The following is a 142,830-nucleotide window of genomic DNA, read 5'->3' on the forward strand; positions in this document are numbered from 1 at the left end:
CAAAGAAAATGATGAATGCAGAAAGCAGACAGCCTGAGCTAGAGCATTTCCCCAAAATTTGAGGTTGTAGAGATAGAAGGCAGACATTAGGTACATATCTGTATGATATCTCATGCAGATCAACTTCTTCTCATGTACATTGTTCTTGCTGAAACTAACACTATTTAAATCCTTTTAACAAAGAAACCTCACTTGTTGATCAAGAGTAGCATGAGTTGATGTTGGTTGCACAATTCATTATAAGCAAAATTTTAGTTTCATTCATGCTCACACAACAATCAATTCAAATGTTGCATGCATGGATATATGATGCCATATACCATACGTACACATGCATGCAACGTTATGATTCACGTGAGTCGCATGCGATGGCACTTGTGTGGGGTATGAATCTAAATAAGCTGAGAGGATCAATAAGAGCACGTGTTTCATCCGAATGGACATGAGGAGGTGGCGAGTGATGTGGCAAAGGAGGCGTGGGACGCATGAGGGGAGCAAAGTATAAAAGGGGACCACACCACCTTCATTTCATGTGTGTTGTGTGATTGTTCATGTGTTTAGATCGCGGATCTGAAGCATTGTATCGCTTTATTGCTTTCCTATTGTTTACTTCCATCATCGTTCCTATTTCGTAATATAATTCCTATTTGATTGCGTCATTTCATTGAATTCGTTGCGTAATCCGAGTAATTGTAGTTGTGTGTTGGGAGCTCGGTTCATAATTGGGAAGCCACGAGCTAAGTTGGTATCAAGTGGTATTCAGAGCATTCGATCTCCGATGTTGGCTCGGTGACGCGAAGCATGGAGATGGAGAGGAAGGTGATGGATCTGGTGGAGAAACGGATGAATGGGCTGTTTGAGCAGGTGGCGCAAACTCAGAGTGAGAGAGTTAACGCAGGCGATCGCTGCGATTAATCTGCAGAATCAAAAATATAAATCGGCGTTGGAGAATGGGGAAAGAAGTGGTGGAACTAATGGCCGATGGAGAGAGGGGAATGATTGGGGTAGATCTATACGTTACGAGCTCCCTAAATTTGATGGAGATGGATTTGAAGGATGGGTAATGCGAGCGGAATACTTTTTTCAGGTTGCGAAGGTGCCGAAGGAGGAAAGAGTAAGAGTGGCGGCGATTCACCTTGAGGGGAATGCCTTGCAATGGCACAAAGGCTTTGAGAGTCTACACGGCGATATGGCCTATGCAAATTGGGCATGCTACATCTCTGGGTTGGCTGCTCGCTTCGGGGAAAATGCATTCGAAGATCCACTGTCAGATCTTCGAAATCTAAAACATGGGGGAATGTTGCAAGCCTATATGGATGTATTTGATGAGCTATACCCGAGGGCTGGTATTAGAGAGGATCAGGCATTGAGTTTTTTTCTATCGAGCTTAGTGGATGAGTTGCAGATGCCTGTGCGAATGTTCAAACCAAAAGGGCTAGCTGAAGCTTTTTCGTTGGCTAAGTTGCAGGAACTCACAGTGAGGGCATTAGGAGGAGGGAAGTCTAATGGAAATCAAAATGGAACACAATCTGGGAATAGCTATTACTCGAGTAGCAAGTCTTTAGTCGTGACAGCCACCAATAAGCCGGTGGGAAATGTTACTAACTGGAGTGGAAATAATAGAGACAATACTCGCTTTGGGGGAGTCAGAGCTAGTGCAAACTTAACACCTAAGGAGATGGATGAGAAGAGGGCAAGGAAGTAGTGTTTCTGGTGTCCTGAGAAGTTTACACCCAATCACAAATGCGCTTTGAGGAAATCTTTTGTGATATAGCTAATATAGAGAGGAGCCTATTGAACCAGATGACCAGAAGAAGAGGTTGAGAATTTAGAAGAAGAAAAGTTGGATTTACAATTATCCTTACATGCAGTTTGGGAAAAAAATGGCCCTCAAGTGATGAGGATCAAATGATTATGTCAAAAGAAGGCTCTGAAAATCTTAGTGGACACATGTAGCACACACAATTTCTTGAGTTCCAAGATGGCTAGAAGAATCAGCTGTGAGTTGATCGAAGTGGATTCAAAGGCAGTGGAGGTAGCTAATGGCCAGATACTACAATGTAAGCAGAAGTGTAGCAACTTAGAGTGGGAAATGTAGGGATCTACCTTTCAAACTGAGGTTTATATCATCAATTAAGAAACCTATGATCTCATCTTGGGAGGAGAATGACTATCTACATTGGGAGAGATAAGGTGGAATTTCAATAAACTAGGTATGGAATTTGAGTTGGAAGGAAGTGAAATTAAGTTGCAAGGGGGATTGTGGTCACCAAAGAATGAACAGCTTCATTGCTTACATGTTCTAAATCGACAAGAAGCTGATGAGGATGAAAGGAAGTTCAGTCAACTGATTCCTGCAGTGGAGACATCAATGAGCTTCTATTGTGAGATCAGTGTAGAAGAAATATGCACAGCTCTTAATGGAATTTTAGAACAACATGCTGAATTGTTTAAGGAGCCAAAGACACTTCCACCTCAGAGGGAACAAGATCACAAGATCATCTTAAAAGAGGGTGCTAAGGCAGTTAACATCAGGCCTTACAAGTATACTGCTCAACAGAAGGATGTTATTGAATCCATGATAGTTAATATGTTGGAAGCTGGGGTAATCAGACATAGTGAGAGCCCTTTTGCTAGCCCCATTGTGTTAGTAAAAAAGAAGGATGCTTCTTGGAGACTCTATGTGGATTATAGAGCATTGAATGCTATTACTGTGAAGGATAAATATCCAATTCCTGTAATAGAAGAACTTCTTGATGAATTGGAGTCAGCTTATTGGTTTTCAAAGGTGGATCTGAGGTTAGGATATTGGTAGGTGAGAATGAGGCCTGAAGATGTGTACAAAACATCTTTTAAAACTCATTCTGGCCATTATGAGTTTCTAGTTATGCCATTCGGGTTAACAAATGCCCATGCTACCTTTCAAAATCTTATGAATACTGTCTTTTGGGAGTAGCTAAGGAAGTTTGTACTGGTTTTCTTCGATGACATATTGATTTATAGCTGCACTAAGGAAGAACATGAGCTTCATTTGTCTGTGGTGATGGAGTTGATGAAGGAGCACTGCTTGTTGGCTAAGAGGTCCAAATGCACCTTTGGCTGTAGGAGAGTAGAATATTTGGGTCATGTAATTTCAAAGGAAGGGGTGGCTACTGATGAGGGAAAGATAGAAGCAGTCAAGAATTGGCCCTAGCCTAGAACTATCAAACATATTAGAAGTTTCTTGGGCTTAACTGGTTACTACAAAAGGTTTGTCTCCAACTATGGGATCATAGTTAGACCTTTGGTGGACGTAATCAAAGGATCAGTGTTTAAATGGACCAGAGAAGCACAAGTTGCATTTGAGAAGCTGAAATCTGCTATGATCTCTACTCCTGTGTTGGCCTTGCCTGATTTTTCTAAGGACTTCGTTGTGGAGACTGACAGGGGTGGGAATAAGAGCTGTATTGATGCAAGAAAAACATCCAATTACTTATATCAGTAAATCATTATCTCCAAGATATCAATCTCTGTCAGTATATGAAAAGGAATTGTTAGCTATTCTTATGGCAGTGAAGAAATGGTATCACTACGTTCAAAGTAGGAAGTTCATTATCTTGGCTGATCATCAAAACTTGAAGTACCTACTTGAGCAGAAGCTGACTACCCCCACATAGGTGTGCACAAACCGAACCGGACCGACGGTTAACCGCCGGTTCGTGAACCGAACCCAGAACCGGAACCGGCGGTTCGGCGGTTAACACGGGCCGGTTCAGGTTCGGCAAAATCATGAACCGTGAACCGGCGGTTCCGGGAGCTTTTCAGGCGTAGGGGCTAGGGTGCAGAGCTTTGGCATGCGTGTCGGTCAGAAACTGGCGGTTTTCTGTCGGAAAACCATAGAAAAACTGCCGGTTTTGTGGAAAAACCGCTGGTTTCGAGGTGAACCGCCGGTTTGGGCGGTAAACCGGCGGTTTGTCCGAAAATTTGAAATTTGAAATTTGAAATTTTTTATTTATTTCTTCCAATTTTACTCCTATACTGCAAATGATTCCCTACTGCAAATGAGCATTGGGGATACGTAGGCATCTCGACTTAAATTTTAAATTTAAGTTGAGTTCAAGTCCTTTTTCCTTTTTTTCTTTTTTTCCCATTTGTTCCTATTTTAAAAATATGCAAATACAATTACATAATTGTATTTGTATATACTCTAGTCGATGAAGTAGATTTCTCTATACGGCTAAATCCGAGAAACTTTTGACAATTCAACTATAATTGTTGATTGTTAGACTAAACTCAACATTTAAAGTTGAATTGCTAAAGGTGTCCTTAATTTAGTTATATAGAAAGATCTCCTTCGTCAATTAAGAGTATATATACTTATAATTTTTTTAATAAGAACTTCTAAGTCTTTTTTGTCAACACTTGTAAATTGTAATTGTTGTAGCTTGTATATAAATTTTTCGATTTGTAATTGTTGTAACTTGTATTTAAATTTTTTGATTTGTAATTGTTGTAACTTGTATTTAAATTTTTCGATTTGTAATTGTTGTAACTTGTAAACGTGTAATTTCAGTAAAATTGCAACTTTCATCGTACATTTTTGAATAAATATTACACGTTGGAGTCGTAATTTAATTGAAAAATGCAAAAAAGGGCCGAACCGCCGAACCGGCCCGGAACTACCGAACCGGCCCGAAAACCGGCGGTTTTGAACCGCCGCTTTAACCGCCGGTTTTTTGAATCGGAACCGGAACCGCCGGGACCCTAGGCGGGCGGGTTCTGGTTCATACATTTTGTGAACCGTGAACCGGCGGTTCATGAACCGGAACTGGCGGTTCATGAACCATGTGCACACCTACCCCCACACAACAAACATGGATGGCTAAACTAATTTATTTTGATTATGAGATCAGGTATACGAAAGGGATTGAAAACTCTGCCGCTGATGCTTTATCCAGAGTCCCTGAGGTTATGACTCTAGCTCTAACATCTTTTATTATTCCCTTGGAGTTGATTGCTCAGATAAAGGCTTCATGGAAGGCTGATTTACAGATACAACAACTGGTTTCTGGTAAACAGCAAGATGCTGCTACACGCTCTTCATTTAATTGGAGTAATGGAGAACTGTTTGCTGCTACACACTCTTCATTTAGTTGGAGTAATGGAGAACTGATGAGGTATGGCAAATTAGTGTTGGGAAATGATATTCCATTGAAGGCTAAATTTTATCAATCTTTCCTGAATCTGCATCATTGGCTACTTATAAAAGGATTTCTGCTCTTCTCTACTGGCCAAAGATGGTGAAGGATGTGAGGGAGTTTGTGAGGGTTTGTGTTACTTGTCAGAGGTACAAACCAGGAAACTCTTCCCCTGCAGAATTGCTACAACCTCTTCCTACACCTACAACCATATTCACTGATCTAACTATGGATTTCATTGAAGCACTTCCAAGTTCGCAAGGGAAGGACACTATATTGGTTGTGGTGGATCGGCTAAGTAAAGATGCCCATTTCAGTGGTTAATAGATGCCTCCAATGTTACCTTAGATGTTTGGTGGGAGAGAAGCCTCACTCCTGGGTCCATTGGTTGGGGCTGACAAAATATTGGTACAACACAACCTTCCATTCGAGCATTACAATGATTAGAGGCATTGTATGGGTTTGCTCCTCCATTACATGTTCCTTATCTACCAGATGACTCTAGTGTGGAAGCTGTAGATGTGGCCCTGCGTGATAGAGAAGACATGATTGATGTGCTCAAACGAAATGTACAAAAGGCTGCTGCCAGAATGAAGAAGCAAGCCGACCACACAAGAATGACAGAGAGTACATTATTGGAGATTGGGTTTGGCTGAAATTGCAGGCGTATAGACAAAAGTCCATCAGAGGGCATTATCATAAATTTGAACCCAAGTACTTCGGGTCTTATCAGATTGTGGACAAGATCGGGAAGGTGGCATATAAGCTCAATCTCCCTGCTTCAGTCGTTATACACGATGTGTTCCATGTATCCCTATTGAAGCCAGCGACACCTCCGACTGCGCCAATATCAGACATTCCTTCACCCTCCCACATCAAAGATGCAATTCCGCAGGCTATACTTGAGAGGAAGATGGTAAAGAGGCACAACCAAGCAGCTACCAAGTGGTTGATTCACTGGGCGGGAAGGTTGTCGGTTAATGCATCTTGGGAGTTTGTCGACGTATTAAGGAGAGGTTTCCGTGGTTCCTTGAGGACAAGGAACCTTAAGGGGAGGGTATTGTTGCATGCATGGATATATGATGCCATATACCATACTACACATGCATACAACGTTATGATTCACATGAGTCGCATGCGATGGCACTTGTGATCAACGCGTGGGGTTCTTATTTGAATAACATGGAAGAATACAAGGCTATATCTTCATCAAGGCGCTTCTTTATCACAACATACCCATCCGTAAGAATAGTATAAATTTTGAAAAATGAACTGCATGGTATATGTTCATTATAAAGCATGTTTACTTCACTATTAATCGTATTCATTTCACTATATGATATTTAAACTTCACCATAAATATATGTTCACTATAAAGTGAACTAGACACAGGTCATTAGTGCTATAAACATGCCACAAAATGAACTATTTCTATCCAGATTTGACTTGTCTCATCTTTCAGCTGTATGCAGTTGTTCACCGGCCTGATGGGGTCGACATCAACACCATAATTGATAGATTCTGTAACAATTTAGAAAATGAGGTTAAAGAAATTTCGTATTTCAAGTGGGCCGACGTAGATTTGGTAAATACTGAACACAATAGATTCTTTGTTATATTCACTAATTGTTTTTATTCTGAAATTATTATTATTATCTTTGTAGGTGTTCTTTCCAATTTGTGTTGAGGAACATTACTACACCATATGCTTCAGATTTAGCACTAAAAGTATAGTGGTGATTGACAATGCAAAGAACGGTGACGATGAGGACATCACAGTCAATTATGATAGCACACCTGAAACTATGATAAGTATACATGATATATAGTGAAGTATTTTTGTGATTACAGTGAAGGAGAATACTCTTTACAGTGAACTACATCTGATATTCATGATGATATATTGCAGAGATGAAATGCAAATCAATAAAGGATGTGAACATAAAAAGGCTCAAAATGCCTTGGAGAACAAAATCAAATGAAGAAGATTGTGGAGTTTTTTTTATGAGACATATGGAATGTTATCATGGTGAGTGGGAACAAGATTGGAAATGTGGATTATCTACAAGAAGCAAGGGAAAACTCCAAAGACTAAGAGCAAAGTATTGCAGCGCATTAATGTTGCCGGAAATAAACCATGAGTCATTGAAGAACTTGGCGATAACATCAAAGCATTATGAAGAATGTGGGAAAAACATGGACATAGATGTGGAAAAAATGATTGTAAACTTCAAGCGTTCATGAACTATTGTAGAAAACTTCATTTAAATTTAATAGCCAGTTCTTATTTTACATTAATATCTTGTTCACTATTTACTTCACTGTTGTACCTATTTACTTCACTATATGCACAATATACTTCATTATATGCACAATATACATCATTGTAGGCTCAATATACTTTACTGATAAGGAAACCAGTGTGATCCATGCTTATAGTGATCTATTTTTTTTCATCACATTGAAGTAAAAACATGCTTAGAGTGATGTATTCCATTGTTAGAGTGAAGTGTCTATGATCCTTGCTTATAGTGATCTGTTTTTTCATCACAATGAAGTAAAAACATGCTTAGAGTGATGTATTCCATGGTTAGAGTGAAGTGTATGTGATCCTTGCTTATAGTGATTTTTTTTTCATCACAGTGAAGTAAAAACATGCTTATCCTTGCCCGTAAAAGGAGCAAATATCATACAGTACCTACATATTAAAATCACTATAAGGCATGCAGAATATACTTCACTATATGAACAATATACGTCACTGAAATGAAAAGCAGTACACTATAATGCATGCTCAATATACATCACTGTAAGCATATACTAAGTTCAGTAAATGTTCAATATACTTTACTAAATGAATAAAAATAGTACACTGTAAGGCATGCTCAGTATACTTCATTGAATGTTCAATAAAAAGGAAAAAACAATACACTATAAGCATGCAGAAATATAAATCACTATATGCTCAATATACTTCACTGAAATGAAGAAAAAATAGTACATAAGGCATGCTCAATACACTTCACTATAAGCATAATTTAGTCCACTAATTGCTCAATATACTTAACTGAAATGAAAAACAATTCACTATAAGCATGCAGAAATATACATCACTGTAATCATATACTAGTTCACTATATGAACAATATACATCATTATATGCACAATATACTTCACTGAAGTGAAAAATAGTAATTAGTGCGCACATACCTGTTTGTTGAGTATGTCGTATCAAAAGAAACAATATCACCATACAAATGATAGTTTCTCTTTGCAGTTGGATCACACCAAAACAAACGTGTCAGTCTATCTTTTGAGTTGACCTCAAATTCTTATGTAAATGCACCACAAAGTTCCTTCTTCCTGCGCATCTCAGTTAATAGCATTTGCGCATCAGCTCCTTCCATGTATCCTCTAAGGTCACGTATGTAGTTGCGCACTTCTAAAACAGTACACCCTACATAATCTAATCCACCAAACACTTCCTTAAGTAAGCTAAAACTTAAAGTTGGACCAATGTTTGCATTAGCGCAATCAAGGATGAATTTCTGATGGACTAAATCTAAATTGTGGTTCAACTTCATAAAAAGCTTATGGCGTTCCTCAACCATCTCGTGATTATGTTCTTCAACGAAACTTTGTATAACATAACCAACACCCATAAAAAAATTCCAAGACACTTTAGCATTACAAAAGCACTTGATAGAAGAACGCTTGCGTTTCACCTCAGATTGTTCACTCCTTCTTTGATTTGTACCTTCTGGCTACACACCATGTAAATCCAAGTAATGACATCATTTTCCTTTTTCGATCCCTTTTTACGGGTGTCAAACCCAACATATCGAGCTTAATTGTTGTAGAAGTCCAATGCACGATCAAGGGTCATGAAACTTTGTCCAATTTTTGGTTTCAAATCATTGGGGCATTTTGGTACGTAAACCACTGTAAGAATAATATACTTCACTGTGAGCATATAATAGTTCACTAAATGCATAATATACTTCACTGATATGAAAAAATAGATCACTATATGCAAGGATCACAAACATTTCACTCTAACCATGGAATATATCACTCTAAGCATGTTTTTACTTCACTGTGATGAAAAAAACAGATCACTATAAGCAAGGATCACAGACACTTCACTCTAACCATGGAATACATCACTGTAAGCATGTTTTTACTTCACTGTGATAAAAAAAACCGTGCAATATAAGAAGAATATACTTCACTGTAAGCATATAATAGTTCACTAAATGCATAATATACTTCACTATAAGCATATATAGTTCACTATATGCTCAATATACTTCACTACAAACAATATTCACTTCACAATAAAGTATATTTAATACACGATAGTACATATTTACTACACTACAACGCATATTGAGCATTTTTACTTCACTGTTCGTCACATATACTTCACTCTAACGTCTTTTCACATCATGCACAATCTAATAATGCTGAGCAACAACACTTAATTGATAATAATTGATAATTACCTTTAGATTCAGTCCCTTCTTCCTCTCCCGATGAAGAGGAATCGGAATCGAAATAATCTTCCGATGAATGTATCGGAATTGAATCCATGTGATAAGGAATTGAATCCAGACGTCGCGATTTGACCGGGAAGCTGAATCCAAAGTCGCGATCAAACGTGAACGAATTCGGAAGAAATCACCGCTTGAATTCGGAAGAAATCGACGCTTGAATTTGGAAGAAATCTCGCTTTGAATTTGGGAGAGATCAGCTTTGAATTCACGTTGATATATTGCGCTGAATTCACGTTGATATATTGAATTCCGAAAATGCCCTTGGGCTATTATTTTTAACAAAAATCTGAAAATTTGTTTAACCTATAAGATTAAATTGGAGTAACAAGATGTGTGGCTGTGATTTATTCTCTAGTTATACACCTAAAACTAGTTAGAACTTGATCACTCCTATATATATATATGGACGTGATCAGATTAATAAGTGAAATTCTGTCAAAAATCAAAGCTAATCTTAGTCATTATATATATATATATATATATATATATATATATATATATATATATATATATATATATATATATATATATACCGTTAATCATATGTACCGTTAATCTCAGTACTAAAAAAATGCTCCAACACTTATTGAACCGAGGGAATAACATATTTCCTAAAATAAAAAGAACATCATATCTATCTTTTCCCGTCTTAGTTTATTTATTTTCCCTTTAATTTACAATCATATCTATCTTTTCTCGTCTTAGTTTATTTATTTTCCCTTTAATTTACAAATAACACCATATAAAATGTTGTCCCAAAAATACTATTTCATCGTTAGATAGAGTATTTGCTTACTGGTGCACGATATATATGGTAATTAGTTTGAGGCCTTTAGGCATATAATTGACTAATGTAACAAATACACTTTCTAAAATAAAAAATAAAGATGAGTTGAAATAGATTAAAAATAGGATATGGTTATGCATCTGTATGGGAAACCGCCACATACCTAATTACAAAATTAGCATGTTGCCCAACAATTTTTATTTATTTGTTAATTTAATTTATTTTAAGCTGCCCAATAAATCGATCACCGTACTTATCAGTTGACACTGGGAAATTAATGGACAAGTTATTACATGTGCGCACCATTGGTCTTATCTCAAATCATCAATACACCAATTTTTTAAAATATAAATTCATCTCATTATATAGTGCAAAATTTATAGAATATATGGGTAATATTATTAGCGAAATTTTTATATCGCTCCTGGATCATAAGATATCGACACCACTCACGCACTACACAGAAGGCATGCACCATGCACCATGCACCGTAGGCCACAAAATGTCATGTATTCAATCAAACATACGTGACATTTTCAGATGATGTATGCCACGTGCGTGTGCAATACACTAGGCAACCTTAGCCAATCGTCCGCTATGACATATATTTGGCTATTTGTAATTATTTTTATTTTTATTTAAAAATTAATTTCATTTTCATTTATAATTTTTTTCTTTATACTTTATTGTTAAATCAGCGACATTTTTTTATTCGGCCCTTTATTGTTAATTTATTAAGAAAATTAAATTAAAATATTAAATAGTGTAAATACGTATAAAATTTAGTAATTACTTTAAAATAAATCCAAGTTTAGTAGTACTCCAGGTAATTTAAAACAGATATCACACTTTAATAACAATTTATAAAATTATCTCAAATATATTAATAACTAACAAAACATCTACACCGGTATTCATAATGCAGATTATATAGTCTACAATGAACAAATATAAATTCGATCAATTAAACCACATATTCTTCTTATTGAACCTAAAAAATGATTTTTCAGTAAAGATAGCAGACTCGGCAAAAGCTAAAATAACTTCTTTATATGTATAAATTTTGAAATCTTAATTCAAATAGTGAAAATCAATATCCAAGTAGTGATATTAGAAAATATTACTATATACAATGAAATTTTTTGTTGAAAAGTGGAGATAAAAATCATAATTGAGAGAACAAAATAAATAAACAGTTGAATATTAAAATTCAAAGTCGTTGTAATTAATTATTTGCTACATTCCAAATAAAAAAGTCATAGATACGCAAACGATTCAAATTTATGGTGAAAATACATTTGGTAAAATGCATTTAAAATACAGCTATGAAAGGCGTGAAAATATAATATCATCCTCAAATAGAGTCAACTTTATAAAACTGCATTTCATTAATTTTTACGTTTATATCTTGTGATAGTTAGAGATTTCGGTTATTTCAGATTAAATTAGATAATTGTTTCTCTACTTTACAAGCTATCTGAGTGAAAGATACTCATATTAAAAGGTAATTAGTTTGAGATTAAGGAAGTAATAAAATATTAACTGTTTAAACTGCAAATAGACCGTTATTTCAATAAGCACGCAAAAGCAAGAAAAAAATGTAAAAGTAACATGCCCAAAAAAGGCTAACAACATTGCAACAATTAATGATTGCAAATCAAGAAAGCACAATAAACACGGCGCCGTTTGTGGATCGATATTTCATGGACTTTATTTCTGCATATGATTTTTTCCTAAATCTACGCCTTAAACATTGCTTTATTTCAATCTTGGCCTATAAATATCTACAATTAATCACACATTTCTCACTCTCACTCTCACTACTTCATTTGATAGTACAAAATTTGCTTCTTGAGTTTATTAATTTTTAGAGCAAGATGGGAGCACGCCCCTACAACACTTTGTTGCTGGTTTTGTCAATTCTTTTCTTGATTACCCTCTCCAATGTTGTTGAGGTTAGTAATTATTCAGACATCTACTACTCTTTTCTAAATTTTGTTCATTCTATTAATTTGTCACATTTTGGTTACATGTGATAGAATTGGGAATATTTGATTTTGTATACTCCTACTAAAATGAGTATCTTTTTTAACAGGGCAGGTACACTAATCTCCCTCTCAATGGTAAGAAGTAATGCAATTTTGACTTAATTTGTACTATTTGGATTTGATTTTGAACCATATATTTTGGATTTTGTTCTGTGCAATAGCCTGCAAACCACGATGCACGTACCGGTGCTCAGCGACGTCGCACAAGAAACCATGTATGCTCTACTGCCAGAAGTGCTGCGCCACGTGTCGTTGCGTGCCGCCCGGAGTGTATGGCCACAAGGAAATATGCCCTTGCTACAACAACTGGAAGACCAAAGAGGGGCGCCCAAAATGCCCTTAATTTCAAAATCACTAATTAGAAATGCCATTTGCCTTTTCTATTCAATAATTCAACTCCCTTAATTATATATTGGGTTGCTTAGAATGTAACTCTGAGGGATTTACTATTTATGAGCGTAGATTAGTATATCCCCGATTTGTGTTCTACTTTAATTAGTACTAATTGTGTTGCACCCAGTATTTTCGGTCCTGGGATTGCCTACTCCACCAAATTGTACTTGTTTTTCAATTATATTTAAATGTTTTTTGGCACCTCTTTTTGTTATAGTTGACTTACCACATTAGTAAATATTTATCATTAAATTTATTGGATTGATGTTTATAATATTAAATTGACACAAGGTAAAAATGTTGAATTACTTAAAAGTTGAATTGCCAATTAAGTAGCATTGTAATTGAGATCTATGTAGGACAAATGGCAGAAAATTGCATTATTTATTAATAAGACATGGTTTGGGCCTGTGAGAAGTTTTTCTGGAGCAAAAGGCCTTTTTGAGTACTAATTGATAAGCCCAAATATTATTTATGGATTCAATTATTGTGAAATTTAAATTATTGGTTAGAGATTCCGTTATTAACAATCATGATCTCCTAACTGACCCAACTCACATGGAAACATATTAAGTTTGCATAAATCAAATATAAATTTCGTTAATTTATTAAGTTAATGCATAAATGGCCTAAGTGAGAACCAAGAAAAAATTGAGATAGAGTATTAACTTCGAGTGCTTTCGAAGACCGTTATTGAGAGGCAAAGGGAAAGAGAAGGCCTTGAACGGCGATTTCGATATAGGTGAGAATGTGAGATGAAAGATTAGACGAGAGAGTTTCGATAAATCTTATTGCTTACTTCTGTAAGAAAGATACTACTTCATTCGTCCCATTCAAGATGCCCACATTTCTTTTTTAGTCTGTCCACTAAAGATGTCCATTTTCAATATTTAGAAATAATTCTCTCTCCATCTCTTATTAAAATATTCAACTACTTTTTTCTTTCTACTTACACCATCTAACAATTCCTCCTAAAATTCTGTGTCACTCAAGAATATGGACATCTTAAGTGGGACTGGGGGAGTACACATATATTTATAATATTCAAATAAATCCTGACTAATTTAGAATAAGATTCATATTAGATAGTTTATGTCATTCTCATGTAACTAAAATAAATAAAGATACCTAACTAAAATAATAAAGACGCTGGACCTAATTAACTAGGAGTGTGCCATATCTTCTGAGTTTAAACAGTTGGCATAGATGTTACTATCCAATCGAAATCAGCTGCATTCAGTGGTCACTATCCGACATGGTGGCATTGTGTTGTGAGAGAGTCACATATAAGGTATGGTTTTGAGCAAGCAAGATAATGTCATAAATTAGTGAGCACTATGTATTTCCCATTATGTATATTACTAGTTGGGAGGAGTGGGGGTTTCCTTGCCTGCATAGCAGTAAACACACTCCATTTTAGGTGGGGTCTCCAACTTGTTGAACCAAGAAATGGGAACAATCTCTATTTTCAGGTTCAAATTTGATGTTTTCACTAATTATTGCATATAGTTTTAGGACATGCACATGGGTTGAGGCATGGCTTCATTGTCCTACATGGCCCTATCTCTCTACATATAAAGTGTCATATTCCTTTTTTACTCCGTATTTTCTTCTCTTTCTTATTTGCTTGCTTTTACTCATGGTTAAGATTACACATACTCGCAAAAATTTACTACTCTGGCGATTTTGGGTACCCAAATAAATCCTACCTAATTTCATATTGTAATAAATTGTTGATTTTTCTACTAGTTTTAACGATTCCGGGCCGATTCGGTTGTTTTCTTTAAGTTTTAACTTATAATTAGTTGTATTGATTTAATTTAATAAAGAGTGTATTTCTAATTTACAAAGTACAAAATTTAAATAAAAGATAAACAAACACCATTTTGAATTAAGTAATTCGACAATATTGCAAAAGTTAATAACTCGTTATAACAATAACTCATATAGAAATTTAAAAATTAATTCCAGCATTGTTGTTAATATATTATACTCTAAAATGACAACTCAAACAGTAAAATTGGTCGATAATATATAGTACGGAGTACTATGTTTATTTTTCTATAAAAAAATTATATTGTGTAATAGTAGTATAATATATTTGCTGCGAATTCATAAGTCACACATCATTAAATCAATCCCACCAAGGACATCCATCGACCAATAACGAGGGGAATGACAAAGAAGATGCAAGACAACTTAAGCATATTCATCCGTGGAATAAGCTCCTCCGAAGAGAGTGCTCGAGTGGGTGACGACCGGAAGCTAATAATGGTGCTCAAGGCCTCGTGGGAGGAGGGAACGGAAGCGACGCCCGACCCGAGTGAAGCAACGCCGATCCAGGCGTTTCATTCGAAGTCCGATTGGGGCGTTCGAAGACAATGTTTTTGGAGGATTCCAGAAAGAACGCCCGACCGAGAGTTTTGACTATTTTTGGTCGCGAATTCAAGTGGGTTCGCCGACCCAACGTTTTGTACGACTTGCGTTTTTTAACTCTTTTTTTGCTCTTTTATTTAGCACTTTTAAACCTCTAGTGTAAATACTTTTGCTAGGGTTTTGTTGAGGCAACTTTTGAATGATATTGTAGAACAAAGTCTCAAATTTGAGCACCCCTTCATCTTTGAAGGTTTATCCAAAATCCCTTGTGGTTGCATTCCAATCTATTGTCGGACTTAGGTTGAATGTTAAGGTATGCTTTACTAGTTCTTGTGCTGCTAGTTTTGTGGAGCCATTAGATATTTGATTTGGTGAAAGTTTCATTGGGCTGTCTTCATTGTTTTGTAGAAGGTCCATAGGATCCAAGCATTCATCTAAATCATAACACCTTCATCTTCTTCCTTTTCCGCCATTTTTATTGTTTCATTTGTTATTGGGTTTGTTTGGGTTGTTGAAATATTTACGAGAGCAAGTCCAGAGCAAACATATTATTCTTGAATCCTTAAGATTCACATTAATATTTCTTGATAGTGCAATATATATATATATATATATATATATCATAATAATATGCATTTAAATAGTAGTCCATCTGTCACATGCTATTCGCATTTTTCATTTTAAGCGTAAATTAAGATGTGAGTAATTAGTATAATTAAATTAGTATTTTAAGTGTAATAGGGGAACACTTAATTGATTCTAATATCTTAATGAAATACTCTTAAGTTTTTTTTTTAAATAAAAATAATGCAAGTAGTTCGGAGCGGACTGAAACAGAAAAGTGTGAGTAGCATGTAGGACAGAGGGAGTACTATATTGCATCCTCCGTTAGCTTCGATACTTGTATTCTTGTTCATATATTATAAACATTTACTTTGAGTTACTATGTTACGGACTCAATTCCCACATCGGTTGTGAGAACAACTGATGTGGGGTATATAGACTAAATGGGCTCTCTCTCCTAACAGGCTAGTCTTTTGGGATGAGTTCTCATGTTTGGTCTGTATCAATTGGTGCTTTCATTGAGAGCCCAAACGGCTCAGAGTGGTGGCCGGGCAACGAACTCGCCGTGACCAACGAGTGCGTTTGGGACCGCTCGGAGTGGTGGCTGGGCAAAGAATCCGCCGTGACCAACGTGGCAATGACCAATGAGAACTCGGAGTGGTGGCCCACGGAGTGGTGGCCTGGCAAAGAACCAGTCGTGACCAACGAGAACGTTGGCCCTTAAAGGAGGGTCGAATGTTACGGACTCAATTCCCACATCGGTTGTGAGAACAACTGATGTGGGGGTATATAGACTAAATGGGCTCTCTCTCCTAACAGGCTAGTCTTTTGGGATGAGTTCTCCTGTTTGGTCTGTATCATACTACAAATTGTCAAATGTAATGATAGTAAGATAGTAAGAGTATTCACAACACAATACTCAGAATTCACCATTTCTTCATTTACACTATTCACGAGTCTCATTCTTTAAAAAAAAATTATTTATTCCTCTTAAGTTTAACAATAATTTTCAGAAAAGCAAACGAAGATTGAGAAAATGCAAAAACAGCGAATGAAAACAAAAATAAACGAAATCGTTATGAAGTAAACATAAATATGTAATATTGAAAGCCCTTAGCATTTCGCTTAGCAAAGTTGTATAAAGGTGAAAAAATGTTTCAAACGTACTGACTGATCAAACATAGAGTAAAAATACAACTTTGTTATTTTATCGTGATAATTGAGAGGTAGAGTTGACATAAATAACATTCCATAAATTATAGTGTAAATGGCAACAACGCTTATCTAAATTCCTCTAAAAGGGTTAAAATTCTGAAAAGCGTTTTGATGATCACTAACCTAATTTTATATGCAAAGAAGAAAATCAGTGAATAAAATCAATTATCCTGTCTTAATCATCTGGAATGGACCGCCACGTCTCTTAATCACCTCTTAATCATCCGCTAATACGGCTTTATTTTCACTCTTAAGGATAATGTTTGGTGAAAAATGTGACAACTTACCAAACGGTAATCAAAACCTTTGTGTTTTCTTTATTTATGATATAGACGAAAAATTGATGTTAAACTTATCGTTAGAGCATCCCCAACGGTGGTGGAATGCTGCTCGTCCGTCCTTGCCAGCGGCAAGGACGCGCCCCGCCCCCGCTGCGCTCTTGCCGCTGGCACGGGCGTGCTCTTAGCTAAGAGCACGGCCGTGCCAGCGGCAAGAGCACAAGGCGTCGACGTGGCATGCTCTGATTGGCCCGTTGATTTATCATTTTTTATTATTTTTTTTTTAAAAAATCGAAAAAAACTGAAAATTTCAAAATTAATTTAAAAAATATTGTCTCACTTCCTAATAAAATATATCCATTTTTTTCACACTTTTAATTTTTATTCCATCATTTTTACCCCAAAATTCATACTTTCATCTATAAATACTCTCATTTCAAAAACAAAAAATGACACTATACTAAACAACTCTCTCAATCTCAATTTTTAGGATTTTAATTATGTAATTTTTAATTTTTAGGAGTTTAATTATATAATTTTTAGTATTTTAATTATGTAATTTTTAATTTTTAGGATTTTAATTATGTCTTTTTTATTTTATTTGTAATTTGTATTATTTATTGTGGTTTTTAATGAATTTTAATATTATGGAAATGTTTTTGTTTAATTGAATTTTAAATTGAATTGTGCTCGTCCTTGCGGAAGAGCACAGCTGTGGGTGTTGTGCTCTTGCCAGAGAGCAGGCAGAAAAAGTGGGGCTGGGCCCACAACCGTGCCGCTGGCAAGAGCACGGTTGTGGATGCTCTTAGAGCTACATGATCTAGATTTAATATCATCAACACGAATATAATTAATAAATGCTGGCCAATCATTGACAAATACTACTCCATAATAAATTGTGAGTACCAAGGTCAATGGGATTTTGCCAAACATAATTAATCATTTTTTATAATGTGATGGATATATACATTTTTATTAAAGATTGCTCCCCATACATATCTCTATATTTTATTGGCAGAATTTGTTTTTATTAAGAATTATGAAATGTAATTACACCTGACATCGTCCACACAAATAATACATGGGAAAATTATATCATACACACAAAATATTTAAAATGTTTCATTGGTGTTTCAAATTTATACAAAAAATTTTAGGATTACACAATTCATACAAAATCTTTAAATTAGTGTTTTAAATTAATATATTCTGTTAAATTTCTTTTAACACCGTTTATTGTTTTAACCTTTTTCATCTAATATTAGGAGTATAATAGAAAGAAGATATGTCACTTTGCAATAATTCCAACAATTAATCCCCCAAAATATCTGGAGAACTTCTCTCTCTCAATAATAGGTAAACTTTGAATTTTTTTCTTAAAAAATTTTATAGACTTTGAAAAAAGGGTCGAGAACCTCCCTATTGAAACTTAGTATTTTTTTGTCTAAAATTCCCATCTTTTACACTTTTGCTAAAAGTCTTACATTTTTGCATGTATATCAATCAAATTATTTTAGTTCTTGAATGGAAATTTAGGAAGATGAACTGTCACTTGGGTGTTTTATAGTTCTTGGATGGAAATTTAGGAAGATGAACTTGCTGTTAGTGTTTAAAGAAAGGGCCTCAACTTCAAAGTATTAATTTTTAAATGGTGTTTTTAAACTGTATTTTGCTACAGTGTTTAATCTTTGTGTCATTTGGGAAATTTTTAGCAAAGAATATTCATTAATACTATGCAATGGAAAATTTTTAAACAGTCCGTGCTATAGCAAAACTAATAGAACTAAACTGTTTGTTTTTAAAGAAAGGGCATCAAACTTAGTTTTTAAATAAAAAAACTAACCTAATAGCAATGTTTTTAACTGTGTTAAAAGAAATTTAACGGAATATATTAAGTTAAAACACAAATGAAACTTTTTGGATTAATCATTTAAACTTAAAATTTTTGTATTAATTTGAAACGAAACATTTTTTGTATATGTGGTTTAATTTCCCCAAATTGTAAACATATCTCAATTAAGTTAAAAGGAGTATTTATGTTAGGAGCATATAATAGTCTGAGGACATTAGAGCATCCTTAACGCCACGGGCCGGGCCGGACCGGGGTCCCGGCCCGCGGCCCCGCGCGATGGAGGTGACGAATTTGCGGCCCAGGCTGGTCCCGGGGACTCAGTCGCGGCCCAGGGATGCGCCTAGGGTCCGGCCTAGCGGGCGATGGAGCTTCCGGTTGGAGGGGGTTCGGGCCGCTCCTGCGCCCCCAAGTTCTGAATTTTTATGCATTTGGAAGAGGAAGAAGAGGGAGGGGGAGAGGAAGAAGGAGGAGGAGGAGGAAGAAGATGGAGAGGGGCGAGATTGTTTTGCACTTTTTTTCAATTTAAAAAAAAAATTTTTTTGCACTTTTTTTTAATATTCTATTTTTTATATTTTTTAGTTTATAATTTATTATTTTTGTATTAAAAATAAATTTCTCATGTTATAATTGCTCAACGTTTTCAATTTTTACAAGTAATATAGGCTGGAGTTGTGAATAGTGCAATTTAATAGTTGTGGCTCGGAATGGGGTCAGCATGGTTAGGGCAGTTGTGGCCTGGGACTCAAATTTAGGGGAATGATGACGTGGAGGGGACTTGGGGCCTGAATCCGAGCCGGGGTTAAGGATGCTTAGAGCATCCACAACTCCGATCCGGATTCAGGCCCCAAGTCTCCTCCATGTCATCATTCCCCTAAATTTGAGTCCCCGGCCGCAACTCCTCTAACCCCGCAGGCCCCATCCCAGACTACAACTATTAAATTGCAATATTCACAATTTACAACCTATTTTACGCGTGAAATAAAAAATGCCGAACATATTCAAACATGAAAAAGTTGTTCTTCATTCGGAAATTGAAAATTACAACAATGAAATTTAAAAATACAAAAAAAAACCATTAAAACATAACGTCAATGCTGGTGTGTGTCCAAATTTCTTCAATTAGATTCGCTTGGAGGCGAGAGTGTGTAGTTCTTCTTGGCGCATAACAGCTGAACGGGCCATGACATTGCGCATGTCTAGAGGAACACCTTACACGGTCTGGCCCACAGCGTTAGTGATGCTCTTAATTAAAAAAGATATTAGCATGTGGTACCTAAATAGGCCCCCGCAAAGTACAAAAAGGCTTACAAAAGAAAAAAAAAAGGAAAGAGCACTGTTATCAACCCTAGTATTCTTTATCTAAATAATTAGAATGTGCAGAAAATTATAAGTACATAACTTGACCTAAGGGCATTAGCAATATTGGCCTATCTCGGAGCCTATTTCAAAGCACATCTCAGAGCCTATCTCCATTTTCTTCTGCCACATCAGCAGGCCCATCTGTTAAGAGGGTAACTCTCTTAACGAAGAATTTCGGTCACGTAACGAATCAACACACGAATCCGGCGTCCCGGAGCTTGGGATCGGCGGCTGAAAACTGATGGCTGGCGCGGAAAACGTCTTCCGTCGGCAGCGGCTAGGTTTGTTTGCGTATTGCACAAGTTATGTGGGCAAAATAATTCTTCATTAATTGAATACGGAATTAATGAGAAGCCCTATTTATATTATCTAGGACCCTAGGGTTGGTTCGACCTAAACCTATTCATCGGGAAAGAACCAACAAAGAAAACCCGACGGAGCTTATAAAACGCTCGACCCAATAACCGTTCATAATAGTAAAATAAACAAAGGAAATAAACTAAAGAAAACTATAGTCATTTAGACAATCCATCGAGCAGTTGGCGTCGGCTATTTGGTGACGTAGTCTTGGTAACGATTCGGCGGTTTGAGTTGCGCCCTCGGCCGCAGCTTTCTCGCCCTGGTCGCCTCTCCATCCTCATGTGACCGTTCCACCTGCTCATCATCGCCCGGCGCCGCTTCTTCCTCTGCTCCAGTCGGCGTCGGTGTGGGGGTTGATGTTGTCGTCTCTCCACTTGCTGATTCTGCCAACAAAGAGTTTGTTGGATTCGTAACAACTCCCCCTCTCTTAAGTGCCTCCTTGTCCTCAAGGGGGAGAGTAGGAAAACGCTTCCGTATTTCAACCAACGGCTCCCACGACGGAGAATCAGTACCGTCTGACCATCTTACCAAAACGTGTTCAGTTGCTGCTCCGTTATGCCACATCGTCTGAGAATCCAAAATGGCCACGGGATGAACTATAGGCCGGTCCCCTTTAAATCTAATCGGAAGCGGAACCACCTCATCGCCACTCACAAACGCTCGCAACAGGCTGACATGAAAAACATCGTGGATGCGGCTCCCTTCCGGCAACCTCAGCTTGTACGCGACCGGTCCAATTCGCTGCAAGATTTCAAAAGGACCATAAAATCGCTTGGCCAACTTAGCCGAAAGCAGTTTTGCCACAGAGTGTTGCCGATACGGCTGCAACTTCAGCCAGACAAAATCCCCAACCTCGAACTCGATATGCCTCCTGTGTCTATTCGCCGTCGCGCACATGCGCTGCTGTGCCTTAGTCAAATTCCTCCGTAATTCCACCAGTAACTCCCCACGCTGCCTGATCAGTTCAGCGACGTTGGGTGGGGTCTTTTCTGAAGGAACAGCCGCCACCAACAGGGGTGGATCGCGGCCGTACAAAGCCCGAAAAGGGGAAGTTCCTAACCCCGCGTGATGAAAACAATTCAGGGACAATTCAGTCCAAGGTAGGAAGTTCGACCAAGTGGATGGTCGATCAGCAGTAAAAGCTCTCAAATATTGCTCCAAGCCTTTGTTGCGAATCTCCGTTTGGCCATTCGACTGTGGATGGTAGACAGTAGTAAAATTTAACTTGGTCCCACTAAGACGCAGTAACTCCTCCCACACGGCGTTTAGAAAGACCGAGTCGCGATCGGACAGCAAGGTCTGTGGGAACCCGTGGTGACGAATAACTGTGTTGACGAAGAGATGAGCGACGCGGAGCGCGTCAAAGCAGGTGGGCAATGCAGCAAAATGAGCATATTTTGAAAGTCTATCGACCACTACCATGATGGTTGTATAACCTCTAGATTGTGGTAACCCTGTGATAAAGTCCATCGATACATCTTCCCAAACCTGCGACGGCACAGGAAGCGGTTGAAGTAACCCGGCTGGTATTTGAGTTGAATATTTCGTCGATTGGCAAACGACACACGCGTCGACGAAATCCTTGACATCGCGTCTCATATTTGGCCAATAAAATCCTGCAGCTAACAGGCGAAATGTTCGCTCGTGTCCAGGATGTCCTGCTATCGGCGAGTTGTGATGTTCTTGATGTAGCAACTTCTTCATAGTGGAGTAGGGACTGACGAGAATCCGACGATTAAAATAAATCAGTCCGTCGACAAAAGAGAAATGGCTGGGAGCCTCGCCTGATTTGATTTTGGTCGCCAGCTCATTCAAATCCGGTCGCGTCTCGGTCTCGCTACGCAGAAACTCCAGCAGCTTAGGTATCGGGTGTGCTACAGCAGTTAGCAGCTCTCCATCCGTCTCCGGCTCACTCCATTCTGCAGTCTCCAGAGCTCGCGCTGGACCCTCCGGCACAGCCTCAGGCGGCTGTTCAGTCCCATCACGCCGGGAAAGCGCATCAGCTGCTTTGTTTGCACTGCCCCGTTTGTATTCTATGCGGAATTTATATCCCATTAACTTCCGCACGTAGAGCTGTTGATCAGGTGTCTGCACCACCTGTTGTAGGAGTGGCCATGCTGTCATTGCCTCAATCTTAGTCGGGTCTGCCATTAAATTACCATCTGCAATCAAATGCCCCAAGTACTCAACAGTGGTGCTACCAAAAGAGCATTTCGATAACTTAACAAAGAACTTGTGAGTGAGTAGGAGCGATAGTACCTCGGACAAGTGCTGACAGTGTGATTCCAAAGTGGGGCTGTATACCAAGATGTCGTCAAAAAAGACTATGACGCATTTCCGGAGTAGGGGCTGGAAAATACTATTCATCGCAGCCTGAAAGGTGGACGGAGCATTGGTCAACCCAAACGGCATTACCAAAAATTCGAAATGCCCGTCATGAGTGCAGAAGGCTGTCTTGAAAATGTCCCCTTCGTGCATCCAAATCTGATGATATCCGGAGCGTAAATCCAACTTGGTGAAGTATTTCGCCTGGCCAAGTTCATCAAATAACTCATCTGCTGTTGGGATCGGAAAATGGTCTGCCACCGTCGCCAAGTTCAAGGCCCGATAATCGATACAAAATCAGAATGTGCCGTCCTTCTTTCTGATCAACAATACCGGTGAAGAAAATGGACTCTGGCTGCGCTGAATGATTCCCTGATCCAACATTTCTTTCACCTGCCGTTCGATCTCATTCTTTTGAAAATATGGATATCGATTATGGGCGAACATTTACGGGTTTGGTGTGGGGGAGCAGATGAATTTTATGGTCGAAAGGTCGGGCAGGTGGCATCCCCTGCGGAAGGTCAAATACTTGCCTAAACTCCTCCAAAACCTGTCGGATCTCATCCGAAATATTCACTGGAAATTCGAGCTCAAGGGACAGCAATGTACCAGCCTGGTCGTCGGGATCAGTGGGCACCAATTCGTAGAATTCAAAGGTCGGTTCATGAGACGCCATTAATGACAAAGAGTGCAGCGAAATCTGCCGCGGATTGGGAAGTGTTCCCTGCAAGAAGAACTGCTCATTATCCTTCTAAAACTCAAGCGTCTTACCCACGAAATCAGCAGACACTTTTCCCAACGATTCCAACCACGCCATGCCAAGAATAACGTCAGGTCCATGAATATCCAAAATATGTAGGTCGATCAGAAATTGGGCACCCTGCATTGTGATCTTCGTCCGTCGGGACACGTGGGAACAAACCAAGGATCCACCGTTTCCCACATAGACCCGAAATGGCCGAATTGGCGTCAAAGACAACTGAAGACGTTCCGCTATACGCGGGTGGAGGAAGTCGTGTGTGCTTCCAGTGTCGATTAAAATTATGACCTTCGTCGACCCGATATTCCCCATTACTTGGAACGGTTTAGAACGGCTAATTCCACTCAAGGCATGTAGATGTGATATATCTGCAGTAATCACCTCATCAACTTGCTGATGTAAGTCGAGGTGACCGTCCTCGTCGTCCTCTTCGTCCCCCACATAACAGAGGAGCTTCACTGCGCAAACGTGGCCCGGTGCGTATTTTTCCGGACAGTGCCAGCACAACCCTTTACGTGAGCGCTCTGATTTTTCCGCATTAGAGACCCGAATCGGTGTAGCTTTAGGGCGCTCCAGATCACGACCTTGTTGTCCGCCCATCGGTGGCTGTGTAACGCCCGTAATTGGGCTAGGAGCTGTCAGCGGCGGAGGTCAATACTCACGGGCTGACCATTGCTTCTTTGAACCTGATGAGGTTTGCTGATACCTGTACTCCTGATTAGCCCCCAATCGTAGTGCCAGAGCCATTGCCTCAGCTAGCGATCGAGGCTGTTGCAATTCCACCTTCTCCTAAAGTGGCTGCTTCAGACCTTCAATAAATATTGGGATAAGAGCATAATCCGAAAGGCCTTCCACCCTATTCAAGTATTTCTCGAAAGTATCATGATAATCTGCCACGGACCCCGTCTGGACTAGCTTCGCAAGAGGTCCAATGTAGTTTCGAAAGCTATGCGGGTCGAAACGGTGGCGAACATCCTCCAAAAACTCTGGCCACGTAACAAACCTGTTAGTATTCCGATAATTAAAAATCCACTCCGCAGCCGGCGGTTCGAACAACATTACCACATAATGTAGACGGTCTTCTTCTAGAATCATGACATGGTCAAAGTAATAATCCACACGGGAGATCCAGTTAGTAGCGTCCGACCCGTCAAAGTGAGGGGCACGCATCTTCACTCCATGACGTCTATCGTCATCCTGTTGATATGAGAAACGGTCACGAGACGGTTGGAGCTCCCAACAGGACACTCGACGGCGGTCGCGTCCTCCGCGTTGGCGAGCCGCTGGTGGGTCCTAACTAGAAACCCTGCGTGATTGACGAAGCGCCAATCTATGATCGGGGGTATCGTCCTGCTGCCATTCTCCATCCCGACGATAATCTCCGCGGGCAGTATATGCCGCACCACGTCGGCCTCGTCTTGGTGGCCGGCTATCTCGAAACCCTAATTGGCGTTGTCGAGGGATCGAAGCACCTCGGAGGGGAGCAGAATCACGGTACTCCTCATACGCCACGTCATCTGAATCATAATCATCGTCCGGAGGATCCGTATCCGGGTTTTCTAACGCCTCCATCCTCCGATCAGAATTATCCATCCGAAACTCCAACTGATCAAATCGAGACATGATTCGATCAAAACCCCGTGTCAAGGGATCAGTAGCTGTACCTTCTGACGTCTGTGGGTCACTCCTCGGCGGTGGTCCGCTAGGGTCTCGACGATTTCCACCCTGATTGTGACGCCCAGACCCCAACACCAATTCTTGCGTATTACCTCCAGTCAACACCACTGGATGGCTATTCGATTCAGGTTGAGTATCCATGAATTCAATGATGAAAGCACCAGTTGTTAAGAGGGTAACTCTCTTAACGAAGAATTTCGGTCACGTAACGAATCAACACACGAATCCGGTGTCCCAGAGCTTGGGATCGGCGGCTGAAAACTGATGGCTGGCGCGGAAAACGTCTTCCGTCGGCAGTGGCTAGGTTTGTTTGCGTATTGCACAAGTTATGTGGGCAAAATAATTCTTCATTAATTGAATACGGAATTAATGAGAAGCCCTATTTATATTATCTAGGACCCTAGGGTTGGTTCGACCTAAACCTATTCATCGGGAAAGAACCAACAAAGAAAACCCGACGGAGCTTATAAAACGCTCGACCCAATAACCGTTCATAATAGTAAAATAAACAAAGAAAATAAACTAAAGAAAACTATAGTCATTTAGACAATCCATCGAGCAGTTGGCGTCGGCTATTTGGCGACGTAGTCTTGGTAACGATTCGGCGGTTTGAGTTGCGCCCTCGGCCGCAGCTTTCTCGCCCTGGTCGCCTCTCCATCCTCATGTGACCGTTCCACCTGCTCATCATCGCCCGGCGCCGCTTCTTCCTCTGCTCCAGTCGGCGTCGGTGTGGGGGTTGATGTTGTCGTCTCTCCACTTGCTGATTCTGCCAACAAAGAGTTTGTTGGATTCGTAACACCATCTCAAAACCTATTTCCCTGCAATGAAAGCTCATCCCAAAGCCTATTTCAGAACTCATCTCATTTCCACATCAGCATTGTTTTATAATTTTCACTTTTAATTGTTAGTGTGAAATAAAATGATAAATAACAAGAAATAAAGACAACTCAATAAAAAAATAAACTAAAACATTGACAAAAATATTGAAAACATTGTGACTAAAGAGAAGTAAAATGTAGACTGAGATAAAATGAAGTTAAATGGAAGTAAATAATTGGTGGGGAATAGGGTATATATAGGGGATAAAAAATGAATAAAAAAATTAAATAAAGGAAATCACCGATACATCGGCCTTAGAGAGGAGTCCTTGGCGAGTGTTGAGTGGAGAGAGACCCTTGCTCCACAATGGAAACCTTAGAGCATCCCCATCGCTACTCTCCGGGGAGGACGGCGTCCGTGCCAGCGGCACGACACAGCCCCGTCCACCGCTATGCTCGCACCAACGGCACGGCCATGCTCGATAATAAGAGCACGTTCGTGCCGCTGAGCATGACGACGTGGCAGCGTGCGATTGGTCAACGACCATGTTGTTGTAATTTTTTTTAAATCGAAAATAATACAAAAAAATTTTGGATTCTCAAAAAATATAGCCGTTTATTAACATTTTTTTGAATTTTTTTTGAATTTGTTTTAAATTTTTTTAATCCCAAAATCATCTATAAATACACACATCCATTATCCATTTTCTCATACAACACATTCATCATCCATCTTCCTCTCTTACTCAAACCCTCTCTAAAAATTCAAAATTGGATTTCACCAATATCATGGCTAAAGCGGAGCGCGAAGAACAAGAATACTATGCACAATATCGTGCTGCCTATGAAGCCTATGTCGCCGCCGCCACCCCCGCCCCTCCTCCTCAACCAACTAGATCAAAGCGCCACTACATTCCTCGTGACCGGGAGGGAGCCCATGAAAGGCTCGTTGCCGACTATTTTTCCGACATGCCGCGGTTTTCGGAAGATTACTTCCGGCGCCGTTTTCGCATGTCAAAACGGTTGTTTATGCGTATTGTCAACACATTGTCCGCCCGTGTTGAATACTTTCAATCACGTAGAGACGCAAGCGGTCGGCAAAGTCTCTCGGCGTTGCAGAAGTGTACTTGTGCCCTCCGACAACTTGCTACTGGGCAAACGGCTAATCTCTTCGACGAGTATTTGCATGTGAGTGAGTCAACTGGAATCCTATGCCTCAAAAATTTTTGTGAAGGCATTCGTTCTGCTTCCGGTGAGGAATTCCTTTGGGCACCCACCACCGAAGATTGTCAACGGTCGCTTCATCTTCACGAAACAGTCCACGATTTTCCCGGTAAGCTTGACAGCATTGACTGCATGCATTGGAAGTGAAAGAATTGTCTGAATGCTTGGAGGGGGCAACACTTAAGCGGCCACAAAGGCGGCGGCCTAACGCTTATCCTTGAAGCGGTCGCCGACTACCGCCTATGGATTTGACATGCATATTTTGGTGTTGCCGGATCCAACAACGACTTGAACGTGCTCTATTCTTCACCACTCTTCAATGATGTTTTGAATGGTGTGGCACCGGTGGTCGATTTCACCGTCAACGGAAATCCATACCACATGGGTTACTATCTCGCCGATGGTATCTACCCAAGGTGGTCGACTTTCGTGAAGACGCTCAGCAATCCGCAAGATCCGAGACGGGTTCTTTTTGCGAAGCATCAAGAGTCTGCTCGGAAAGACGTCGAAAGAGCTTTTGGGGTCCTTCAAGGCCGATTCAACATTGTGAAGGCCGTGTCTCGGCTGTGGTACTCTAAGAATATTGTCGACATCATGTACACGTGTATTATCTTGCACAACATGATTATAGCTGACGAAGGACCGAGGGCAGCTAACTTTTACGACGAGGATGAAGCTGGAAGTTCAACCCCAAGGTCTCCCCCACGCCGAGGTGTGCATACGACGGTGCGAGAGAGGATCGAAACAAGACACACAATGCGCGATACCAAAGCCCAAATTGAGCTATAAGAAGACCTAATCAAACACATTTGGGCGAAATTTGGCGACAAGTAGTGGGTTTTTTAAATTTGATGAATTTGATTATGTAAATTTTAATTTTTAGGATTTGAATTATGTAATTTTTAATTTTTAGGATTTGAAATTTTTTATTTTTTAGTAATTTGTAATAGTATTCCGGGTATTTTTAATGCATTCTAATATTGTGGAAATGTTTTTATTTAAATTGAATAATAGAATGGTGGGATCCTTGAGCATGTCCTTACGGAAGAACATGGATGTGGGTTTTGTGCTCCTGGGGAAGAGCACGAAGTAAAAAATGAATAAAAGTGAGTACGGGCCCACTTCCATGCTCTTGCCTGCCGATAGGGGGGCGATCGCTTGGTCTTTGCGATCGGGCCATTGCTAATGCTCTAATATACACAAAGTCAAATTTATCATTTTATTTATTATAGTAGTATCACTTTTGTACACAAAAATGTTCAAGGTACATGCAAATGAATGCCCTTTATAATTCAACGACGTCGCTTACTTAATGCAGGGTTTGTTACTCCTCGTACATTAATTAACAGTACTATACTCCCATGCAAAATAACACTACTACTCCTAAACAAAAATAAATTTAAAATTTGTGTAACCTTTGAAATAAATGTTTAGCGATAACAGGTAAGGAGAGGAGTGCTTCCACGCTTAATGTTATATATTCAAGTCAAAATAAATAAATGACATTACACATAAGGTCACTAAAGTTATTGCCACTCTTTTACACATACATTAAAAAAGAGCAAAGAAACAGTACAAAATAAAATAAAAAGAGTATCATAACCTTAAATAATGTACCAAACCAAATAAAAAAAATGGGGAAAAAGGTTTAGGAGAAAAGAGGTTGACTTGGTAGTGAAAAAGTAAAAAGACAGGATTTGGGTAGGATTCCAGATCAGTCTCTCTCAGTCACTCACTCACTCACTCACTCACTTGTACAACTCGTGGTGGCCTTCCCTGCCCCACTCACTGAGTCGACTCAGCCTTCCGCAGCCGCGATCCGCCACGCCGAGGTGGCGATGAGAGGGCGAGTGTGCCACCCGAGCATCAGACACCCGTCCCTCTCCTCCACCATGTAGCCCTCCCCACTGGAGAAGAGGGCGAGCAGCATGCTCGCCTGCTTGAACGCGTTGGATCCGAGTTGGACCGGGTCGAACCCGGCCGAGCCCATCCTCGCCCGCCACTGCTCCAGCGTCTCGTGCCGCTCCACCCGCTCCGCCCCGTCGCAGGCCACCACGTTGCATATCTGCCGCCCCAGGTACACCTCCGTCATCATCAGATCCTGACCCCCGCCGCCATCTGACTCGAGCGAATCGAACATGGTCGAGTAGTAGTGCAGCGACTCGTTGAACCGGTCCAGAAACGCGCCGCCGTTGTGGTTCGCCTCCTGCTCCACCACCGTCACGATCTTCGGCCGCATCGCCTTGATCGAATCCAAAACCTTCTCAACCGCCCCGGGCCGGGCCAGCAGCTGGTGCAGCTCGAAAACGGAATTCACCGCCACCGTCTCCTCCTCATCACCCGCCCTAATTTCCAGCATCTCCGCATCAAGATCGGCCAGAGAATTCGTCACGAATCCACGGAATTCAAACTCCACGCCAATTGTTTCAGCTAGCTGCGCCAATTTCCACCCTACCTGCTGCAAGGCATCGCTGTTATCGGGCTGCGGCGGCCCGATCCCGGTCAGCCTGAACGCCGGCGGACCCCCGGGCCGCAGAGCGAGCGCCTGCATCAGCGCCGGCCACTGCATCCCCTGCCTCAAGCTGAAATCGATCACATGAACTCGATTCGCGCCGGCGAAAGCCTCCAGAATGGCCTGATTCGCCGTGAAATGCGCGAATTTGAGATATGGCCCGGTTTCGTAGAAATGCATCTGCAAAATATCGGATAAGGAGGAATCGAGCGGCTCCTCCGGGTAGATCTTGTAGATCCTCCTGGCCAGAGCCTCGGCGAAGTAAGTGGCGACTTTCCGCATAGCGCCGATCTGCGACACCGCGAGTAGCCCCACGTGCTTCACCAGCGCGTCGGCCAGCTTCATGTTCTCCTGCTGCACCGCCTCCGCGCACGCCATGAGCGTGTGCACGAGCCGCACACCCGTCTCCTGCGAGTCCACCACCACCGCCCGCGGCTGCTGCACCGCTGATGAATTCTCGCCGAATTCAGATCTGACGTCAGCCTCCGCCGCCTTCATCCTCTTGCAGCCGTTATCGGACTCGGTGGTGTCGAAAATGGCGCCGCCGGCAATCGCGCGCAAATCGTCTTCGCCGGCGAAATTGGGTGTGGAAGATTCACCGGTGAGCTCGGTGAGCATGTTGTCGACCCAGCCGGAGAGGTCGGAGGGGTTGTAATGGACGGTGTCGTCGGCGAGGACGGAAACGCCGTCGTCGGCGGTGGTGCCCATGGCCATCTCCAGCTGCTCGAGCTTCTCGGCGACGTCAGCCATGTCGGAGGACTTGACTTTGTATCCGAGCACGGCGAAGAGCTCGTCCATGCCGGCGTCGGGCTGCGGCTCCGGCCACATGTTGGGTTTGCCGGAGGCGGCGGCGGCGGCGGCCTTGCCGCGATCACGATCTCGCTTCATATTTGGAGGGATATTTTGGGGGGGGGAGGGAAATTAGTCGTGGGCAATTGGTTGAAGAAACATGGAAGAGTGCAAGTGGGTGAGTTAAAACTCGAAAGTCATGAAATTTTGAAGCCGGTTTCAGGAATAATTTAATTGGGGGAAAATAGGAGAGACGAAGAGGAGTGATGGAAAAAGGATGGCTCGTGAAGGGTGGCTCGAGCTTCAAGAAGGGAACATGGAAAGGGAACTATTTGAGGACCTCTATTCGGTATTTCGGATTCTCGAATTGTAGTCCTACCTCTTCGCATTATAAATTAAGCATTGTTTATCGACATAAGATTTTATATAATACAGTATATTGATTTGTGACTTGAACTAAAAATATGTATTGTAAAGACAAGGAGATGTTATTTTGTATTTAGGCAATATTATATAGTATCACTTTTAATGATATTTAGGAAATATTATACAGTATCACTTTTAATGATATTTAGTTTTAATCTATAATTTATAAAGTATAATATTGAAAGAAAATATGATTAATGTCAAATTATTGTGATACAAGACTTATAGTACTGGAATAAGTAATAATGAAAATATCGAATTTTTGATATTGCATGCTTTTTGGTCCGATATTGGGATAATATTTCATATGATGCGTCACACTAAAATTTTGATATATGGAGTACTAAATCTTACAGTATATACCGTAATTTATGATATACTTTGCATATACCGACACCAATATATACCCTAGAAAGAGTATATATCGTGCACAATACTCCATACAATAGTACTCCTTATGTCTCATTATAAGCGAGTCAAGTTCTTTTTTGAAATGTCCCACCATAAATTAGTCATTTCCCTTTTAAGCAAAAAAAAATACTCTTTTTACTTTATTTGTCCACTACTCCACTTACTTTAGTCTTTTTACTCCTCTACTTTGTACCCTCTCAGACTTTACCCTCTTCAGTTTACCATGTATATAACTCTTAAATAATTTGAAAATTATGAATTTCATTCAAATTTAAAAATTTATATAATTAAAATAAATAAATTACAACTACATTAAAATATCACAAGTTCTACTCAAAGACCTTATAGGAATAAGAGGTGCTTTGCATTTTCTTCTCGGTCACATGATACGTGTGTTTATTGAAGGATTTTTAATACAAACTCTACAAAGGTTGGCTCTTTCGTGTTTTCGAGGGTCGTCTAAATATCCTTGGGATCGTTCATTGTCGCACTGCTTTTGTGATACCATTACCACCTACCCCACTCGGTTTGAGCTTAGTTCCATAAGGTCAGATCTGATATCTCTTGCTTGGCTCCGCTCCTTCATGCATGTTGTCACTCGAAATAAGGTGGGCCTCAATTTAACTAGGGAATTGGGTGTTTAAGATGTGTCTTGTTCTGGTTACTTCTTGTTAGAGATGCCCACCGGTTCCGGTTCCGAACCGGAACCGTGTCAATTTTTTCGAACCGGTTCGCATTTGGAACCGCGGTCCGGTTCCGGTTCAAGATTTAAAAAACCGGAACCGTCACCGAACCGCCGGTTTCGGACGGTTCGGAACCGCTGGTTAACCGGCGGTTTCACGGTTCCGGTGAGAAAACCGAGGCGGCAGCGGGGGCAGCTTTTTCAGCCGGTTTTGTCGGCCAAAACCGGCGGTTTTTGGACCGGACACCGGTGGTTTTCGGTTCCGGTGCAGAACACGAGGCAGGCGGTTTGTTGACCGAACCGGCGGTTTTGGCGGTGAAACCGGCAGTTCCTACGGTTTTCCGCCAAAACCGCCGGTTTTCCGAAATTGAAATTTTTTAAAATTTTGATTTTGAATTCAAATTCATCCATTATTCCTCATTTCATGTTTTTTTTTATTTACGTTCCGACGACACTTGTAAATTATATTACATTGTTGTATGTTGTATATTTGTATATGTATTGTAAATTGTAATGTATCGTTGTCCGTTACAACTCAACGTCAATAAAATTGATATCATTTTCACCTTATTCGTCTTACTTCAATTTAAATTATCCGTTGTCTTGTTCCAATTTATTGTATAAGTGCAAATTTCAAATTACATAGCAAAAAAAAATCGAACCGTGAAACCGCCGGTTTTTTAACAGGAACCGTATAAACCGTCCGAAAACCGGCTGTTCCGGTTCCGAACCTGAACCGCCGGTTTTGGAACCGTGGGTAACACTACTTGTTGTCTACCTACTTTTCAAAATGACAACTCATCTCTAAAGTCCTTCATGTACTGGAAAAGCCTCTGGAAAGGATAATTGTCATTTAAATCATAACTTTTGGTTGAATTGTTGTCAATTTCATAATTTTTGAAATCAAATATAAAATTACAAATTTTCAAATTTTTCTCAATTATCCCATGGTTGGTCAATATTGAAATTAATATAGCAAGATCAAATGTGATATTGCAACAATATTACATTGTTTTAGATATATCGGCGTCTTTTAACATATTCAGGATGTAATAACATATAGGAGTATATTCCAATGTCAAAAGTTATGGATTGATGAAAATAATGATTTAAGTAACAATTACCAAGCTTGAATTGAGAAATGCTAGTAAAAACTTTATTCACTTTCAGTTTCCCTTTATTAATTAAAATAGGAATGGTTGATGCATGTATAGCAGCAAATAACTGAAAAGTGGGAACAATGAAAGCGAACAGTAGAGTCTGCTGAAGGAGAGGCAGAATAGAGAAAGAAGAAGATATAAATCTTGAAGAAGAAAGTAGAAAATATTTTTATTTGTGAAAGTAAATTAAATACCACAATTTACGATTGCCCAAAGACACGTTTTAATTGTTTCCAATAGAGCATATTCCACACTCCACCACTACCAAGCCAACCTAAATATGATCATTTATTGATATCTTACTTTACGTGTGTGTATCTCTTTTTTAGAAATCTATACTTTAATTTATGCAGTATTAAATTAAACTACTCCATTATTTTAGTTTAGGATTTTAATGCTTATATTTGAATATTTTTAGTTCATTTTTACTTATTTGTGTTCAATTGTATTTTTTTACTATTTTAATTTTGACATATTTTTATAAATCTTGTACTCCCCATCACTTGTATGGAGTAGTGTTAAATTTCCCAATTATCTGATAATATATACTCTATCATGGGATTCTTGTCTTTGAAGCAGTCGTGTACACCCCTTTCCAGGCGGCGGGGCAGTTCTTCCACTACAAATGCATACAATCTATGTTGTCTAACATTCCCGGAACCCCGTGTTGATTCCCGTGCATATTCATCAGAGCCTGGCAATATTCTGGGGTAGGCTTCCGAAGATACATTCCCCCGTATATCTCAATAACGCCTTGACAAAAGTACTTCAGACACTCGCGGGCAGTTGACTCGCCGATGTGGAGGTACTCGTCGAACATTTCAGTCGCGCCTCCGTATGCCAGCTGCCTGATTGTGGCAGTGCACTTCTGTATAGGCATGTGACAGGGTCTACCACTCGCATCCTCCCTGGGATTGAAATACATGTACCGACACTCTAAAGGGTTCACGATACTCATAAATAGGGGCCGATGCATCCTAAAACGTCGCCGGAAAAAGTTCTTCCCAATCCACGAAGTAGTCCTCAAACAACCGGCGATGTGCAGCGATGTGGTCACGGGGTACTACGGCTCGACGATGGATGGGGCGAGGAACCACCGGCTGCAGCTGCCGCTACATGTGCTCTTGTACCCAACGATTTATCTCTGCGGACGTATAAGCCCGCAACCGTTCATTAATCTGCTGCCTTGTGTCAGCAGCATCCCCACCACTACCACCCGCACTACTACCACTGCCACCCGCACCAGTACCATTACCACCACCACTAGCCATTTTGGATCTAACGATAGAAACGTAGAGAGAAAGAAGAGAAACTCGTTAATACAAGTGGTGCGAATGAAATAAAATTCAAAGAGCCGTATATATAGAGTTTTTAAAAAAATCAAAAATTTGGGACGTCCGTCGTGTCACCACAATAGCAGACATCCGTGCATACCCACTGACAACCTCTCGTCCGTAAGGGACGGCCGCCTCCGACGACGCAAGAGCGAACGTCCGCTATTGCTGATGCTCTTTACTTTGAATGTATCGGTGAGTCTGCACGCGCCGAAGGTGCACCTCCGAATCGCAGCTTCAACTGGGCACATGAGGCGGGGACCACATCGTGTTTCAGACGTCAACATCGTATAGAGAGCTTTCAAGTAGGGGCCCACTCCACGTGAATAGAATTACGGATATGACATATAGACCCCGTTCTGTTATTTTAGTTTTTAAAATGATTATTTACTCTATTTAAATTATTTTCGTTAAAGAAAAATAAAATATTGAATACAAACACGTGGTGGGAGACTGGATTCTATGGAGTTGAGTTTGATGACTAGGATGAAATGAGTGGTATTATCTCTCTATTTTCAATTTAATTTTAAGAGATAAATTTCGCTTTTAAATTCTAGGCATGAATGTTTTACTTTTCACAGTGATTAGTGTGTCTAGATTTTGCTTTTAAGCGATTAGTCAATAGTTACCACAAATATACATTTTTTCAAGTCATGTTTATTTAATGTGACTAAATACAATTTGATTAATAGAATGTACCTTCGCCTTCGCACTTCTTCACATAGAGTAGTACTGTAACATTTACTATAACTTATATTATCCGTCGTTATCCAACTAATTATAAAAGCACTCAGTCTTAAAAGTATGACAGTTATTTATTCGTTGAATGTTGAATTATCGAAACTAATTGTCTACCGTATATTGATGTCAAAGTAGATATATTTATAGGATAGTGAATAATAAGAGGAGATAGTGAATAATAAGGGGGAGATTTATATCACTATATTTTTAATTTTTTTGTAGATGAGAAGTATGCCACTAGTGAATAATAAGAAGGAGATTTATGTCAATAAATTTTTAAATTTTTTGAAGTATGTCACTAAACTATAGCATTTGCGTTTTATTTTATTGAATCTTGTTAGAATCTATTGGATTTTTGTGACTTATTCGGGCATTGGGGTTTGGGACTTTACTATACCCTATTATTATTATATACTATTAATAAAAACAAACTCTATAGGTCTATTTTTTTATTAGAATTCCAAGTAAAAATGTATGTCTAAATGAAGGTGAACTTTGGCCGAAATGTATCATTTTCAAAATCCTTGAACATTAATGGTTCTTACTGATCAGTAGTACTAGTATGTATATTAGAATAAAAAATAATTAAATAGGATAAAAAAAAAGTGTAGAATAGGATGGCTCAGTAAAAAAAAAAGGAATGGGGAGTTCAACTAGTAGTGGATAAAAAAGGTGTAGATGAATTGGAATTTGGGAGTGACATTGCAAATTTTATTATGAGACATGGACCCCGTCCACCCACATTTCACGTGATAGTGCTATATTTAGTGGGATACCATTGTCCCCATTAATGTTGTTTCATTTATTTGAGTCCTAAATTTTACAAATTCGATTCAAATTTGGGTCAACAGAAAAGACTACTATATGTTTAATTATGTGAAAGAATAATCGCGTCATACAACATCAAATGAATAAAAATAATGTTTAATGTTTATATGAAATTTTGAATTGATCAAATCTATTTAACATTTTAATACTCCTTCCCTCCCCTAATAGAAATCTTATTTGGTTATGACATGAGTTTTAAAAAATGCAAATAAAATATGGATTTAATAAGTTAGTGAAATACGGATCTCACTTGTATGTACGGAGTATTAGTTTTATAATATAATGTGAGAAAAAAAGTTGTGGAATGTGAGCCTATTTAACATTTATGGTAAAATTGAATAAGACTTTTATCGTGGGCCGAACTGAAATAACAAAATATGTCTCTTATGGTTGGACAAAGAGAGTAATATATCGACTCAGATTGAAGCTGCTATTTATAAACTCCTTTTGTCTCAAGGTAGTTGAGTTAAATTTGTTTCGTATTTTAGGAAAATAATACTCCTCCATTAAAGATAATTTATTTTCCTTTTTGATTTGTCTCAATTAAAATGATCTATTATTAAAATTAGAAATATTTTTATTGTTACTTTATTACAAGTTGCTCACTTTATTTTTTTTATTTAATATATAAATTAATTTGAATAAAATCTTCTGCTATTCAATAAAAGGGTTATTTTTCTTAGGACACATGTAATATAATATTAAATAATTAAAATGTAAAAATAATAAAATAAAAGATAAAATAAAATATAGAAAAGAGTGGACGGAGGGGAGGGACTATGAGGTTGTGAAATTAGAGACCTATCGACTATTTAAAACTTCTACCAACTATTTTAATAACTCATTACAGTAGTATAGAAATACTCATTTAATGCAGATTTTATCCGGCCGTTATTTTTCAATTAATTAAGATGTCACTTTTCGTAACGAGGATAAGAATGAAATTACCGAATTTTGTCATGTAATGAAAATGCTCTTCGAAATAGTATCATTTTAAGTGCAGTTGACTAGTTGGTATTTTATGTACCGTTCCATTCGTCCTAAAAGAATATACAATTTATATTGACATGAGTTTTAATATAAAATTGATAAGAAAGATATAAAAAAAATAAATAAAGTATTATTAGTAGAAAAAGAGTCCCACCTCATTAAAAAAATATTTTTAAAATCAGAAAAAATATATTTTTATGCGATGGACTGAAAAGGAAATAGCGCATATTCTTATGAGACATATGGAATATAAAATATTAGATACTCATAAGTAATTTTCACTTTCTAACAATCTTCTTTTTTGGAAGAGCTTAACACAATAAAAATTTAATACGCCCACGGATGAGAGTATGAAATCCCAATTTATTCCAAGTGAGAAACTTGTCACACTCAACAAAAATATTTGGAAATTAAGAATTAAATATAAAAGTAAATGGGAAAAGTGCTAATAAATGTTGGTATTTTGCAGATGTGTATGAAAGTTCGGTGTTGAGATATGAGTGGTGGAGGAATAGTAGTATGCTTATATAGGAGTAGCCTTATCTTCCTCTCAGCTGTGACTTGTCATTTTATCACTACCTAAATTAACCAATTGCTTTTATCTTATTGTACTACTTCATCTTTTCTACGCTATTCGTATTTTTTTTTTATTTCGATAAGTGTAAATTTTAACATGAATACTCTAAATAATTAAATTAGTATTTAATGAAAGAACACTTAATTAATTCTAATATTTTAATTGAATGCCCTAATTTTTATATAAAATAGAAATAGAATAAATATATGGAGACAGTTCGAAAATGAAAAGTGTGGATAACATAGAATAGAATGAGTACTTTATTCGCGTAAATAACATAATTTTGAACAAATAGGCATAAGTGCATCCACAAGATCATAACGAATGTCCTCATCTACGTCACAATCCCCGGCCACGTCTTCATTCTTTTCTTTTTTTAATGTCGAATCACAATTTCTACAATGGACGTCATCTCTCAAAGCCTCTCATATTAATTTGCATTATCTATTCAAATAAATACATATTATATTCAGAATTTTATTAAATTATATTCTCCGATTATCACTATAATACTAACAAATTAACAATAGTACAACATATTCAGTTATAATAAACAATAATACTAATAGTAGTAGTATATTTATTATTTATTGCTAAATATAAAATATTAAAAAGTAAATGCATAATTAATTTTGAATGCACCACATTAAATGTACAATTTTCGCAAATACTAAATATAGACATCTTGAGTGCGACCACTAAAAAAATGATATGATAATCTTTAGTATATCAGAAAAAATATTAATTAGATATTGAAAACTAAATAGCAAAAATTACATAGTGTAAATTTTAATAGTGAAAAAATTACCATAAATTAGGTATGTACTCTATTTTATTTATAATTTTAACTTTTTAAAAATAACTAGTACTATTAATTATGAATTAATACATATAAAAGACATTGGGAAATGCTACGTGACCACATTATGACTGGCCATAAAATGGCATTTCAGTAAAATTTAGATGTTATAGCTCAAATATGTCATTTAATGCTCCAATACCTTTACACTATTACCCTTTCTATTTAATTGTAATTGTTTTCCAATTTCATTTCCTTAATCCGATATTTACATTTCTTTTTTTAATTTATTTATTTTTTAATTTTCTATTTTCAGTAATTTATTTTTAAACAATTTTTTAGTCTAAGATTAAGTTTTTATCTTTCCTTAAATGTTTTCTATTAATCATATTAAATTGAAATCAATAATAACTAAGTTGTATGGTGCATTATAATATAATTTTAAAAATAAATATACGAATTATTTTTTATATACTAGGAGTATAATATAGTTGTGTTTACATAATTATCTTTTTCTCTTTATTTTGAATGTTAGGTTCTAACATAAATGTTATTTTATAAATAATAAAATCTTAAAATAGAAAAAAAAAATTAAAACATGAAAATTCCCATCCCCAGTAGGTTTCTGCCATGTCCCACTATCTTAAAAAAAATAAAAATAATTCCCCCGATGCATTATTTATTTTTTAGTCCGTCCCATAAAAAATATGCATTTTTTTATTTTGAAAACTCTTTTATCTTTATTGAGATGTGACTCATTCTCGACTAACAAGTAACAATACTTTAATTATTTTTTCTGTCTTCCTCTCTCTCTTTTTTCTTTCTTCCTCTCTCTTACTTTACCAACTGCGCATTAAAACGCGTGCCCAACCAAAAGTACATATTTTCATCGGACGAAGGGAGTACTAAAATACTTTAAAAATAATTAATAATATCAAAATGTAACCTTATCTTAGTACATAATAGTTTATGTATTTATATACTTTCCAATTATAAGTTGTGATATAATATAATAATAGCAATAAATATTATTACTGTTAATATAGAATATAATACTATGTGCTACTCCATTAACTTAATATAACTACTATTAGTCCATTTACTTTGTAGACGTTAGCAATAATGATGATGATAGTATAAATCAATCGGTCAATCACCTACATTCAAAATGAGCTAGCCAATGATCGATGATGGAATTACTTCTGAATTATGATTATTAAGATTAAGTTTATAAATGTTACTACTGCCTCCATCCCAAAAAAAATACGTGAGTTATACTTATATTTGCATAAAAGATATTAAGTTAATGAATAATAAAAAAATAATATTTTTATATGGAATCAAACTATAATATGGTTAATAATTAAAATTTAACAAAAAAAGAAAATGAAACTGATGCATTTACGAACTACGGAGTATAATAAATTAAAAATATAAAAAAAATATTCAACTACATGGGTTATACTTATATTTGTATAAGAGATATTAGGAGTTGTATATTTCAAGTAAATGGCACAATAGTCTCAACATGTTTACTCTTTTTGAGGTGTATCGATTTTGTTTAGCATTAATCACACAAATATTTAATAATATTTTAAGTTTATGGCTGGCCAAATTATGGCCATTTAGCATCACCCAAAGACATTATAGAAAAGAGAGAACCGTAGGGAAGAAACGGAAGAGAGTTTGCGAGTATTGTTGAGGTGTGAGAGAATGTCACTTTCTCCAAGATGAAGAAACCATAAAAAAAGAATAATAATGATTTTATTTATTCATTGTTAATTATAATCAAAGACCTTTTCAATACTTCTGAAAAGAAATCAAATTCAAATAAACTAAAACAATAATTTATACATTAAATATATTCTAAATTCAAGAAAAATATGTGAAACAAATATTGTATCAATGTCTTACCCCACACAGACTATACGCCTCATTTCTAGGTGTAGCATATTTAACTTACAACGCGAAATAAAATTCCCATCGCAATCGTAGCTCAAACTTTTGATTATATCAACATCATGGCTTCTGAATTGTGAACCAATGAATTGTAAAAATCAATAAAATAATAAACGATCGCATCAAGAGACGATAATTTACTGGTCGTGCACAGTTATTAAAATGCATCTTCAATTTAATAATGAATAAACAATTGCGTCGGTTCATAAATCACATCGAAAGTAAGGTGATTATTAGGCCTAATGAGAATAGCAAAAGTGCAATAATCGGAATGTCAATATTAAAGTATTAATATTATAAATTTATTTTTTATAATTGAACGGATGTAGTGCACTAATTAATCACTCGTCATTAACAATGATCGCTTTTAAAATTGTGATTTGGTGTTTTGTTTTAATACGACCAACGCTACTATAGAAGAATCTATACATTGAAGAATCCCTTTCCATCACCCTAAAATATTTCAACTTCCATTAAAAAATAGATATATTTAATATCACGAGCTTTTCAGAACTCAAAAGTGCAAAATGAAACCTCTTTAATTTTGTACTCCATTCTAATTGAAAATAATCTTCTATATTCGATAAAGTATTTGTGGTTTTTATTAAAACAAAATACTATAATATTGTGTAGGTTTTTTTTTTGTCGAAAAGTAATGTGTATTGTAAGCTGTTTCACTAAAGTGGTACTAATATTATTTTTGAAACATATTTCTACTCTTCCTTTCACCAATCTATATTCAATTATAGAGTAATTCTTTTTCTTTCTAATAAAGTGAATCCTATTTTATACTAATAATAACTATGTTTTTCTCTGTATATCTTTGTTGTATTATTTTTTGTATTTTTTTTAACTGAGGTAATAATCCAGAAATACGAGTTTATTATACACGTGTGGATTTTAATGGAAAATGGGCCTAATACTGTATATTTTCTAGACTTTAGTCCATTGGGCCAATCTCGTTAAAAAAATGAATTCGTGATATTTTAGTTCAATTGAAGCCTATTCTGAAAATTGATTTATTTAAGTCACAAAACAAAAATTTGCGTTCCCCCAATGTTTCATACTATGTATTTAAGAAAAATAGTTGGATCACCAAATTTTACTATCTAATTTATATCTCAAACATTTAAAAGCTATGAAGAAATGGAAGTATAGAAACAAATTTTATGACAGAGACTCACACGTGATAATTCAATGAGAAAATACTATAAAGTTGTTGTTATGATGCTACTCTCAAAAAAAACAAAGATTTAAATTTTTAATGATGGTTGCTAGTACTTGGATCCGATCTTTATCGATATAATCGCTTTTTAATTACTATTACTTCCTGTCTATATATCTATAATCATATTTCTAATTTTCCATTTATATCCAAACAGTAGACTTTAGATAAACGGGCCGAATTTAGTCGAATAGGCCCGTTAAGTGAGCAGCGTCCAAGACAAGTTCCATTTAATATTGAAAAGCCCAACACAATAAAGCCCAAAAGCGTGGTATATTTTGTAAGGAATTCTGTATGCAGCTTCTATTTTTTTAAATTTCATAATATTGATTATTAGAATAAATTGAGAATGCTTTTAAGACCATCAAAAGCAAATTTCTTCATTAAATATTTCTGCTCTAAAAAGTTCCCTAAAAATTTTAATAGACAACTTTTGTGTGTGAAATAAACAACTTTATACACATCTGCATTTCCACTACTTTTTATTGTAATTTAATATGCCACATCCTCTAATTATGAATATAAAACTCAGCACCATTGCTGGCTGAGTCAAAAAGGATTAATGTGATTTTATTTAATGTTCTCTTTTTGGGAAATATGAAAAAGATGTTCAATGATTAACACTTTACTCTTAAAGTTTAAACATGTTAAAGGAGTTTATTTAAAATTAATTATGTTGTGCTAAGACGTGATTTGACTTGATTTCTAACCGACATAGAGATTAGAGCACATAACGATTTCACATTATATAGGGATCGATGTACATATTTTGAATCTAAATAAAATAACTCTCTCCGTCTGTTTTTAAACGTTCCATTTTTTGGCAGTACAAGTTTTTAAAAAAGTGGATATAGAAAAGTTGATGGAATATAAGTCTCACATATATATATTAATTTTAAATAAAATGTGAGTGAGATAAATTAGTAGAATCTAGGATTCTATTACCATTTATAATGAAAATGAATCATAACTTTTATTTATAGATCGACTAAAATTGAAAAATGAGATTCCTATTCATAGACTGTTAGCCAATTAGTAGTATAATAATTTAGAAGATAAAAACAATGTGGAGAGTTAGAGTATTGTGGAAAATACATATCTGCATTTCCACTAATTAGTTGTGACAGCCAACTATTTCAACAATCATTAAAGTTGAATTATTAAATTAAAAACTGCGTGGTGTCATTGACTTTGTTATTTTCAACTAAATGAAATTTCGCAATTGGAGAAAGTCTCACCATTGAAATTTAAGAAACGATTGATGTGGCATCATATGCCCCAATGATGCAAGGTAAAATTTATGATACATTTTTATTATTACACGAATAATAATTTTAGTTCAGTTTTTATGTATAGGGACGCAAATAATGATAATTTAAGGAGTTCTTACATATGCAAAATCCTATCTTATTTTTTCTATTTGTCCTCATATTAGTAGTAGAAATTTTAGGACTTTCTTAGCTCACAAAAATGGATGACCAAATCATTTTTCTTAACGAATTATTTGTCAGCATTATTAATCTATTACTAATTTTATTAACTCAAATTATTAATACTACCATAATATACTGCTACCACAAAAAAAATATAGGAGTTGAAAAATAGCTAGAGAGATGATCAATCGATTATTTTTAGTAAAATCAAATCAAGTTAACCGTTTCCTTTAGTTTGAAATAATCTAAATGTTTTATTTCGATTGCCATTTACTGATTTTTGTCATTAATTGGCTAAGGACTTTCGCAATCATGTTTAGTTAGTAAAAAATAATGGGGTCAAGTTAGGTGACTGAAGCTTACAATTTCCTGAATTTCGGTCTTCATTTTTCATTATATTATTATTTCTAACATCTAAAAAGTTCCTTTACAGTTCACACCAATGTTTTAAAAACCGGACCGGACCGGTCGGTTCGACCGGTTCAACCACGAACCGGTAGGTGGTCCGGTCCGGTTAGCACTATAAAACCAGTGACATGTTCAACTGCCATGAACCGCCGAAACCGGCCGGTCGGACCGGTCTGGCCGGGAACCGGAAACCGGTTCAAATGCTTTTCAAAATTTTATTCTAAAATTTTGGCCTTGATAGAGGTCGAACTCAAGACCTCCCGGTGAACTTACCAACAATTCTACCACTACACCACAAGGACTTCTTTGTAGTAATATGAACATAATTTATTTTCATATGTTAAACACAAAATATTTATCTATATAAACTAATAATTCGTGTTTAATACGTATATATGTATATTAAGAATATGTGATTAATTATATTAAAAGTTTACTACTATTTGATTATATACTAGGAGTATTTACTAAATATATGTTTTTAATTTATGTTTATTCATATATCTTCGTGTATAATATTATTTTGCCGCATTACTTTTTAAAAATAATACTATGAACTTATTTATTTTTATACATAAATATTAAAATTTTTATTTACAATAACTTACTACTAGTATAATTTACATATTTAATTATATTTGTTGATAAAAAAATAATAAAATTCTATCATTCACTAAAAATATATTCTTTTTAATTTTATATTCTTTTAAGATAATTCATTTTAATTTTATATATTCTTTTAAGAAATTGTTAATTTTAATATATTTCTTATATTTTAATTATACTTTTACAATCACTAATGTTTTATAATATAGGAGTTTATAATTATACATAGAGTTTAATACTAGTTTTTAATATTGTGTATTATAATTTATTATTGTATTTAAACTTAACGTCATTAAATATTCTAATATACTAGTACAAGAATTGTTTTCTATAATAATACTATTAAATGTATAATACTATAATATTTATTGATAAAACATTTGATTAAATTTTATTATTTACTACTAAATAAATAAATATATATATAAACAGTATTCCGGTTCAACCAATGGTTCGACCAGTGAACCGGTTGAACCAGTGAACCAGTAATGACGCCGGTTCGCTTGCCGGTCCGGTTTTTAAAACATTGGTTCACACCTATACTCAACTTCAGAATTTCTGCGATATTACAACCACTCCCACATCCAATATTCAAAATCTAAAATATTTATTGAAATTGCGCATTTGAATATTATTCAAGAAATTAACAACTCCGTGATACACTTGTTTTTCATGGTCTAGATTCTAGAGTTGTTATTCATTTTTATTAAATTAGAAATAGAAAGTTATAAATTACAATGAAACTTAAGATTCCCAATATTTTTTTAATAGATATAAATTGGCGTGCATGATTGCAAATCTCCTCAAAATCAAATGCAATAAAGTCCAATTAAGTATTGACAAATAAGTATAAACTCAACTTCATTGCATCAATCTTGACCAATATCAGATTGCACCGCATACCATTTGATGATTTGATCCTACTTTTCATCAGTAAAATTTTACAAATATTGCAATGCGTACATAAAGCAACAATTTAAATATGATTTACTATAATATAAAAATAGCAAACCCATCACAATCTGAAATTAACGGTGTGTAAAAAATTGAAATTTCAATCGTCGGAAACATTTGAAAAACTAGAGCATATGATATCTCTAATTCTAATTAATCCTAATTAAGCATACACTCTTTCTCATCATCATTGGAGACAGAATTCCTCTTGATGAATTCCAAACAATCTGCAATCGCCTCAGAGCAAAATGAACTGGAGTGGTTCGTCGTTCTCACCGTCGAATACGAGCACCGGGCCGGAGGAGCGTTGCCGGCCTTTCGGGCCAGATTCCGACCCAGCAGTCTGAGACACTTGTTGTAAGAACTCTTCCACTTGTTGAAAACTCGCAAAATAGAAAAGAAATTGGTGCGAAGGCGCTGCACCGAGAATCTTCTTGAGTTGAGACGAACACCCTTTATTCCGAACCATCTCTTGCTCGTGATTCTGTCGTAGTTAGCCGTACGGTTATGATGATGATCGCTCATGCTTGTTTTAGGACAGCAAATGGAAATTACTATCTATCTATAAATAGAGAGAGAGAGAGAGGCAATGTTTTAAATACAATAAAATATAATAATAAGTTGAGCTTTAAAAAACGTGGAATTTTGGGTGGATATATTGTACTACTAGTAATTTATTTGATGATATTTAGCAAGTAATTAGAAAATGAGTAGGAAGTCGTGGATGTTAAAAAATAATTAAAGGGTGCTTTGCCAATCAAGGTTAGTAGTGGAGATGTTGCTGTAAGTCTACAATATGAAGCATGTGTTTGACACCATGTTTTAAAATTAGACCAAACTGATAAAGCTACATGACTGTGGTTCCACCTATTGGATTAATTGGACTATTGATCGAACTGTAATATAATTATATGTATAATATATATGAAATTTAGTGAAGGATAAAATATAGTAATTAATATATTAAATCATATAGCACTATAATTAGTTATTTATAGATATAAAAAATATTATTAGTAAAATTTATTTAGTGAATGATCAATTTTAATTAATTTTTGGACATTAAAAACAATTAAAGGACTGTAATTGGTTAGTGTAGATTAAAGACTTAATAATTTATGTATGAAGTGTATGTAGCAAAGTAATATAATTATTACTTAGTTTAGATTAAAGTATACTGTGATAATATTATTAGTTTGAACATGTACATTTAATATATAATACAAAATGTTAATTAATAATTAGTATATTATAAACTATAATTAAAAATATATTAACAAAACATTAAATCTTATGTATCATTAATTAGGGATGTGATCAAATGCAAAATATTGTACAAACTCCAAACTATGATCTGGACCGTTAGAAAATGTCAGCAGATGACAAAATACCAGCAATAGAAAATGTCAACACAATGTCAACGGTTAATGATGTGTTGAAAATGTGTTGACATTTTTTGTTGATGTAATTTTGTCATCTGTTGACATTTTCTAACGGTCCAGATCACAGTTTAGAGTTTGTATATTATATAGAGTTTGTTCATCACAATTTATAGTGAAGTATTTACTCCCGTAAAATATTTAATTCACTATAACGACATTGTGGTTCACTCCATGTTTTAAAATTTGTGTTGGGAACTAATAATTCAATAATCTAAATGTCTTTATATTTAGTAATCATGTCGGCTGTTTGGAAGGGCTGGAGAAATATAAGTTGAAGTGGTTAAAATTCCAGTATCTGCAAAAATCATAAAGGCCGAGGAGAACATGTCAATATTTGTCAATTTTTATTTATCCACATATTTTTAAATCTCATATTCTTATCTTATTAAAACCTCACCATAATATTATCATCAATTGGAGTGCCAAATAGCAGCCCAAATTTTTCATGTCATGACCGAGGAGAACATGGCCAAAGTTTGGAATGGATGAAAATATTTTAACCGTTCTCCATAAAAAAGAACGCAGCCTTAACTTATTACTGATTTTACACTATTTCAACACGAGTTGATTTCTTACTGCAATATGATATACCCTCAAACGATGTCCCAAATTCAAAAATATACAAAATGTTCACATATTGACTCACTGAACTAAATGGGAAAAAGCTTGAGTTCTATACCCAATATGAAGATATATCAGCAAATATCAAGCCTAGTCCCCACTTCCGAAGCTATCTCGCCTCTCAGTTGGCCAGCTGAAGCCTGGACGCCCGTCATGATTCCCGTCACCAGAGTGCGATCTGCCCCATTGCAGGTGGGGATGAGGCACCGAAGGTGGTGGAGGAAGATGGGGTGGTTGGGGCGCCAATATTCCTTTACCGTTCCTTGGGTCCACAAAGTTCCCACCCTGCCTCTGTTGCTCCATACTGTTATTCCCAGCATTCTGAAAGAATCCTCTTCCTTGAGAGTTGACATTCATAAAGCCATCCGTAGACCTGTGAGATACCATAGGAGGTTCCAGAGGCACAGACCCGGGCACTGCATTCCACTGTGGATAATTTTGAGGAAAATTCATGGGTCCGGCAGGACCAGGTGGGAAACCTAGCAACGTGCCCTGTCCTGGTCCACCTTCTGGTGTAGAACCTGGTCTTGGCATTCCATATGGTGCGCCAAAGTACTGTTGTGTTCCATCAGCTGCATAAGGAGGATAATCGTATTGAGGTGGAGTTGGACCTGAATTCGGGTTAACTGGTACAGCAGAATTAGAAGGTTGTGAGTTGCGGGTACTAGGAGAATGAAATTCGGATATAGTTTTTAGGAACTGACCTGAATCTTGCCGGCCACTACCCTGCACATGAGCTTCAAAAGTATGCTGAGGAAAGTGGTTCTGGGAAGTACCTCTATCAGGGTGCTCTGATGGATGATCGGGAGTTTGTCTTGGAAAAGGTGGCGCCGGTCTTTGCTGTACAGCAGGTCTCGCAGGTGGTTGTTCCCTGGATTGAGGCAGCTGGGCTTTGTCTTCACTGTCATGAAGTTGAGAACTTGAATGGGGAGAAAACACTGGCCTTGGGGGTGCCTGAACTGAGGAATCGGAGGCTGAAGGTTTCCTAGCACTCATTGCTTCCGATTCATTCCCTTCTTTTTCCTTATTGGGGTGAATAAGATCAGAATGGGCCTCATTTATATGCAACTCAAAGTCACTCTTCTTTAAGAAGGACTTCAGACAATGAGGGGCTGCACATATGAAGATTCCTTCCATCATTTTAATTGTCTGAATCTTCTGAATGCGTTCATCACAACTGTAGAAGATGATTGGCAAAGTATAGTTGAAGTCATGCATTGCCAAAGATGATTAACAAGGTTAAAGAACTATCAAAGCAAACAACCAAATGAAAAAGGTATGCATATCGAATTCTTGACACCATCAGCATCCTCCCTAGTACTCAGATAGAGTTTGTAAACCATTCCCTTCATTACACAAAAATTACTGGCAAATAACCAGCAAATGAAACTCCAATTTATTAGCATAAAGTTAATCACTATTCAGTTAAACTGGATAGCAAGTCATAGTCCATTGAAACATTTTTACTTGTATATCACCCCACTGAGTCTGATGCAGAAATGTCACATTCAATTAAAACCAAGATCCTAAATAAAATGCAACAATATTATAGAGAGGAACTAGATGCATAAAAAAGTAGTATGCCTTACAGATAACAAAGAGAATGACTCCTGGAACAGTCCAAACAGAAGGCATGCTCACATGGGCTCTGCAATAAAATAAGTTTGTCGGCATATTAGCTAATCATACGTGCTGAGAAAATAGCTTCATGTAGGAAATGGCATTGACACTCCTGGTAGAACTCTTCTTCATAGCCTCAAATAGATTCAACACAAATATCAAGACATGCCACACATAGAAGTCTTGTTAGAGTTTGTATACTAGAAATCAAACTTCGAGTGATTGAATATTGTAAAACTCCTTATTTATTTTCCAATGGATGAAACAGATTATTTTTGTCATAATGTTGTTATGTTTTACATTTGATGGATGTTTATTGCATGTTTAAATGTATAAGTAACTTAACAAAGTCTAAGTCTTTGTTTTAGTAGACCGGTTGTGGGCGTCGTACACTTTAAGGTAACACGATTAATTCTGAACAAAGAAAAATAAGAATTTCACAACCCAGATAGGCCTAGACTACCTATCGTGAAAGGTTGCAATGTCAGTCCGCATGTTTCTAAGCCTTACTGAAATAAGATGACATTGGTGTGGTCAATGTTTTAAAAACCAGACCGGCAAGTGAACCGACGTCGTTACTGGTTCAACCGGTTCACTGGGCGAACCATTGGTTGAACCGGAGTACTGTTTATACATATATATTTATTTATTTAGTAGTAGTAAAAAATAAAATTTAATTATATGTTTTATCAATAAATATTATAGTATTATACATTTAATAGTATTATTACAGAAAACAAGTCTTGTACTAGTATATTAGAATATTTAATGACATTAAGTTTGAATACAATAATAAATTATAATACACAATATTAAAAACTAATATTAAACTCTATGTATAATTATAAACTCCTATATTGTAAAATGAATTATCTTAAAAGAATACAAAATTAAAATGAATTATTAGTTTCGGTGGAAAAAGAATTTCAGATTTAATGTATAAGGATAATTAATGTTCATAATATTTCAAAATGACCATGTGGTGGAGTGGTAAAGAAGTTGGTATTTAGAGATGAGGTCATGTGTTCAAGTTATAGTAACAACAAATTTTAAAAAGATATTTTGAAAAAGTGAAAACCGGTTTCCGGTTCACGGTCGGATCGGTCTGACCGGCCGGTTCCACCGGTTCGCGGCGATTCAATGTGCTAGTGGTTTTTAGGGGTGAAAGATGAGGTCTTGATAAATTATTTATTTCTTAATCAATGTAAGTTAGCATTTAGCATACGGTATTGATTATGCATTACTTTGACTTACCAAATGGTGCAGGTTTTTCGCAACCCAATAATCCTGGTATATTGGGTAGTGGTGATTAATAACTAGCGGTGCTAGAATTGCTATTATAGTGAATCGTGCGCGAGGTGAGTCTCGTTTGATAACGTCCTCAAGAGGAGCTCGAAATAAGACTTTATTATTCGGAACCTAGCTAGTTGGAGTTTGATTACTCTATCAATAATAAATAAGCATTTCTTGCTAAGTCCACTCTTGGAATTAATAAGATGTTAATTAATTAAATTTATAGCAGACACTAATTAATTAATGGACGTTTCTATCTTAAACGCGGGAAATAAATGACAAACAAAGGAAACCCGGATTACTTATAATTTCGGATTTGGATGGACAGTGCAATATTACTTCTGTAGTGGCTGCTCATAATATTCCAATATAAGCTTGTATTAAATTGTGGGTTCAATTTAATTAGTGAAAAGCTAATTGTGGGAGGCCATATCCAAAACCTTTCATAGATCCCTTACTGGGCCCAATATATGTGACTTAATATAAATAGGAGAATAAAAGAGACAAAAAATACAATTATTTTTCATTGATAATTTTCGTCCCCCTCTCCTTTATTAAGAGGGGCGAAATTTTTCCTTAAGATAGAATTTATGTCTTGTTTATTTAAGTCCTAGTATTTTGGTGAGATCAGCCCACACTGATATCAGCATACAGTCCGGGAACCAGTTAGAAGATCCGTGGTTCCGTGGTTTAGTACTCAAGATCTACGTGGAGAAGGCGCTAGCTATCTTCGATTCTTTGGAGAATCACGTAAAATGGCTAATCCATAGAAAGCATGTTTTAGGTTTCAATTACGCTAAAACATGATTTAATTCAAGTTATGAGCATGATACATGTGATAATTGCGCGAATAGATTTTATCTAAATAATCTACTAAATAGATCAGAATTATTATGTAATTGATTTATGTATGCTTCCGCTGCCAACCCCTTCAAGTCTAGGGTTAGGTAAACCATGATCACATGCTCCTTGTAACACAAAATGAAGTAAGGTTCATAACAAAGAAAACAAATATACATAAACTAACATTTCAAACAAAAGATCAGAAGTAGCTAATGGTATCCCAATAAAAGTAACAATCATTTTTTTAAAGCAGGACATTAATCGGGCATTTACTTTTCATGGCTGATAAGATACACAATTGAGTATTTTTATCCTCATTATTAGGAATTCACTCATCCTACCCTTTCAATGGGATATGAATCAACAAAAAAAAGCTCTATATAGGCTAAACATAGTAACTAAATGCCTTCTCAAAAAAAAAACTGAGCATAAACACAACTCAGTGTTATCAAAAGTTCGTCAGCGCCAGGGTGCGAAGCGCACTGGTATCGCCCTGAGGCGGCTGGGGCGAGTGATATGCTCGGGCTGCTTGGGCAATATAACTTATCAAATACCTAATGCCTAAAAGTCTACAAAACTTATCAAGTCTTTTTTCCTAAAACAAATCAAATACTATAATTAATGTTCAAACTATAGAAGGAGACAGATGTATCACAAACACATTGTTGCAAAGAGTTATGGTGAGACTACATATAATATACAATTGTCTGCTACACGGCAAAAGGTGTCTCAATGAATTGAAGCATTCTGAAAGACAGATATAGTAATATGATTTTCTTTACTCACCAATCAACTCATTAGCCTTAATTTATTTAAACCTCAAATGCCATTAAAAGACTGTAAATGTTACTCACCAGACGCCCATAAATAGCCACGGGAAAGTCGCATCGAACGCAGAAATGGACACGCTCACCGAGCTGGCGACGGGAGCGGCGTCCAACAGACTTGATAACCGCAGTTGCAGATGCTGCGCCCATACCCTTGGCCACAGTAAGATCAGCTAACACAAGATGATCGGGGCAAGCCACTGTGACAGTGTCCACAGGCGCAGGATTTGCAGCTGCACCAGCTTCACTAGCTGGCTTGCTAAGCCGAATCTGCAGCATCTTACTAGTGTTGCGTAAACAATTTCGTCTTCAAACTCGGAAAACAAATACTGCTTGATTTCTATTGCTGCAACGATCCAGCAGTATACCTAGGTCACAATTGAGAAACTGACATATCAATTGAAACAGTTCAAATTTAAAGAACGATAACAATAGGCTGGTTAGGTTAGGTTTGTTTTGTGAAAATTCATGAAGAGATGAGCATTTACCTTTTTTATTTTTGAATCGGTGAATATACGGCATTGCAGCTGAGCTATCCGGAAACAGAAGCTCTTAACGGAATCAGAAATGTAGAAAATTGAATGACGAAGCTCACAGTAAAATCTAATAGTAGTAGTAATTGAGTAAAATTTATGAACTGATCGAAGTTTGTGTGATTGAATTCTAGAAAGAGGAGGGATATGATTGTAGCCCTAAAAGGATATTACGCTTGAATGGGCTTCGGTATACAACTATTTGGGCCAGAGTTAATTAGGGCACCCGCAACGCGTGCCGCCGGCGTTCCGCGTGCTGTTCCGCCGGAACGGTTTCGCCGCGGAACGCGTTGCGGCGCACCATTCCGCTCCCATTCCGTTCTCATTCCGTTCCGGGTGCCGACGGCACGGAACGCGGCACGGCTTGTGCCGCCACGCGCTGGGGCGACGTGGCGCTCCCCGCTTCGTGCGTGCATCCCACTCGCCGGCCCGCGAGTGGGACACGTCAGCGATGACGCAATAATTATTTTTTTTTTAAAAAATTGATTTTTTTTAAAAAAAATTTAACGGTAATATTACAGTTTTTTTTAACTTTTTTTAATTTTTTTTATTTTTATTTTTATTTTCTTATTCTATAAATACACCTAATTTATTACATTTCACACACAACTACACATCTACTCTTCCTAACCAGCATCAATTCCTCTCCAATTTTCTATTTCAATCTCCTTCACAAAATGTCCGGCGACGGGAATTACGGCGGTGGCGGCTCCGGTGGGTGGGATCTCAACGCGTTCGGCGATTGGGAGACCATGTACAACACACTTGGTGGTTCCGGGTCGGCGACGCCGATGTGGATGCCTACGCTCGACCACCCGGCTCGCGGCTTTCTCAGGGTTTGTCCCAGATTCGGGAGGATATCCCCGTTGAACCCACCCAGGGAGGAAGCAGAGGCGGTGGAAGCTCTAGGGCTGCGTCTGAGGCACCCGAGGAGGAGGAGGAGGAGGAACTGGAGGATCTGGGCCGGCATCCGTACAACAACGAAGAAACTAAGGCGGTGTACACCGCCTGGCTCACCGTCTCGTACGATTCCATCGTCCGGAACCAACAAGCCGCCAAGTGCTTCTGGGAAAAGGTCCGTGATGTCTACCACCAGACTAAGCCGAAAGGGGCCCGGAAGCGCAAATATACAATGCTCCGTGCTCACTTTGGCCGAGTCGACGCACAGGTCAAAAAATTTTGCGGCATCTACTCGGCCGAAGCGGCGAACTACCAAAGCGGAGCTTCGGGCGCCGACATTCTGAGGGCGGCTTTGCGCATCTTCTACCAGGACACCGGTCTACAGTTCAAATATGTTGATATTTGGCAGCTCGTCAAGGACGAGGAAAGGTGGGCCGGCGGTGTCCGCTCGAGCTCGGGCTCAACCTCAAAGCGCACGAAGTACACGGCGAGCGGCAACTACTCGTCTGGTGACACCGGTGAGGCCAGCGAGGGTGAACCGCAGGTGTTTGGGGGTACGGGGGATCCAACGCCCGACGAATACGGGGGATCCAGCCGTGGGCGCCGTCGGCCGCAAGGGACGAAGGCGGCGAAGGCGGCTAGAGCGAGGAGGGGCCGAGGCGAATCAAGCCAGTCGGCCTCGGGATCGGGCTCGCGGGGAGGCTCGGACACACTTATGGTGGCGTACATAACAGCCACAATGGAGGACACTTCCCGCTTCTCGTACGCCCAATTCACGGCCTGGTGGAACGGAATTGTGCATATGGCAGGAATTCTTGGTCTTCCTCCTCCCCCTAAACCTCGACCGCCTCCGGAGGATGATTCGCCGGCGGAGTAGTTTTTTTATTTTCCCACGTTTAATTGTGTGTTTTTTATTTTGTGTTTTTATTTTTTTAGGATTTTAGTTGTGTGCTTTTTTTATTTTTTTTAAGTTTAAGTTGAATTTTTTTTTAATATTGTGTGTTTTTTAATAAAGTGTGTTTGTTTTTTTTATTAAAGTGTGTTTATTTAAATTGAATTGGGTTGGAAATAAAAAAAAATGAAATTGAATGAATAGTAATTTAAGGAACGGAGGGTTGCAGGTTCCGTTCCTTAGTTAAGGAATAGAGTAAAAAAGTACAGTGGGGCCCTCAAATAGTGGTTTAAGGAACGGTATAGGAACAGCGTTGTGGATGGTCTTATACTCCTAAAATTTGAGAATTTCGTAGTACAAATTATTGTTAGGGAGATTTTTCGGTTTCTATAATTTTTTTTATTTTTATTTTTATTTTTATTTTTATTTTTATTAATATTGTAACTATATCTTATTTATTGTTGGTTTACCGATAGGTCTATTTTGTAATCAAATTTAATCATTGTAAAATCTATAAAAATCTTTGAGAGCTATTTACTTATTTGTGAGACACTATCAATTTCACTTTTAATTTTGATTGCTTTTAGATCCGTGAAGCTCATTTAGGCTGCCTTCAAATTCATTGAAGAAAGGTTCAAGGTCCCTATAGGGATCCTAACTCTCAATGCCTTCATTTATTTCTTTGCTATTCATATTTTTGTAGTATTTCTATTTTATTTTGTTGGTGCTTCAAGGCAAGCCTTGGGAAATTCAATTTCATGAGAATAAGGTTCACACTATGGCTAGCAATTTTAACACAATAAGATAATTCGATACAGATTTACATTAAATTAATGGGGTTTGATCAAGCTTTATTAGGTTCATGTGATTATTGATTGACCTGTTAAGAACCTAACAATTTCGGGTTGGGTTTGGATTAAATGCGAGATGAATACAAATAACACATTAAGAAATAATATTACTATTATTTTATCTATTTTATTACTCCCTGTGTTCCCAAAGAATATGCACTTTAGGGTCGGCATAAGTTTTAATGTAAAATTGGTAAAGTAAGAGAGAGGTAACGAGAAAAAGTAAATAAATTATTGTTAGTGAAGAATGAGTTTCACCTCATTAGAGATAAAAGGCTTTCCAAAATTAGAAAGTGCATATTCTTGTGGGACGGACTAAAAAGAAAAGACTGCATATTCTTGAGGGACGGAGGGGGTATTTTTTAAAAATTTTATGCCCTGCTTCAATTCTTTAATTTCTTGTAAACAAATTGCGTAAACTAATTTTTTTAATGTAAAATCCGGTTTAATCTAGTAATATTAGGTTTAAATCATGTAATATCAGGTTCAGATTGTTATCACATCGTGTCAACCCATATTATATCGTGTTGTTAATGGGTTCGTCTCGAGTGCAGATCGTGTTTAAGTTTGAAGGTAGCAGGTCGGGTTCGAACAAAAAAAGAATGAGTTTTTATTCTTATGGGACAGAGGGTTAGTATTAGTTTTATAATAAAATGTGACTTGAATAAGTTAGTGAAATGTGCGGTCTACCTACCATTTATAATAAAAATAAACCGGGACTTCTAATTGCGGACAGACTAAATGGTAAACTGAGACTTCTAATGACGGACGGATGGAATATGATATGCTACATACTTTATGTGAGTTCCTTATGTGAGTATCATTCTCGTTCGACGTACGTTTAGCTTTGTTTGTTTTGTTTCTAAAACACTAAAAAAATTATTAAAAATTTTAATTTCACAAAATTCATAAAATTCAATTTTTATTTATTTATTTGAAGTTATAGAGAAAACGAGTAAATCGAACTTTGACTTTTATGAATTTTATGAAATTAAATTTTTCAATAATATTTTGTTTATATATTAAAATTAAACAAATTATATAAAATTAAAAAAACAACCTTGCATGTACGTCGAACGAGGATTGTATTCAAATAAGAAACTCGCGTTATATAACATATCATTTCTCCATATTTCAATATCAAATAATTTTTGAAAAAGCAAACAAAGTTTTTGTTACTACTTCTATTCTTTTACCTTTATTGGGAGTCAAAATTGATCTGTACTCGACTCATTTATTTTTTTCCTTATTTAAAACTGAATAAGTGGAATTGTGGAAAAGCTAACCCATCTCTTTTTACATTTCTGAACAGATGTCAACAACCTTTCAACTTCAACATAATTTGACTTTATATTTTGGGCATAAGGCCATCCACGATAGGAATAGCCCAGTAATAGTTTAGTCATAACCTAGCCACAAATTCCTCATGCCACATTATCAATACTAAAAATCCTCCTGGCACATCATCAAAACAAGCAAATAGCCCAGACATAGCCTAGTCACATCACTAGCCACATCGCTAATAACAATTATATAAAAATTAAATAATTAACAATCACACAATATACTTAATTTAATTTACGAGACATATACGGGAAATATTAATAATACTATTAAAATTTTAAAAAAAGTACAATAATTTAAAAAAAGTACAATGATTTAAAAAAATTACAATAATTTTAAAAAAGTACAATAATTCACTCCTCGTCTCTGTCGTCGTCTCCTCCGTCGCTGTCGCCACCATCGCCTCTGCCTCTGTCGCCACCATCGCCTCCGCCTCCGTCGCCACCTTCGCCCCCGCCTCTACTCACGCCGGTCTCCCTCCGTGCCGCCTCCAAATCCTCCTGCATGCTCAGGAGCAATGTTTGAAGCAAACTCTTCTCCACGGGGTCCACCGTCGCCTGCCATTCGGCCATCGTCTTGACCATCTGATTGCGCGTTTGTTGACGCGCGAAGAATTTGAGATCCGCTGTGGATTGGCCAAGGGAGGATGCCGACTGGACCTCCTGTGAACCCCCGGCTGCCCCCCTCGCCTCCCGTTGAGCCCGCTTGTGCCCAACCGGGCGAGTTCGGCGAGCGAACGAACGAGGGGTCGGGACCTCCTGGGCCATCTCGGGGAGGTCGTGGGAACCACCGCTGCTGCCACTGAAATCACCGGTATAGTTCAGTCGTTGCTTCTTCGGCCAGCCAGCATCGACACCTACTCGGAACTTCTCGGAGTCGTTCAGCACAAGATAGCAGTTCCAGTAGGTGAAGTCCTTATACAACCCGGGCTGGGGGAAGGCTTTCCCCGCTATCCTCCTGCAGTCTTCCTCCGTTTGGCCATTGCTCTGCATGCGGAGAATGTTGGCGTACAAACCAGAAAATTGTGAGATGGCAACCCATTCGGTCCCACCCCTTCCGGAAATCCTCCCCGTTGCGTCGCCTCCCCTCCGGGCAAAATCTCTGGTAGGCTGCTGCTATCTTGCCCCACAAGTTGACGATCCTCTGGTTGTTAGAAACGAGAGGATCGTCGCAAACACTCACCCACGCCTTGGACAGCGCGACGTTCTCCGCATCCGTCCACCTTCTCCGTACCGAGTTGTCGTCCTCACCCGGCTGCGACGACTCCCCGACCTTCTTCCCCTTGCCCTTCTTCTTTGGGGCGCCACGACCCTGCACTGCTCCCCTCGTTTGAATGGGAGTATCCGGAACTCCGAGAATATCAAACCCCAACTCCTCTAAGGAAAAAACATCAAATTGCGTGAACTGCGCATCCGTTGGGGTCGATGTGTGCGAAGAAGCAATCGAAAAATCAAAACTGGGGCGATAGACGTCCCCCTCCCCCGGCGTCCCCTGCGTCGCCGGTACCCCTCCTGTCGGGGGCTGCATCGTCGTTCCCCCCCCGGCGGCATCATCTGCATCCCGGGCACCCCCCGGCATCATCTGCATCCCTGGCGCCCACCCCAGCATCATCTGCATACCGGGTTGCATCCCCGGTACCCCCTGCCACGCTGGCATACTCTCCCCAGCTGCCATCCCGGGCATCATCCCCTGCCACGGGTACATGTTGTAGTACCCTGGCATCGGACCCCATCCACCTCCCACGGGTACCGGGGAAGTTTGAGACCCCCTCGTCACTGGAGTACCTTCGTTGGTGTTCTCCATTTCTCGGTGTTGATCTTGTACATAAATTAAGATAGAGAGAGTACTCGTTAAAACAAGTGGTGCGAATGAAAATGACGTGCAAACCGCGTATATATAGTGTTTCGAAAAAAAAAATTCCGCTCGGCGGTGCGCTAGGCGATCCTGGAGCTGCAATAGCGCTGAGCGGATCGCCCAGCGCCCCGCCTAGCGCCGCAAAACCGCTGAGCGCTCGGCGGTTTTTAATTCCGAAATCCGCTGGGCGGTTGCAATGGACCGCCTAGCACCGGCGCTCGGCTAGGCGGTGCGCTAGGCGCCATTACGGATGGCCTAAGTAAGTAAACATTGAATTTAAAATCAAAATAGAATCCAGTTATATTACATTGCAGAAAAAAAAAGAAAAAGGCGATTTTCCGTTGCCTTGGCGGCTCCCACATTCCAGCCCGATATTATGTGAGAGGGTTTAATCAGGATACGCAATAGTCCGTTAAGGGGAAGGCCTTAACCCACTGACTGTCAGAAGCCCATCTCCCAAGGCCTTACATTTATGCCTAAGAGATGGAAGCAACTACACGACAACAGTGGGATTCGAACTCAAGCTCATTGCAGCAAGATCTGCCCCTCCGTTGCCAATTGCACTGCCCTGCAGGCATTATAGAGTAATATGACTTCAGATTTTGAACATAAGTAGGTAAACATTTCAAAGCAGAAATTTAAATATACATGAGCATATTGCTAATGGCGGTGGCATAGATTATTAAAATATTGAGGGAAAAAAAGGGAAAGGAAGAAGATAAACCGCCCTTTGAGTATAAGCAAAGCAATACCTACTTTTATACCATGGTCTTATTGTATAATAATATAAACAGACAAATTTGTTAAATTCTTGCAATTTAAGTGCCTAAGTTGCCACACCCCTTTTTAGTCAATCTAATGCTAATGGGTGCGCATCGTCACATTTTATTATTTAGCTACCTTTGCTTGTATATATATTTATTTTTATTTTTGTATTAACATATTTTCATATTCTATTAAAACTTCAACGTTGCCAATTTCGTGTTAAAGAATAACTTGCACAATTTAAAGATTTTACCATATTTCTAATCTAAACACAGTTGTTGTTAATTAGCTGTTGCTCCAAAGTTGGAAAATTTTGAATAACTGACACCTAACATAAATACGTTTATTATGCTATTGAACGATATGATACCAAATTTAGTCGTACAGTTTTTTTTATTATGTACCATATTTAGGAAGATTGTAATTAATTTGTATATATGCATTCTCTCTCTACTTGCAACCAATTATATTATCCATCTTTTCATAAATTCTGCCAGTTATTAGAATTAAAGAATATTTCTAAAAGAAATATAAATAATAAAATCAAATGGGGTATATTATAAAATAATTAAAAGAATTTAAAGACTGAAACCGTACTACTTTATTATAACTTCCAATTAATGTATTACTCCATACTAATATGAACTGTATTTTTGTTCTGTAAATAATTAGGAGTACCAGTGATTACAGTCCACCATTCCTCTTTCGAAAGAAGCTATTTTTTCTGTAGTTTTTTATGCTATTTATATAAAGATGACAGAATAATGATAATAACTTTTACCGAAAGTCTTATATAGCTATATATGCCATATTTTTGGACTTCTTTTTTCATTCCATTTAATACAATGCTCACCCAATTTTTGAGAGCATTAACAAGAAAAATATTTAATAATTTTCGTGCTGTTGATAAGATATTAAATACAAATTGATTCTCCACTTGAATAGCTTAAGGTTTAAATTGAAGACCATTACCCTAATTCCCTAAAGAAATATATGTATGGAATGGTGAGTAAATTCGGATTATGTCAAATGCTAGTAATTCAGTAGTCTTGAATAAATATTGATTCGTTGTTTTATATCATGCTTAACTAAATCTTTAAAATACTTTATGGTACAAAAGTTTTAATTGCTACTTTACTTATATTATGGCTATACTTTATTTCTTAGTTAAATCATTTTTTTATATTCATTTATTCTAAAATACTTAGTTTAGTTGGGCGCTAAATATACATTGTCTCCAAATTCTTTAATTTGCATTATTTCATGTACTTACTACTGAAAACAAATCACTTCATCCATGCTTTTACATAACTTTTTGGCATGGAATGGATGTAAATATGCTTAATAATAGTCAAAATTTGGACAACCAACTCAACTAACCTTTAGAAATAATTAATTGATCATGCTAGTTGCTACAATCAACGCATTAAGTGGTGAATAGTGATGCAACGGTTTACAAAGTGATGTTTGATCATTCTATAAATAATTTAAAGTCAAGTTCATCAAGAATACAAAAGAACAAATCTGTTAATTGTTTTTGAAATCAAACTCATCAAGAATGAAAAAGGACAAATTTGTTAATGTATAGATAAAAAATAAAAACATGTCATCCATGCATATCCCATATTTATATATTTTTACATTGAGTCTTTTTATTTTTAGTTATAATATATGAATGACTTTTTCTCTCTATCTCTAGTACTAAATTAATATTATATTAAAATTGGTATCATCTACAACTAAAACTATTTTTATGAACCGAAGTAGTTATTTTACAGAAAATACAAGTATAACCATAATACTATTTACCAGAATAAGTGATATATAATTGGAAATAATAAATGATACTACCATAATATAAGTGTGAAGGAAACAAACTAGGTGGTTAGCTCGATTTCACTGTCTCTGGATTATTCAACTAATTTTGCCACCCATCATTTCGGTCCAAATATAGCTTCTATCTCTGCACACAAACTTAATGAAAATTATCCGTATTTAGTAACTTGTTACTCTATATACTGACCATCACAATAACATTTCTCGAAATAAAATAATTGTTGCTAATTCCAGTAATAAGGCTATTTTTGAATTCATATACAAACTTCACTCATTTTGTAATAAATTTTTTTACGAGGTGAGAATACATTCAAACTTAATACTTGTCAACTTGGATGTTAATTTCAGATGCAATTAATTAAAAAAAGTGATGACATTCTTGAATAGTTCAAATTTAAGAGGAACAAAATTAAAGGGAAAAAAGACCACGGCTCTACCGTATTTAATTGGAAAAAAGTAAAGATGTAAGTAGACTAAAAAGATGATTGTGGAACATTTGTAAAAAGAAAAATCCAAGAAAAGAAAAGAAATGGGTAAAAAGAAACGCCAAAAGTCATTATCAAATGTTTGTTTTGCGAATTGTCCTTCAATAATAAGCCTCTGTGGTAGGCCGCACTATATATGTTGCAGTAACTGTTGCCTCACACATTCTCATATTCCCACACACTTCTCTCCACACCACAAAACACCAGAAATTTATTTTATCTCTTCCACACTAGAGAGAGAGAGAGAGAAGAAAATGGGGAGGAAGATACAATGTAGTTGGAATTTGAGTTGCTTGGCTCTTCTTCTTCAAATATTCTTGCTTACACAATGTTCTGCATCAAGATGGCAGTTAAGTCTCCAATTAATCATCTTTTATTTTTTTTCCCTTCAAATTAATTGTTATGATATGTGCATGGTGATTAAATACATGCATGTATGAGGTCAAGATAGTCTGTTTATGTTCAATTTTACTTTTCTCTAATGTTCACTTTCTCTTCTCTGTTCTTCACTTCTCTGGATGCTTTTGTCAATTCCCTTTTTTTATTGAATTTTTTCACATATTTTGGATGCATGCCTCGAAAAGTTAATTTGTAAACTTATTAATATATCTAGTGGGCATATATTAGTAGTAAAATATAAATAGTACATGGCTCAAGAAGTAGCATTATATATTACTATAAATACAAACAAAAGATAAAACCAATCTATATGCATAGTTTTGAAGGAATTCCTCTGTTTTGCCTTGAAAAGCTATATGTATGTACTCCCATTCTCTCTCTCTCTATTATATGTATGTACTCCCATTCTCTCTCTAGATGTGATATGTATTGTATATATATACATTACATGCATAGTAGCATGATTATGTGGCAGGGAAAGTTAGTTTGGTGCACTCCCGTGATCACCTCCCATTCCCAACAAAAAAGTTGATTCCATCACACACATCATTCACTTTCTTTGCATCCCTCCTATCTAGATACTACTATTATGATTTATTTAATTAAATAGTACTGTATTAGTATTGCTCATCTTTAAAACTAGGAATGTTTCTTTTCTTCATTCCTACGCACTTTGTGATAATTTATAAGAAATTTTCTCTACACCTTATATTATATGCAAATAAATCTTCTTAATTGGAGTACTACATTTTTTTACAAATTTTAAATTTTTATTTAAGTGCAGAAAGGTTCACAAAAATGAGACCGATGGGGAAACATATTACCCTCCAGTAAAGTTGCATGATTTCGACGACCACGTAAGCACTATGTTTCTTGAATTCTTTACAAAATAAAAATGTTCTACATTATCATAAAAAATAAATTAAAATTATTATATGCAGGTAGTCTTGGACAATGGCATCCTCAATGTGACTCTATCAACTCCAGAGGGCATGATCACTAGAATAACATACAATGGAATTGAAAATCTACTCAAACAAGAGTACAATGAAAACAACAGAGGGTACACACACACCATTTTCTTCTTTGTGCAATGTTAAGGTTTGATGCCTGTAGAAAATTATTTCTAGTTTAATGATCATGCAATGAATATTCAAATTCCATGCCTTGTGAAAACATGAAATTAAATTTATAGGTATTGGGATCTTGTTTGGAGCTCACCTGACCACCCTAAAGAAATTTTTGACAAGTTAGTAATGCCTCATCCTTTTCTCATTCCAATTGTTAAAGCAAATGAAATTAATTTGTTATAGTTGAAATGATGCAGGCTTGATGGAACTAATCTTTTTGTTGTACACGAAGACGAAGAACAAGTGGAGCTCTCGTTCGTTCGGACTTGGGATTCTTCGCAGACGGGGCTTCTTCCCCTCAACATTGACAAAAGGTATATTCGACTCGTCTAACATGATCTTGACTTGTCAGACAGTCTAACACGAGTTTTATGTCTTAACGGGAAGGTTCATAATGCTGCGCGGGTGCCCTGGATTCTACTCGTATGCAATATTCGAGCGCCTCCAAGGCTGGCCGGATCTTCACTTGTCTCAGGGAAGGATAGTGTTTAAGCTACAAGAAAATATGTAAAGCTTTGTCATCTCTCTATGTACTAATTTTAGCTAAGGTTGGGTGATTTAAGGATTGTGTTTTGTTCTTTAGCTTTCAATACATGGCAATATCGGACGACAGGCAGAGGATTATGCCAACAAGCGAAGACCGGAACAGAAGCCAGGTTCTAGACTACCCGGAAGCAGTTCTGTTAACGAATCCAAGCAACGCTTTCCTCACAGGAGAGGTAATTTTTGTTGAGTGACTCGAACTCCCAACCTACTTTTTGAAAATAATGTGTGAGGTTACTAGCTTGAAGTTGTAAAATTTTATACACGTGGCATGTACAGGTGGACGACAAGTACCAATACTCGAGCGACAACAAGGACAGTCTGGTCCACGGCTGGATAGCCCCAGATCTTCCAACAGGGTTCTGGATCATCACCCCGAGCAACGAGTTCAAGACGGCCGGGCCCATGAAGCAGGACCTCACCTCGCACGCCGGCCCAATCGCCCTGTCCGTAAGTGGGCCCGTTAAAAACAAAACTTAATATACTATTTTGCAAACAATGATTGAAAAAATGCATGATGTATACAGATGTTCTTCAGCGCTCACTATGCCGGCCTGCCGCTGGAGCTGGAGTTCCGGGGTGGCGAGCCGTGGAAGAAGGTGTTCGGACCCGTGTTCGTCTACTTGAACTCGGTTCAACCTGGCCAAGATCCACTCTCATTGTGGCCTGATGCCAAGCAACAGGTAACTGCAAACCTTTTCCTTTTTCAAGACTTTAAACAGCTTTAGCATGTAATTTCTTACATAGATACTCTGTTAGATGCTCGTAGAAACGCAACATTGGCCGTATGATTTCCTGGCGTCGGACGACTTCCCTCGTGCCAAGCAGAGAGGCAGAGTAAGCGGCCGGTTACTTGTCCGTGACAGGTAGTAAATAAAAAAATATTTCTTGAATCACAAACTTAAATTTGGAAAGTTTTGTTCATTTTTTTCTGGGTCCCTCTCTGATTATGCCTTGTTTGGTTCAGTTTTATCTACAAACGCCTTATGACCCCTAGCAATGCATACATTGGACTTGCTTCCCCCGGGGATCCAGGATCATGGCAGAGAGAAAACAAGGTTAATATCTTCAAATCTTCCACAATCCAACTTGTTAACAATATTTCATTTAAGCCTAACATGGTTTATTTTTGTTGGATGTATACAGGGCTATCAGTTTTGGAGCCAATGTGATGCTTTAGGATACTTCAAAATCAATAACATCAGAGCTGGAAACTATAGCCTCTATGCTTGGGTGCCCGGGATCATCGGAGACTACAAGTACAACGTTCCGATCAACATCGAACCAGGTTAGGACAGTCTCTTCACTACATAAAAAACTCTGTGTTTTTTCCTTAACAAACAAACATGATGTTTTTCTTCATTGAAGGAAGTAAGATTAGGCTGAAGAATCTTGTGTATGATCCTCCGAGGGACGGGCCTACAGTGTGGGAAATCGGGGTCCCAGACCGTTCTGCTGCTGAGTTCTACGTGCCTGATCCAAACCCGGCTCTCATGAACCAGCTCTACAATGTCCACCCCGACAGGTTAGCAAACACTGCTTTTTTTTCCACAATATTCACATGATCACGAGCAATGCAGCGATAAACTTTGCTTAAAATTCCACAGATTCCGGCAGTATGGCTTGTGGGATCGTTACACAGATCTGTACCCGGATGAGGATTTGGTGTATTCGGTCGAAACAAGCGTCTATCAGACAGATTGGTACTTTGCTCATGTGAATAGGTAGGTATTTTTTACATAAACCTAATTAGTAGTACATTTGCTACAAGTGAAAACTTTTCTTGCAGAAACATAGGAAACAAAACCTATGTCCCAACAACATGGAGGGTTCTATTCAACCTCACAGACGTCGACGCTTCAGCAAACTACACCCTGCGGATCGCACTGGCCTCGGCCAACGATGCTGAGCTGCAGGTGATCATTCTTGGACTTGGGATGAGGTTTAGCTAGTGTTTGTGTTTTGATGTTATGAGATTGGTGTTTGTAGGTGAGGATCAACGGGGAGGTGGGAGAGGCTCCATGTTTTACGACGGGGCTAATTGGGAAGGACAATTCGATTGCTAGACATGGAATCCATGGACTGTATTGGCTTTATAGTGTGAGTGTAAGAGGTTCTGTTCTTGTTTGTGGGCAAAATGCAATGTTGTTGACTCAACTAAGAGGATCTAGCCCTTGGAGAGGGATCATGTATGATTATATTCGTTTAGAGGGTCCATCTTCGAATATTCAGACATGAAAAATATACTAGTATACATTAACTGAGGTAGAATGAAAGAGAAAAGGAGTTTATCGTTTGTAAAATTGTGTACTTGTCTCATCTATAGTTAACCTAAAATCGTTGAATGTTAATGCAGTTAATTCTATGACTAAAAATCAGCTAATTAAGCTCATTTAAATTTTTGAACGAAGACTTCATAAGAAAATTTGAAGTCTTAGTACTATCCCTAGTGATAGAAATCCATGGGTTCCATCCTAAAACCAATTGGTGATAGGAGGAGGGGCCCATGAGACTTATATACTAGTTTACCGATGTGAGACAGTTATATGTTATATTTTTAGTTTCAATTGCCAACACCCTCCCTCAAACCCTTCAAGGTGAAAGTTATATGTTATATTTTTAGTTTCAATTGTCACCCTTCAAGGTGAACCTTGGAGGTGTTGGAATTTTTTCTAATCGATTGGACAATCGGTCCAATTTTATATGTTATATTTTTAGTTTCAATTGCCAACACCCTCCCTCAAACCCTTCAAGGTGAACCTTGGAGGGGTTGGAATTTTTTCTAATCGATTGGACAATCGGTCCAATTTTTTTCGGTCGGTTGGGACCACTTGGCCCAAATTTTCAGCCCAGTTATACTGCTGGGTCAGTCATTTTTTTCGGTTTCAGCCCAAATATACTGCTGGGTCAGTTAAATATGACCCACAGTCGGCGACCCGCTCTGATACTATGATAGAAATCTATGGGTTCCATCCTAAAACCAATTGGTGATAGGAGGAGGGGCCCATGAGACTTATATACTAGTTTCAGTTTTCTCTTGACACCAATGTGGGACAGTTATATGTTATATTTTTAGTTTCAATTGCCAACACCTATGAGCCTAATATTTTACTCCATATTGTTACCGTTTCCCCGGTAATAAGGAAATTTGAATTCTTTAGTACTTGGCATAGTCCAAACTTTCATAGGCCACACCTTATTTTTATTACCACGAGATAAATTTGTAAATTTCAAATATAGCTCATTCAATAATAGTCTTTCTATTTTTATAAAAGATGTTTTAATTTTCTTTTTAGTTTGTTCCAGTTAAGATGTTACATTAAAAAAAAATTCTCTCTCACGTCATTATATAAAAATATATTTTCTCTCTTCGCTTAATATACAAAACAAAATCTCCTAAAATCTCGTGTCATGCCAGAAATGTGACATCTTTTGTGGGACGGAGTACTTAATAATATACCAACGAATTATAATACAGTTAGTAGCGCGGAGCTGTGGTAACCTTGAGGTCACAGATTCAAACCATGCCATTCGTTGGAACTTGAGAAACTATCCACCTTAATCCGCAATCCGATCAAACAGGATTAATCGAATTCTGTCAAAGACAACTTCGATACACCCGTGGTCAAAATATGTATACCCTGTAATAAAATGAGAATCTGGAGTGTAAAACATTATAATTGAGAATTCTATTTAATATGAGAACTAAGGCCATGTTTGGTTGCCGAGATTTTATCTGGCAAAGTAATTTGATTCCTTAAATTGTAAATTCATGTGTTTGTTTCGGTTTTTAATTAAACCGGGAAAGTAATCAGAATCCCGAGACAAGGAAAGTTAGTATAACCTTCCAGGATTCTGAATCCTAACTTTTTTAGGTATTTTTTTTCCTAGTTTAAGGATTCTTACATATTTAATGCAATATAAATATAATTTTATTATTATTATTATTATTATTAATTACAATGCATTAAAAATAATTTAAAATTATAAACCATACTAAATTACGGTATAATAAATAACTATAATCAATATTAACATAATTATAACTATATTATTATAATATTTATATATATTTTATTTAATAATAATTAATAATTTATTAAATAATTAAAATATAATTATATAATAGTATAAATTATTTAATACTCCCCCCGTCCCACAAGAATATGCACTCTTTCCTTTTTAGTCCGTCCCACAAGAATATACACTTTCTAATTTTGAAAAGTCTTTTATCTCTAATGAGGTGATGATCCATTCTCCACTAACAATACTTTAATTACTTTTTTCTCTCTACATCTCTCTTACTTCACCAATTTTACATTAAAACTCATGCCGATCCTAAAGTGCATATTTTTTGGGGACGGATGGAGTAATAAATAATAATTATTTTTATAAATTATAATTAATCAATAAAGCCATAGTGATATTTCAAATTCTAAATTTATTCAATTATAATATCCATAAATATTACAACTATAATTATAATAATCATATTTTCATTTATAATTATAATACTCCATGTAACTATAATTACAATTATATTATTATATATTATGATATCCATATTTAATTAATAAATATAATAATATAATTATTATCAATTGTAATTAATAATTAATTAAAAATTTTATATTATTATTTTTTATATAAATAAAAATAATACTCCCTCCGTCCCATAAAAATATGTGCACTTTCCATTTTCGCCCGTCTCATAAAAATATGTGCATTCCATTTTTGGAAAGTTATATCAATTTAATACTGTAGGTCTCACTATCCACTAACTCTATTTTAACTACAATTCTCCTCATCTCTCTTACTTTACCATTTTTTCTTAATTCCCGTGCCATCTCATCCACCCATATTTTTATGGGACGGAGAGAGTAATAAGTAGGAGCATAATTTTAGTTTGGTGTTTAAATCAAATATAAAATTTAAAATCTTGATATTTTCCAAACACAAGAAAGTGAAGTTATTAGGAATCATATTCCCGGGAATCATTTTCCCAGGAATTATTTTCCTTGTCAACTTTATTTTCCCGTCAACCAAACATGGCCTAAAGATATTCTCATCCATCGGATATTCTGTCCAACGACTTACACACTTAGTCGCATGGAATTTAATTTGTTATAATCTTTAATTAATTATTTTTTCAAATATAAGTAGGTAGTTATAAGAATATCAGTTTAGAGTACAATTAGAACATACAACGTTGCAAAACTTTAAATTTTAATACTCTTGATTAGAATTAATTTTTCATAAAAGTATATCAAATTAAAGATGAATTTAATGAGAATTCTTACTAAATCCTCATTGCATCACTAGGTTGGTATCCTTTATAATGAGAGTAACAATCATACCACAAATTTAATTTGATATAGGCGCTGAGGGATGTTTTCTGAAGAAAGGAGCACAGAGAAGAGTCATAGAGTCGATAGACATGTTCACCAAATAGCTTGCGGTTGGACGATCAATTTTCGAGACTCAATACATTTAGAAAGTTGCATATCAATATAGCTTTGGCAGAAGCTTTGCAACAAATTCCTAATTATGTAGTTTAATAGAGATAGTAGCATAGAGAGAAAGTAGGAGAAATATGAGACAATCACTCTTACTTGTACTGATAAAAAAAATATAAAATCTTACTTCGTATACTTTATAATTTATATATAGACATAAATAATATTCTCTTTGTCCCAGGAGCATTTCTATTCCAGCATAAAATTTTATATATTGTTGTGTTTGTAAATTAAGTGGAGAGAATAAAGTGAGAGATGGGGAAAAAGTAGAAAGAACTGTTTGGATCGTCGACTGCAACATTAGTTTGATATTGTCCGCTTTGGGTCAAGCCTGCACGGATTTGTTTTTGGGTCATTCCCAAAAGGCCTCAAACTAATTGGGGTTGGACAGGAATTATATACACCTTCCAACTTCCCCCCTTCATCCGATGTGGGATGGGTTTGTAACCCAACAAACCTCCCCTCAAACCGAGACCACATCGGGAACGCAGTCGACACGAACATGGGTCGTTCCAGCCCTGGCCCCTGGGTCATCCTGGGCCCGACTCTAACCCGAGTCCTTCAGGGCCCGACCCTAACCGGGGCTCATCCAGGCACAACCCATAGCCACCTGGGCTCTGATACCACTTGTTAGGATCGTCGACTGCAACATTAGTTTGATATTGTCAACTTTGGGTCAAGCCCGCACGGATTTGTTTTTGGGTCACTCCCAAAAGGCCTCAAACTAATTGGGGTTGGACAGAAATTATATACACCTTCCAACTTCCCTCCCTCATCCGATGTGGGATGGGTTTGTAACCCAACAAACCTCCCCTCAAACCGAGACCACATCGGGAACGCAGTCGACACGAACATGGGTCGTTCCAGCCCTGGCCCCTGGGTCATCCTGGGCCCGACTCTAACCCGAGTCCTTCAGGGCCCGACCCTAACCGGGGCTCATCCAGGCACAACCCATAGCCACCTGGGCTCTGATACCACTAGTTAGGATCGTCGACTGCAACATTAGTTTGATATTGTCCGCTTTGGGTCAAGCCCGCATGGATTTGTTTTTGGGTCACTCCCAAAAGGCCTCAAACTAATTGGGGTTGGACAGGAATTATATACACCTTCCAACTTCCCTCCCTCCCCTCAAACCGAGACCACATCGGGGACGCAGTCGACACGAACATGGGTCGTTCCAGCCCTGGCCCCTGGGTCATCCTGGGCCCGACTCTAACTTTGAGTCCTTCAGGGCCCGACCCTAACCGGGGCTCATCCAGGCACAACCCATAGCCACCTGAGCTCTGATACCACTTGCTGGGATCGTCAACTGCAACATTAGTTTGATATTGTCCGCTTTGGGTCAAGCCCGCACGGATTTGTTTTTGGGTCACTCCCAAAAGGCCTCAAACTAATTGGGGTTGGACAAGAATTATATACACCTTCCAACTTCCCCCCTTCATCCGATGTGGGATGGGTTTGTAACCCAACAAGAACGATATTTCTGTTTTTAGAAATATGCAATTTAGAGTGAGACGTCTCAAAAGGAAAATGGTTCACTTAGAGTTGGACGGAGGGAGTATAAAATCTTACTTTGTAGTACTACCTCTGTCCATTATTAAAAGTCCACATTGGACATGACACAAGTTTTAAAAAATGTAGTAGAATAAAATGGTTCAAACTTTTATATACTCCGTATTAGTTTTATAATGAAATGTGAGTGAGATAAATTTAGTGGAATATGAGGTCCATTACCAAAAGTAGTGAAAAATAAATGAGTCACTTATTGATGGATGGATGAAAATAGCAAAATGAAAGGTGGAGGGAGCATATAATACGCCTATGAGAAACTTCACCCTGCAATTAAGTTTCATTTAAACCTTGGTTAGAGTTCAAACAACGAATGAAAGATTTAATGTTAACTACTACTATATTCATGTTTATATAGAAATGGATTCTCATAGCAACAATTCCTTGTATAGGAACTAGGAACCATGAAAATTTTCTCTTCATTCATAGATTTTAGCCTAATGAATTGTCAAAATGATTTTCACATTAAACAATGCATCTTTGTATATACATACAATATAAATGCATCCTTATGATAATTCATTTGTTTATGATAAATTATACAAATACCAACGATTCCAATAAGTTCTTCGATGAATAACCATACTAGTATGAACGGTGCAGTAACTCTCGTACAGTTGGCTACAGTTGCATATGAGCTGCAGGCTATTAATATTTTTAGAGAAGCAAAATTCATTTATGTGTTTAGACCTTCAGGCATTACACATTTATAATCCTCAATAATTACATTTCATAACACCATTCATTATAGTATTAAATTCCAATTTATGACTAATTTTCTTCTTATCCTATGCACCAAAATCTAATCACTAGCTACACTTCTTTATCATAATCTTAGATATAGTACTAATTTGTTCATGGCTATGATTGTACGATTTTGTGTTTTAATTTTTGAAATACTACTATATTGGAAAAAGCTAAAAGAGAAAAAATGAAGTTGGTAAATAGGGAAGGGAAAGAGTTTGAAAATGGAGATATGGAAAGGGAAGTTACATAAGAAGGAAGAGACAAAAGTTGGGTGTGTGAAGAGGCTGTCTCCCCAAACCAACCTATTCCATTCTGCTTCTGCAATTTCTTCCAAATCTACCATGCTACTTATTATTTGACTTGGATTCTCTCTCCCTCTCTAACATCTCCCATCACATCAACACTGCACACTGACACACTTCCTCATCACTTCTAACCAACTTCAATTCCTTTCTTCTAGCATAACTCTTAATAACAGTACTACCTTGGAAGCTCTGCTCGAATTTAATTCCCTTTGCAATTCAATTTAGATCAATTACATGATGATGAGGAAATTATGGGCCTCATCAAGATTCCCTTTTTCAATTTGTGGTGCTAGCCTTCATAGATATAGCTAGACTAGTGACTACCATAAGTAATTATAGGAGTATTTCAAAACGATCATAAAAAAAAAAGAAACAAGGATATATGTATTTCAAGTGTAGACCAACTGCATTTGTAGTGAAAATTAATTGTATTGAAAAATAGCTTTTTTGCACATTTTATGATTCGAACCCATGTTTGAACTAGTCTAAAAAGGGCTGAAATTGATATCACGTTCTTGTGATAAGTATTACTTTGAACAAACAAGATTGGAAGTATGATTCCATAGAAATCAATCATGTTAGTATCGTTGTAATGCAACAAAACACTTAGATTTATTATTGTAAGGAAATTTGAATAAACTTTTGTCAAGTTTTCCCTTTTAGGGAATGGAAATTCTTATCCAGATTCTCATGGTGGTAGCATTGTGGCTCTTGTTTCTTGTTTTTCCTTCATTAATTCGTTTTACCGTTTATCTTTCAAGGGCATGCAAACTCCAAATCACCTCTGCAAACCAGGCTATACCATAGTCACTTAGTGTACTTATTTTTTTATTTTCCCCCCAAATCATGTTCATATATATAGGATATGCGATTTTTTTTTATTACTTATAGTACATTAATATGGTACATTTTCCACTAATGCATGTTTACACTTTAACTGTTCATGACATAATGCTGGATGATGACATCAACAAACAAGCTGAGACCATCCACAACGCGTCTCGCGCCGGGCTCGCGTCTCGTCTCGGAGAGACGAGACCCCCGCGAGACGCATTGCAGCGGCCATCTCGTCTCCAGCTCGCGACCGGCTCGTCGCGTAGCTCGTCTCGGAGAGACACGAGACGAGCTGTCTCGCCACGCGCCCGAGACACGTGGCACGTCCCCATGCGTGCGTGACGCCCACTCGCTGGCCCGCGAGTGGGCGTCGTCACTGATGACGCAATAATTCATTTTTTTTTTAAAAAATCGATTTTTAATAAAAAAATTTTTTTTTTTTTTTCAAACGGTAATATTACCGTTAAATATTTATTTTCATTTTTTAAATTTTTAATTTTTTTACTCTATAAATAATTCTATTCCATACTCATTTCAAACACAAACACACATCTATTCCTCTCAAATCCTCTCTATCACTCCAATTTCCATCTTCAATCAACTCAAACAAATGGATCCTTTTGAGCAAATGCGCCAATTAATGGAACAATCACTCGAAGAAGATCGACGACGAGAGGCGGAGGAAGCCGCACCACCCCCACGACGCTCCCGGAAGTACATCAATCGGAACCGGGAGGAAGCCGCCGCACGGTTAGTACGCGACTACTTCTGCGATAACCCGATTTGGGGAGATACCTATTTCCGTCGCCGTTTCCGCATGCGGAAACCGCTATTTCTCCACATAGCGAATACTTTGGCGGCCAGGGAGGAGTTCTTCCGAGAAGGGTTCGACGCGGTCGGTCGTCCCAGCCACACGACGCTGCAGAAATGTACTGCAGCCATCCGGCAGCTTGCGACTGGACAAACGGCCGACATATTCGACGAATACCTGCACATCGGAGACAGTACTGGGCGCTTGTGCTTGCTCAACTTCTGCAGAGGCGTCCGGGCAGCCTTCAGTGACGAATTTCTCCGGAGGCCAACCACGGAGGATTGTCAGTTCCTCCTCAACCTGCACGAACAAGTGCACGGATTCCCCGGGATGCTTGGCAGTGTCGATTGCATGCACTGGCAATGGAAGAATTGCCCGGTGGCTTGGAGGGGTTCCTACACGAGCGGCCACAAAGGCACCCACCCAACCGTTGTACTCGAGGCAGTTGCCGACTACCGACTTTGGATCTGGCACGCGTACTTCGGGGTCCCTGGCTCGAACAACGACGTAAACGTGCTCCAACAGTCCGACCTCTTTACCGAAGTTTTGGATGGTAAAGCGCCGGCCATCAACTTCGTCGCCAACAACCGACGGTATAAAATGGGGTACTATCTCGCCGACGGCATCTACCCGAAGTGGCCGACCTTCGTGAAGACGTGCGGCAGGCCAGCGAACCCAAAGCAGGCTCTTTTTGCGCAGAAGCAGGAGGCTGCGCGCAAGGATGTGGAGAGGGCGTTCGGGGTTCTCCAAGCGCGCTTCAACATCATCAAAGCCCCGGCTCGTTCGTGGTTCATGGAGAGCATGGTCGACATCATGTATACGTGCATAATCTTGCACAACATGATTGTCCGAGACGAAGGACCCGATGCCGGAAATTGGTTCGACCCCGAATCCCCCGGAAGCTCAACTGCAAGTAGTCCGCCGCGAAGTGGAGCGCATCCATCTATACAAGAACGGTTGGCTATTCGGGCAAGGACACGCGACTCTAGCGCCCACACCCAACTCCAAGAGGATCTAATTGAGCACATTTGGGAAAACTTTGGCGGAGAATATTAAATTATGTCATTTTTATTTTTTTAGAATTTTAATTATGTCTTCGCTTTTTTAATGTTAAGTTGTAATATTGTTTTAATTTTAATAAAGTGTGTTTGTTTAAATTGAATTGGGTTTTAAAAAAAATTATAAATTAAATTGAATGAATAGTAATTAAGAGACGGTATAGAGACGGTTAAGAGACGGAGCGTTGCAGCCTCCGTCTCTTAGTTAAGAGATGGAGGAAAAAAGGACAGTGGGGCCCTCAAATAGTGCTCAAATAGTAGTTAAGAGACGGTTTAAGAGACGGTATAGAGACAGCGTTGTGGATGGCCTGAGTGCATTATTCATAAGTGAAAAATATGAATTGCAACTGTAAACAAGTAACTCAGTAGACACGTGTAATTATGTACTATATCAAAGTATTGGAATTAATATAATGATTTTATCTTAACATTAAAATCTATCAAATCGCCAATATTCATACTATTTTTATATATAGGTGTAGCTAGTTGTAGATGTAAATGTAAACACCCATAGAAATAAAAAAAAAATATGGTTTTCCACTTGATGAAGTTCACAAGATGCCCTCAACACCCTCTCATTTCCCATCAACCCCATGCATGAATCCAATTAATTCCCATCACCACCTTTCCCTCACTCTCCAAACTCCTAAACTTCCCAACTCCACAACCTCCTCCTCCTTCTTCTTCTTCTTCTTCTTCTTCTTCTTTTCTCTCTTTCTCTCCTAAAATGTCCTCCAAAGCACTCGCATCCGGCAAAGACGAAAGCCGGAAAGCGGCGCAAGATGCGGCGGTGAAATGCCCCCGCTGCGACTCCCCCAACACCAAATTTTGCTACTACAACAACTACAGCCTCACCCAGCCGCGCCACTTCTGCAAGACCTGCCGCCGCTACTGGACCAAAGGCGGCGCCCTCCGCAACGTCCCCATCGGCGGCGGCTGCCGCAAGAACAAGAAGCTCAAGCCCTCCCCTCGCCTCCCCAACGACGCCGCCCCCCTCAAATTCTCCCCCGCCATCGATAATTTCCACCAATTCGCTTCCAATTTCGCCGATTTATCGCCGCATCCGCCGTGCTTCAGCCTCGACCCCTCTCAATTAGGGTTTGCCCCTTCGCTCAAGCAAGGGGAGAATTTAGGGTTTCAGGAAATGGCTCGCCACAGCAGCCTCGCGACCTCGATTGAATCGCTGAGCTCGATCAACCAGGATTTGCACTGGAAATTGCAGCAGCAGAGGCTAGCGGCGCTCTTCGCCGGTGACGGTGGGAGTCAGACTCAGAAGGAAGCTTCTGGAAGCGTCCAGAAGCCGCAGGCGATCCAGTTTCAGAGCCTGGAAAATCACAAGGAGGATGGAAGCTTCTCGAGCACGGAGTGGCTCCTCAATAATAACGGGGGAGCCGGAAATTGGGGCGGCGGGATTCAAGCGTGGGCGGAATTGAGTCACTACACTTCTTCGCTGCCGTGAAAAGGTGTAGGGTTTATAAAAATGTTGCTTAATTAGTTTAATCAATATGTGTGTGTACCAATTGTAGCATTTTGTTGTTGTGTGATTTTTTTTTCTTTTATATATATATGTGTCAATTACAGTTACATCAAGAACACATGATTAATTACTTGAAGGTATGTGTAATTAATTAAATACTCCATATCACAAATACTGTCAATTTGAGAAGGTTGAAATATACAAGTACATCGATATATGTAATCTTTTTGTATGGCTTATTGTGTGTGAATACTGTTGGGGATTGGAGATGGGGTTGATTGGTTAGAGTCAGACAGTCTGTATGTAAGAAAGAGGAAAGTAGGAGACTTGGGATCAACTACTGACAATGCATAATAGCACAGCACAGAGGCTAAGACCATGCATTTTTAGATGGGTTTAATATTTTCTACTAATTTAAAAAAGAGTCTAAAATATTAGTACAAATTTTATATTTCATTTGTTATTTCCCTTAACGTGAAACATTTGTAGTATTAATTATAGACCATTCGTCGCAAGTAGGATAAAAAGCCATATTGATTTAATTGTGTCAAACGAGATTAAAAAAAACATGTACGTTAGTCAAATATAGTGATTGATCACCCATCGTAATAAATAAAATAGTTTGTGATATTTTAAACCAATTTTAGGGACAATGCAATATCCCTCTAATTAATTAGTAGTAGTACAGTTTAATAAACGTGTGTGGAAGAATATTATTTTATGCATATATAAAATACAAAAAGAAATTATTAACTTATAGACTTATGGAAGAAACGATATACTACCCATGTCCAAAAAAAAAATAGACAAAGTTGTAAATGACACTAGTTTTAATGCGCGATGGTAAAGTAAGAAAAAGTGAGAGAAAAGGTGGTAGAAGTAGTGTTAGTGGATTGTTGTGTCCACATTTAGAATAATGTGTATGATTAGTATTTGTTTAAAACTTTTCGTATTTAAAATTTGTCTAATTTTGATGGATAGTCCAAAATGGTAAAATTAGTCTTTTTTTTTGGGACAAAGATAGTACTTATAAACTAATTAGTCTAATTTAGATAGAAGACTCTAAATTAATTGAATTCATTTCGACAAAGCTAGCTAGAACAACCATCTTTAATAAGCTGTTAGTAGCGCAACTATATTTTAATGCACTAAACTACCTTAGCACTACGTAATTATGTGGTTAGAGTTCATTATTGCTCCTAATCAAGATAATTAATGTACAGTTCTTCACAATTTATATGTACTTGACACGATTATATCTTAATAAGTGCTTAATAATTGAACAGTTATTCTATACTAATTTCTATATTATTAAGGTCATCCATATGAATGAATTAGTGCGATATTTTTCCTAGCATAGAATTTGACATGTTAAAGATTCAATGATATTATTAATTAATAATGTTTCAAAAATTTGGTTAAAATTGGAAAATAGGTAGTTCATAGTTATTGCCTATCTTTTTAGTGAGACAATATAAAAAGTATCAAAACTGTTATTCTATGATCATGATTAGATAAGTTTAGCTTTACTTTTTCTTGAATTCTCTTGTTTTTCTTCTTTTACTTTGTCGAATAATTTTAGAAACTGAACCGAATGCAACTTTTTATTATTATATTTAATTGAATTAAATAGGTACTACAAAACGGCGAAAGGAAATTGGTGGCTGAGGAGAAGAGGATGGATGTAGGATAGTATGATTAACGTGATATCAACTGTCAATTTACAAACTGCAAGAATATCATGAGCCATCACAACTATATTTTTAAGGAAGAAAAAGAAAAAAAAACTCATTTGTATGCGTGTGTCTTTACTCTACACGTTAGATCATCCGATCATTCATCTTCGTTTTTAATTTATTTCGAATTAAACTTATAGTTTGAGACTCCTCTTAATTATTTAAAATTTATTTGATTCGATTCCGGCTAAAGTGTGGATAATTTTCATATATATTTGGATTAGAAGAATAGTCTTAGTAGTATTAATTTGATTACCATGCTGCAAAGTTTCATTATCATTATTCATAGTATGTTATATCTCAATTAAATTTGGATATATCACTTTTGACAATCTAAAGCAACTCGAAATTTTAGATTTGGAATTATCACTTTTTAGGTGTGAGTCGTGTGACTAATATATGGTGAGATGAATTGGCCCCCTTGTGAATTAGACTCACACCATCCAACCTTTCCTAAATCATCATTTTATTTTACATTTAGTGCGTCATATGCTGTCGAGTGTCATACATATGTTTGCAAAATATATAAAATAATACTTCCGTCATGCTCTAAAAATTGACAAAGTTGTATATGACACTAGTTTTAATGTGAAATTAGTAAAGAGGGATTAGGAAAAAGTAAGAGGGAGGGAGAAAAATGTATTAGTGGTGTGTATTTGTTCAAAACTTTTTTTATTTAGACTTTGTCTAATTTTGGGGACGATCAAAAATGAAAAATTTAGTCAATTTTTTGGAAAAGAGGGAGTATTGGTTTTAGTCTCAACTTAATTAAACTTCACCTATCAAACAAAATTAGGCCTGCAAATTCGGGTACCCACGGGTACCCAAACCCGAAAATTCGGATACCCGAACCAGAAATCTAAAAAAGATCATACCCACTACCTGACCCATATGTGAATTTGGGTACCCTAATACCCGATGCGGGTACCCGAACCCAATTAATCGGGCACCCATAAACCCGAAATTATTATATTTCAAATTTATTCTTTTATATAAATTATATTGTGATGAGAATAGCACTAAAAAGCGCTAGATAGTGACGGAAATTAGTGACGGCGGCTGCTAGCTCAACACCTAGTGACAGAAAAATAACTGAAAATTGTCAGTCACAGTGACAAAATATTCCGTCACTAAACCGAAGCAGTCGCCTATGTTTTCCGTCATTAGGTGGATTAATAGCTTTAGTGACAGACAAATCCGTCACTAATATTTTTTATTGACAAGTTTCTTAATGACGGATCTGCCGAAACTTACTATGTCACTAACCTGTTAAGTGAAGAATTTCACTGTTTAGTGACGGAATAGCGAGTTTTTTGTAGTGTAAAAATTATTAAAAATAACACAATACTACTATTTATTAACTATTATTAAAAGTCTAAACTTCAATTCTAAATTTCTGATGTTTTAGCTTTCTCTATATAAAATAAACATTAGACAAATAGACACAACTTAATTTTAAAATAAAGAATTTTTTGGCATAAATTGAAACATAAAAGAGATAAAAATAAATTTTTAAGACATTAAATGAACATGTAAATAAAATGGAGAAAGCATAACTATATATTTTCAAAAGATAACAAGTAAGAACATAAATAATGCAACATGAACATAACACGAATGTAAAGAAGTATTAAAGTCGAGATAATAGAACAATGAAATGTCAAAGCAAATGTCAAAGCAACCTATACTAAATAAATATATTTATCACACATATTTATCACAAATACATAATTAATCGGGTTTAATCGGGTATTAGTCGGGTACCCTAAGGGCATTAGCAATGGGGCGCTCTAAGGCGCGCCCTATGCACTGCCACGTCATATTTTTTATCCTCCTACCCTTCCACCTGCAGTGGGGCGCCCTATAGGTTTTACTATTGTTTAGTTAATTAATTTAAATGTTTTCAAATATATAATTCAAACTAATTAAAAAACACAACGATTAAATAAAAACCGACGAAGACTGCATTGATTAACAAAAGTTACACGATTCAAGTTGGCTAATCTACGAAATTCTCAACTTCCGGCGTAGCTCATCGATCAACCCCCGGAGGTATTCGGCTTCGGCGGGGTCCGTGCACTTCTCGAGGGCCTTGTGCGTCTGCAACAACGTCCGCGCCATCGAGGCTGTTTCCAACTCCACATACGCGGCTGCCATCGGGCTCGGGGTCGGGATCTAGATCGGGACCGGGATCGGCGATGGGTTGGCGGCAGTCGAGGATGTTGTTGTCGTCGTCTTCCCCTTGTTCTTCGCAGCCTTGACGCCTATGAGACGCCTGGAGGACATCGGTGTGCCGGAACTCTCATCCTCCGCTTACGTCTGGTTGAGGTCCACCGGACGAGTTCCGCTTTCGCTGCTCGAGTAACAACCAGCTTCGGTGGTCTTCGTCCTCTTTATCGCACCGGTGTGCAGAATCACGCCTTGGAATTTCTGCTTGTCCCTCAAGAGCGCCCATATGTTGAAATGCTTGAAGTCGCCGTACATGGACTGGTACGACAACAGCGCTCTATCGCGCGCATCGGTCAAGCTCTCGCCGCTTCCCTGCTCCCTCGAGCACTTCTCGTACTCCGCCGCGAATAGGTTGACTTGCTTCTTCATCTGATCCCAGTACTTGCGGAGCTGCTCCCGTTGGCGCTTGTACGCGCTCGGCGGCTTCGCCTCATTGTAGCGCTCGGCGATGCGCTCCCAGTACGTGAGCTGCTTCTGGTTGTTCGTGAATATCGGGTCCTCCGATATATCCACCCAACACCTCGCCAAGACGAGGGTTTCATCCGGCTGGTAGTTCGTACGGCCGGGGGCGTACTCTTCATTCGTTGCCGGAGGTGGCAACTTGTACGCGCGGTGCCGGATCCGCTTCTTTTTTCTGGCGGTGGCGGCAGCGGCGGCGGAGGCGGGGGCGGGGGCAGCGGCGGGAAGGGGCGACGGGTTGGTTTGGAGACGGCTCCATGTCCGACAAACCGTACGAATCCGTACTGAATTTGGGATCGTACTGCGTGTTGGCGTCGAACGACCGATATTCGTCGGGTTCTGTACCCGGCCAACGCGCATCACCACCAAACATCAGACTATTGGGACTTGAATCCATTTCGTAGTAAATGTGAGTTTCGAGAGTGGAATCGTGAAATGAAATGTTACAAATGAAGGTGGGGTCGGGGGTATTTAAACAAATTTTTCGAATTTAGCAATAAAAAAAATAAAAAACGCGTGCCATCCGGCGCGCCATCGTCCGTGTCGCCCACAATGGCGCTCGATGGTGCGGACGATGGCGCACCCGATGGCCTATCGAGCGCGCTTCTACCGCGGACGAAGCATAGGGCGTGGGCTTAGGGCGTCGCATCGTCCGGGCACCCACAATGGTACCCGATGGCGCGCCCGAGGATGATGGCACGTATCGGGCGCGCCTTCGGGCGCCCCATTGTGGATGCCCTAATACGGGTTTCGGGTACCCCAAATCCGAAAAATTCTAACATTAACTACCCGAACCCATAATTTTGGGTTTCGGGTACCCAAAACCCGTCGGGTATTGGGTCGGGCTCGGGTATACCCGAAATCCGCGGATTAAATTTGCAGGCCTGAACAAAATAGAATGAAGAAATTTATATATATAGTAGCTAGGAAAAATGTGAAAGTGTTGAGAGTTTTATTTCCTTTTTCATGGTATACATTAAAAACTTAACATAGACTTCATCAATATAATTACGTTTCTTTTCACCACAAACCTGATTAATTAGTTACATTCTTCGTATTTAAATCAGTGACTAATTTGTAGTATTTTAATTTGTCGTCAAATCTAATTTTCCCTATTTCAAAAAATAAATTTAAAAATATAAGTAAAATTAATTACATAATCTCTGCCAAGGTTATTGTTTATTTTGGTTCCCTAAATTGCTTTTAGTAAACTAGTAGTATACTAGTATTATCTATTCTCAAACATGTCACAAAAACCTGTTAGAATTGAACTAGAAACTGGTCTGCCAAGTAACGTGAGTAGTTTTGTATTTTTAGATTCCAATGAAAAAGAGCTCAATCATCAAATTGGGCGGGCCCAAACATCATATAGTGTTTCCTTTGCAATTTAATTCGACGCTTCGTCTTTATACATCTTTTTATAGTGAACTACAAAAAAATGTCATTTGATAATAGGATTTACATGAAAATTCTTACTACAAATGAGACTGGAGAAACATTGATTAATCAGTGTCTAGTGTTTTTGAAGTGAATATGAACAAAAGTTACAGAAAAGTTTATCTTATGAATGATAATACAAATGAAAATCATTTGAATGGGCACTGCATACTACAAGAAGAAAACAACTCACTAATCAATAATTTGGTATATTATATAGATATTGATTTGGTAGACAAGCTCACTAACATTACAGCATAGAAAACATGCACACACACACTACCAAGGCAGGCAGTCAGGATGTTAGTTTGTGAGTTAGAGAAGCAATGGGGCATTACTTAGTTCTCTATCTGGTCCACATTCTTTTCTTGCTGTCCTTGATCCCCTGGACTGCTGCGTCTCTTGTAGTTTTCACACGTGCAACGGGCCTCTGCACCGCGATGGATGGCTTCGTCACTCTTGAAACTCCAGCGGCAGCAGGCTTTGGAGGATCTGAACGCCTGCTTTTGTAGCCGCGGTGGTCGCTCACCGGAGGTGGAACTGCACCATTATTCTCAACTTCACTGTTTCTAGATAATCTCTTCCTCCTGACCTCATGGAGATTGTCATTCTCCTTGGCGTGGTGGTCGCTCACCGGAGGTGGAACTCCAACTTCACTGTTTCTTGATAATCTCTTCCTTCTGACCTCATGGAGATTGTCATTCTCCTTGGCCATAGCAGAGGGGTGACTGCCTCTGCGGTTTGCTACACTCAAACTTCTTAGAATGCGATGCTCAGTTTCATTTGTCATCTCCTCTCTCACCGGCTGCTGCTCTTGCTCTCTCAGTTTGTCTTCGAGTTCTTTGATCTGCAATAATCACATATAAATAATAATGTTAGCAGTGAACGTGCATCCACTGGCTTGTTACAAGCTACGAATGTTGTGAGTACCGTTTGCCTCAGGGAGAGACACTCCGCATTTTCTTCCCGTTCTGTCAACTTTCTTTCGAGCTCTTTGACCTAATCATGATAAAACTTTCATTATACATGTGACTTTTTTTCGAAACTATACTGCATGTTTTATTTAAGCAAAAACAAGTGCAAAAACCTTATGTTCAAGTGTTTGAGAAGTGGACTCAGATTGTTGCATTTGCTCTCTCAGCTTCTTCTCAAGATCATTAACCTTAATTTGGTATGTTGTAGAATGATTTTCGTCTTTCTCTTTCAGCTTGTTCTCCAACTCCACGACCTTCAACAAACACAAGAAAATCGATAGATGGATTAATTTTCAAGATTTTTCCAAGCTTACCTGAGCTGAGTGGTAGGCACATAAAAGTTGATATCTCTCACCTTCTGTTGAAGTCTGGAACATGATTCTTCTTTCCCCCTTAAATTCTCCGAAAGATGTGAAACCTGTTTCTCGGATTGGCATTGCAGTGATGACTTGAACTCTAATTGACCCTCTAACTCTTTTAGTTTTTCCAATTGGGTTTTGTAAAACTGATCCTTTCCCTTAGCTTTACTCTCTAGGTTATGTAGATTTTCTTCAAGTCTTTTCAAGGATTCGTCTTTGGACTTACATTCCAGACGTGCTTTCTCAAGCTGCACAAGAAATAGACAGATACAAAAAGGATGAGACCAATATAAGAGAATGTTATCAAAGCATACATTCGTTCAATACTAAATTTGATCTTCCTGAATAGCATACCATTGTTTTCATCTTCTGGAGCTCACTTGTATCAACTTGTTTTCTAGCAGGACCCAACTCGACTCCTCTGACTCGGGTTGCAAAATTAAGCGAACTCAGAGTCTCACTTAAGTCTTTATCTGAGGGACTAATTTGTACAAACATCAATGTTTTTGAGTCACCACCTGCAAACATGAAAAATACATTATGTATTATTGTACACAAGAATGGGAAGTCTGTCCTCGTAGCTATGTGGAGTTTATACAATCTGAGGAACCAATCAAGTTTACCTAATGAATCCTGCAGTAAATGAGTCAGCTTCGAGTTCCTGAAAGTTGCAACAATTAGACACCGAAGTCAGGTTTCATATATAAAGGTGTAATAACTCCGAGCAAAATGAGAAGGGCTGTGTTACTTCATCAACCTGTATGGTATGTGGCTGCTTTTATTTGCAAGAGCAGATATTACGTCTCCAAGAGCAGAGAGCGACCTGTTAATGTTTTGAGCTTCCTTAAGCCGGTCACCTTGCACGTCAGTTTTTGCAAGCCTCTCGCTTCCTGCTAAGTCCACAAGCCAAAGTTTGCTTTTCGTGCACTCTCCAGTAATTAGATTTTTGCTCCTTACCATAATACAGATCATGCTGAAATGTGTGAAAAAAGAGAGAGATGAGACCTTATAGATAAAAGGGAAGAAAGAAACTAAAAGTCTGCAAAAGGCATTACCAGTGAGATCGACTGCTGTGCTCGTTCACATTATTCGATCCAACAGCCCGAGCGCTGCTTCCTGCTTGTAGAACATTCCAAACTTGTTGGATATTTTCCACTTTGGCTTCAATAATTCCAGGAATATGATGTGATCCTTCAGAAGCTTGCTTTATCTCCAATCTAGAATTATTCCACAATTAGCATGTTAATTGTGTAACTATACTTTCCAAAATTGTTCAATTTATGAGAAGAAAACTACTAACTTCTTGGATGTTTCAATAGCCAGCAAATCCCTTATCTGTTCATTGTAAACTTCAAGCACACTAACTGAAATGCTGTAAGTGTTTGTTTCAGTTCTCTCATTGGCAGTCTTGAACAATTCTTCCAGGGTCCGATAATTGACTCCCCGATTCTCCTCAGTACCTTCCATTGTGAATGTCTTGCCTGTTCCAGTTTGTCCATAGGCAAATATACAAACATTGTATCCATCTAAAACCGAACCCACCATGGGCGCAGCATCGGCAAACACATCAACTGCTCATGTAGAAAACAGGAGGTGAGAATTCAGATATTGCATTAGAATGATAGTTTCCTCCAAAACCAAAAATATAATAGGAAGCGCCCACCTTGATCATCTTTGGGAGTGTAAACACGATCAAACTTGAAACTCTTTTTGTTGGAGCCACTTGCTGCAATACCAAGATCTCCATCCTTAGCAGCATCGAAGTCCATTACTGATGCACACCCAGCTACGACCTCCGACTTGCTTAAGGGCCGGCAACGACAAAACACCCTGATATTCCCTGATACACAGCTAAATCTTGAGAATAGATTCAAATCTAAGATACATGATAAGAGCTATCACAAGCTAACCTTTGGTCTCCTGCAACTCATTGTGGAGCTTCCGCCTCTTCATTTGCTCATCATTGTACTTAACTTTGAGATCTTCACACTGTTCAACTGCATAACGAGTCGGATTATGTTATATGCATCTCATGTAATAGGTTATTTGATTTTGTTCTAAAACATACCAAGTGCCTGAACTGCAAAAACCATTTTATTCAAGTCAGGAATGGAGTCTGCACATTCATGTGCTTCACGAGAAAGCTCTGAATGTTCTTGTTTCATGATCTGCAAAAAAAATCAGCTTGCTTCAAAGAATGCAAACGAACTCCAAATAAATGGACAATATATTTTTCTGCACTGTATTAATATGGAAGCGTTGACAAACCTTTACTTTCTGTTCTAAGTCGCTGATCGCCTTGGTCCAAGATTCCTTGTCGTGCCCATACTTGCTTGCAAGGTCCCTAAGCTTCGTGGCTTGCTCCTCTAGAGTTTTGTCTACCGAAAATTTGACAAAATTGGATCACAGAATCTTAAGTGCTACGAATTACCACAAGTTCACGAATGTGACAACAATCCTAACCAATTCTTACCTAGGGAGTATGTCTGGAATGTCTTATTGTCAAGGTCCATCCTAACCTTCTGTAGTTGTTCGTTGGTTGCACTCCAAGACATCCACGACTGATAACATTCGTCGGTCTTTTGCTTCAATGTGTCTTTCAACTCTTGTATATCTTTCTCATACTTGGCTACTGATTTTGTTCGTATAGCTTTTTTCTGAAATATCCAAATGGTACAACTATAAATAGCAAGATAATTGAAGGATAGCTTTTTCTGAAATCTACAAACATGTTTATTCACAACATACCTGAGGTGAAGGATATTCTATCTGAGTAGAACAATTTGAACACGTAAAGTACTCATGAGTCGGCTGAGGGACTGCAACCAATGACAAATGCTTGAACATTCATAGTTATCTTCTAAACATTCCTACCAGATAGAAACATTTAGGTACAGAACAAAATACCTGAGGTTTGAGGCGCTCTCCTTACACAGATTCCACTAACTATAGGATTCCCGAATACCCCTTCAAACCTTAACCGAAGACTCCCATCATCCTTAACAGCAGCTCGAGCACCAATGACTTGCAAAGGTTTGTTGAACCCCACAATGGAGAAGATATCAAATTCAGACAAAATCTGCATAGTGAAAATACAGGCACAAATACTTAAGATTCGCTCATGTATGACAGTGAAAATTCACAAGTTCACTTGCCTTTTCGTCTTGCATGAAAACATTGAACACCCTCATTCCTTTGGGGCCATTGACGTTAATAATTTCAGAAAAATGGAGATCGATGAAATAATCCCCAGTCGGAAGATTCTCAAAGCTGTAGCTGAAGTTTCCGAGTCGTGCAGACTGATAAACGAACGAACAATCCCCACCCTCGGAGATGAAATCCTCTGTTTGAAATGCATCTCCGCCTTCATAAAAATTGTCTGCTGTAAAATCAACACCCGAGTCTGATTTCAGCGATGTCATGGAACCAGCATTGACAAAGAGCAAAATTTCATCTGATCAACAAAGAAATGAGCTTTAGTCAAAAACAACAAACAATCTAGCACTCTCAGAAGGAAGGAAGGGAGAGATCTTGAATTTATTCCTCTGCTCTCATCTTCTGAATTCTCAATTCCTCGTTAGAGAATAGCAAAACAAAAACACTATTTAACATTAGACAAACAAAGCCGCATTTCCCAAATATTTACTTATTTACTTCAAAGAAAGATAGATGTTTATACAAAAAGACATAGTATTCTTCAGAGAAAAAAACCCTAATCTTGATATTGTTTGAAACATTTTCAAAAACATCTAGAAGGCGTACCTGTAGGGCAAGAAACTGTGAAGCCGTTAGGGATTAATTTCGCACAAGAATCCCAAACCATTAGATCAGCCACAGAATCTTCCTTTTCGTCTTCTTCCATGTCTTGAGTCGAATTCTGTGCTTCTCCCAAATCGAAACCGGTAGAAGGATTGCGAATTTCTTGATTGTCATTGAATAATTGGAAGTCGTCATTTTGTTCCATTTTCGAATTCGGGAATTGGGGTTTTCTGGTTTTTGATTAGGGAAAATGGGCGTTTCTTTCTGCAATTTGAGTGCGCCTTTGTCTGTGTTTTGACTGTTTTCGGATGCGTTTGAATTTGGATTTTGTATCTGTTTCAAATTATATGACCGTTACTCTTCTGGGGTGTGTCAACTAAAGTAGAATTTGAAAAATGGGGAATGAAGTGATTAACTTAAATGTAGGGACCGATTAATAAATTAACTTTGGTTCCTTAAAAAAAACAAATTAACTTTGGCGTTCATTAGTTCGCTAGGACGGAATAACTAAAAGATAGTACTCCCACTGTCTCAGCTTAAACGAGCCGTTATATTTTTTGACCTATTTTGCAAAAGATATACTCTATCTATCAGTCCCAGTTAGAACGATGACACATTTTTTTTAGTTTACCCCAATTAAGATGATATATTTACTTTTTTTTTAGAAATTTTCTCTCTTCATTTAATATACCCAACCACTTTTTCTCACTCATATTAAATTATTCATCTTTCATTCTCTCTTTATTTTAATACTTACACTCACATTTTTCCTCCCCAATTAAACACATTACACATAACTCTTAAAATTCCGTGTCGATTTATGTCATCTTAGCTGGGACGGAGGAAATAATAAATAGTTAAAATAAGATAAAATTAAGTTAGAAAGAAAATAATGTAGAAGAGATATCTACATTAATTTAGTGTGTACAGTGGTTATCATTTACAAGTATTTTATTTTGATTTTGTTGGGTGCTAACATTTTTATTTTTCCATTAATTTAGAAAGAGTACAAATTTTGACAAATGAAAAAAAGATAGAGAATTCATGAGAAAAGTAGAATCTGATGTCTAAAGTCTAAAGTCTAAACCAACGAACAAACCGTTTTCAGATTACCAAAACCTTCCCAACAAACATCTCAGTATGATACGATGTTGATCGTATAGGAAGCTTGGTCGGCGGCAAGAGAGCTCGACGACAAGAGCAGACTGCATGCAGAGAGTTCCTCCGTCAAGCAGTAAACTTGAGTTTGATAAAAAAGGAAGAAAGAAAACGGAAATTTTATAGTAAACTTCTCATATATTATTGATAGTTGAAAAGTTACCCTTTTTATATGTAAGACACAAAGAAAACCTGAGATAGAGCTTATAATTACTCTCGACTCCTTACACTATTACATTATATGAAATAACCAAAATAACTAAGAAACTAACAATCAACAGTCTTTGAAATGGGCTGGGGGTCTTCTTATGCTCCGAGAGGAAACATCATCTCTGCAGTCTTCATCATCTGTATCCCTTGCCTGTGTCTGCTGGACTGAAGTAGAGGGGTTCGTATCATCTCCCCCCGATAGAAGTGTCCTTGTCCCCGAGGACAATAGAAGGAAAACGACGAGCGAAGGAGTTGAGAGGTTCCCAAGTTGGAGAGTTGTCACTTGAATCAGACCACTGGAACAGACCCTGTTCCACCGGCTTGCCGTCTTGCATTACCACACGACGTTCTAGTAAGCGAAGCGGCTTAGCAACCGGTCGAGACATGAAGAATTCCTCTGGGAGTGGAACTTCAGGGGGCATGACAGAACCTGCAATAAAAGGTCGCAAAAGACTAACATGAAAGACATCGTGCACACGACATTCCTTCAGTAATGCTAAGCGATAGGCGACGGGTCCTATACGCTCAGTGATCTTAAAAGGGCCGTAGAAACGGCAAGCCAATTTTGCAGACTATGGTCGGGCTACGGAGTGTTGACGATATTGTTGAAGTTTGAGAAGAACCAAGTCGTCAATTGAAAATTGAACATCCCGACGGTGCTTGTTTGCTGTGTCTCGCATCTGTTGTTGAGCCCTCTGTAAATTCGATCTCAATTTAACCAGCAATGCCCCTCTTTGGCGGATAAGATCTGCTACTGCCGGGGGAGTAGTATGAGTAGGAGGTGTGGCGACCAATAAAGGTGGATCTCTGCCATATAGAGCATGAAACGGAGAAGTGCCAAGGCCCGAATGATGAAAGCAATTGAGTGCAAGTTCCGCCCAAGGCAGGAAATTTGTCCATCTTGAAGGCTTATCCGCAACGAAAGCACGCAAATATTGGTCAAGACCTCTATTGCGGACCTCCGTCGGAGCATATGCTCGAAAAATGCAACTTAGTACCACTTAAACGGAGCATATGTTCCCACGTCGTACTTAGAAAAATAGGATCCCTATCCGACACAAGAGTTTTAGGGAAACCGTGATGTTTAACCACTGTTTTAATAAACAGTCGGGCTACCCTCAAGGCATCAAATTTCATCGGAAATGCAACGAAGTGTGCATACTAGGATAGTCGGTCGACAACAACCATTATAACTGTGTACCCTCTGGATGGTGGCAGACCCGTGATAAAGTTCATGGAAACATCGTCTCAAACCTGTGATGGAATAGGCAAAGGTTGGAGCAAACCTGCAGGACGTTGAGTAGAATACTTTGTCGTTTGACAGTCAACACACGAATCAACAAACATTCGAACTTCCTTGCGCATTTTAGGCCAAAAGAAGCCCATCTAAAGGCGGCAAAATGTACGGTCTACCCCGGGATGGCCAACGGCAGGGGTATTGTGATGTTCAAACAGCAACCGAGCGTGACTAGGTGAAGCAGGACCAACGTAAACTCTATGTTTATAATATAGTAAGCCATCAGAGTAAAATAGGTGAGAAGGAGCAGTACCATTCTCAACAGCAGTTTGAATATCTGTGAGGTAAACCGAAGATGCAGTTTCTGTTCGCAAGGTAGAAAGCAGATCAGGCACAGGTTGTGCTGCTAGAGTAAGCAAGGCGGTGGTCTGTTCAGCGTCTGGATCCCGATGCGAGAGGGCATCAGCAACCCGATTCGAAGTACCATTCTTATACTCTATCCGAAATTTGTAGCCCATTAACTTCCGCACATAAAGATGTTGATCCAGCGTCATGGATAACTTGTTGAAGCAGATCTTTAAGACTTTTTTTATCACTGCGAATAACAAACTCACGACCCAGTAAATATTGTCTCCACTTTTGAACCGCTTCGACAATTGCATAGAGTTCTTTGTGATAAGTGGATGCAATACGACGCCGTGGACCCAACTTCTTGCTGAAATAAGACAAAGGATGGCCATCTTGCAACAAGACCGCACCAATACCAAAATCTGAAGCGTCAGCTTCTATATAAAATGTGCGATCAAAATTCGGCAGATGAAGGACTGGGGCTGATGTCATCGCAGACTTAAGAGCTTCAAAACTGTCATTTGCCTGCGGAGACCAAACGAACGAATCCTTCTTGAGCAAATCAGTGAGAGGGGCTGCAATTATGGCATAATGAGCAACGAAACGCCGGTAGTAGCCCGTCAAACCCAAGAATCCACGCAACTGTTTAACTGTGGTAGGTGTCGGCCATGCCACCATTGCTTCAATCTTCACAGGATCAGCATTAAGACGCCCATCTGTGATCAGGTGACCTAAGTAATCCACTGTGGAACTGCAGAAAGTGCACTTAGATAGCTTCACAAAGAAAAGATTAGCCGCCAAAGTTGATAGAACTTGCTCCAAGTGGGTACAATGAGTTTCCAAAGTAGGACTGTAAACCAGAATATCATCAAAAAATACAATAACTGATTTACGCAGAAATAGCCTAAAAATTGAATTCATAGCCGCCTGAAAAGTCGAGGGAGCATTTGTCAAGCCGAAGGGCATAACAAGAAACTCGAAATGACCATCATGAGTTCGAAAATCAGTCTTGAAAATATCTTCACTGTGCATTCGAATCTGATGGTATCCTGATCGCAAGTCTAGTTTTGTAAAAAACTTTGTTGCACCCAATTCATCAAATAATTCATCTGCCGTGGGAATAGGAAAGTGGTCCGGGACTGTTGCTCGATTCAATGTTCGATAATCGATGCAAAATCAAAAAGAGCCATCCTTTTTGCGAACCAATATGACCGGTGATGAGAAGGGACTTTGACTTGGTTGAATAATTCCTTGTTCAAGCATTGCTGAAACTTGTTTCTCAATCTCCTGTTTTTTAAAATATGGATACCGGTATGGTCTAACATTGATGGGTTTAGAATCAGGAAATAAATGAATTTGATGATCAAAATGCCGAGGAGGAGGCATACCAACCGGAAGCTGAAAAACAGCGCTGAATGACGACAAAATCTGACGAATTGTAGGAGGCAAATCTGATGGAAATTCCTGTTGTGGTTGTGAAGAATGTGTAGCTGACTCTACTGGATACTCAACAATTTCAAATAAGTCCAGCTCCTCACCTGTAGTCATCAGAGTAGTCAAAGCATTCAGTGAAATAGACCGAGGCGGTGTAGAGAGACCATGCAGCACCACCAATGTATCATCTCTGAAAAATTCCATTGTTCGTGCCAAATAATCATGAGTAACACGACCCAAGATTTCAACCACTCCATGCCCAAAATAATGTTCGGTCCATGGAAAGGCAAAATATGCAAATAAATGTGAAAGCTATTGCCCTGTAGATCGATCTTCGTCTGCTTGCAGACATGAGAGCAAGTTAGAGATTCACCATTACCAACATAAACACGAAATGGTGAAATATTAGTCAGAGAAAGACTTAGCTTCTCGGCAACACGTGGGTGTAGGAAGTCATGTGAACTACCAGTGTCAACAAGGATAGTGACCTCTGTATTGTAAATTGTACCCCGCATATGAATCGATTTGGATGATGCACGCCCCGCCACCGTATTTAAGTGGGACAAATCAACAGTAATAACATTGAGCTCAGGAAAATCACTGTCTGGTCCGGTCTGCTTTGTGTCATCCGGATCGTCTCCCATATATGCCAAAAAATTTTGTTTGCAAACATGACCGGGGGCCCAATTTTCCTCACAATACCAACATAAGCCTTGTCGTGATCGTTCGGATTTCTCAGAAGAAGATAAACGTATGACCGGCAATTTAGCTAGCTCACTCCCACGAAAACGTCCACTTGATGGACGAACCGATTGATTTGAGGATGGCGCTGAATTCGGAGGAACGGAGGAGCGGTTATACGGATTTCTGGTGTCACGAGGTAACTAGGGGTGTCTAGTTGAAGATGTAGTCGGCACCTGTTCAGAGCGACAAGCCGATAATTCCTTGGCTAAGGCAAAAGCCGCCGCTAGAGATTTAGGGCAATGCAATTTGACCTCACGTTGAGTTTATTTTGCAGTCGTTCGAACTCCAACTGATAATCCGAGACAGTGGCCGTCTGGCATAACTTTTCAATCAAACCGATATAACTCTCGTAACAGTCTGGATCAAATCTATACCGAACCTCATTTAAGAAATCCTGCCAAGTTACATAATCGTTGTTGGAACAGTAATGCTTAATCCATTCCGACGTTGATGGGTCAAATAAAGGCACCACATAGTGTAGGAATAACCTCTGGAAAGTGGGAATTTGGTTGGTTGAGGGAGTTCTGAAACTGTTGATGTTGTGGAATATGTGTAAACTGCCGTCTGGAACGGTTGTGGAGGCGGTGGAGTGCCGCGAATCGCCGGAATAGGCAAAGCATAAGGCGGGTCATGATCCAAACGTGGTAGGTTCCGTTGATCAGCTAGCCGGCGATCAGTGGCAGTCAAGCGAGATTCCAAATTGGCAATCGTGGATATAATCCAATCCAATTGTCCGTTGGGAAGAACACCTGGGGCAGGAACGACGACGGTCGGAATTTCATGCTCACGGCGAACATTGTCCACTTGAGGCATGCCCAATTGTTCCCGATTGGGAACTACTGGTATGGTATTAGGATTTGTAGACATGAGATCGACAATGAAGGCACCAGATGATACGATGTTGATCGTATCGGAAGCTTGGTCGGCGGCAAGAGAGCTCGGCGACAAGAGCAGACTGCGTGCGGAGAGTTCCTCCGTCAAGCAGTAAAAAAGGAAAAAAGAAAACGGAAATTTTGGAGTAAACTTCTCATATATTATTGATAGTTGAAAAGTTACCCTTTTTATATATCTAAGACCCTAGAGCGGTTCGACCTCCTATCTCTCAGGAAAGAACCACAAAGAAAACTCGAGATAGAACTTATAATTACGCTCGACTCCTTACACTATTACATTATATGAAATAACCAAAATAACTAAGAAACTAACAATCAACATAGTCTTTGAAATGGGCCGGGGGTCTTCTTAGAGCATCCACAATGGCGCCTAGCGCACCGCCTAGCCGAGCGCCGGCGCTAGGCGAACCATTGGAGGAGCCGAAAACCGCCGAGCGGTTTTCCGGAAATCAATTTCGCCTAGCGCTAGGCGGTCAAAATCCGCTGGGCTATGCGCTGGGTGATCCACTCGGCTCCATTGCAGCGCCCGGATCGCCCAGCGCATAGCCCATCGGATTTTTTATTTTTTTATTTTTTATTTTCGAAACACTATATATACGCGATTTGCACTTCATTTTCATTCGCACCACTTGTATTAACGAGTACTCTCTCTATCTTAATTTCTGTACAAGATCAACACCGAGAAATGGATCTGAACAACGAGCCTAGTTCAGGGACGAGCGGTTCTCAAACTCCCCCAATCCCCATTGGAGGCGGATGGAATCAGATGCCCGGGTATTACAACATGTACCCGTGGCAGCAGATGCTACCCGGGATGCCGACCGGAGGGAGTCCGCCGGGGGGTTCCCGGCGATGAGGGGTTGGGCACCCAATATGCAGATGATGCCGGGGTGGGCACCCAATATGCAGATGATACCCGGGGGAGGTTCGGTGACGCAGGGGACGCCGGGGGGCGTACTGGCGATGCAGGTGACGCGGGGGGACGTCTATCGCCCCAGTTTTGATTTTTTGACTGCTTCGTCGCACACATCAACCCCAACGGATGCGCAGTTCACGACGAGCGGTTTTGATGATTTTGCGTTGTTGGATTTGGGGTTTGATAGTCTCGGAGTTCCGGAAACTCCCGTTCAAACGGGGGGAGCAGTGCAGGGTAGTGGCGCCCCAAAGAAGAAGGGCAAGGGAAAGAAGGTCGGGGAGTCGTCGCAGCCGGGTGGGGATGACCCCACGGTACGGAGAAGGTGGACGGACGAGGAGAACGTTGCGCTGTCAAAGGTGTGGTGAGTGTTTGCGACGATCCTCTTGTTTCTAATAACCAGAGGATCGTCAACGTGTGGGGCAAGGTAGCAGCAGCCTACCAGCTATTTTGCCCGGAGGGGAGGCCATACAACGGGGAGGATTGCCGGAAGGCGTGGAACCGAATCAGGGCTGCCGTCTCCCGATTTTCGGGTTTGTACGCCAACGCCCTCCGCATGCAGAGTAGTGGCCAAACGGAGGACGACTGCAGCAGGATAGCGGAGAAAGCCTTCCCCCAGCCCGGGTTGTATAAGGACTTCACCTACTGGAACTGCTATCTTGTGCTGAACGACTCCGAGAAATTCCGAGTAGGTGTCGACGCTGGCTGGCCGAAGAAGCAACGATTGAACTATACCGGGTATTTCAGCGGCAGCAGCGGTGGTTCCCACGACCTCCCCGAGACGGACCAGGTGCTCCCCAACCCTCGTTCGTTCGGCCGCCGACCTCGCCCCGCTGGGCAAAAGCGGGCACAACGGGAGGCGACGGGGGTCGTCGGGGGTTCCCAGGAGGTCCAGTCGGCATCCCCCTTTGACCGCCAGTCTACAGAGGATCTCAAGTACTTCGCGCGTCAACAAACACGCCAGATGATGGTGAAGACGTTAGCCGAATGGCGAGCGGCGACGGACCCCCAGGAGAAGAGATTTCTCTTCACATTGCTCGAGAGCATGAATGACGATCTGCGTGGAAGCGGCAGCGGCGGTGGCAGCGGAGGCGGCGGTGACAGTGGCGACGGAGGCGGCGGTGGCGGTGGCGACGGCGACGACGGAGGCGAGGGAGCCGGCGAGTGATTTTTTTATGTAATGTACTTTTTGCGATTTTGAATATCATTTTTTTTATTAATGTACTTTTTAAAAAATTTTGTACTTTTTTAATTTATTGTAATTTTTTTTTTAAATTAAAATAGTATTATTAATGTTTCTCGTATACGTCTCGTAAATTAAATTCCGTATATTGTGTTATTAGTGATGTGGCTATTGATGTGGCTGGACTATTTATGATATGGCTAGGCAATGGCTGGGCTATTTCTGATGTGGCAGGAGGATTTTTAGTATTGATGATGTGGCAGGAGGAGTTTGTGGCTAGGCTATAACCACTGTGGATGCTCTTATGCGCCGAGAGGAAAATCATCTCTGCAGTCTTCATCATCTGTATCCCCTGCCTGTGTCTGCTGGACTGAAGTAGAGGGGTTCGTATCACAGTACCACACAAAAAATGCAATGCCTGCACAAATTTTTCATCTCAGCTTCTATTTCTCTTACTAATCCACCTAATTCGCAAGCCAAGAACCCAGCTTTTCACGCCACTTGTAGAATTCGATATTGCGACGAAGGTGTTCGTGAAAATGCCTCAAAGAAGGCGTTTTCTCTACCTCCAAATGTGAATTCCATTATAAGCACGTCCAACCCATTTGTTAAACACTGTGTGAAGCTTCGCCAGAGCTCCTCGTATCGACATCTTCATGGCATGGTTCTCGTTGTCGGCACTACTCCTCTAAGGTGACTTCATTTTCTCCTTGGAATTCTTCTTGTCTTTATCAACATTGCTATTTATATTTATGTTTATTGTTTCCTGTCAAGAAATTTACCAACTGCATTTATCCTAACTATATGCAAACGATCACAACATATCCATTTGCTTATCTGCAAAGTCTACTATAGCATTTTGTTTAATTCACCAGGTGTTGTGTTTATCAACTGTGTTGTTAAAGTGACAAAGGAAGGGGAAAATCCCAACAATCAAGGATTATTAGACTTAATTGAACAATGTCAGTGTTCATTGGAAATTGCAGCAGCTTTAATTCGACATTTGGCAAGGATTATTAGACGTAGTTGAACAATGTCAGTGTTCATTGAAGGTCTTGGGCTTCTTTTGTTTATAAAATTCTAGCATGTGTATGTGTTGCTTGTTAATTCTACCTTTGTAAATGTGAAAATTACATCTTATCTATGTAGATTTACAGCTCTCGTATGTCATTTGTTAATGTGACTACTTTGTGTTAATGTGAAAATCTACTCATTTGGAGGTAGTGCTTTGTCAATGTGAAATCCTACTTTTTGCAGGGAGATTTACAGCTCTCATATGTCAGAATCAGGTAAGCCTATAATTGAGTGCTTGTTTGTAGTGGAAAACTGTTCTATTCCTGAAGAAATCGACTATAAAGCTGTTCGTGTAGTTGAAGTTAGTCCGGAGGTGATAAGAAAAATATCCGGTGTCCAGTCTGTTGATTCTGTTGAAGTCATTGCTTTGATGAGAATCCCTTCAAGTTTTCGGATTATCAACAAGCACGATGAAGATTGTCGAACATTGTTTCCATTTCCACACAGGATTCTAGTTCTTGATGGGATCCAGGTATGCTTCACTAATTACAGACAATCACCTTAATTATGTAACATGAAAACAATAGAAATTTTTCTTGAAAATAAGTAGATTTTTTCATTCTCGATTGTTGGCAGGATCCCGGAAACCTAGGCACACTTGTAAGATCTGCAACAGCATTCAGATGGGTAAGGGCTGTTATTTCCATAGAAAAAATCCAATCTTTTTTCTTCTTTACATGTATTTTGTTCCAACATATCTCTGTTCAACAGGATGGTGTTTTCCTTCTGCCCGGCTGTTGTGATCCGTTCAACGACAAGGCTCTCAGAGCTTGCCGGGGAGCCAGCTTTCAGATTCCGATTGTTTCGGGTAGTTGGGAAAACGTAGGAGATCTCAGAGATGAGTTTCAGATGAGGATGTTGGCCGGCCATCCGTCCAAGGGGGACGACCTTAAACCGGTGATGAAGCTTTCTAAAGATCTTGCAGAGTCCATGGAGGGTTTGCCACTGTGCCTGGTTTTAGGAAGCGAAGGCGCGGGGCTCTCGCAGTTTAGCCGGAGGGATTGTGAGCTTGTAAGCATTCCCATGGCTGGAGAATTTGAGTCTCTGAATGTATCAGTAGCTGGTGGGATTTTCATGTATATGTTGCTGCGTCATAAATAGTACACCTGCTTCACTTAGCAGTAATACATCTTTCTTTCTTTCTATGATTAATGCGCAAACATTAATTATAGTGTATATGAGTTGGATAAAAATTGGTGGCTTGTTATTAATTTGCACACTATTTCAATAAGTTATTCTAGATTTTGCCTAGTTTATAGTGTATATGATTTTTGATTAGTTAGCCTGACTGGAATTTATTTGGCCAACCAAACTTCAGAAGGAATGTACGAAACGCTTGTTGCTAGCAATGTGAAAACAAATACAGTAGTATATGATCTAGAAACGAAGACAATATTTAAGCATCCTACACAATTGGAAGAAATTGATTGATACAAGAGGTCAGTAAAGAAATCGATTGAGAACAGATATTTGACCAGAGTCTCCGTTCAAAAAGAAAACTTCCAGCGGAACATAAGACGACGATGACGAAGATGCTGTTGCTGAACTGAATCTGTAAGTCGGTTGCAGTATTTTAGTGCCCTTAGGACACGGAACGGTCAGAAGGCGTTGGCCAGTTCTCATCTGCCACACCTGCAAGGAGCAAGTAAGGAAACTTCTGACCCTCGTAAGTGAATCCAAAATATTAGTACTATGCACGGTTAATTGAAACTAGCTATTAACGTGCGTCTGACAAGGCACATTCATGAAACATGGTGAGACCCTTAGAGAAAAAGAGTTTCAAGACTACGGCAGAGTGTGTTGTTGTATTGTTTTTCGTTCATGTGTATTACGCAGTTGCAAAGCAGAGGAAAATGTGAGTTTTATAGAAAATGCATGTTGGTTCTTCCTGCTATAAATCAATCAGTAGTTGAGATAAAAGCTTCATTGTCACTCACTGTATCACAATTATCTACAAGGAAAGACAGTATTCAAGAGAAATATACCTCAACAATTCCTTTTCGTGGTGCATGGATTGCTAGACACAGACAATAATCACTTTTTGTGTGTTCATAATAAGCAGGACGTGAGACAGCTTTATCTTTACTGGCAAGCATCTCTACAAATAAACAGCTTGCATCACGATATCCCTGGAGAGTGAATTAAGGTTGTATACGTTACATGGTGATGAAGTAGAGAGAACTTGAAGCTCAAGCTGGAAACGATTCTAGAATAGTGTAATTAAATTGTCAGGTACCTTCCATAAACGCACAACAACAAGAGCCTTAGTGTCTAAGAGCAAAATACGCCCAAGTGAATCGGTAATGGCTGCCAAAGAACCACTAGGTGACAGTGTGAGCTTTTCGCCCTTCCTTGGATGATCTTTCAGACAAGTTAGAGGAGAGGCTGTCTCAAAGTGACATTGTCAGAAAAAGTCCAGCAATCATCTTAGATACTAAGATTGTGCAAATAGTTAGTTTGTGTGAGTTCGTCAAGTGGTAGAGTGGTAATGCCTCAGGCCAAAGCTCTCGGGTTCGAGTCCCCCGTGGCACTGCCTTTAAATTTATATTCATTTGCTCATAAAAAAAATAATGCAAATAGTTTAAATTACAATCAGATATTATCTTCAGTGCAGAGAAAATATAGTGGTTTGGAGATAGCAGCCAAAATTTACATGCATTACCTCGGGCAAATGGTTGAGATTTAGGTTCTGGTTTTTTTGGACTGTTTGGTTCGCTACGCCAAATCAATTTTGAGAGTGAAGCTATTGTTGAAAACGTGGCAGGAACAACTTTTGACAAGATAGCTCCCACAAGTGATCTGCTCTTGTCAACCGAAAGCCTTCAGCAAAGTAAAATCAACCAATAAAATTAAGAAACGCGAATCAAGGCAATATCAAGTTTAGGTTGAAAGTGGAAAAACTCCAAAGGTAAAAAGTTAAATATTTCAAAATCTAACTAACCTAAATGCTGATATGACAGCATCATCTCCAATGGTGACTGCACAATAGTAGCGCTGACTTGACTGCCAATAAAATCAGCTGAATTCAAATACCAGAATAAATTCAGAAACTTCCCAGGAAATTACAAAAGGGACAGATAGAAACCACCACATTGTGGAAGAAGAACTTCTGACTGGGGAAAGTAGACATTTATAGGAAGAAACAGAAAACAAGAGACTGAAATTTTGCCTTCATAAACCGAAGCATAGAATCATTTTCAGTCATCAGCACAATTTGCATATTAAGTCTGTAGAGGTTGGAGGCAATACAGGTTTGACTAGGTAACTACCTGGATTTCCATCAACGGCGGGGGCATGACCCCAGTTATAGCAGCATCAGCACATACTCCATACTTGCTAACATTCCATAGTTGGTAAGGAAGGCTCCTAACTGGGTTCCCTGAATTATCCTGAAATGCATCGGAATCCTGATCCCAAAGCCGAGAGTTTGATTCTTGAAACCACTGCTGCAGAAAACTCTGCATTTCATAAAAGTTGTGTAAACAACACAGTTTTTGAATGTACATTCATAGAGCAAAGAGAAGAAAAAATCACTCCAACAAACTGGAACAAACTGGAAATGGACTCCAACAAAAGAGAAAACCAGATACCAACCATGGTTCAAAGCAATCGCACATAACAAAAGTTCGATACTCAAGTAAACAACAACGAATTTGAAGTACCTTAATATCAGATCCATCAAAACGACCAACTACACCAGGCATTACAATGCAAACCTCCTCTGACGATGTATCTTGAGTCAGATCTTGCTTAATCCCACGGACCCTTATCTTAAGAATCTTTGCCGGATTGACAATCTGCAAAATACACCATCAGCAGAAAATTAAAGCAATTTTAAGCTTAACTCTTGATAACCATTTATTTCCATAAGCTCAATACAAGGCAGACATCAAGCAGAGCATGTAACTTCACAATATCATATTGATCAAATGGTCATCTGCCTCACTAACGTTAACTACAAAAAAAGCAGCAAAATACGCACCTTATTTCCAAAGCAAACAATGAGATTTGCTCTAATTTGATCATGTAACTACTAAAATTACACTATATTTCAACAAACAGAAACACATAACATCGGCCAAAATCGTCGAAAAACGAAGAGCTCATCCAATTATCCACACCAAAAAAATAAATTCGACAACTAAAGAGCTAAAGTCTGTGAATGGGACCTGTCTGTGGATGAGACGACCTTGGATCGAGAAAATCATAAGATAACCGCAAGAGGTGCCGACGGCGAGAACTCTGATGTCGTCATCGAAGACTAGCCACTCGATGGCGGAGATGTACTCGGCCTCGATCGGGGAGAGCTCAGGCATGATCTTTGCGGCCAGATTTGAATCCATAACGGATCCGACGTCAATCGATTGAGACCAATTGAGGATAAGGATGAGTGAACGGTTGGCGAGAGCGATCGAATTGGTGTCGAGGGCAACATGGAGATTGGGGCTTTCCACCAGCCATCCTTCCTTTCCGGCGCCGACAGCCGACAAATCGGCGCCGGCTATACATCCGAGCTCCTTCGTGTGATTGCGACGCCACATTGCCGGAAATTCAGGGCATATCACTTCTGACTCGCGTCGTTCTTCCTGTCGATTTTTGGACTATTATTATTAGAGCATCCACGACGGCGGACGTCCCGAGCGGACGTCAGGCCACGTCCGCTGGGACATCCGCCATTAGGCAGCATGCATACAGATACGGACGACTGATGCAGACACCGTAGTTCCGCAGCTTTCAGGGACGTCCGTCGGGACGTCAGCCATTGCCTTGACACGATGGATGTCCCGGTGGACGTCCCGATTTTTTATTGTTTTTTGTGGATGTCCTTGAGGATGTCCGTCATTGTGTAGCGGGATATCCTTATGACGTGATAGTGCAGTGGGATATCCTTATGACGTGGCAGGAGGTGTTTTTGGAAAGTCCGTCGGGATGTCCGCCGAGACATCCGTCCCATTGTGGATGCCCTTAGAGAAAATCGGATCCGTAGGGGAGTCTACAACTAGAATAACGAAAATGTATTCACTTTGTTATTTCTTCCATATATGGGGAAAACGCCACCCTCGTTGGCGTTTTATTAAGTAAAAACATCAGCACGGTCGGCGTTTTACAATTTCGATTGATTTTATACAAATACAGCTTAAAGTGTAACACGCCCACTTGGTTGGCGTGTTTAAATTAAAAACGTCATTCGTGTTGCCGTGTTTAGCAAATTAGAAACGCCGACAAGATTGGCGTGTTTAAAGAAGATACGCCAGCGACAGTGGCGTATTTCAAATTAAAAACGCCAACAAGACAGGCGTGTTTGGACAGAATAATATATCAGCCTCTCCTCCCCCAAATCGCGAAACTCACACCACACACCTCACGATTTTATCCAAAGCAGCGCCTCTTCGTCGCAATTCGCCATCTTCTTCGTGATTTCGCCCTCTTCTTCGTGATTTCGCCCTCCCTCCATCAATCGGTGCTATTCTTCCCCATTTTCGTATACTTTTCGATTAGTATGCTTATCTTTTACATTATTAGAGTAATTGTTGGATAGTTAGTTAGGGTTTGTAAGAGCATCTGCAGTGGTTGTCCGTCCCACTCGGACATCCACTAGGACTTCCCAAAAATACCTCCTGCCACGTCACTAGGACTTCCCATCCCACTGCCACGTCAGTAGGACTTCCCCTGCACAATTCGCCCTTCCCATCGCCCTGCCCACTAGGACTTCCCGCAATAAAATAAATCACAAATTCACAAATTATTATGCAATTTACGTTTACGGAAATAAAAATTTCAACACGAATACGAACGGGAAAATTTAACAACTTCATTAAAAAAAACACTTTAACAACTTCATTAAAAAAACATACATGATTTAAAGAAAACATACATCAACGTCAACCCCTCCGCGCCCAAACCTCTTCGATAATATCGTGCTGAAGTCGAACATGGGCATCTGTTTGCCGCATGTCGGCAAATGCACGCAACCGCTAAACCTCTCCATGAGGTACCCCCATATTCACATTCGCAGTGGCCACGCCGTGACTTGGACCTGTACCTGTATTATCTTCATTGGTCCACTGAATCAGTTCCTCAGCTTCGTTTTCGACAATCATGTTGTGCATTATGATACATGCGTACATGACATCGCCGATATTGGGAATATACCACTGTCGTGCAGGACCCTTCACTATCGCCCATCGACTCTGGAGCACACCAAATGCCCGCTCCACATCCTTGCGCACTGCTTCCTGACGGCTCGCAAAGTATGTCTTCTTTTCTCCGAGCGGATGCTTGATTGACTTCACAAAGACGGGCCAGTTTGGGTATATCACATCCGCCAAATAGTATCCCATATTGTGTTGGTTGCCGTTGGCAACGAAACTGATGGCGGGACCATCGCCATTGCACTGATCGTTGAACAGGGGCGACGACTGGAGGACGTTGATGTCGTTGTTCGACCCGGCGACTCCGAAATAAGCATGCCATATCCACAGCCGGTAGTCAGCTACAGCTTCAAGGATCATCGTGGGATGCTTGGCTTTGAAGCCGGTAGTGTATATCCCCTTCGAGGCGGCGGGGCAGTTCTTCCACTCCCAATGCATACAATCTATGCTGCCCAACATCCCAGGGAACCCGTGCACCGACCCATGCATATCTATCAGGCTCTGGCAGTCTTCGGGGCTCGGACTACGAAAATACCGCTCCCCGAATATCGCTCTCACGCCCGTGCAAAAATTATGCAGACACTCAATGGCTGTCGACTCGCCAATGTGGAGGTACTCGTCGAACATGTCGGCCGCGCCTCCGTACGCCAGTTGTCTGATTGCGACAGTGCACTTCTGTAAGGGCGTGAGTCCGGGTTTGCCCGTTGCATCCTCCCTGATCCTAAAATACAGGTATCTTCTCTCTAAAGCACCCACGATATGCATAAACAGCGGACGATGCATCCTAAAACGCCGCCGGAATAAGGCATCCCCAAAATGCGGTTGCGGGGCAAAGTAGTCCTGATACAACCGAATATGTGCAGCAATGCGGTCACGGGGTACTGTAGTTTGACGATAGATCGGACGAGGTACCGCTGCCTGCTGTCGCCGCTGCTCCCTCTGCTGTAACAGCCTATCTATCGCACCTTCCACAGCGACCTCGATTTCATCCTCGCTATCACTGTCACTAGCCATTCTAGATATACTTGAAAATAGAGATGTAGAGAGAGAAACTTGTTAACACAAGTGGTGCGAATGAAATGAAGTTCAACGAGCCGTATATATAGAGTTAAAAAAATTCAAAAATCAAAAATACCGGACGACCGACCGGATGTCCTACCCCCACCCCACAATGGCGCCCGTCCACTCGGACGTCCCTCGGATATCCGAGGACGTTCGACGTCCTACCTTGATAGGCGTATCCGACCCCTTTTGCCACAATGGCGGACGTCCGGTCGCCCGTCGCCGACGTCCGAGCCGGACGTCCGCCGCTGGAGATGCTCTAATAAGTTGTGAATTGAGTTGAAATATTGTGTTGAATTATTATTTAACATATTGGCTTGTTTGAATGAAATTATTGTTGATTAATAGTTGAGATATTGGTCTTTAGTTAGGGTATAAATTTGATTAAAAACCTAAACCCTAGTGTTGTTCTAGCTTAAAATTTGGGCAACTTGATTTGGTTTATATGGGTTTTAAAGTGGTGTTGCATTATTTGAGTTTAGGTGTTACATTTTTTTATATTGGTGTTCCATTTTGTGATATTGACTTAAATAGTATCCAAGTATTGAAATTGTTTAGGTTTGTGAATTGTTTAATTTGAATTGTGAATGTTGTGTAGGTGAACTATGACATCATCTTCAAGTTCTCGTCGAAGACTCTTATGTGGTCCTGAGGACCCTTCCGTATTATATCTTCAGAGACAACACATCTCTAATAATATATGGGCAGGAGTTCCATCAGAAGACGTACGCTGCAGAAGATACGAAGGAATCATTTGGGATGTTCTCATACATCCTCGTGTTTTGGCAGTAATAGACGAGATGTGGTTCGGCGGGATATTGAGGTGTGGTCAACCAAAAGACATTGACCACCATCTTATCACCGCATTGATTGAACGATTGAGGCCATAGACTCACACGTTTCAGTTTCCAGTCGGTGAAGCGACAGTGACATTAGAAGACGTGGAGGTGATGCTCTGACGGGTTACATCCCCACTAAGGATGTCAACTATTGGAAGCATATTTCTCTAGATTATCTTGGCTTTATTCCAGATGCAGTTGATTTGAAAGAAATGGTTTGGTAGCTGACAAGCTTATCAAATCAACTGAGGATTGAGTTGAGTGATGAACACGACCAGTACATATATGTTCAACGTGCTCGTGTTTATTGTCTGTTTTTACTTGGTGGTCTGATGATCCCGAACGCATCCGGAAATAAAATTCCATTCTTCTACTTGCAATTTTTCATGGATGTAGAACGATGTGCTAGCTATAGCTGGGGTGGTGCGACTCTTGCTTGCTTGTACCACAATCTATGTGAAGCTGCCCTTGCTAGGAGCACCGATGTCGGGGGAGCTCTTACTTTGTTACAGCTATGGGCTTGGGAAAGAATCTCAAATATTAGACCGCAGATGCTAAATCTCGTGCCTATAGACTACGTACCATGTGCAGTCACGTAAGTTGTTCACTAATTACTTTTTTTAAGCATAATTTTTATTAATTTCCGTGTTATTCGCTCATAATTTAATTTTTTTAGATAGACTGGTCCGGCATCATATGTAAAAGCACCCGGCCATTGCATTGAAAATTTCAGAGATCAGTTCTCCAGAATGCATGCCAACCAAGTAATTTACGTAACCTAATTTGTTTTGACTAAATTTGTTTCATATGTAGTTTATTTGGAGGCCTTATGTCATGCGAAACATATCGGATGTTTGTGTTGACGGTCGTCCTATATGGACGTCAATCACAACCCTTATTTGCTAGAATCTGATTGAGCCACACTTGCCACAGCGAGTGTTGCGACAATTTGGGATTGTCCAACCGTATATCCCGCTTGTCAATCGGTTCCACGGAACTGATTTTGTGAAACGGGATCGCTGTGGCAAATCTGGCTGGAATTGGGTTGAGTACCACGCCAATCATATACAGGATTGGGACAATAGGCACAACATGGTGTGGACTGATGTGGAGTACTCAACTGAGCCTATTGCAACTGATGAGTATATGGATTGGTTTCGACGGATAACCGTGGTGTACTTAACAAAACCTGGCGTGCATGCTCAGGAGGGCTTCCATGAAACGACATCCTCTCATAGCTACGCGGTAAATTGAAACAACTATTAATTATTTAAATTCATATGATGAAATTTAATTAACTTTGAAAATTGTAGGTGGAGACGCTTCACAAAATACGCCACTTTCTAAGTGGGCAAGACATGACAGGACAACCGGATTTGTTCACAATTTTGAGGATGGTTGAAGATGGCCTGCAGATATCTAGGGAAGCTGAGATGATGGACTACCGTCCTTCCCAGCGCTCTGAGCTGGACATTGACATGCCCGTGAGGCAAAAAGGGAAGCGACGTGGAAAGAAGAAAACTGATGGAGAGTTGTCATCTTCAAGGATGGATGCTCATTTGGTAGATGATTCCGATGACGATTTTATGCCTCCACCTCCACCAAGATTTGTAGTTCGAGGTCGTCATTCTGTCAGCCACACTGGTGGTACAGGTGAAGATATTGGTCTCAGTGATGTCCACCATTCTCCACCTCGGTCTTCTATGCGAGACGACTTTTTTGGTGTTGATTTAGAGAATGCCGTTGTTCAAGATACTCCTCCGTCTAGACTCCCTACCTCCAGAACCGTGAAGGGAATCTGTGGCCTGTTTATGCGGAAAAGGCGAGACGATTGAGCATTTCAACAACTATTTTTGTTTGTTTATTAAGTTGAACATTGTAATTTTATATTTTTGTTTGTTTATTGAGTTGAACATTGTAACGTTTCAACAACTATTTTTGTTCATATTTATATTTTTGAAGTAGGAATGATTGCAATATTCTATTTTGAGCATTGTATTAATAAGCAGGATCGGGTAGAAACGGTTAGAAATTGGAAGGCAAGCATCCTGACTAAAAAGGCCACCCTGGTCGGCGTCTTTAGTGTAAAACGCCTACGACGATGGTGTCTTTATAAAAAACGCCAACTTAGATGGCGTTTTATACTTACATGTTTCGTTCGAGATTGTAGCCGACTAAATACACCCATTCTGTATTGACTCGCCAGCCCCGTTGGCGTTTTATGAAAGACGCCCACCAGATTGGCGTTTTAGTGAAAAAACGCCATCCCGTTTGGCGTCTTTTTGAAAAACGCCAATGACCTAGGCGTGTTAAACTTTGATGTTTCGTTCGAGATTGTAGCCGACGAAATACACCCATTCTGTATTGACTCGCCAGCCCCGTTGGCGTTTTATGAAAGACGCCCACCAGATTGGCGTTTTAGTGAAACAACGCCATCTCGTTTGGCGTCTTTTTGAAAAACGCCAATGACGTAGGCGTTTTATACTTTGATGTTTCGTTCGAGATTGTAGCCGACGACTGGCGTTTCAATACAGCCACAATTTCCTCATTTTCTTTCATAACGCATAACCTACCCTGCAAAGCCACCATCACAATACAATACGCTATGTAACAAAGCCACCATACATACATAAGTCCACACAAAATACCACAAGTCCAAATAGTAATCAATACATAAGTCCAAATAGTAATCAATACATAAGTCTAAACAATCAAGAAGTCGGGCAGCTGCGCCTGTCGTGACCAGGTTGACGGCATTGTTTGCAACGGCGTTGGGCTCGTGGCTGGTAAGCTTCACGGACATCCATCTGATTAGGAATCCTAGTTGTATGGTATCGACCTCGACTTCGAGGCATTAACTGTGTTCGTGAACACTGCAAAGTCCATTCAGGCACGTCCCAATAATCTGAGTGTCTAAGTGGATTGAACACCTCAGAATATTGGTATACCCAAACACTTGTGTGGTATACGGGATTAACAAGCGATATCATGTTGTCGTTTCTAAACCGCGCAACTGCCACTGCATGTGAACACGGAAGTCTCCACATCTGCCACTTTTGACATTTGCAGTTCGACTCCAAATACAACACCTTCCACTTGTTACCACTATTTTCCCCCAATTCGACGTCTTGTTCGAACCACATAAATCCCTCGAATTGAGCTTGGTGCTCTCACATTATGTAACTGACCTTTTGCATCATTTTTGCACACCTTTTCATGCGCCCATGGGGTAAGTTGTGTCGCACACTGTCTTGATGCAATTGCCCGCTCATTGAACCATTATATTGTCCTCCAAAATGTCATATCAATGCAAGCTTTGATTGGGAGTTCTCTTGCGCCTCTCAACACATTGTTGTAATATTCCACCATATTAGTAGTCATCTCAGCCCATCTCTTGTGTTTGTCGTACACTAAATTCCATTTTTCTTTATTTACGGTATCAAGGTACTGCAAAGCCTCGTTGTTGACGTCTCGAAGTAAACGATGTATTTTCTTAAACTTACGCTTTTTGGTATCAACACCCATTTTCCAAACCAATTTTTTAACCATGATACCTTTGTGATTCTGCAGAACATTCTTTCTAACATGTACCAAGCAAAACCTGTGATGACCTTTAGGTTCTTCTTTCCATATGAGAGAATTCATTGCATCTATGATTCTCACATGCCTATCAGATATTACACATATTTCATGCTTTGCTACATGAAGTCTAATGCGTTCCATAAACCAATTTCAACTTTCTTTGGTTTCTTCATCAACAATGGCATATGCAACAGGCAAACATTTCTTATTAGCTTCAAATCCAATGGCAATAGGAATTTTACCTCGACATCGTCCACGTAGATGAGTTCCATCAACTATTAAAACTGGTTTGCATAGTTGAAAAGCCTCCACCACTGGTCCAAAAGCTCAAAATACGTACTTGAATACCTTGTTCATACCGTGGCTTAATCTGTAATCATGCAGTCATTCGACAATTGTACCAGGATTTTGTTTTTGCATTTCATTCAAATAAGCCGGTAAAACTTTGAATGACCACTCCCATCCATCATATACAAGCTCAATAGCTGTCCTCCGAGCATACCATGCTTTTTTGTAACTAATTTTCACATGAAATCTATTTTCAATATTCGCCACAATAGCTTTTACCTTGTAGGTAGGATCGTTTACTATCTGATATCGAACACTCAATGATATCATGAACGACGAAAGATTAGCGTACCCATTATAATTACGATCCCCCATACAAGTATGAGCAATGCTAAACACTCTAATTTGCCAGTGTTCATCATGCTTTCTCAATGTTGCTCGACACTCCCACAAACATTTCGGTAATGACTTATCTTTCTGATTTCCTTGTGGCCACTTACAAACTGCATGCCATCTCTTTCCTTTACTTTCAACAACTGTATATTGTCAGATTTTTTCCAAATGCCAAAAAGTCACAGTTGTCTTCAATTCCAACTTCGTTCTAAATTTTGTATGCAAACCGACATTGCTAGGATTTTTTTCACTCCAATAATGCACACTCGGATCAGCAGGCTCAAAGTTCTTTGGATCAAAACTATCATACGTACCTGGTAAGGTGCAACAATAGTTCATTCCACGTTGTGGGAACTGTGGAACTACTCTTCCTCCAACTGTTCTTCCTCCAACTGATGTTTCTCCAACCATTGTTTCTTCAACTGATGTTTCTCCAACTGGAATGGATGGTCTTGAATCAACAATTTGTTCATCATCAGACGGATCACCATCTGAGTCTGTACTAACACTGTTTACATCTTCAGAATCATAAGGTGATTGTGGATCAAGAAAGTCAGCTTTATCAGGACCTATAATGTCATCAACACATGACAACTGTCACTGTCCCCTAAACGCACGCCTCCAACATCAACATCTTGTGTTGCAGCGAAACTTAGTTCTTGGGCTCTCGTAGACGTACCAACATCATAACTTATGACATGATGACTTATTTGTTGAGTAATTGCCGAATACTCAATAAATAATTCAATTTTACCTCCTGTAGCCATAAACATTAGTGGCATGCAAACTTCTTCTAGTAGAGTACCTAAAAACGAGACTCTGGATCCAACGCAAATAGTATGTTTCCATATTATTTGAACTTTGTTTTCAAATATGCTTATCCCCATCTTTTCACAAATTATTTCCACAAGCTTATCATAGAAAACACTTTCATCCAACAAAATGAATCCTTTTGAAAAAGGAGGATCATATGAAATAACTTCTCCGGGAATTATCTTTCCATCCCAATATAAATTGACACACCACGTCATACTATCTGCAATAATATAAAACACAAATAAATATTATTATTTTTACATTTATCATTACGTAGAGTAGGCCAAAAATTGGTCAAAAATTAGATATTAATTACATCAAATATATACTATCATAACAATCCATCAAATATTGATAAAAATTAGATATACTTGAATATATAATATCATAACAATCTATCAAATATTTCTATTAATTACACTATAATATATACTATCATAAAAATTTATCAAATATTGGTCAAAATTTAGATATACTAACCGAATAAGAAGACTAATGTTTGGAAGAATGAGCCAAAATCGAAATCTTCACCCTCAAATCGCCGATTGTGTCGACCCCAGCAAGGGTTTCCTTAAGGTTTTTCGCATTTGGGGAGAGTTTTCGCAATTGGGGAGGGAAAGTGATTAGGGTTCGCGTTTTTGGGAGAAATGTTGCTGATATCTGGTTCAACGCTAACACGCCCACCTGGATGGCGTTTTTAACATAAAAACGACTACGTTGATGGCGTTTTTAAACTAAACACGCGATGACGTTTTAAACAAGAAGAAAACGCCAACGTTGACGGCGTTTTTAAACAAACACGCCAACCTAGTTGGCGAGTTTAAATAAGTACCGTATTTTTTTAAATTTACAAATTAAATGTAAAACGCCATCATGGTTGGCGTTTTCACTTAATAAAACGCCAGCTCGGTTGGCGTTTTTCCCATATATAAAATAATTAACAAAGTGAGTACATTTTTATTTTTGTTATCGTAGTAGTAGACTTCCCAAAGATCTGATTTCTCATTATTATTAGTCCCTAATGAATTTTATTAGTCATTTAATATTTTTTTACATTTTAAAATAAGGTACTGTAATTGCAAATTTGGTATTCATATTTACCGTATTTCATTAAAATAAATTGGGTTTCTGGATTGAAGTATTACTGTCGATCTAAGTAGATATGTTATCGAATTCGAAGGGATACAAAATACTTCTCCGATCACTCTTGGCTCCGGCCACACTCAGCCACTGTCTCTTTAAAGCTCGCGCGTTTAGCTTTAGAAGATAATAAATCTACGGTACTAAACGCCACAGACCACCTCCGCCTCCGCCTCCGGAATGTCGGCGGCTAAATTCCAGCAGCAACCTTCCTCCGCCGCTGTCTGCACGCTCCGGCGCTCTCTCCTCACTGTCGCTATTGTAACGCTCGTTTCATTCACTTACCTCTCCCTCAAATCGCTGCACTCACCATCTCTCCTATCCTCCCCCACTACTACCTCTATCGCCCGCTCCGTACAACCTTCCCTGCCTGAGGTACTACTCTTTCCATCTCTGTGTTTATGCAATTCCTGGAATTCACTGTTTTTACGGGTTGATTCGATCGATTTCGTCGTTTTCTGCTTTTAGGATGTTGATTATGGCGAAGGCGATAGTGCGGAGAAAAGTGTGGTTGTGGAAAGAGAGGGGAATGAGAGTGACGAAGCCGATGTATACCATTTGCCGAAGGTGTTTAGGTTGAACTACGAGGAGATGTTGAAGAGATTTAAGGTGTACGTGTACTCCGATGGGGATCCGAAGACCTATTACCAGACGCCGCGGAAGCTGACTGGTAAATATGCGAGCGAGGGATATTTTTTTCAGAATCTTAGGGATAGTAAATTTGTGACGGATGATCCAGATCGGGCGGATTTGTTCTTCATCCCGATCTCTTGCCATAAGATGAGAGGAAAGGTATGCCGACATTCGTTAATTTTGATCCGGAATTCGGTTGCTTTTAATGCTTGTAAATCGGAAACTGGATATATAATTGAGTCTATTGAATGTTTTCTTCAGTAGATGCTGTGTATCTTTTTTGCTAAAAGCAGATCATTCAGCTGCTTCAGATGTTGAATTTCCTACTGCATTGATGTATCTTCACTCTGATGGTGTTCTATTTCAAGAGCTATCAGTTTATCTTATCTTGCCTTGTTTCTTAATTCATTTGTTTTCCTTTTGTAAGAAATTGTTTATCCAGTTGCCTCCTGAATAAACTGATATTGTTCCTTCTTTTGAATTGTTCTTCAGCATGCTTAATGATCTTGTTATTTGAGTGTGATAGTGTGTGACATGGTTAAACACCTATCTCGTTCCACTTTAATTGTCTGCTTATCACCATGGGCTTTTCATTGCTATAAAAGCATAGGGCTAATGTGTATTTTACCAGCTCTGCTATTGCCATTATTTGTTATCTATAGAGACTCAGGCTCATGTGAAGAAGGGGTAAAGCTTATGTCCAATTGCTTACCATGTGGTTTGAGTTATTAGGGATGGTTAATTTGAATAGTTTTGCTTGCATCCTTCTTGTATTCTCTACCTGCAATACTTTAAATTTATGTATCTTTTTAAAATAACATGCAGGGTATCTCATATGAGAACATGACTGTAATTGTCCGGGACTATGTGGAAGGATTGATGTCCAAGTACCCATACTGGAATAGAACACTAGGTGCAGATCATTTCTTTGTTACTTGTCATGATGTTGGTGTGAGGGCCACTGAAGGACTCCCAAACCTTATAAAGAACTCGATTCGTGTTGTTTGCTCTCCTAGCTATGATGTTGGGTTTATACCACACAAAGATGTTGCACTCCCTCAAGTTCTTCAGCCCTTTGCCCTTCCTGCTGGAGGAAATGATATAGAAAATAGGTACTTACTTTCAAAGTCTGGACCTCTTTATTCTTCCTCACTTTACCTTTTGATTATTTGCTGCGGTGCTTCTTTCTTAAGGTGCTTGTTGTTGTCTATCTAAACTTGTCCACTTTACCATGTATAAAATATTTTTTTCAATCTGCTTTTGAGGGTAATAGTATTGACAGAAAATATTGTAAGAAATTTGCTACTAACCTCCTTGGCTGTAGCCTATAAGTGAAATGAGAATGTTTCATGCCTTGAAACCCCATGAGCAAGAAAATAATAAAGGGGACTTTTTTTCTGAAACTGCTGTCTGGATGAAATCTGGATTTTCTGTTTGTAAACTTTTGACTGCTAAATTAATCATCATATGTTGCAGGACGACACTTGGTTTCTGGGCAGGGCATAGGAATTCCAAGATTCGTGTCATACTGGCACGGGTATGGGAAAATGAAACTGAACTTGACATTTCCAACAACAGAATTAACAGGGCCACTGGGCATCTTGTATATCAAAAGAGATTTTACAGAACAAAATTCTGCATTTGCCCTGGTGGCTCTCAGGTCAATAGTGCCCGTATAGCAGACTCTATACATTACGGATGCATACCTGGTGAGAACTTATCCTTTCTAATCTCACCAATTCATATCCAATAATAATAAGTTTAAGTGGTGGTCTGATCTTGATATGCCAATTGCTAAACCCTCGCTAAGGCAGAGGCAATAATCCTTCTCGTGACAAATGGGATCATGCATAGAGGGGATCATGCATAGAGAAAGTCACTAAAGCTGCTATACTTTCCAGTTTGGTCTTGGTATATAAGATTAGAATGTAGCCGTGCTAAAAAAATGGAGATCTAACTATAGAAATGGATATGTAGTAATCTACTGTCAGAAAAGGAGTACGACTCGTACAAAAAATACTTATGCCAAAAAAGAAAAATGAAGAATTTCAGTAACCAGTGTTATCAATCTCGTATGGCGGCTTATGGCGGTTCGCCTAAAAACCGCCACAGGGATATGGCGTATTAGTATGATGGCGGATATGGCGGTCAATAATTAAATAAATAAAATAATACTTATTATTTATACATAATTCAAAAATTGGAAAATAACAAAAATATAACATCTAAAACTCTTAAAACAATTAATAAAGCATAAAATACAGCTCTAACATCCATGTTTCTTGCATAATGCCCCATTCCTAAATGCAGTACACACGCAATGTTGTCAAATGGCGGTGCTATGGCAGCGCCATGTTGCTATGGCATTTCCACCATAGAACGCCATGCCATAGAGCCATGGCGTCGCCATATCCGCTATTTGATAACATTGTCGGTAACAATATTTAAAGAATACTAAGCATGTGATTTTTTTGGGGTGTATAATGATGCTTTCATTTTTATTAAGCATGAAATATATATTTGTGATTATCCAATGTCCTTCATAACTCTGGTTTGATCAACTGTGGATTGTTCTGTGCAGTGATACTCTCTAATTACTACGACTTGCCTTTCAATGACATATTAAATTGGCATAAATTTGCGGTGGTACTAAAGGAGAAAGATGTCTATCAGCTTAAGCAAATCCTGAAGAATATAACACAAGAAGAGTTTGCCAGACTGCACAACAATTTGGTCAAGGTATGGTTCGATTCTCCACTGTAGCAACTCACGACTTTACAATTCAAATAGTCTGTCTTCACCTCCCCTATTCTGCACAATTCGGGTTTGCACCTTGGAGTGTAGAGCATCTGACCGTGTTAATTCTTTATGATGCTCCGTTGTCAGGTCCAAAAGCACTTCCATTGGAACTCGCCTGCTGTCAGCCACGACGCCTTTCATATGATCATGTATGAGCTATGGTTGCGACATCATGTTGTCAAGTACTAAAGTCCAGATCGCTCAACTCCAGCTCAACACATGGCTAGCTTTCGCTGGCTGTGAATATGAAAAACTTGTATATTACTACCGAGTTGCAATTTGTTCATTCGTTTGTGACAATTTATCAAAAATGTTTTGGATCTGCAGATTGAAAAAAGAGGAATTGGGTACGTTTTTGTATCGATACTAAAAATTTAGGTGGGATAGGGGTGCCTAGTACACATGCAGATTCTTCCCATTTATTATCTGGAAAATACAGTATGGGTTTATTTTTGTAGATCTTTATGAGATAATGATAGTTGAAGTTGATGTACTTTATGTATTTAAAAGACTCAAATGCAAGAATTTTGGTTGATTGAATTTCAGTTCTGTGGCCTTTTTGGAGTGTACTAGTTTGACAGTTGATGTGTGTCATTTAGTACTAACTATCTTAAAATGAGAACTTGAGAATTTATCAATTGATAGCACAAAATATATTAAGCTGCAACTGTATGATTTTATGCCACTAGCTGATATGTTTTGTGATTTCAACAATAACTTTTCAACTCAGTTGAACCACTCTCATATTTCGTATACATAAAGTTCAATCGTGATTTCAAATAAGTGTGGTTATAAAAGATAACTTTCCATGACTAAAGCCTATTTTTGCCCTAAATGTAAGACATTTTATGATTTTGATTGCTTCTAGTCCTTAACATTATGGATAATATACTAGTATTATTTTTTATTTGAAAAGTGATGATGCTACTTAAACACTAGACTAAAGTCTATTTTTGGTCCTAAATATATTTGAACATTTTAGATTTTTCGTTCTAAACATATGATGACACGAACATGGTGCGATTTTGGTCGAGAACATTACATTTGTTAACCTCGAGTCCTAAACATTGTGAAGTTCATTCGCGAATCTAAACCAAATTTTGACAGATATCGACGGTGAAGGGTGGCCATCCATGTATCTAGAAATGGAGATTAAAATTCACTTCTTTCTTTTCCACTCATGGAGTATTATAAAACCACTAGTCCTGAAACTGAGCCATTGTTCATGTCTTGCATAATCAAATTTCAATGGTCTTATTCAATATTTGATGCCAAGAAGAAAATGTGTATTCTTTGTATCTTGATATCTTTTCTTGGATTTTTGATTATTTGATACATATTCTTTATAGCTTCTTCTCAGTAATGTCTACTCCCTACTAGAAGAGGTGAAGGTAATCTATAATACTCACAAAAACGCAACCATTTTCTGCCGCTAAACTGATTTCTTTTTCTTTTCTTTTTCACACGAATAAAGATTCTTCATTAACTAAAATGAAAAATGGAAACAAGAGATAAATTTTCCAACTTTGTATCAAAAGATAGAGAACTCTACTTAAAATATAAACACGGATAAACTGAGAATGGCCATGTGTAATGCTAAGCAAGATTGGATTCTCTATATGATTCCTATGTTGAATTAGTAGTGCTACAAAGACAAAGCATAAACAATCTAGATTACACACAAAAAGAGTATTCTTCTACAACTGGGTTCAGAAGATAGGACCAATGAGTATTTATCTAATTCACCTACTCAAAGATGCGCATTTACATCACTACTTACGAGGAGAGAGTAGCTTATTTTCCTCTGAATCATGCTTCGCGGAAGAATCCCCGCCCATCAGCTCCTGGAAACCTTCAACTTTTACAGGTGGAGCCCTTGACATTGACATGGTCCTGCATACGAGAAAATAGGCATAAGATCCAAATAGCAATGGCATCCCTAAATGACATGGAGATGAGGAAGAAATAGTTACGGTGAATGAATTTGTGGGATTTGGAGAGAAGTCATAGGCCTAAAGGCATTGTTGTTGGCTTGAGCGTGAAAAGAAGATATTGCAGCTAGTTGTTGCTGCCGCAGCTGGGGTTGTCTGGGATTCATCGATGTGAAGGTATTTGTATCCAGTGAAAAATCGGATGGAGCTTCCATCTTCACTTGCACTAGAGGCCTATCCTTGTCGATACTCATGTTCATATTCATGCCAGGACGAGGTGTTGACTGTTGCTGCTGTTGCTGTAACTGTTGTTGTTGTTGTAGCTGTTGGTGATGTTGTTGCCGTCTCCTCATCCTTTCCCACTGTTGCTGCTGCTGCTGGAATGCCAGATATTGAGGATTATTCATCTGCTGCATCTGGGGATTCATTTGCCTAAGCATCTGTGATGTGACCAGAGTAGATCGATTAGAATGCAAGTAACAAATATTGTTAACAGCCAAAAGTTTGAAAATAAAATGGTGACATGACCTGAGAAAGTTTATAGTTCAGGTTAGTTTTATTCCAACCTGATTGACTATTAATCAATCATTTTCTGACATGTGCTAGTTTTCCTCGTAAATATGTGAACCAAACATGACACTTGCTGACAGACAAAAGCGAAAGGAAGGCTTAACAGTGGCTATCAAGCAAGGTAAAGAAAAATCCATACCTGCTGAGACTGCTGAACGGAAGGCTGCTGCTGCTGCTGCGGTAGATTCTGTCCCTGGATGCTCAGCCCTTGCTGCTGAGTTTGCGGAGCAACACTCTTCGAGTTATCCTTCATAAGTTCCACAAGGGTCCTAAGGTTACTGGAAATAAAAAGGGCAGAAGGTTAATGCTTATGGCAGTTGTTTGGTAACTGTACACTGATAATAAGAACATAAGTATATTAGTTAAAGTCGATGATCAGCATCAGATACAATATACAACTACTGAGATAGTATGTATTTAAAAAACAAAATGGCAAACAACAAATTCAATTTATATTCAACAATACTGAATCGTACTATATCACTAACCTATATCCTGCAGTTTGAAGGAACATCTTTAGTAATTCAGTGGCTGAACACTGTTTCCTATAACTATCCGCAAGGAGCTTCAAGGTGCGCCCTAATTTATTGATATGACTACTCAAAAGTTGTGCAATAACTTCTAAGGAGGTGTCTGAAGAAGATTCGAACCCCACATTGTGTAGCAATCGCACTACCACTTTCTGTGAAATCCGTGATGCTTGTTCTTGACTAAGAAGCTTCCTGCTCCCTTGAGAACCATTCTTTCCCCAACCTTGTCCTTGTTCCATGCTGAGGTACTCAGGTCGGATACCAAGTCTCTCGATCATAATAGGGCTCATCACTGGGCTCTTCGTCATGGTCTGAGGTAAGTTGTCTAAAACCCCATTGAAAGGAACTTTCTGATTATTCTCAAGTCTCCTTGTTTTAAGGACTGCACTATCGGGAACACAATTAAAAATGGACATTGTTTCAGGGAACAAGGGAGCATCATCAGCCGGACTGCCATCAACCATTACCGGGTTTGATCGCAAGCTTGATATATTGTCCACAAAGGCTACTCTCCTTCTCTTGTGATTCTCAATCAAACTAAGATAAGTAGACATCTGCTCAGGTGTCCGTTTTTCAGAATCTCTATCCCCAAACATCAATGTATAAGATTTGGTTGCCCTATATTTCTCAAAAAACTGATTGTACCATGTTTCCGGTAGTTCTTCCAGACTAAGTCTTTGTGATACAGCATCAACGTCTGGTTCACTAAATCTTGATCCAATGCCAGATGCTTTTGAGCGCCCCTGTACAGTGAGTGCCATACTAATGTTAATATATTATACAGCATAAATAACAATGAGAAAGAACATTATGACATGTCTGCATGTTCATGGATTTACAGATCAATAAGATACACAACTAACAAAGCCAGATCATAAATTAAATATCCAGATACTAAGATGGTTGTATAGCATGAGATATTGGACATTTGATTGAAAGAAATTTTTATTACTTCTTGTCCTTCATATTTTTTTCTTTAAAAGCTGGGGATATAGTGGAGGGAGCATATTACCTGGCCTGGCCTCACAATGGAAACTAAAACCGAATTCTAGTTTTCCTTATGAAAGATGGCTAGATTTAACATCTAGAAGAATGAAAGGCATTCTACATGAACCCGATATAAAATAACACTCCCTTCAGATGGAGGTAACATATCATTACTGGATTTTATTAAGACAAAATGGCAGTACAGCTGAAATGAACACTCTAATTGCAGTACAGCTGTACAACACACTCGGAGTGCAGCTGCAAAATTTAAATAAGGCATACACAGATATGAGGGAGATGTGTGCTGAGAGAGGGACATTGATACTTTAGGAATCTACAAATTAGGCTACATGCATATTTTCTCTGATTAGTAAACAGCATATCTGCCTGGAAAAAGCACAATGATAATGGCGTAAAATGTGATCATATTGTTGGGTTTAAGTTTAACATCTTAAACACCTTGAATATTTCGTATTTTCTGAGGTATATAGCCAATGTCGGACACCTAACATTCTGGACAAATGACAATAACCAAGCAGAAAAATGATCGGCAACCGACAAAGAATGATGTGGAGGAAAGATCAATAAATTGATCTCAAAACTAAGTAACTAACACAAAATTCCAGTGGTCCTTATGAGAGATGGATAGGTTTAACATCAAGAAGAAAAGAAAGACATTCTACATGTACCAGATATAAAATAAGTAAATAACCATCAATCCAGATGGAGGTAACATATCATTACCAGATTCTATGACGACAAAATGGTAGTGCAGCCGAAATTGAACACTCTAACTGCAGTACTGCACACTCAGAGTGCAGCTGCAATTTAAAGAAGACATGTGCAAATTGCATGACATATATGAGGGAGATGTGTGCTGAGCTAGAGAGAGAGATTTTGATACTCATAAGAAACTACAAATTAAGCTACATGCATTTTTTTCTTATTAGTAAACAGCATATCTGCCTCCGAAAACGACAATGATAACGACATGAAATGTTATCAAATTGTTGGGGTTTTCGTCTTAAACATCTTGAATAGTGAAAATACATCTTTTCTGAAGTATATAGTCAATGTAGGACACCTAACATTCTGGATAAACTACAATAACCAAGCACAAAAATGATCGGCAACCAACAAAGACTTGGAGGAATAACTCATTACAGAAGGGTTTAGTGATGAGTGGGAATGGTGATTAAATTCAATTCAAGGTAATCTAGCTAAGTTTCTCACAAGCAAATGCTCTTTCTAGTTCTCTCTATTAGAAATTTACATTGCATCCGTTTCTTCCCTCTTCAATCTATTATACCCACAAAAAGACATGATAATGCCGAAAAACATAATTAGATAAAACAATAGAAGACATTCCAAAGCAAAGCGAGCGGGCTATTAAAAATAAAAACTTAAATACCTTTGATGATGTAGTACTCGAAGCAGCAACGCCTGGGTGACGTTGGTCCACATCTTGCGCACCATTTTCCAAAGTAAAATACACATCATCACCGTGCAGCTCCAGATCTTGACCAATTTATCATGTAAATTTTATCAAAAACACAGAAAAGAAAAAAATACTAGTACTAACATCATAAACTGGAAATAACAGAAACAATTGCTGCAAGCATAGACCTTGTAATTAATGTGGATGAATAAGGCAAGACTTCAATTGAATTTCCACAACAGTAAGAAAGCGAATTAAAAATTGGAGTTCAAACTTATGACATCAATAAACAGATTTCAAGCAAAATTATATAGCAGCAGCCAGAAAACAAACAAGCACTCGTAATTGACAGCCAAAAACCTAATCACCTAACGAGACCTGAACTTCTTCGTTTCAAACCGAGCTAAAAAATTGGGGAAAACACAAAGTTATAGCTAATGGTAACTTCGACTGACAATTAGGATTGAGCTTGGAGAGAGCGGTAGGCTGCGCGAACAGAGAAACGGATGCCTTATCGAACAGAAGAGCGCGAGCTCGGAGCTCGAGCGAGATCTGAGGCCTAGACTTGGAGTCGTCGGGAAGCATAAAGGAGTCCCAGGCTGCCGGCGACGAGAGGAAGGGAATGAAGGAGGAGTAGAGTGCGTCACCGAGCCACGACCGCCAAATACCCTGGCTCTCCAGCTTGCGCGCCAGCTCGTAGCCTCGCCCGTCCTCGCCCAACAACGCCATTTCTACTTTAAATTTTGCTCTGCGATCTCTGCTGCTTTCACTTGAGTTTTGCGGATGACTTAAATATTTATTTTTCTAATCAAAACTACCTGATTCTAATTGGGCCAAAACTGGCCCATTATATCTTATCCGGTTTACCATGATAACAAAATTGGGCCTACTATGACCCATTATTATCTAATTGACCCATTTATGGAAAATTTGTAGTAACAAAAATTAAGATATGCAATCATACAGTAGGAGGAGTAGTATCTATCTTATCAATTATAAAAACAAAAGGCTATTATTAACAATTGCTATTATAAGTATAAGTGAGCACACAATAAAGATATAAATGGGGAGAATTATTGGATTGGTTGAGGTAGAAGCACTTTAGTGTGATAAATGCTCCAATATAGATGCACTTTAGTGTGATAAATGCTTGATTACTGAATATTTTGCACTATAAATCTTAGTGCAGATCGATGTCACTCACACAGCCTTTCTATACTTCTATAACATTAACTATTTGAATTACACGTTTGGGTTTTTATTTATTATAAGTATGTATAATTTGGCCACACCCCCCTAACCAACCCAAAATCAATTTGCTTAAGTAATAATTAATTGTCTGACTACATCACATTAATATTTGTCTACTTCTCAATTTTTTGGTGGTCCACCTTTTGAGTTCGGACTACCAAATCCAATTAGCAATTTTTTTCACGATTACTTTTTTTTTTCTTTTTTGGTGGCTTGTATCCAAACTCATAATCGTGATCTTTTTTTTCTAATTTGTTATTAAATAAGTCATTTTTATGTCGCAGGATTTATAATAAAACTTTTAAATTTTAATCAAATTTTAAATTCATTCTGAATTTTCTTTATTTCAAAATCAGAGAGCAACAACAATAATGACAAGAAGATACAAGGATTGAAACAAGTTTATCCGAATGTTGCTAGTAATTTTTTAGCTTTTCTTTTCTTTTCTCGACGCAAAATGAAGTGATTTTTTAAGGGCAAAATAAGAGGATGGCTTTAATAGAAAAATAACCAATTCGTTACTTAAATACTTTATCCATTCTAAAAAAAGTCTCACTGTATTTTGCTATTTTGTTTTATTCCATAAAATTAATTTATACTAGTAGTATTTATTTTTTTTAAAAAAATCACCATAAGTTACATTAGTAAATATCATGACGTGGGTCTCGCCATTTACTATACTAACTAAACTACTATTTTGTGATGATCTTTTATGTTATATTAATTTTGTATTAAAACATGTATTATTCCCAAACCTCTACAAACAAAAATGAGAAATGTCTACCCCTTTGAGTAGGACATGTGGAGTTTGTAAAAAAAGGGTAAACATACTTCTCTAACTGTATTGACATTAGTGACTGGTGAGGTTGGTGGATTCATCAATTATGGATTTCGTACACATTAAACCTAGTGATATTTTTATATTCTCTTTCTTTCTTTCTTTCTTTCTTTTTGTTTCCTTAATTTTGGATTGCTCGAGCAATTGATTTAGTTCAACCACTATACCTTCAAGTCTTGTTCCTCTGACTCCTGAGTAAAAAAATATCTCAAATCAATATCAATAATCAAATTGCTCGACATTTTATTTAAATTTGATGGCGAAAATAAGTATGTATAACAAACAATTAAGTTGAATTTACTTTTTGTGTGGAGGATTTTAAGTTCCATGTGAAAAGGTTAATCTGGAAAACTCACTTATGTTAGATTTAATTTCTTATTAAAGTTTCATGCTTGTTTTAAAATCACAACCTGATGTAAGCTTTAATGGATTTTTTTGAAACTAATGCTTTTTCTAAAGAACAGTTTAGGCTAAGAATTTTGTAAATATATTGAGATTTTTTATGTTCTGAAATAGTATGGGGGATGCATGATTACATTAAAATTAATATCAAAATAAAAATTTCGAATTATGGATTATCCGTCATATGCATAAATTTGTTGCTATATTTCCAAAAATATTGCAGTTAATTTAATTAAATTAATATCCAATTCATAATTTAATATAACACCTTCCCAATTATTCTTGCTAAATTTTTTTGAATATTGCATAAGTAATAAACTATCAAATTTCTTAACATATGGAAAAGCAAAAATATCACATAAGAGAGCAAAGGGAGAATTTGAAATTCTCCATCTTTAACTATTTAATTTGGGATATTGGCACCTAATATGATGGAGCTATCAAAAAGTTGGGTTTTTCCCACGAACTTTGAAATTGGCAGATAATATCACGAACTTTACCCTAAGCTTGTTATTTCCCACCAAAGAAAAAAATTCATGCTATATTTATAGATTGAAGAACAAATTTGGAGTGTAAGCTTCAAGAAAAACTATTCTCAAAGATTGAAAAACTTGAAGCTCTCGAAGTTATTGCCGATAAATTACGAAAAAACCTATAACATGATATTATTTGCCGGATTTTTTCATTGGTGGGAAATAACAAACTCTAGGTAAAGTTCGTGATATTATTTGTCAATTTTAAAGTTTGTGGGAAAACTCAACTTTTTTAAAATTCCATGATATTAGGGGTCAATATCTCATTTACTTTTTGTAGTAGACATGGTTCGACATTAATTAGCTTTAATTTTTTTAGGTATGGTTTGACATTAATTAGTTTTATAGTTTGTTTCCACAAAATATTCTAATTTGTGAGTAAGAGTAATTGACTAGAAAATTGGAGGTTGAATCCAATTGATGGAATAACGGCACCCGCAACGCGTCTCGCGGGTGTCCCTTATCTCGTCCCTCCGAGATGAGACGGGGGCGGGACGCGTTACAACGTCATGTCTCGTCCCCAGCCCGCCGAGACGCCCGTCCCTCCGAGACGGCGCGCGAGCTGTCTCGCCACGCGCTTGCGCGACGTGGCGCTCTCCGGCGCCATGCGTGACGCCCACTCGTCGACCCGCGAGTGGGCTTCGTCACGCTGACGCAATAAATCATTTTTTTTTAAATTGAATTTAATAAAAAAAATTTAAAAATTAAAAACGGTCATTTTCCTTTTTTATTTATTTTTTATTTTTTTTACTCTATAAATACTCCTATTTCATCCTCATTACACACAAACACACATCTATTCTTCTCAAATTACCTCCATTTCCTCTCCAATTTTCATCTCTAATCATCTCTTTTATTCTTCTACCATAGTTAATACATTCATGGATCCATTTGAGCAAATGCGTCGAATAATGGAAGAATCACTTGAAGAAGATCGACGTAGGGAGACGGAGGAAGTCGCGCCGCCCCAAAGACGATCCCGGACTTACATCCATCGTAACCAGGAGGAAGCCGCCGCAAGGTTAGTACGCGACTACTTTTGTGATAACCCGGTATGGGGAGATACCTACTTCTGTCGCCATTTCCGCATGCGGCGACCGCTATTTCTCCACATCGCAAATACATTGGCAGCCCGGGAAGAGTTCTTCCAAGAAGGGTTCGATGCCGTTAGTCGTCCCAGCCACACGACGCTGCAGAAATGTACTGCAGCAATCCGTCAGCTTGCGACTGGACAAACGACGGATTTGTTCGACTAATACCTCCACATTGGATAAAGCACTGGGAGAATGTGCTTGATGCAATTCTGCAAAGGCGTCCGTGCAACCTTCACCGACGAATTTCTCCGGAAGCCAAGCACGGCAGATTGTCAGTTTCTGCTCCACCTTCACGAAGAAGTGCACGGATTCCCCGGGATGCTTGGCAGCGTCGATTGCATGCATTGGCAATGGAAGAATTGCCCTATGGCGTGGAGGGGGTTGTACACGAGCGGCCACAAAGGCACCCACCCCACTGTTATACTCGAGGCCGTTTTCGACTACCGGCTATGGATTTGGCATGCGTACTTCGGGGTCCCCGGATCGAACAACGACGTCAACGTGCTCAACCAATCCGACCTCTTCGCCGAAGTTTTGGATGGTAAAGCGTCGGCCATCAACTTCATCGCTAACAACCGGCAGTATAAAATGGGGTACTATCTTGCCGATGGCATCTACCCGAAGTGGCCAACCTTCGTGAATACGTTCAACAGGCCGGTAAACGAAAAACATGCTCTTTTTCCGCAAAAGCAGGAGGCTGCTCGCAAGGATGTGGAGAGGGCGTTCGGGGTTCTCCAAACAAGCTTCAACATTATCAAAGCCCCGACTCGTACGTGGTTCATGGAGAGTATGGTCGCATGTATACGTGCATACTCTTGCACAACATGATTGTCGCTGATGAAGGACCTGAGGCGGGAAATTGGTTCGACCCTGAAATCCCGAAAGCTCTACCGCAAGTAGTCCGCCTCACAGTGGAGTGCATCCGTCTTTACAAGATCGGTTGTCTATTCGGGCAAGGACACTGGACACGTGATTCTACCGCCCACGCCCAACTCCAAGATGATCTAATGGAGCATATTTGGGCAAAATTTGGCGGAAGAAATTTAATTATGTATTTTTCATTTTTTTAGGATTTTAATTATGTTTTTTTAATTTTTTATGAATTTTAAGTTGTAATTTTATTTTATTTAATGAAATGTGTTTTTATTAATTGAATTTGTTGGAAATAAAAATAAAAAATGAAATTGAATGAATAGTGAGTTAAGAGATGGTTAAGAGACGGAAAAGAGATGGAGAGTTGCAGGTTCTGTCTCTTAGTTAAGAGATGAAGTGAAAAGTACAGTGTGGCTCATAAATAATTAAGGGATGAGACGGTTAAGAGACGGTTGCGGATGGCCTAAGAATAGTAGCATACACCCGCTCTTAGAGCACCCGTCTCCGTGTCGTTCCCAAGCCGTGCCGGGAGCCGACGGCACGACCCGCGGCACGGTCCGTGCCGCCACGCGCTTCGGCGACGTGGCTCGCCCTGCGTCGTGCGTGACGCCCACTCGCCGGCCCGCGAGTGGGCGTCGTCACGCTGACGCAATAAATTCATTTTTTAAAAAAAAATGAATTTTTAAAAAAGTATTTTTATTTATAAAAATTGTTTTTTATATTTAAAAACAATTTTTACAAATAAATGAATACTAGAAATTCGTATTAGCCCATATATATTTGATGGGCTTGCGAATTTATGATACTCATTCTTGGTTGTCTCTCTTTTATAGAGACATCCTTGAATGTTTCATGTTCCACTTTCGATGTGGGACAAACTCATTCTTGGTTGTCTCTATTTTATAGAGACATCCTTGAATGTTTTATGTTCCACTTTCGATGTGGGACAAACTCATTCTTGGTTATCTCTATTTTATAGAGACATCCTTGAATGTTTTATGTTCCACTTTCGATGTGGGACAAACTCATTCTTGGTTATCTCTATTTTATAGAGATATCCTTGAATATTTTATGTTCCATTTTCGATGTGGGACAAACTCATTCTTGGTTATCTCTATTTTATAGAGACATCCTTGAATGTTTTATGTTCCACTTTCGATGTGGACAAACTCATTCTTGGTTGTCTCTATAAAATTATATTTTAAATTATGTCATTTTTTATTTTTTTAGGATTTTAATTATGTCTTTTTCTATTTTTTTGAATTTTAAGTTGTAATGTTATTTTAATTTTAATGAAGTGTGTTTGTTTTAATTGAATTGGGTTGGAAATAAAAATAAAAAATGAAATTGAATGAATAGTAATTTAAGGAACGGATAAGAAACGGAGGGTTGCAGGTTTCGTTCCTTAGTTAAGGAATGGAGTAAAAAAGTACAGTGGGGCCCGCAAATAGTAGTTTAAGGAACGGTTTAGGAACGGTGGGGGAACAGCGTTGTGGATGGCCTTAGTAGCATACACCCGCTCTCATATGAATTCTTTTATATGCCTTGGGTATCAATCAAGATACTTAGATTGTATTGAAACTTTCACAATCAAACTCGATTCACGATACAATTGTAAAAAGATTCTAGACTTGTGATATTAATCTAGATACAAAAACTCGAGTATTCTTTATAGTATTCTATACATATATAAAAAGATGAATTTTTGAAGAAATTAATTTCAATAGAATAACTGTTGTATTTTAAGTTTTAATGCATATCTTTAAATTATTTAAATATACGATTCCTAGATTTCAAAACTTTATGCATTCAATATGTAAATGAAAAGACAAAGTATAATTAAGCGTGGTATGTGAAAAAAATTTAGTTCTTATAATAGATGGAGAAGTGAAAAAAATTAAAATGGAATTATTTGAACTATAATATATGGCATTTGATTGTTATTTTATCTCTTACATTTGTTTTTATATTTGATTATTTTTGTTTATGTCATATTCAGGCTTAGATTTGTTGTCAATGTTGTAGTAATGCTTCTTTGTTATTATAATAAGATCGGAAAGTGTTCAACTGTTAATGAAAAAAATGGCGATATTCAAGTCGGACATATGAGGTATATTTGTAACATATTATTATTTGGGTTTTTGGCTTTAAAAACCAAAAACTTTCACCAAATTCCGGTTTTTCCCACGAACTATGAGATTGGTTTTTAAAACCACGAACTTTCACATCGTATGCCATTTCCCAACCCGACCCGAATAACACATTTCCGGTGCAGAAGTTGTCCAACGTGGACAGCCGCAGAAATGACATGGATGCCGGAAATATGACCCGTTAAACGACGTCGTTTTACCCTCAATCAGGAATTAAAACACTTAAATTATGAAAATCGATCAAAATTCATCAAAATCTCCTAAACCCTAAACGAAGTCGTCAGATTTTGTTCATCTTCATTACGTCTTCATGCGAATTCAGTCAGATTTTGGTCATCTTCATTTCGAATTCATTAGTTCCTCAGGTAGGCGAATCAATTTTGGGTGTTAGGGTTCCATCTTCATAATCGTCCGCACAAATCGTTCTCAAATTTCAAACTTCATTGATTCTCTTGCGTGCAGGTTGAATTGGAAATGTCGAGTTCTTCACAAACCTCAAACTTCAACCACTTTTGGCCTGAAGGTGACTTTGTAATCTATAACCATGGAGTTCGGGCTGAGATTGGGACGTCGAGGACTGATAATAATCCGGGAAGACGATTTTATCGTTGTCCGTCTTGGAAGGTATTTTGTACTCGTCCATTTAACCGTTTATAAGCAGCATGGAGTGAAAAATGATTTTTGTATCATTTTGTAGAGTGATGACTGTAAATTCTTTCGGTGGATTGAACCGACTTTTCCCCTGAGCCGGGAAATTCTCCTTAATAGGACGAGTAAAGAAAAGGCCGAGTTCGCAGAAAGATGGAGATGTGCACACTTGAAGGCGGTTTCTCTGGAAGAGGAACTAAATGCGAAGATTGCAGAGTTCAATGACAAGCTCGAAGAGTGTAATGCTAAGATTGAAGAGTGTGAAATGCTGAAATCGATGGTTGAAGATTTAGGAAGCACCACGCTAAAGTTGAAGCTGTTGATCTTCCTTTTGTGTGTCGTAATTTTCTTCATTATGTAGTAACATTTTGTTGTAATGTGTAGCTGTTGTAGTAATTTGGATGTTAAATTTGAACACTTTTGATGCCTTTTGGATGCTAAATTTGATGCCTTTTGATGCCTCAAAGACACACGAGTAATATCAAAGAGTACTAATCAAAGACACTAGTTTCCTCCTCATCAACACAAGTTCGTTATAGCAAAACAAAGTGACAGATAAAGTGTTGGACAATATGCTAATAAAGTGTTGCCAAAACACATCCAATACTGAGTTATAGCAAAAAACCATCATGACAAATATAGTTTGATGGCAAAAAAGGTCAGGTAAACCGATCAACTACTTAAATCTTGCTTTCTTGTGTTGATAAGCCAGATTGTGCTTCACTTGAGTGTGCGCTTGCTTTTGGCCTTCCTCGTTTTGGGTGACCTGCTGCTTGTGCTGGCTTCGGGCGTGCTGCAGGTGCTGGGCGTGCTGCTGGACCTGGGCGTGCTGCTGCTGGGCGTGTTGCTGTTGGGCGACCTGCTGGTGCTGCTGGGCGTGCTGCTGGACCTGGATGTGAGCCGACTTGCGGTGCAGACTTACGAGGGCGGCCTGGTTTTCCCTTATGAGAAAAATAGTTTCAAAGTAAACATAACACCTAGGATCATACACACGCCTGCGATGTCTTTCTTTAATCCTTGAACGATCATCTTCCTTATCAGTGGAATCAGAGACAAAATCACCATCAGATTCCACATAATCTGAATCACCACAACCCTCTGTAGTTTTGTTGACTCCAACATTAAGCACAATACCATTAAACAGATCATAAGTTATGACCCTCAAATTTGATTTCTTAAATTTGTCTCTGGCCTCGATATGCTCATCATCTTCTGAGATAAATCCATCTAAGCTGGAGTAATCAGTGTCATTGTCTCTGTCAGTTGATGGAATGTAACTCCCATCATCAAACTCATCCCAGTCTTCATATTGTTCATCCTCACCTTCCCCTCCCTTCTCCAAGCTAGGCCCATCCTCCTCTCCCTCAGGCTCATCCTTACCTAACCCATCACCATCTTCAGAATCATCCTCATCCCCCCATCATATTCTACCTCAGTTTCACCCACTCCATCATCAGCATGCTCTCCTCCTACACTGCCCTCAACTTCTTCAAAATGTGTTTCATTCACTCCATCATCAGCATGCTCTCCTCCTACACTGTCTGCAACATGTGCTTCACCAAGCTCTCCACCAACAACATACACATCGAGTACACATATTCCTAAATCAAGGTATGACAACATCAACATAACATCATTGTCATCCTTTATGTCTATCTTTTTAATACTTTTTGGGACAGTAAATGCAACCCTACTCCATTCAGCATAACCCAACTGCTTAATCTCATCAATCAAGTCAAAATAACCAAATCTATCTGCATCAAAGTGGGATTTAAATGTTTCATCACCACCAATATATATCTGCATCCCTCCATCATTCACCATTTTCCCACCATGATGGAATTGTATAGTGAAATCATCCCTTCAAAGAGGTAAAATCACCACATTAAATGCAAAATCTGAAATATATTTTTCACAGCGTACAAGCTAAAACTCTATACGACTTAAATGCACAAAAAACCCAGGCAATCCCAATGCACAAAAAAACCCTAAAGAAACGATTTTTTTGTCTTGTTTTAAAAAGGAAACACTGTATAAAACCCTACACCAGTAAAAGAACCCGACAAACATAGAATAATTTCAATTCTTTAAACGAAATGGGGCCTGAGACATCCGACAAACACTGAATAATTCTAATTCTTTAAACGAAAGTGGGGTCATTGACGAAAAGGACCGCTCCTGTGAGACATTGCCGACAATCGGGACCACACCAGTAAAAGAACCCGACCAACTTCCACCTTCTTCGATAATCCACGTTTAGCGCGGAAATCCACTACCTGTGCGCACACCTTCCTCGCGAATCGAAGAATCAAAGTTTTGGCGGACTGGAAATCCCCAAATATGCGAGAGATAAAGAAGAAGAATGAGTGAAACAAAAGCCCTAACTTTACGATTATGAAAACTTTTTTGTTTAAGTCTTTTTTGTTTAATTTATTTACTTAATTGAATTAAATTATCTTCTGTAATATTTATTTGTTTAAGTTAGTATTTTGCCAAATAGGATCAAAGTAGGATTAAATTGACACATAGACAAACCGGGTTTAGCCGTTGACCCGTCGGGGGGAAATGGCATACGATGTGAAAGTTCGTGGTTTTAAAAACCAATCTCATAGTTCGTGGGAAAAACCGGAATTTGGTGAAAGTTTTTAGTTTTTAAAGCCAAAAACCCTTATTATTTTACATACTATAGAATAAGATATATGTGTTAACTATGTTTATTGTTATTTTTTTAGTTGAAACAATTGATTTATTCATGTTAACATTAAAGAAAAGATTGTGGGCCATAGTGTATATTTATGTATAGTCTCGTTGAGAAAAATGATGTTGAATTTAGGACTCCAAGGGTGTCCATTATAAGGCGGACCCCCCAATAGCCCCGCCCCCGTTTTTGTCCACAACCTCAGTTTTTTTGTTCATAGCCCCAGTTTTTTATTTTCGCCACGATGGTGGACACTTCCAATAGCCCCCAAATTTTATAATCAATTATCATTTCAAAATGTTTTTAGTTTCAATCGAGTATAATTAGATAGTGAATGGAGGGATTGTGTGAAAATGGTGAAAAAATAGGTGGTGGAGAGTGGTATTTATAGAGGTAATTAAAAAAAAATTAAAAATTTGACCGAGGACCGTCGGCGCGCCTAGCGCGCCTATAGGCGCAGCGAAAGGACGCCCAGCGCGTCCTCGCCCTCGCCCTCGTTTTGCCTATCCGTCGTCTGCCGCCTACCGCCCCCATTTCCTCGTCCGCCCCGGGGGCGGACATCTCCTTCACTATAAATCGCCCCGGGACCGCCCCCGCCGGGGCTATAGGCGCTACGGTCCCATAGTGGATGCTCTAATAACCCATACACCGTGAATACAAATTGCAATATACTTCACGTTGTTATTCCTCCAACTTTAGACCTACAAGATTTGAATTAAGAATTAAAAATTACTTATATTTTGTTTGAAGTTGATTTTAGATAGTACCATTATTCATAAATCTAATCTTAAAGATTAAACTAGAGACCAAATTAGGGCCCTCCATTTTCTTAATCTTGTAGTTAGGATTAATTTATAATTAATTTAATATTCTATTCAATAAAAACTTTTTATTTATTTTTTATTTTTTATTATTATTTTTTTAAAAAAATTTAAATTTTTTTATTCAATAAAAACTTGCCGGAATAAATAATGAACTATATTCACTAAATAATGAACTAAATGAACGTATGTTATGAAGTAATTTTGACATGTTATTGAAATACATTAATGATACAACAAATTTTTGTGTTAAACGTTAAGCGGTAGTAATGAACTATATTCAGTAAATAATGAACCAAATGAATGTAAGTAATGAAGTAAATATGACATTTTATTGAAATACAATGTTAACTGTGTTAAACGTCAAGCAGTAGTAATGAACTTATTACTTCATTCAGTCATGCTATTACTTCATTCCATTAGTTTATTACTTCATTCAGTCATGCTATTACTTCATTCCATTAGTTTATTACTTCATTCAGTCATGCTATTACTTCATTCCATTAGTTTATTACTCCCTCTGTCCCTCTGTAGTAGATGCGTTTCATTTTGGAAAAATTATACTCCCTCCGTCCCGGACTACTTGCACTTATTTCCTTTCTGGGCGTCCCAAGTTATTTGCACTCTTTCCATTTTTAGTAAAAATTATCACCTACAGTCGCAATTGTTGACTTTGCTATACACTCATTCCTTAATCTTCGTGCCGAAAAGAAAATGTGCGAGTAGTCCGGGACGGAGGGAGTAATAAATAGTCAAAGTGCAGAGAAAGTAAGTAAAAAAGAGAATAATATAGTTAAGAGTCTTCTCTATATTAATCTTTCTCTTATTTTACATTTTCTCTATTTTAATTATTTATTATCATTTTTCCAAAACGGGTGCTAAAAATGAAACGCATCTACTACAGCGGGACGGAGGGAGTACTTCATAATGTGTTATGACATAATTATATTTCAGTTGAAGTAAATTCGGTATGTAATGAATGTGAAAAATTACTTCATAACTTACATTCATTTAGTTCATTATTTAGTGAATATAGTTCATTATTTACTCCAGCAGGTTTTTATTGAATAAAATTAATTATTTTTTTTAAAAAAGATTTAAAAAATTTTAAAAAAATTAAAAAAATAATTTTTAAAAAAATATTTATTGAATAAAATATTAAATTAATTGTAAATTAATCCTAACCACAAGATTAAGAAAATGGATGGCCCTAATTTGGTCTCTAGTTCGGTCCTTAAGAAAGGTTCAACATTGATCACAACTCTGATTTTGGATATATAAAGATTTTTAATTATTTTATTTTTATTATATTTTTATTGCAGATGGTTGACTTGTTACATCAAATTCAATCTTCTATAATTGAGGCGACTCAAAATAAAAATAAATTAATAATATGTACATTACATTATGTTAGTTATTTGTAAATGGCATCTTATAATTATTGGGGAAAAATTATTAGATGGTTTTGATCAAAATGAAATATTTGGACTTGTTGCAATCACAATTAAGCAGCCTTTACTTTTCTTAGAAATGAAAGTTTGTTCAAATCTGAAGATTTAACATGTGATCATTTGACTTTGGAATCATTAATTAATTAAGCCAGTTGTTTTCCCTACTCATAAGAAAAGGCGTATAAATAAATTGAAAAGAGTCTTATTATATATAGAGTATCACTTATGTTACATTTATAGTCCTCTATGTTACTTAAAAGCAATGTTTTAAAAACCGGATCGGACCGGCCGGTTCGACCGGTCGGACCGCGAATCGGTAGGTAGTCCAGTCCGGTTCACCCCTTTAAACCACCACTGCATTAAACTGCCGTGAACCAGTGGAACCGGCCGGTCGGACCGGTTGGACCGTGAGGCGGAAACCAGTTTTCTATTTTTTTCAATTTTTTTTTAAAATTTGTTGTTGATAAAGGTTGAACTCATGACCTCTCTTCTAGTTAAGAAGACCTCTACCACTCCACCACATGGGCTCATTGAACAATTTGAGCATTAAATATTTTTATACATTAACCATTAATTTATCTACAAAAACTAATAATTCATTTTAATTTTATTATTCTTTAATATAATTGTTAATTATAATATATATAATTATCATCCTTTATATTTTAATGATGCTCTACTTACCACCTATATTATTATTAGTACCATATATAAGATTCATTATTTACTATAAATAAATTTTTTATATTACATACTTAATTTATATACCCTGGCTATTGACATTAATGAATAATCTTATCTAAACTAATTAATAAGTACTTAATTCGTATTTAATTATATATTATTTTACAAAATAAATTTTCTTAAATTAATATAAACATTGTCTATTTTAATACAAGAAATATTAAATTTTTTATCTAGACTAACTAATATTAAATATATATATATCTGAATATATTTACTAAATTTTAATATTATTTATATTTATACATCACTAATTATCTATAAGGTTTAATGTTCTGTGATATATTATTAATTGTAAATCATTTACTAAATTTAATATATTTTTATATATATTTGCAACAGTAAAACGGTTAGACCGGTGGTTCGACCGGTTGAACCGTGAACCAGTAACGCCGTCGATTCGCTTGCCGGTCCGGTTTTTAAAACATTGCTTAAAAGAGTAGCAAATACCCGAGATGCATCCACATTATTTTTTTTAAGTACATATTCACAAAGGTTCATATAAATGTATACATATATAAATGTGAATTTTGGAAGTAATAACAATAGATAATATTCATGACATTCATGGTCACTTACTCACTTATATTTAGCCACCCACATCAGGGTCGCATTAGGGTAATACTAATTTACAGTAATAACTTTCAATTCTTTATATTAAAATTATCAACTCAAAGACATAATTATATCAATACAACATGTAAATTTAAATATCAATACAAAGATATAAATTTATCAACACAAGAAGATTGATAAATTTATGTCTTTGTATTGATATTTTTTAACATACAAAATTAAAATTAGTTATTAATTATTCCTGTAAATTAGTTAGTATTTAATTACACACCCCCACAAAAACCTATTAACTTTATACCGCTACAATTCACACAACCCACCGTACACTATTTCTTGCACTTAAGAGCATCCACAACCGTGCTCTTGCCAGTGGCACGGTTGTGGGCCCGGGCGGTACTATTCATGCCTGCTCTCTGGCAAGAGCACAACACCCACAACTGTGCTCTTCCGCAAGGACGAGCACAATTAATATAAAATTCAATTACACAAAAACATTTTCATAATACTAAAATTCATTAAAAAAACCACAATAAAAATAACAAATTACAAATAAAATAAAAAGACATAATTAAAATCCTAAAAATTAAAAATTACATAATTAAAATACTAAAAATTAAAAATTACATAATTAAACTCCTAAAAATTAAAAATTACATAATTATTGGCTAATATAACCCGAGGAAGACTACGCATCCGGCGGCACCAACCCCAATTGTTTTTGGAGACCCAATATCATGGACTCGTGCGTTTGAAGTTGCGTGGGGGTCATAGTTGACTTATCGGCCATATTGAGTTGGGCCAAAAGGGCCCACAACGAGTTGTTCGGGGGTGGAGGTGGAACATAGGGTGCGGGTTCGGGAGCAGGGGCAGATGGAGTCGCGGCGCGACGTCGTTCGGCCGCCGCCTTCTTCCTACCTTGCGGTCGGCGTCGGGAACCGCTTGGTTGGGCATCGGGGCTACCCAAGTTAGCTTCGGCGAGTTGGCTAGCCACTTCTTCGCCGGCGTCGGATAGGGATGCCGACCGTGAGCGTTTGGAGGAGCCGCTAGAGGAGGATGTTATGCCTCCCTTATACTTCGGGTGCGTCCGCGTCTCCTGCCAAACGTTAAGATATTTGAACGACTTACCGTTCATGGATTGGTAGGTGCTCAGCGAGGCGGTGATGATGTCGACCTCGCTTCGGCCGCTCCCGGCATTCCGGGACTCCTGGATGAAATAGCCGTTGAACTTGCCAATTTCTTCGTTGGCTCGGCCGATGCAGTTGCGCACCATACTCTCGTTGCGCTCGATCGTTCCCGGCGGCCGGTGTGCATTGTACCGGCTAGAGACGCGCCACCAAAAGTGATCGCCGGATTGGTTCGTTCCAACCACCGCATCTTCGGAGATTTCCAAGTACGCCTTGAACAATCTTTCCATCTCCGCCGGTAAGTACGGTGTGCGGACACCGGCGCGAGATGGAGGATTCGGCATTTGGGAAGGGGCGCGAGGCCTAGGCTCCGGTTGTCCACCCGTAGCGCCCATCGGAGGCACCTTGATCGTCGATTGGGTATGGCCGGTAGCCACTCGAAACGCCCGAATCTTGGGTGAGAGGAGGGGCCGAATATTCCGTTTCCGGACTATGAAACGGTTGCGAACCGAACCATTCGGGGTTCCAACCGTGAGAGCCGCTTGGGTTGTCGTCGTTACCGGACATAGTGGTGTTGTAGGGTGTGAGAGGAAGATGAAAATGGATATGAGAGATTGATGATGAGAATTGTGTAGTGAAAGTGTGAATTTTTTGGAGTGAAATTGGGGGTATTTATAGATGAAAGTGTGTATTTTTGGGGTAAAAAAAATAAAAAAAAATTAAAAAGTGGGGAAAAACGGTTATAAACGGATATAATTTTTTGGGGAAGTGAAATTTTTTTTTTTTTATTTTTTATCGATTTTTTTAATAAAAATCCGATTTTTTAAAAAAATAAAATAAAAAAATGTTTGAAACCAACGGCTATGCCGTTGGCGAATGGGAGACCGCCACGTGTGCGTCCGCTGGCACGGACGTGCTCGATACATCGAGCAGCGCCGTGCCAGCGGCGCGGTTGCAGCGGTGGCGGTCCTTCGCCTTGCCGCTGGCACGGACGGCGGTGGCGCCAACCGCCACCGCTGCGGATGCTCTAATATATATAAATTTTGATATTGCAGAAAACGAAGAATCTCATAATTATTTTGATACCGTTAAGACAACCCATCTCAATTAATCATCTTTTTATAGGTTTTAATGTACTATATAGATTGTGATTTTGGACAAAATGAAAGATTTTGGAAGAATCTCATAATTATTTTTCCACACATTCCTATTTCTTTGAGTATTACATTTTTCGTTGAACTTTCTGCATAAAATTTACCTACTTTTAGATATCTTTCTACTCTTCACCAATACTATTATTGTAGCATAAAGTAAGTTTTTTTTAATGTGTGTTTTGCACTCTCAGTTCGCTTTCTCAACTGTTTTGTGATTGTGAATTATTTTTTTACTTTGATATTTTGTTGCCCTAAACTCACCCATAATCTATAATTGTCCTTTACTTTATCCACTTTTATTATCATGTTAATATATTTGTTGTTGATGGTTTTGATTCGAAATATTTTTTTTAGTATCTTTCAATATATGTATTGTATGCTCCCTCCGTCTCCAGAGAATAAGCACTTTGGAGTCGACACGAATTTTAATATAAAATTGGTAAAGTAAGAGAGAGATAAAGAGGAAAAATAATTTAAGTATTATTAGTGGAGAATGAGTCACACCTTATTAGAGAGAAATGACTCTTCAAAATTAAAAAGTGCATATTCTTGTGGGAAGGACTAAAAAGGAAACAATGCATATTCTTGTGGGACGGAGCTAGAAAATAATCTCAAGCGGGGCAAAAATATGTAAAGGGAAAGTTTAGAAGAATTAAGAAGGGGCATTTAGTGAATCAAGGGTGTAAATTAACAAAAATCATAGCTATGTATATGTATAAATTTGAGGAGGGGCATATGCTCTCCATCTATGGACGGATGGAGTATTATTTTTATAGATATGTAAGTGTGGTCCATCTCTTTTTGGTAGAGATCGGAAGTGTTATAATTGGCGTGCATTTGAGTGCAATTTTTAGTTTCGAAACTTATTTGATTATGAGTTTTTATTGGTACAATAAATTATTATTGTAAACATTTGTGATTTTTAAAACTTGATGCCATGATTTGTTTCTCATTTCTCAATTGTTAATTAACATTTTCAAAAACTAGTTAGAGAACCGAACTTTATATCATGTATCAAGGTGATTCAAGTTATTGGATAATTTTAGGGGGAAAAATATCGAAAAAATGATATATCGCTCGTATCAGTAATATCGAAAAATTATCGGATTTTCGATATATCGTAATTTTCGATACGAAAAGATACCGTATCGTAAGTTTTCGATACGATAACGATATGAATTTCCTTATATCGCGATATATCGTTTTATATCGAATATACGATATATATCGATATTTTCGATATATCGTTTTATATCGAATATACGATATATATCGAATATACGATATATATCGATATTTTTTATATATCGTTTTATATCGAATATTCGAATATATCGTATATATCGAAACATATTTGAAATTATAATTTTCGATATACAGGTATTCGATACGATATCGATATTTCGATATATCGTACCGAAATTCGATATATCGATATATCGAAATATCGATACGATAACGATATTGATATTATCCATATCGAAAGTTCGATATATCGAACATTCGATACGATAACGATATGAAATTCTTTCATATCGATATTTTCGATACGATATACGATACAACGTTTTCGATACGATATCTCGTATCGACCCACCCCTAGATAATTTAATATAAGAACATGTAAATTACAAGATAAAAAGTTGAGATATTTGAAGCAAATAAATATGGGCAATTGATCGGTATAATACACCAAACATAATAAACAGCGCATTTATTAACATTTACGAAACGAAATTATTTGATTGTCAATACACCCTACCAAAAACCACTATTCAAAATTGTGATAGCTCATTAATTGTGAGCGCAGAAGCGGCAGTTGCGCCTGCAGTCACGAACTACTATAAGGCAAATTCACATCCTAATTACACTACATTAGACCACGTTCCTCATTACAAATTCATTAACAAAATAATTATTATTTTAACTAATTCGTGGTCCTTAAATATACCCATTAATCTATACTCTCTTCACCACAGAGCCCACTTTTCCCCTCTCCAACGATCATCAACCACTTCACAAGTAACACCAGCTTTCTCTCTCCCTCCTCTGTTCTTGCCGAGCGAGAGAGGGAAGTAAAAGCTCTGTGTTCAAATCTCCATGAAGATCGAAGGTAATCTCTTACTATTCATTACAACCTTAAAGAAAACAAACTCATGTAAGAATATTGTATGGCTGCAGAGTGCAAAAACATTCCAAGAAAGCAGAGGAAGAAGAAGAAGAGCCTTGAAAAGCAGAGGTCAGAAACAGAGTCCCCTGCATCTGGGGCGAAGCTGGGAGAAACCGATGAGGAGACGTCTCCGAGGGGAGTTCTCGACATGCTGGGGTCGGGCCTCGATGAGAAATCGGGGGAGCTCAGCAGTCTGCAGTGGAAGAAGATGTTCTGGCAGGTGAAGAAGACTTCGTCCGTGTGGAAGATTTCGACCATCTCGTTGCTAGGAGGGGGCAACGGGATGTCGAAGAAGGTGCTGAGGAGGAGAAGGAGGAGCAGCTCTGAGGACGCCGGGGATTTCGTCATGCCTAAACCGTCGTGGAGGAATTTCAGCTACGAGGAGTTGAGACATGCTACCGATGGTTTTAGTTCCGGTAAGAGTTAGTTATTTCAGTTATCTCTTTTCTTTTCTTTTTTTGGTTATTTTTAGTTGTTTTAGTTTGTGTTTAGTTATATGGAATCTTGAAAAATATGGGATGTCTCAAGTTGTTTTGGTAAAATCAAGAAAATGGTTGATGGTTGTTGCTGTTTATGTACCAAGTCAGCAAAAGTAGTTGGTTGACATTCAAGATTTTACCAAACTATTCTAAATTCTTGAATCATTATTTGTCATGCGAGGGAACTGCAAAGTCCAAACAAGAATTTATCTTGATTTCAACCACTAGTACTTTTTATTGGCTTGCAATCAAGAATTTCAAGTTGAGATTTTGAGTGTATCTCTTCTCCTATGTTTACTTTTTCTGACCTATATATTTAAACGGTCGATCTTGGCTTATGTCGATCTGCATTGATAGATAAAATGATCGGGAAAGGAGGGCACGCAGAAGTGTACAAAGGAATGTTATACGACGGTCAAGTTGTGGCAGTGAAGAAGATAATGAAGGAGAAGAATGATGAAGGAAAGAACGGTGATTTCTTGGCTGAGCTCGGGATCATTGCCCACATCGACCACCCCAACGCTGCTAAGCTCATTGGCTTCAGCGCTGATCAGGGCTTGTACCTCGTGCTCCAATACTTGCCCCATGGAAGCCTCGCCACTTCCCTACACAGTGATGTTCTTGCCTATGTTGATGCTGGTCTTGGATTTGGACTATATATGATGTTGAATCATGTCTGATGAAGTGTGGTTTACTTTTTCAGGCTCCGAAGATTGTCATCTGGATTGGGGGACGCGATACAAGGTGGCTATCGGGGTGGCCAAGGGCTTGCAATACCTGCATTCGAGCTGCCAGAGGCGAATAATCCATAGAGACATAACTGCCTCAAATATCTTGCTCTCCGAGGATTATGAAGCTCAGGTTCTTGTTCTGTTCTTTCGATGAAAACTAAATCGATTCGATACAATGTAACTGTCTTTGTGTTTGCAGATATCAGATTTTGGACTAGCAAAATGGCTTCCTGAGGGCTGGGCTCATCTTGTTGTCACTCCAATCGAGGGAACTTTTGGGTACGAAACCTCACTTTTTCTTCACCCATTGCATCTCCCTTTACATCCGTACTAATGTTTTCTAACTCGAGATTAGGTATATGGCTCCGGAGTACTTCATGCACAGGCTGGTTAATGAGAAGACAGACGTGTTCGCTTTCGGGGTTCTATTACTCGAGCTCATCACAGGGCGCCGCGCAGTTGATTCCTCCAGCCAAAGCCTGGTGATGTGGGTATGTCTGCAGTTTGTTTCACCAATATTCATGCTGATGAAATAAAATAATAGACTGAAAAGGCCCGCGTCTGCTGTCAGGCAAAGCCTCATTTGGAGAACAACAGCTTGGAAGAGATGGCCGACCCTAGGTTAGGTGGGAACTACGACGTTGTGGAGATGAAGCGTGCAATGTTCACAGCATCGACGTGCATCCACCACCAGCCTACGCTGCGGCCAAACATGATGCGTGTAACAAACCAACACTTTCTAATTAGTCGAGATACACAGCTGCGAAAGCCCTTCACGCCCACGTGTTTTGTGCAGGTTGTGCAGCTGTTGAAAGGCGATAACGGGCTGGACATGAAGCAGAAACCCATGGGCGAGCGCGTGCAGATGCTGCAAGGCGACAACGATGTGGAGGACATGAAGCTGATGTCAATAGGGGGACGAACGCTGCACATAGATGCCTGCGACACAGAGGACTACGACTCGCCCGCTTACCTCACGGATTTGAATCGCCATATGCAGCTAGTTATGGAGTAGCGTATAATATACATGGCAACAACACTTTCAAGAATCAGGAGAGTTGAAGTTTCATGTGTTTCTCACCTCTTTTTTCTAGTGTTTGCTCAAAATCAAGCATGTATAGAGAGCTGAATGTACTTTTCTTTTAACCTTTTTTAAGGTTTGGATTGGTAGACATGTCCAAATTGAACATGAGGCACAATCAAGATCAAAGAATCAAGGAATCAGAGAATATATATTTTGTGTGATTTTTATAAATATGTGCTAAAACTGCAGCAAAATTTGAGTGATTGCAGGAGCAGATTGTGGCAGTGGAAAACTGATTGAAAATTAATCCACACCAAAACTGCTAGCTGCATCATTCAACATACATCTAAAAAAACCAAAGCTACTTACACCACATATTCCCATCTTCTACCTAGAAACTAAAACCTTCCATTTCATTGTTCACAAGACTAATAATCCTAGGAGTTTATATCAGGTCGGACGACGAGCGACACGATGGTTAGTCGACAACGAATCCCCTCGAATAGAGACACTGGGTTAAACATTAGTAGAAGAAGACCAGTATCTTTGGCTAAGTGTAGCTAGCATGTTAATAGGTGTGGTGAGGCCAGACGAAGTACTCCCCCGGCGCCTGCATCATGCCCATCGGTGTAGTCAGAGACGAGACCGAGCTGGAGGTGTCGGAGGCCACCGGATCGTTGGGGTAGAGGTGGTGGAAGAGGTTGTGGTGGTAGTACGGAGTTGAGTGGTCCAAGGGCACGCCACATGGGATGCCCGAGGATGGCTGGATCGCGGCAAAACTGATGCTGCTGCCACCGCTGCTGTTGCACGGAGTTTGAAGCATGCTGCTGCTGCCCAGAGGCAATGCTTTGTCTACCCCCTCGAGGGAGTGCTTCAGCCGCTTCGCGGTCCCACCGATAGGGAGGGGGCACTTTGCAATCGCCTCGACGTCGTAGCGGTTCATCTCGAAATTCGTGACAGCGTTTATCCCTCGGAATTTGATCGCCGCTATGTCGTACGCCTCTGCTGCCTCCTCTTCAGTTGCTGCAACACGAACATGTCAGTTTCGACATTTTTCTTTATATATCTCATCATGAACACGGAAAGGAATCAGAGCGTACCAAATGTGCCGAGGTAGAGATCCTTGTTCCCTGCAACACGGCCGATTCTTGCTTGCCATCGGCCTTGTTGATGATGCCTGTGGAAGTAAGTGAAACACGCGCTTAACAACGTGATTTTCTAGATGAATAAACTTAGAAATTAACCTTGATTTCGACGAAACACACCTTGTTACACCTCTGTAGATTGAAGCTCCCCTTGAGAAGCCACTGCTTTTCCTGAAAAAATAACAGAAAATAATGATTTAGGCAAAATGTGATGCCTAAATAGATAAATTTTTCCTAAGTAATAGTATAAGCAAACCTTCTTAGTGAGGCAATGAACTCTTGTTTAGTCATATGCTTCATCTCCTCCACTTCTTTGGCATAATTCGACATCTAAAAGCACATTTCTTGGATTAGGATTTTAATCCACGATAACAAAATCATCCGATTTCAAGAAAAGGCGATTTACAACTATACCGGGAAATTAGTAGTAGCCGTAGGACCCCAGTACTTAAGAGCAGCCAAATCATAAGAACGTGCAGCCTTGTCTTCCTTATCGTATCCACCTGCATTCCCCACATCACATGATAAATACTACTAACATCCAATAGATGAAATTGCATATTTTAAACAAAGTTGTAGAAACAAAATTAAATGTCACTCACCAAGATAAACTGTAGCATAAAGTTCGCGTTTTGGTCACGATCATGGTTCATGCAAAAGACGATACATTTTGTTAGAGCAAACAAACATAATCGGTACAAAAGCAAGGAGTGCTTCTTTATGTTAAAATTCAGGCATTCTACTTCTCATTTTTAACCATCAACTTTTTTTCTTGTTTTAACCTATGTCACATATAAATTGCAGCTAAATTGCCAATTGTCACAGCTTACACTAGATAACATTTTAGTCCCAAAAGTATTCACATGTTCCCATCACTAAAAATAACAGCACACATTTCCGTTGTCCCAATTTCCCAATATAGCAATGCATGCGATCATCACAACCCATTTTTTAAGAAGATGATGTTAGTAGATATACTTGAAACAAGAAACTTTTGTATGTGGTGATGCCTATGTTAAAAAAAAGTGAGCAAATTCCAGAAAATAAGGTGGGCATTCAAAATTTCACATTCAAAATTTCACATTTGGTCAAACCTCATCTAAAGTCATTGTCCCATGATATAAAAAGAGGCAAAAGCTAAAGTAAAAAATCTGATAAACATTTCAGAAATTCAGACCACCAGTGTACAGACTAGCTGAGGTAATGTGGGCATGTTCACAGCCAGATGCTTGTGTTACACTTATTACAATCAAATCTAAAACAAGAATAATTTCATTAACTTTTGGGTAAACAATTCAAGAATTCAGATAACAAGATGAAAAATTTTCAAGTACATTTTGTACACTATTTCTCAATCAATCGTCACAAATCCCTGATTGAAAGATACTTGCAAGATTTAATTTTTCTACACAATTTTCTTGGTAGGATGGAATTAATTGAATATTCCTCGAGAAAAGTACAAGCCCAGAGAGAGAGAAAATGAATTAGGTTGTACCTTGACGCCCTTTTCTTGCTTGGC

The 142,830-nt window shown here is 38.5% G+C and overlaps 12 protein-coding genes across 17 annotated transcripts in view; 6 read left to right on the forward strand and 6 right to left on the reverse strand.

The window, feature by feature from the left end:
* Nucleotides 1-12,336: 12,336 nt before the first annotated feature.
* On the forward strand, nt 12,337-13,162 carry LOC121776348 (protein RSI-1-like). Its single transcript, XM_042173522.1, has 3 exons — nt 12,337-12,475; nt 12,616-12,643; nt 12,730-13,162. The coding sequence occupies exons 1-3, from the start codon at nt 12,398-12,400 to the stop codon at nt 12,909-12,911; spliced, it is 288 nt and encodes a 95-aa protein (XP_042029456.1). The 5' UTR covers nt 12,337-12,397; the 3' UTR covers nt 12,912-13,162.
* A 16,066-nt stretch (nt 13,163-29,228) lies between these two features.
* Nucleotides 29,229-31,500, reverse strand: LOC121777565 (DELLA protein GAI-like). Its single transcript, XM_042174862.1, has one exon. It carries the CDS (start codon nt 31,167-31,169, stop codon nt 29,568-29,570), a length of 1,602 nt encoding a protein of 533 aa, XP_042030796.1. The 5' UTR covers nt 31,170-31,500; the 3' UTR covers nt 29,229-29,567.
* Nucleotides 31,501-47,609: 16,109 nt separating this feature from the next.
* On the reverse strand, nt 47,610-52,942 carry LOC121777594 (E3 ubiquitin-protein ligase HAKAI homolog). 3 transcript variants are annotated; one of them, XM_042174896.1, is made up of 5 exons: nt 52,738-52,942; nt 52,277-52,617; nt 49,256-49,314; nt 48,443-48,843; nt 47,610-48,292 (listed from the first exon to the last, which is right to left on the reverse strand). In XM_042174896.1, exons 2-5 carry the CDS (start codon nt 52,526-52,528, stop codon nt 47,757-47,759), a joined length of 1,248 nt encoding a protein of 415 aa, XP_042030830.1. In that variant the 5' UTR covers nt 52,529-52,617; nt 52,738-52,942; the 3' UTR covers nt 47,610-47,756. The 3 variants fall into 3 exon arrangements, with proteins under 3 accessions (XP_042030830.1, XP_042030828.1, XP_042030829.1); XM_042174894.1 differs by having other exon boundaries at nt 48,371-48,843; XM_042174895.1 differs by having other exon boundaries at nt 48,371-48,843; nt 52,277-52,636.
* An 8,950-nt stretch (nt 52,943-61,892) lies between these two features.
* On the forward strand, nt 61,893-66,084 carry LOC121775716 (probable rhamnogalacturonate lyase B). Its single transcript, XM_042172742.1, has 16 exons — nt 61,893-62,058; nt 62,893-62,965; nt 63,050-63,171; nt 63,304-63,357; nt 63,436-63,552; nt 63,626-63,745; nt 63,822-63,957; nt 64,061-64,231; nt 64,309-64,464; nt 64,541-64,647; nt 64,749-64,839; nt 64,928-65,069; nt 65,150-65,306; nt 65,389-65,505; nt 65,571-65,697; nt 65,771-66,084. The coding sequence occupies exons 1-16, from the start codon at nt 61,964-61,966 to the stop codon at nt 66,017-66,019; spliced, it is 2,034 nt and encodes a 677-aa protein (XP_042028676.1). The 5' UTR covers nt 61,893-61,963; the 3' UTR covers nt 66,020-66,084.
* A 9,056-nt stretch (nt 66,085-75,140) lies between these two features.
* On the forward strand, nt 75,141-76,256 carry LOC121776449 (dof zinc finger protein DOF5.7-like). The gene is made up of 2 exons (XM_042173623.1): nt 75,141-75,286; nt 75,346-76,256. The coding sequence occupies exon 2, from the start codon at nt 75,349-75,351 to the stop codon at nt 76,078-76,080; it is 732 nt and encodes a 243-aa protein (XP_042029557.1). The 5' UTR covers nt 75,141-75,286; nt 75,346-75,348; the 3' UTR covers nt 76,081-76,256.
* A 5,811-nt stretch (nt 76,257-82,067) lies between these two features.
* On the reverse strand, nt 82,068-87,390 carry LOC121776365 (kinesin-like protein KIN-14R). Of its 2 annotated transcripts, none has more exons than XM_042173536.1 (18): nt 87,055-87,390; nt 86,448-86,674; nt 86,200-86,371; nt 86,041-86,111; nt 85,766-85,949; nt 85,561-85,670; nt 85,361-85,460; nt 85,203-85,289; nt 84,956-85,132; nt 84,593-84,863; nt 84,348-84,509; nt 84,050-84,265; nt 83,916-83,953; nt 83,647-83,810; nt 83,289-83,540; nt 83,047-83,187; nt 82,890-82,958; nt 82,068-82,806 (listed from the first exon to the last, which is right to left on the reverse strand). In XM_042173536.1, the coding sequence occupies exons 1-18, from the start codon at nt 87,254-87,256 to the stop codon at nt 82,306-82,308; spliced, it is 3,144 nt and encodes a 1,047-aa protein (XP_042029470.1). In that variant the 5' UTR covers nt 87,257-87,390; the 3' UTR covers nt 82,068-82,305. The 2 variants fall into 2 exon arrangements, with proteins under 2 accessions (XP_042029470.1, XP_042029469.1); XM_042173535.1 differs by having other exon boundaries at nt 86,448-86,746.
* An 8,065-nt stretch (nt 87,391-95,455) lies between these two features.
* LOC121775855 (uncharacterized tRNA/rRNA methyltransferase slr1673-like) lies at nt 95,456-97,496 on the forward strand. Of its 3 annotated transcripts, none has more exons than XM_042172932.1 (5): nt 95,456-95,864; nt 96,429-96,460; nt 96,530-96,717; nt 96,822-96,872; nt 96,957-97,496. In XM_042172932.1, exons 1-5 carry the CDS (start codon nt 95,581-95,583, stop codon nt 97,344-97,346), a joined length of 945 nt encoding a protein of 314 aa, XP_042028866.1. In that variant the 5' UTR covers nt 95,456-95,580; the 3' UTR covers nt 97,347-97,496. The 3 variants fall into 3 exon arrangements, with proteins under 3 accessions (XP_042028866.1, XP_042028867.1, XP_042028865.1); XM_042172933.1 differs by having other exon boundaries at nt 95,457-95,864; nt 96,542-96,717; XM_042172931.1 differs by having other exon boundaries at nt 95,461-95,864; nt 96,429-96,717.
* Nucleotides 97,497-97,596: 100 nt separating this feature from the next.
* On the reverse strand, nt 97,597-100,835 carry LOC121775854 (rab3 GTPase-activating protein non-catalytic subunit-like). Its single transcript, XM_042172930.1, has 8 exons — nt 100,415-100,835; nt 99,908-100,042; nt 99,515-99,703; nt 99,187-99,248; nt 98,908-99,065; nt 98,482-98,630; nt 98,231-98,374; nt 97,597-97,877 (listed from the first exon to the last, which is right to left on the reverse strand). The coding sequence occupies exons 1-8, from the start codon at nt 100,784-100,786 to the stop codon at nt 97,686-97,688; spliced, it is 1,401 nt and encodes a 466-aa protein (XP_042028864.1). The 5' UTR covers nt 100,787-100,835; the 3' UTR covers nt 97,597-97,685.
* A 9,687-nt stretch (nt 100,836-110,522) lies between these two features.
* LOC121777495 (probable glycosyltransferase At5g03795) lies at nt 110,523-114,489 on the forward strand. Its single transcript, XM_042174768.1, has 6 exons — nt 110,523-110,892; nt 110,986-111,309; nt 111,976-112,262; nt 112,627-112,859; nt 113,732-113,889; nt 114,037-114,489. Exons 1-6 carry the CDS (start codon nt 110,698-110,700, stop codon nt 114,136-114,138), a joined length of 1,299 nt encoding a protein of 432 aa, XP_042030702.1. The 5' UTR covers nt 110,523-110,697; the 3' UTR covers nt 114,139-114,489.
* Nucleotides 114,490-115,530: 1,041 nt separating this feature from the next.
* On the reverse strand, nt 115,531-120,177 carry LOC121777360 (putative cyclin-dependent serine/threonine-protein kinase DDB_G0272797/DDB_G0274007). The gene is made up of 6 exons (XM_042174598.1): nt 119,861-120,177; nt 119,379-119,485; nt 116,939-117,723; nt 116,590-116,728; nt 115,923-116,320; nt 115,531-115,842 (listed from the first exon to the last, which is right to left on the reverse strand). The coding sequence occupies exons 1-6, from the start codon at nt 120,132-120,134 to the stop codon at nt 115,722-115,724; spliced, it is 1,824 nt and encodes a 607-aa protein (XP_042030532.1). The 5' UTR covers nt 120,135-120,177; the 3' UTR covers nt 115,531-115,721.
* Nucleotides 120,178-137,723: 17,546 nt separating this feature from the next.
* Nucleotides 137,724-140,387, forward strand: LOC121775804 (receptor-like cytosolic serine/threonine-protein kinase RBK1). Its single transcript, XM_042172869.1, has 8 exons — nt 137,724-137,875; nt 137,944-138,348; nt 138,769-139,023; nt 139,115-139,272; nt 139,342-139,421; nt 139,498-139,633; nt 139,714-139,863; nt 139,939-140,387. Exons 1-8 carry the CDS (start codon nt 137,863-137,865, stop codon nt 140,155-140,157), a joined length of 1,416 nt encoding a protein of 471 aa, XP_042028803.1. The 5' UTR covers nt 137,724-137,862; the 3' UTR covers nt 140,158-140,387.
* The window catches only part of LOC121775803 (AP2-like ethylene-responsive transcription factor AIL6), a 3,801-nt gene continuing 1,326 nt past the window's right edge, over nt 140,356-142,830 (reverse strand). The window contains exons 4-10 of the mRNA XM_042172868.1: nt 142,807-142,830; nt 141,914-141,922; nt 141,726-141,814; nt 141,568-141,641; nt 141,432-141,482; nt 141,267-141,343; nt 140,356-141,189 (exon numbers count right to left, since the gene is read on the reverse strand). The exon at nt 142,807-142,830 is cut by the window's right edge and continues 59 nt beyond it. Of these exons, the coding sequence (XP_042028802.1) occupies nt 140,735-141,189; nt 141,267-141,343; nt 141,432-141,482; nt 141,568-141,641; nt 141,726-141,814; nt 141,914-141,922; nt 142,807-142,830 (779 nt within the window). The 3' untranslated portion in view covers nt 140,356-140,734. The remainder of the gene's footprint in view (nt 141,190-141,266; nt 141,344-141,431; nt 141,483-141,567; nt 141,642-141,725; nt 141,815-141,913; nt 141,923-142,806) is intronic.

This window comes from Salvia splendens, chromosome 18 (assembly GCF_004379255.2).
Source record: "Salvia splendens isolate huo1 chromosome 18, SspV2, whole genome shotgun sequence".
Lineage (NCBI taxonomy): Eukaryota > Viridiplantae > Streptophyta > Magnoliopsida > Lamiales > Lamiaceae > Salvia > Salvia splendens.

Bases quoted from the DNA above. Each gene is read 5' to 3' on its own strand.
- LOC121777594 (XM_042174894.1), bottom strand. From the start codon at position 52,528: ATGCTGCAGATTCGGCTTAGCAAGCCAGCTAGTGAAGCTGGTGCAGCT. The intron at 49,315-52,276 runs GTGAGTAACATT...ATTTTATTGCAG, and splicing joins TGGCTATTTATGGGCGTCTG to AGCCCATGTGAGCATGCCTT. The intron at 48,293-48,370 runs GTCAGTTCCTAA...CTGCTGTACCAG, and splicing joins TAGTGGCCGGCAAGATTCAG to TTAACCCGAATTCAGGTCCA.
- LOC121776449 (XM_042173623.1), top strand. From the start codon at position 75,349: ATGTCCTCCAAAGCACTCGCATCCGGCAAAGACGAAAGCCGGAAAGCG.
- LOC121775716 (XM_042172742.1), top strand. From the start codon at position 61,964: ATGGGGAGGAAGATACAATGTAGTTGGAATTTGAGTTGCTTGGCTCTT. The intron at 63,746-63,821 runs GTAAAGCTTTGT...TTTGTTCTTTAG, and splicing joins TTTAAGCTACAAGAAAATAT to CTTTCAATACATGGCAATAT. The intron at 65,070-65,149 runs GTTAGGACAGTC...TCTTCATTGAAG, and splicing joins TCCGATCAACATCGAACCAG to GAAGTAAGATTAGGCTGAAG.
- LOC121777495 (XM_042174768.1), top strand. From the start codon at position 110,698: ATGTCGGCGGCTAAATTCCAGCAGCAACCTTCCTCCGCCGCTGTCTGC. The intron at 110,893-110,985 runs GTACTACTCTTT...TTCTGCTTTTAG, and splicing joins TACAACCTTCCCTGCCTGAG to GATGTTGATTATGGCGAAGG. The intron at 113,890-114,036 runs GTATGGTTCGAT...CTCCGTTGTCAG, and splicing joins TGCACAACAATTTGGTCAAG to GTCCAAAAGCACTTCCATTG.
- LOC121777565 (XM_042174862.1), bottom strand. From the start codon at position 31,169: ATGAAGCGAGATCGTGATCGCGGCAAGGCCGCCGCCGCCGCCGCCTCC.
- LOC121776348 (XM_042173522.1), top strand. From the start codon at position 12,398: ATGGGAGCACGCCCCTACAACACTTTGTTGCTGGTTTTGTCAATTCTT. The intron at 12,476-12,615 runs GTTAGTAATTAT...CTTTTTTAACAG, and splicing joins CCCTCTCCAATGTTGTTGAG to GGCAGGTACACTAATCTCCC. The intron at 12,644-12,729 runs GTAAGAAGTAAT...TCTGTGCAATAG, and splicing joins CACTAATCTCCCTCTCAATG to CCTGCAAACCACGATGCACG.
- LOC121775804 (XM_042172869.1), top strand. The intron at 139,024-139,114 runs GTGATGTTCTTG...TTACTTTTTCAG, and splicing joins CCTCGCCACTTCCCTACACA to GCTCCGAAGATTGTCATCTG. The intron at 139,864-139,938 runs GTAACAAACCAA...TGTTTTGTGCAG, and splicing joins TGCGGCCAAACATGATGCGT to GTTGTGCAGCTGTTGAAAGG.
- LOC121775855 (XM_042172931.1), top strand. From the start codon at position 95,581: ATGCAATGCCTGCACAAATTTTTCATCTCAGCTTCTATTTCTCTTACT. The intron at 95,865-96,428 runs GTGACTTCATTT...TACTTTTTGCAG, and splicing joins GTCGGCACTACTCCTCTAAG to GGAGATTTACAGCTCTCATA. The intron at 96,873-96,956 runs GTAAGGGCTGTT...TCTGTTCAACAG, and splicing joins CTGCAACAGCATTCAGATGG to GATGGTGTTTTCCTTCTGCC.
- LOC121777360 (XM_042174598.1), bottom strand. From the start codon at position 120,134: ATGGCGTTGTTGGGCGAGGACGGGCGAGGCTACGAGCTGGCGCGCAAG. The intron at 119,486-119,860 runs GTCAGTCGAAGT...AAATTGGTCAAG, and splicing joins CTCCAAGCTCAATCCTAATT to ATCTGGAGCTGCACGGTGAT. The intron at 117,724-119,378 runs GTATTTAAGTTT...CTCACTGTACAG, and splicing joins CGAGTACTACATCATCAAAG to GGGCGCTCAAAAGCATCTGG.
- LOC121776365 (XM_042173535.1), bottom strand. From the start codon at position 87,256: ATGGAACAAAATGACGACTTCCAATTATTCAATGACAATCAAGAAATT. The intron at 86,372-86,447 runs GCAAGTGAACTT...TTCACTATGCAG, and splicing joins TTTTCATGCAAGACGAAAAG to ATTTTGTCTGAATTTGATAT. The intron at 85,671-85,765 runs GTAAGAATTGGT...AATTTTCGGTAG, and splicing joins ATTCCAGACATACTCCCTAG to ACAAAACTCTAGAGGAGCAA.
- LOC121775854 (XM_042172930.1), bottom strand. From the start codon at position 100,786: ATGTGGCGTCGCAATCACACGAAGGAGCTCGGATGTATAGCCGGCGCC. The intron at 99,249-99,514 runs GTAGTTACCTAG...TTTTATTGGCAG, and splicing joins CGCCGTTGATGGAAATCCAG to TCAAGTCAGCGCTACTATTG. The intron at 98,375-98,481 runs GTACCTGACAAT...TTCACTCTCCAG, and splicing joins TTGTTGTGCGTTTATGGAAG to GGATATCGTGATGCAAGCTG.